The 129,856-nt window shown below is 33.9% G+C and overlaps 7 protein-coding genes across 35 annotated transcripts; 5 read left to right on the top strand and 2 right to left on the bottom strand.

Moving 5' to 3' along the window:
* The first annotated feature begins 16,724 nt into the window (after positions 1-16,724).
* On the top strand, positions 16,725-25,961 carry LOC126701643 (aldehyde dehydrogenase family 3 member H1-like). 2 transcript variants are annotated; one of them, XM_050399935.1, is made up of 12 exons: positions 16,725-16,901; positions 19,865-19,942; positions 20,034-20,286; positions 21,943-22,011; positions 22,125-22,221; positions 23,044-23,250; positions 23,544-23,659; positions 23,734-23,838; positions 23,913-24,085; positions 24,182-24,272; positions 24,658-24,807; positions 25,592-25,961. In XM_050399935.1, the coding sequence occupies exons 1-12, from the start codon at positions 16,867-16,869 to the stop codon at positions 25,820-25,822; spliced, it is 1,605 nt and encodes a 534-aa protein (XP_050255892.1). In that variant the 5' UTR covers positions 16,725-16,866; the 3' UTR covers positions 25,823-25,961. The 2 variants fall into 2 exon arrangements, with proteins under 2 accessions (XP_050255892.1, XP_050255891.1); XM_050399934.1 differs by having other exon boundaries at positions 19,841-19,942.
* A 397-nt stretch (positions 25,962-26,358) lies between these two features.
* On the bottom strand, positions 26,359-28,995 carry LOC126701644 (WUSCHEL-related homeobox 8-like). The gene is made up of 3 exons (XM_050399936.1): positions 28,611-28,995; positions 26,832-27,353; positions 26,359-26,637 (listed from the first exon to the last, which is right to left on the bottom strand). The coding sequence occupies exons 1-3, from the start codon at positions 28,945-28,947 to the stop codon at positions 26,555-26,557; spliced, it is 942 nt and encodes a 313-aa protein (XP_050255893.1). The 5' UTR covers positions 28,948-28,995; the 3' UTR covers positions 26,359-26,554.
* Positions 28,996-42,763: 13,768 nt separating this feature from the next.
* LOC126702243 (uncharacterized) lies at positions 42,764-51,359 on the top strand. 7 transcript variants are annotated; one of them, XM_050400910.1, is made up of 11 exons: positions 42,764-42,945; positions 43,727-43,774; positions 45,421-45,579; positions 45,668-46,947; positions 47,042-47,150; positions 47,233-47,742; positions 47,891-48,067; positions 48,745-48,840; positions 49,007-49,189; positions 49,794-49,976; positions 50,195-51,359. In XM_050400910.1, exons 1-11 carry the CDS (start codon positions 42,880-42,882, stop codon positions 51,110-51,112), a joined length of 3,729 nt encoding a protein of 1,242 aa, XP_050256867.1. In that variant the 5' UTR covers positions 42,764-42,879; the 3' UTR covers positions 51,113-51,359. The 7 variants fall into 7 exon arrangements, with proteins under 7 accessions (XP_050256867.1, XP_050256872.1, XP_050256873.1 ...); XM_050400913.1 differs by having other exon boundaries at positions 42,766-42,945; positions 49,016-49,189; XM_050400911.1 differs by having other exon boundaries at positions 42,766-42,945; positions 50,198-51,359.
* Positions 51,360-54,346: 2,987 nt separating this feature from the next.
* LOC126703712 (aspartic proteinase Asp1-like) lies at positions 54,347-69,137 on the top strand. Of its 3 annotated transcripts, none has more exons than XM_050402770.1 (8): positions 54,347-54,805; positions 55,477-55,594; positions 56,553-56,773; positions 57,713-57,937; positions 58,041-58,179; positions 58,531-58,731; positions 58,845-58,911; positions 68,695-69,137. In XM_050402770.1, exons 1-8 carry the CDS (start codon positions 54,573-54,575, stop codon positions 68,805-68,807), a joined length of 1,317 nt encoding a protein of 438 aa, XP_050258727.1. In that variant the 5' UTR covers positions 54,347-54,572; the 3' UTR covers positions 68,808-69,137. The 3 variants fall into 3 exon arrangements, with proteins under 3 accessions (XP_050258727.1, XP_050258726.1, XP_050258729.1); XM_050402769.1 differs by lacking the exon at positions 68,695-69,137 and adding an exon at positions 59,022-59,373 and having other exon boundaries at positions 54,361-54,805; XM_050402772.1 differs by lacking the exons at positions 54,347-54,805; positions 55,477-55,594; positions 56,553-56,773; ... (2 more) ...; positions 58,531-58,731; positions 58,845-58,911 and adding exons at positions 61,186-61,430; positions 64,546-64,669; positions 66,155-66,375; ... (2 more) ...; positions 68,227-68,424; positions 68,527-68,593.
* On the top strand, positions 61,001-90,546 carry LOC126703713 (aspartic proteinase Asp1-like). Its single transcript, XM_050402773.1, has 9 exons — positions 61,001-61,187; positions 80,939-81,181; positions 86,014-86,137; positions 87,622-87,842; positions 88,805-89,029; positions 89,134-89,272; positions 89,640-89,837; positions 89,934-90,000; positions 90,102-90,546. Exons 2-9 carry the CDS (start codon positions 80,970-80,972, stop codon positions 90,212-90,214), a joined length of 1,299 nt encoding a protein of 432 aa, XP_050258730.1. The 5' UTR covers positions 61,001-61,187; positions 80,939-80,969; the 3' UTR covers positions 90,215-90,546.
* LOC126703714 (aspartic proteinase Asp1-like) lies at positions 76,743-113,967 on the top strand. 20 transcript variants are annotated; one of them, XM_050402774.1, is made up of 10 exons: positions 108,097-108,361; positions 109,214-109,372; positions 110,110-110,228; positions 110,559-110,676; positions 111,210-111,430; positions 112,332-112,556; positions 112,657-112,795; positions 113,167-113,367; positions 113,472-113,541; positions 113,670-113,967. In XM_050402774.1, exons 2-10 carry the CDS (start codon positions 109,364-109,366, stop codon positions 113,777-113,779), a joined length of 1,212 nt encoding a protein of 403 aa, XP_050258731.1. In that variant the 5' UTR covers positions 108,097-108,361; positions 109,214-109,363; the 3' UTR covers positions 113,780-113,967. The 20 variants fall into 20 exon arrangements, with proteins under 20 accessions (XP_050258750.1, XP_050258749.1, XP_050258748.1 ...); XM_050402793.1 differs by lacking the exons at positions 108,097-108,361; positions 109,214-109,372; positions 110,110-110,228; positions 110,559-110,676; positions 111,210-111,430 and adding exons at positions 76,743-76,988; positions 78,792-78,907; positions 79,247-79,364; positions 79,897-80,117; XM_050402792.1 differs by lacking the exons at positions 108,097-108,361; positions 109,214-109,372; positions 110,110-110,228; positions 110,559-110,676; positions 111,210-111,430 and adding exons at positions 76,743-76,988; positions 78,789-78,907; positions 79,247-79,364; positions 79,897-80,117.
* Positions 113,968-125,008: 11,041 nt separating this feature from the next.
* LOC126701872 (NAC domain-containing protein 2-like) lies at positions 125,009-127,454 on the bottom strand. Its single transcript, XM_050400296.1, has 3 exons — positions 127,149-127,454; positions 126,389-126,663; positions 125,009-125,968 (listed from the first exon to the last, which is right to left on the bottom strand). Exons 1-3 carry the CDS (start codon positions 127,306-127,308, stop codon positions 125,522-125,524), a joined length of 882 nt encoding a protein of 293 aa, XP_050256253.1. The 5' UTR covers positions 127,309-127,454; the 3' UTR covers positions 125,009-125,521.
* Between the last annotated feature and the right edge of the window lie 2,402 nt (positions 127,455-129,856).

Raw genomic sequence — 129,856 nt, 5'->3', positions numbered from 1 at the left:
ACTTAGGGAGACATGATATCAGTCTGATGACCTCAGACCGGGATTTGAGGTAGTATCTCGCATCGGCAAGCTTGTGGCACTCGTACATGTGAACCACATCATGCCACGTGAGCTCTAAGCCCATCTACTCATTCAGAACATCTACGCAGCCCAAGACCCTAGATAGGTTGGGGGCATACTAGAAAGGGGTCAATTTATGGTTAAGCAAATAGTATTTGGTTATCCTACCCATGGGAAGCGTCATTCCTCCCTCTATGAAAGCAATCATGGGAATGACAATTTGACCCACGTCCCTATCAGTAAGTACTCGGTCTGGAGGACAATATTCTAAACCCACCCCTTAGGAAATGTGGTACTTAGCCCTAAAACCCTCCATGCCGGCCAGTGAATCTACTAAATGCTTGAACCTACCCATCCAAATAAATAGAAAGGTCGAGATGAAAAAGGAGTGTAAAGAAATAAAGACTTACGAGAATACGAATATTAATCTTTGAAACTTTCAGAGATTATTCGAAGATTTCTTACTGGAAATAGCTATAAAGACTTAAAAGTTTTAAAGCGTTTTGAAAGACAGGGCACTAGAATTTTCTGAAGCTCTTGAATATTTGTGAAGAAAAGAGAAAAACGGATTCCTTCAAGACTTTATATAGAGGGAGAAGATGAGTGGGAATACTCCTGCTCAAAATACTAGGAAAAAATGTCAGCCATTGGATTGGTGTTTCAACATTGGATGCGGGGGACATAAAGCCGCCTAGAGTAATTAATAATGCCTCGTAGACTATGAAACGTCAGTAACAATTATAAGGCATGTAAAATTGCATTCTCACACGTGTGAATAAAAAAAATCAGTTGATCTTATCTTTTAAAAATCAAAACCCCACTTTTTCTCCTCGGATGGGAGGGAAAAATTGGAGTTTTGAGGGGCTATTGTAGGGATAAGAGCCCGAAATAGTATATTGGGCCTTGGGCCTTGTTCAAGGACATCGATAGGTCCGAGGAGAAGCGGGTAGTTGTTAAACGTTCCCAATTAAAGTTTCAAAAATGAGGAACAAGTGAGAGGTTATCCGAGGAGGAACTACTCCTTGGATATGATGAATACAGTTCACAATATGTACTCCATCCGTTAGTGTAATCCTCTAAGAAGCTCTAATGATAAAGACACGCTTCAGGAACATACGAGAAGGAAGGAAACTTAAAAATATCTAAGGGAAAGCTGCCACCACCGCATTAAATATACTGCAACTACTTTTTTGACCGCATTTATGTGGAGAAGACCTCTGAATAGTACTACCTCGGCTACCACAACTCACAGAAAACCAGAGAGGGTGTCTGATGGGACAAGTACTCAAGTAAGGGTTCAGATGATCAACAAGTGAAGGGTGAAGATAATCCAAAGGAAGATATATAAGGTGAAAGACTCTTCCTAAAGAGGGGGAAAGAAAAAAGAAAAGAGAGAGAGAGAACACTGTAGTAATCCAAATTGTTTCTGTATTCAACTGTGATCAATATATATAGTTACGGTCTCCACGGACTGAACTTCTATTGATATCAATACATCTTGTCCGTACCTGATTATCATTTAGTCCTATATTAACCATTGTTCAGATCATTAAGGCCTAGTCCATTGGACTGAGATCCCATATATTTTGGACTTGGGCCACAAATCGGGACCCTATAATAACCTTAAAAAAGGGGGAAAAAGAGATAATGTAAATGACATAAAGTAAAGGTGTAAGGTGATAGGCCAAGAATGTACTGACCCCTTCAGTAACTTAATCAATTAATTTAGCCGAGTGAAATTAATTAGATTCAATTATATGCAATAAGTGTGATAGCACAAACAAATCACTAACAAAGTTAAATGCAACAAAAAATAAATTTGACACAGGTAATTTGTTTACGAATGGGGAAAACCATCGTGGCAAAACCCCACTAGGTGAATTTAAGGTCACCACTCCCGAGAATCTACTATTATCAAAACAAGCGTTATAAGTAAAAGAAATCCCAGTACCTAATACCAACCTACAGTTGAACCTTCACTCCAATACCCAACTGGACTTGTAATGTAGCGGCAATCTCTCCTTTCAATGCATGTCTTCTAATACGTGACTAACCAATGATGCACGGATCCCAGTATGTGACTAACTCCATAGCAACCCTTTGATTGTTGTAGTTGATTTGCAGCAGCTTCACATCGAAACACCAATAAGATCTTCAATGTTGGTGCAAGAGATTTTGCTTGTTTACAGAACCCAAAGGCGTACAAGAAATGCAATAAGAACTATTTCTTCTGCAGGAGGAGGCTAGGGTTTCAAAAAGAAAATCTTATGAAGCTCTCTAGTATTAGGTTTTTCTTTTTCCACCTCCTTTAAATAAGAGCTTAACGAGCTCTCCTATTCCAAATAGGTTTATACAAACTTTGGGCTTTCTTAGTCCAATAAGGATTATACAAACCCACAAATCTTGGGTTTGCTTAATCCTATAAGGATTATACAAACCCATAAACAAATTGCCTTTTAGAATAAAAACGTTGCTGGCTATTGTCTGAATCCCGTAAGTTCGATAAATCAAGACATGTGTCGAGATTTAATGAATCTCGACAGATCGAGCTTTTGTCGAGGAGGTATCAAGACCTATAGATTGCACTTTTCTTGAGCAGTTCTTGAGTAATCTTCATGTCTTCATTTTAACCACTTGTAATGATCATCTTGAACCTTCTTAGATTTATCGAAATAGAAGTAAAGTGCATTTTATCAAAGGATATGCCAATTACATAAAATTATGTCCTTAACAATCTCCCCCTTTGGCAATCTGTGACAAAACCACAAGAGTACATTGAATGTCCTTGAATACATTCTACTCAATATTATAGAATAAATAAGCCTAGTCTAAAAGATTTGAACCTTGGAAGTTGCTGCAAGAAGAAGGTTCGGAATCTTGGCTTGGCTTTAACTTGTCTTTCCTAAAAGGCACTAAACAAAACGTATCAAGGTACCATGTGGAAAATAATGACAAGTTAAACAAGAAACATGTGTATAAAGAGAGAAAAGAAACAACATATGTGAGATAAAGAGTGAAACACATACATCATCATCAAATATAAAAACAACACATGATGCATGTAAATGGTTACAAAACCAAAAGATACACACTACAAAAATTATATCAATATCAATGTGTATCAAACTAACTCTCCCCCTAAGTTAGTTACATCAAAAACTTTCTTCCCTTTAACATGAAGTTCTCCTCCTAAATCTATTACTCCCCCTGAGGAAAGACATTCAATTCTCAAATTTCTCCCCCTTTTTGACACGATTGTCAATGGGCATAAAAAGCCAAAAGACTTGACCAGAGACAGAAAAAAAAAATAGACACAGAGGGAACGAGGAAAGCAAGGAACCAAAGACCTACAAGAAAAAGAAAACAGAAGCACAGTAGGAAGAGGTTCAGGAAAGAAAGAAAAGATAGAACAATGCATGGTAATGTTATAATGACCATAGAATGCAATGCATGAGCATAAAAGATCAAATAAACAGCACCCATCCCAAAAATTTTAGCAAGACACAAGAAAACCAAAATTTTCCCTAAAAAGAATGAAAACCTAGGTCTAAATGCATGAAATGCATGAGAGAAGAAAGAAAGAATAGATAGGTATCGATAGCAAAAGGATTTCAATAGATTGAAGTATCTGTTGAGGATGTGCCGAGAAGAAGCCCAAAAACCTTGATGGCTCGAGAATCTATCGGCTAGACAAAAAGTTTCTTGATGAATCGAGAAGCTATTGAGACAAATTCCAGAAAGCTCGATGGATCGAAATTGCGCTAACTTCTGTCGAGAACGGAAGACCAAGGGGCACTCGATAGATAAGAATCATTCAAGGATCTGTTCAGAGGCTGTCGAGCTTAAAGAAAATGAGTTTTTCAAAAAGTGGAAAAACACATAGAGATGAATGCAACAAGCAAGCTACTCAAACATAGATCCAATCAACATGTTAAGCTCTCAAAAACATCTCTCAACAAAAAAAAAAATGCAAAGCATTTATGATCCAAAACACATACACACACTAAACATGTCTAACCAATTTTATATTTCAAAAACAAGTTATGACAGTTTAGTGAACATATAGTAACACGTATATTCCTTGTGATAACCAAATCACATTGTACTTGCACATGTATCAAAAGTAGCAAAGAATTTGTGTGTTGTGTGTGAAAATATAGCAAAAGTGCATAAGTGTCTCATATTATGATGATTTGAGATATGAGAAAATCAATTTAACTTACACACAATCATAACTAATTGATGGGGACTATCACCTTCAAGGTACGCCTGCAACCATATTTAGAAGCGTTTTGATTCTTTTTGCTTTTATATCCTTTGCATATATATTTTTTCTTTTTGAGCATATTATGCATGGGCATATAAGAGAGAGAGAGAAGAAATACACAATTATGTTAAGCCACAAACATCACAATTTTGCTATACTGAAGCATACAGATATTATACATGATTGGCGGGTTTTAATGGTGAGATGATTATTTATGTTTTTCTCTTAGGTTTTTTTAGTCCTTCTCGTCAAAAAGATGATATGAGTGTTAAATACAAAAGATTACCTAATCTTACTCATCACAAACACGAGCCATAAAGCTCACTTGCTTAGTTGTGCATAGATATACTCATCTAAGTTACAAAAGATATAAAGTTTAGAAAACTTTGTTTCAATGACCATCCAAGGTACACAAGTTCCAATATACACAAACCACACACTGTTTTTGTATTTTTCTGATTTTTCAATTTTTTTTAATGAAAAACAAAATAAAGCAAAAACTGAAAACAAACAAACAAAAACATGTTAAACAAAGCAAAACAGAAAACTAGATTGACTCAAAAACAAGAAAGCAAAACACACAAGTAATGCAAAAACCATAAGAGGAGAGAGAGAGAGAAAAAGTGACTAAATCACTTTAAGCCTTTTTCCTTCCACACCTTGGAAGAATATTTCCTTTGAGCGAACTTTTGATCCGGTGGTAAGGGAGAAAAGTTGAAACCGTTCAAATTCGAAAGGAACATAAGGGCCTTAAGAAGATCTCCAAGAGAAGCAAAAGAGGATGGAAACTGATTCTGATTTTCGGACGAAATCATACTGTTACTTTGTTGAGTGGCTAACCCCTTGTAGCAATTTGGACAAATATGCCCTGAAGCTCCACTGTGATGACAGATATGCGGCTTCTTCGATTGAGACTATTTGTTATTAACTTTCTTAGTCCTAGGGTTTCTAGCCTCTTTCTTTTCAAACTTAGGGGGTGCACCTAAAATAGATTTGTCATTGTCTACGTTCTCACTAGCTATATCAATTTTACATTCATTGTTCTTAGAATTAACATTATTAGCAGGTGAGACAAACACAGTAGTACTAAAAGAGGCAATATTAGGAAAAGAGAAATCATACCCCAAACCGATTCTATCAGAAACAAATTTCTGAAAGCTAAGCATCTCATCGAGCTTTGCATTAGAAGTCCTCTCCAGTTGAGCTCTAACCTGTAACAGTTCTACTTCGCCTTCCTTAGCATCCTTATTTCCTCTGTCTTGGCTCTTGAATTGAGAACTGGATTGCTTTCGATCCTTGTCGAATCCTTTTGCATTGACATTCTTCATAAACTTCTTGAATTGTGCGATTATGTAAGATTTTATCTTAGAATCTTCATCATCAGAAGACTCATCGGTCTCATTGCTTTTGGCCTTTAGTGTCATGCTCTTACTTTTGCTCGATTTCTCGATTCTAGTCAAACCCAATTCATAGGTTTGCAAGTTGCCAACTAGCTCTGTCAAAGGAATTTTGTTAATGTCCTTTGATTCTTCAATAGTAGTTGTTGAGGGGAAAATTTTGATGTTCCCAAATAGAATATGGGGTAGCCAAGCCGAAACTCAACGATGGGCCCTTGAAATAAAGCCCAAAAGCTATCGGTGTGGTGTAAGTCTGCCCAAGTAAGAGATAGAGGCTGCACCCTAACAAGAAGACAACAATAAAGTATAATAAACACATTAGTGTTGTTAGTTTGTTATATTATTAGTCCTTTTACAGCATCATAGTTCAAATCAATCCTCTAGCAATAAGGGTAAAATTACACTTAGTCTAGAAAAAACAGATTTCAACAGTCCAATGGTCAATGATTAAATAAGTTTAGGAATGTGTTAACTCCTGGGGGTCCTTGCATGTCTCGGTTAGGGGAGTTCATTATATTTTCAGCCATCATTACATTAATGTGAAGGAAAAGTTCAATTGTTACATATACATTATATCCTTCAACCGTAAAACAAAAAGTAAAAATTAAAGGTTCCATGGGAAGAGATAGTTTCCAAAACATTATGGCCTTCATCATAATAATACTAAACAAGGATTAAAGGCTCCATAGTTACAAATAAAATAAGAAAAATAGGATGGGATGAAGGGAGAGAAAGATTTCCAGCTCAGTGCAGCAAGTATTAAGCTAAGATTTTGGTTGGTATGTGTTTATAAGGCATGAATGAGGTGAATGTGGGCTGTTTTGAGTGAGTGGGATAAAATTAATACTGAGATTGAAGTTTTTTGTAAGTAATGGGCTGTTTGTGTCTAGTTGAAGGACATTTTTGAGCTGTGGTTGTGTAAAAGAGAGGAAAGAATGTCTAAGGTTAGATGAATGTGGGCTGAAAGGGATGAGTAGTGAGCTTAAGGAGTAAACTACTAGCAAAATGGCAAATAGACTAGGGGTTTTAGAGGGAGTAGCCAGGTTGTCTTTCTGATTAGTTGTTGTGTTTTTATAATAGAGCATAGGGAAGCATTTATTGACAATAATCCAAAAACATATGACTACTCAGAGGTGCTGAATCAAGTCAGGCTTTTTTTATCAGAAGTAGGAAAATCCATTTTAGGGGCTACCTGGCTTCTTTGGGTAATGATGGGATTTTAGAGTGTTTTTGCACTAAATGCCAGGATTTGGGGCTGAGCTTAATTATTGTGATTAAGGTATGTATCAAGAGTGAATCCTAATGTTGTAACTGAGATTCAGACCCCTGAGAAGTAAGATTTAATACCCCCAAGCCAGGTGTCAAGCTTTAGTCTACTTTAGGGGGTTCCGCTGGAAATCCCTTTATGCCCTCCAAACCACATGTTTCCAATTTTTCCCCTTTAGGATTCATGGGCTTGGCACATGAAAAACGTCCTGAATATTTTTAACATTTATAGCATTAATTTGTTGAAGTTTGGTTTCAGCTCCCCTTCCGCTGGAGGTGCAATCTTGAGGAAGATGATGGAGTCCCTTCATCCTTTTGACTTCAGCTGATATGACAGCTCTTGGGCACTGTTCACGTTAGGCAGAGGGTGGCAAAAAACTGATGGGACAGCCCTTAGTCCATTCTCAAAGGCTTGGTTCCCTTGTATGAGTACCTAGTTGCTCTTTTTGATTAGGAATGAATAAGAGTTGTTTGCCCACTCTCCTTTGCCTCTTACTAGTGTTTTTTGCTTAGGCTTGCTCACATGGGTTGGGTTGTGTACACATGTTGCCATGTGATTTCATTCCTCATGGACTTTTATTAGTAAATATTTTTTTCATAAATACTTGCAATGGGTCTTTGAGGAATTAGTTGTAATGTTTGAAACAATAGGACAAGTTTCAAAATACTTTAGTAAATAATATTTACTTTGATGAATTCCATGTTGCAATAATGTTCATGGTTTCTAATAATCGCATCATAACTTAAATGATGATCTTGTAGGTTTGAATGTTTACCATGAGTATCGAAGGTGTATATTCTGGATGTCGTGATGCAAATGATGTCCATGTATTTCATGGGTTTATAACATGAAATAAATATATGTTATGGGTCTAACAATCATAACTTTTCATGGGTTTTTGCAAAATGATTGCCATGGGTTTTGAGAATAGATAATTCATAAATTCCATGAGCTTGTAATATTATAATAATATGTTTAAGAATTTAAAGTATTGTTCATTATCAAATTTTTAAGTGAAATAATTATGACATAGTATTTTGCCAAGTATTAATAACCTTGGGCTTTTGATAGAATAGTGCCAAGTAGTTAGCTTAGGTTTTTAATAGTGCCAACGCAAGTTGAGCTTTTGATATTGCTAATGAGAATTGGGCTTTGATATTACCAATGAGAATTGAGCTTTAAATAGAGCCAACATAAGTTGGGCTTTTGATATTGCCAATGAGAATTGGGCTTTGATGTTGCCAATGAAAATTGGGTTTTAAATAGTGTCAACATAAGTTGGGTTTTTGATATTGCCAATGAGAATTAGGTTTTGATGTTGCTAATGAAAATTAGGCTTTGGATAAATAAATTGCCATGGGTTTAAATCATGGGCTTTGATCATGGATTTGAATTCCATTGATAAAATTGTTTTGCCATGAACTTGAATCATGGGCTTCTCAAATATTGCCAAGCATAAATATTCTTGGGCTTTAAATAGAATATGATAATAAAATTGGATAAAATATGAGTTTTTAGGTTTTTTTGTGATATTTTATATCATAACCCAATTTAGATAATAAGATATGAAACATTTGTAATTAACATAATAATAGAGCAAAAAATATTTGGGAAAACCCAATAAATTATTAGTGGTGTTTGAAAATAAATAGGTGGTACCCAAATAAAATTAGGTGTAAAAAAAAAGTACCCTAATAGTAGTGATCTTGGCATGGAATCTATCAGGCAGAGATTTGAATACCTTTCTCATAATCTTGGGTTCGGGAATAGTTTCCCCAAGATTAAAAGCAAAGTTAACTATGTCTTTTAGCTTGGTATAGAACTCATCAAACCATCCTCCTCCATCTTAATCTTTTCAAAACTTGTAGTAAGCCTTTGAAACTTTGAATCTTTGACAGCCTTAGTCTCCTTATAGGTTGTCTAGAGGATAGTCCATTCTTCCTTAACAGTTTCAATAGAGGATATCTTCTTGAACTCCTCATTTGTGAACGCACTGTATAAAGCATTCAATGCTCTGCTGTTGAAGTTTGCCACTTCGATTTTAGCGTCATCCCAATTAGCCGGTGCTTCCTTTGGCTTAGTCCAGCCAATCTTCACAGCTTGCCATACCTTCTCCTCTAAAGACTACAAGAAAGCTCCCATACATACTTTCTAGTATGCATAGTTAGTGCCATCAAATAAAAGAGATATAATTAGAGATTGTCCTCCATCCACGACAGATAGGGGTCAATGGATCACATAACAAAGATTAACCTTAAATCAGATTGTGCCCGCTCTGATACCACTTGATAAGTCAAGAATGTATTGACCCATTTGGTAACTTAATCAATTAATTTAGCCAAGTGAAATTAATTAGATTCAATTACATACAATAAGTGTGGTAGCACAAACAAATCACCAACTAAGTTAAATACAGCGGAAAATAAATTTGACACAAGTGATTTGTTTACAAATGGGGAAAACCACCGAGGCAAAACCCCATCAGATGAATTTAAGGTCACCACTTCCAAGAATCCACTATTATCAAAACAATCGGTTACAAGTAAAAAGAATCCCAGTACCTAATACCAACCAACAATTGAACCTTTACCCCAATACCCAATTAGATTTGTAATGTAGCGACAATCTCTCATTTCAATGCACGGCTCCTAGTACATGACTAACCAATGATGCACGGATCTTAGTACGTGACTAACTCCACAGTAACCCTTTGATTGTTGTAGTTGATTTGCAGCAGCTTCACATAGAAACACCAATAAGATCTTCAATGTTGGTGCAAGAGACTTTGTTTGATAACAAAACTTAAAGGCGTACAAGAAACACAGTAAAATCTCTTTCTTCTGTAGGAGGAGGCTAGGGTTTCAAAAAGAAAACCTTATGAAGCTCTCTAGTGTTAGGTTTTTCTTTTTCCACCTCCTTTAAATAAGAGCTTAATGGGTTCTCCTATTCCAAATAGGTTTAAACAAACTTTGGGCTTTCCTAGTCCAATAAGGATTATACAAGCCCATAAACAAATAGCCTTTTAGAATAAAAATGTTGTTGGCTTTAATTTGAATCTTGTAAGCTCAATAGATCGAGACATGTGTCGAGATTTAATAAATCTTGATAGATCGAGCTTCTGTCGAGGAGGTATCGAGACCCGTAGATTGCACTTTTTTTGAGCAGTTTTTGAGTAATCTTCATGTTTTCAATTTAACCACTTGTAATGATTATCTTGAACCTTCTTAGATTTATCCAAATACAAGTAAAGTGCGTTTTGTTAAAAGATATGTCAATTACATAAAATTATGTCCTTAACACAAGGGAAGATAAATGACATAAGGTAATGTAAATAATACAAAATTAAAAGCGCACGGAAACTAAAAGTGCATGAAAAGTAAAGATTTTTATAGATAGTGAAGATATTTACAACATAAAGGAGAAAGGTTAGTGAAGCTATGGTAGAAGCTATACTACCCTTGCTCTATGACGGTTTTTCGTAACTTATGAGTTTTGAATAAAATGAAGAAGAGAGCGGTTGGAGTTTCTAATTTAGAGAGTTATTTTAGGGAGGAAGAGAGAGAGAAAAATATCTACAAAGAAAACTAGAGAATATGGGAGAGGTAGGGAATTTTTTGAGATTTTCTTCATGAATTTCCAAGAGGTGGGGGTAGGGATGGCATTTTTGCCCTGACCTGCCTTAAACCTCCCCTCCCTACTTCTTGATGCACAGATTTTCCCCACCCCATAAAGGTGGTGGGGTAGGGATGGAGTGAGATTTTAGTCCCACATTACGGGATGGGGTGGGGATGGGCATAGGCTTTTTAGCCCTACCCTATTCTCTCACTGCCCCACATTGATAAGGGTTATAATTGTAATTTTTTCATACCATAAATTCTTACTATTTAAACAAACAAATTAATGCTAACTTATTTTATTCTACCTAACGTAATTTTCTGCTTCTCTCTCTTCCCTCTATACTTACAAATCAAATTGAAGAAGCACGGTTAGACATAAGGTACCAGTTTTAGACTTTTGGTGCCTCACTAACCTTTGACAAGCATAAGCTGCCTCATCAAAAGATTATGATTTAGATAAATTATATATATTAAATTATGTGATATTAATCATTCCATTTATTTTTGTCATGTTATGATACTAGGAGGCTTAAAAACAATAGGTTGGCTGGCCTTTTGATTGAATGTTTGGTTCTTGATTCTATATATATATAACTTCGGTTTGATATAAATTTTTTAAAGTTACTTGATGAATTTTTGGTTTTGTTTTTGGCTGTAAGTTAACAAGAATTTCTGGGTTTTAGTTATTGTTATCTTATAATTAAATAAGACACTCTTAACATAAAGAGTGAGTGGAAATTTAAGTAGGAAGCACAGTTCAGTTTACTTAAATTTATTCATGTGATTTTTTTTTTTTGTTGGAAATTACAGTAACTCATCTGTGGTTTGGCCCGTTTTCACTTTGCTTACCCGTGGTTTAAAACTTAACACTTTGACCACCTATGTTTAGCTCAATTTGGTCTCTGTTACCCACCTTTAGCTTTTCCGTTAGAAAACAACTTTTACCACCAAAGCATAACACAAATCAAAAAAGTTAGGGCTTGAATTTTTTGAAAGAGCTTAGGCTATGGGGTTTTGAAAGTCAAAAACCAAAAAGAAAGAGATCAGAAATAATCATAATTTTTTTAAACAAATTTAACAAGCTGAACCAAGATATCCAAATGCACACCACCCCTTCCCCCAAAGAAAAAGAAAAAACCACCTTGGCCTTTTGAACAACATGACCTTTGTTCTCGTCTTTCATGCCAACAGTAGTGTTTTTCTTTTGAAGTCCATTTTGGAAAACTATAGTGTTATTATTCTGGAAACTAAACTCCCATGAGAATTCCAAATTCCCATCAATCATTGGAAGTCTAATTCTTGTAAAGTCCATTCTTCCTCATAACTCAATAATTAACAAATTTGTCAAAACTATTCCTAGGAGCACATAGTCAAATATATATCACAATAATATAAGGCACATAGTCAAACATATCAGATTCACTGATCTTGAATAAAGAAGAAAACGAGTACTTATAAAAAGTTGCAATTGCTGATCATTCATGAAATCAGATTCGATTAAATTTTGTGTTTTCTTTCTTTTCCATCAATTATTCAACAAATGAAAAAAAAAAAAAAAAAAAAAAAAAAAAAAAAAAAAAAAACCCTATCTTTTTCTTGTTTGAGTATAAAACAGAGGAAAATGCAATACAAAGAGAGTTCATAGAAAATGTACCCATTCCCAAAGCAGAAAGCACGACCTCATCGTGCTGTTGAATGTATCTTTGCAACAAAGAAAAAACAAAGCTTTCTTGTTGTAAAATAAATAAAACACACAAGATTAGGGTTTTGTGTGGTGTGAATCATGAGGATTTGAAGTAGCTATTCCACTTTTCGAAATCAATTAGAGAAGCTCTTTCGAAACCCCATAACCCAAGCTCTTTCAAAAAATTCAAACCCTAACTTTTTGATTCATGTTATGTTACGTTTTGATGGTAAAAATTATTTTTTAACGAAAAAGCCAAAGGTGGGTAACAGAGACCAAATGGGCCAAACCATAGGTGGGTTTATTGTAATTTCCCCCTTTTTTTTTTCTTTTCCATTGTTCTATGTTATCTTTGTTGGAGATATATAGTTTTTTTATTGCAAAGTTACTAAATTAACTTGAATAAATATTATTCAGTTATTGCTAATAATTAGTTTGATTTGATGTGATAAATTTAGTTGTGATTTCAAGTATATTTATATTAATGAAACAAGTTTATTAAAAAAATTTGTAATACATGTGAGGTAACTTAACACGAAGTAGAGTTTTATGGGGCAAGAATGGGGCAAAGAAATTTTCTTCATCATATGGAGTAGTATGCGATGGGGAAAGACAAAACCATATAAGGCGGGGTGAAAATCCCATCCTTCGGCCCCACCTCACCCAATTGCTATCCCTAGGTGGAGGTATATATACACAAATTGGGGAGGAGAGAGAAACCACAAGAGGCTGTAGCATGGGGGGGGGGGGGTGTGGCTAACCCTTAGGGTTCTACCACCTCACCAGGTTTGATCTTTATCCAATCTTTTTCCTGTATTATGATTTTCGGGTTTTTCCTCTTTTTTGAACTTGTTTTCGGGCTCTTGTTTGGAGGTTTTCACAGGATTGAATTTCTTCAAGCTTGGTGTACCTAGAAAGTTATGGATATATAGTTTTCATAGGCTCTGACCTCATGCAATTTGGAGCTAAAGTTGTTTAGATTTCGTGCTTGGAAGGGAGATGATGTTGTATAGAAATTTCTGTAGCACTTTCCTTGGGAAATCAATTCCTCCTAATCTTGAAAAGATAATGTCAAGTCTTTTTTATGCAAGGTAGCTAGCACATCATGCTTCAATTTGTTTAAGATATTTCTCATCAGTTGTGGCTGGATTGGTACATTTTATTGCACGAAAATACCCTAAAAAAGGCGTTTTAACCTGAAAAATAATACTTTTAATCGGGGTTTTGTTGTTTTCTTGATAATTCATCCCTCTTAAGTTTTAACTCCGGTTTTGGCCCGTGAACTATCGTTTTGAATGGAATTATATGATATTTAAGATGGATAAAAATTTATCTCGATCAAAAAGTCAACTTTTTGACTAATCCTTGTAAGGGTTTAGTCAATATTGTTCGAACTTATCCAAAAATAGCAAGTTTGGGATTTTGAACTCTTGGGTAATTTAAAATGATATGTTTAACATCAAATTAGGATAAAAAGGGTTTTCTCATGTTATTACTCATTTTCATACGTTTGAAAGCACAATTTTTATATTTTAGGGCTTAAACTAGCCTTGAGGTATGCTAATTGAGGTAAGATAAAATACAATATCAATAGTGACTAACCCAACTCCTTATCTTAAGGAGTGTTTAATTGGTAAGTGAAAACTACCTATCTTCTTATGTTACATGTGGCAATGAATGACATTTGTCAATTACTTGAAGACACGTGTACATTTCCGGAAGACTTGAAAACACTTGTCTATTATTGTATATATAGATGACTTGAAGCTCACTACTCCGTTGCTTTATGGGGATAGCTAATGACCGAAAATAAGCACTTCTTTTGCCTATAAAAGGAGGGGCTTTTTATGAATAAGAAAACAACATACTCAACACATTAATCTTCAATAACAATCCAATATAAGACAACATTTTTTTCCCTAAGCATAGGGTACTTCTTGTATTTTTTGTACTTCATTTACAAGTAGTAGTTCTTGTATTTTTTTTTGTAATTTCTTGTATTTTCTCTGTCATCTAGCAAACCTTTCTCCCTCTCTAAAGTGATTTTTATGGGTGTGAAGATTTAGAATATGTGGGGATAGCATGTATCAAATTTAGTAGAGTGCTCAATCTTTAGAGATCTTAGACAATTAAAGCGAGTAGAGAGATGGTTGGACAGTGTGGGATAACCTTGATTTGTAATGACTTTGTATAAAGTATGCCGAAAGTATATGATTTTTTCGTTGTTATGCTTTATAATGTACTCCATTACTTCTTACCCTTATTTAGATTTAATTTTTTCTTTATAATGATTTGACATTTACAACAATAAGAAAGAGAGAGATTCAAGCTTCGTTTTCCTAATATAGAGAACAAGTTTAAATACTATCAAGCTATAATATTTTTAATTGAGAAATGCTATGTCTACAACATTTCTACAACATTTTTACAACAAATCCTAAGTGGCAAATTGTTACTGGTTGTTTTTGTTGGGGCAAAAAAGTAATCTTAGTGTTAGTTTTAAATTTGAACCAATAACAACTAACCACCCATGATTTGTTGTAAAAATGTTGTAAAAATGTTGTAGACGTAGCATCTCTCTTTTTAATTAGATACTTAAATCAATACCAAGATATGATACGTAGTAAAGTATGTCTCGTTTATATCTATATTTAAAAGCTAAAAAGTAACATTTATTATTGTTGCTACGCTTCTATTCAGCCACCTCACCCGCCATATCATTAGCCACATCATTAGTCTTTTTATATTTATTTTTTACCATTAATTTTTTACAATATTAAATATTTAAATATATTAGCTTTACAAATTCATCTTAGATGGTTTTAACTTTACATATTTATCTACTTTAATTTTGATATTATAACTTATAACTAACTAATAAATTAATGATAAAAATAAAAACAAAATCAAAAGAAAAGTATTGTCTATACATATTCATCTTGAACGGTTTTAACTTTACATATTACTTTTGCTTTCCACTCTCTCACATTCTATGCATATTTTTCCTAAACAAATAAATGTTATTTTTCTAACTCTCTCTCTCTCTATCTCTCTCTCAATTTATTTTTTCATTGTTTTTTGGATTCTTTTTTATTTATTTTTCTTGCATCTCTACCTTAGATTGATGAATATTTGTGCTTTTTAGAATGGTCTTTGTCCAATTTCTTTTCACAGTTTGTAAATATTTTGTTTAATAAATTAGTAGCAAATTGTTATATGATGTTCTTAGATGCTTGAGTAATTGTTTAAAGCGTTTATGAATATGTTATATTGCTCTTCATCTTCCTTATCCTATTAGTGTATTTTTTGATATTTTTAAAAAAATAAAGTCAATTTTGTGTTTAAAATTATTTACTTAATTATCTATTCATCAATTTTTGTTGGATTAAATGTTTAATTAGATTATGTGACATCATTAACACAATACTTCTTCTTTTTTCACCCCCAAAAAAAAAAAAAAATCTATTTTTTTCCCCTTTCGAATTGTACTTTTTTTAGGAAATAGGAAAAATAATTACAATCATTATGTATAAAACTATAACCAATACTTTTGCTTGGAAATAGCGGCATATTTCTATTGTGTTTCTTCAAAACCTTATTAAATTTTTTGAATAATAATGCTTTGGATATTTGGCTTGATCACATTACATTTGATATGTTTTACATATTTGGGAGAAGGAGTTTGACTTTGATGTGAGTTTTATTTTTCCTTTTATTTTTTTTTTTATTTTGAATTGTAGGTTTTTGTTGAGTTTTATTAATTTTTTAATACTTTTCTCAGTGTTTTTGATTGTATGGTAGAAAAAATTAGGTTTAAGAAAGTTTGTTTAAAACCAAAAGAATAATTTTCAAATTACATCTACTCTTAAATGATACACAAAATATTATAATTTTTTATTAAAATTTAATATTTTCACTAACTTACCTTTTGAATTCTTGAGAAAATTGTATTGTTTTAATTTTGATACTAAATAAATTATATATTTTTTACATTTGTGATTATCCCTATAATAAATGAAAATATAATTATAAAATACATTACTATTTAGTAATCTAAATTAAAAACTAATAATAAGATCACTTTAAAATTTTATCACGGGCAACAACTGCAACTAGTGCACTATAAAACAAGAAGTGTGAACATGTCGTGTGGCGAAATATTCATTGGAATATGCAGTGGGTGATGATGAAGTGTGTTGAAATGGGTGGACACACTTCAACCCACATAGACATGTGTCCTTCTGAAACAACCCTTTCAGAAGAGGACCCCTACATGCATAAAGTCATGGAAGAACAGTACCTCTCTACGAATATGAGATAGACACATCAAACCAATGTTCAACGTTATCTTCCTGTTTTAATGGCTGAGAATTCATGTCCAACGGACCAACGTTATCTTTCTATTTCAAGTGTGGATTCTTTTATCACGTTTGTACAAAAACAGAAAACATATTTTTCATGCAACCAGTTTTTCCCCAACACAAAAGGCATATATAAAATAATATAAGTACGGTGTTAGTGACCAATTATTGGAGCCACTGTTTCTCTTTCTCCGTTTCTCTCTTTCCGTCAAGATGAACATCTCTATGGAGCTTTTGCGGGACTTCAGGTACTTATGGATTTTTCTTCTTTCTTCTTGTCTATCACATTCCTTCAACCACATTTTTATGGATATCTTGATGGTGTTGCTTTGAAACTAGTATTGCAAAAGAAAACTATGAAGATTCTGAACAAGTACATGTTTTTTCTTTTTGTCTTAATTCTTATTTATGCTCTGCTTTTGTCTTCTTTTCCATTTTCTTATTAGCACATAGACTTCAGATGATTTAGAAGCTGCGTAATTGTAGGATATAACAATTGTTTTTTGATAGGATAGGATATAGCAATTGAACATGTGCAAGTATGCCAATTAATCATTCAATTTTGCCAGATAATCTTATTTTGTATATCTTTCCTTTCTATAACCTTTATGTCAAGAGGAAAATTAGAATGCATCAAAAAAAAGTTCCATTGGTTTTGAGGATTTTAGTAAAAATCACCTTGAGAATATTTCCAAATGAAACTTAGTTCTTTCAAGACCATTTTCTTAGCACCTCCACCTCCTTGGACAATTACAGTACAACTATAGTAAAAATGACTATCAATATTGTTTGATAACAATGGCTATTACTTATCAACGTACTAGTCATAATATCAGAATCTTTATTCAGTCAAAACTTATTTAACTTTATGAATAATTCAAAAGTACTTGCATATATTAATTTTGATAGTATCACTAGTACATAGAGTTTGGGTAATTCACCTCCAGGATACAGCAAAGTCACTAGCTGAGTATCTCTTCAATTAAATTGTCAAATTTACGTTTAAAAAAAAAAAAAAAAAAAAAATCCATTGGTTATAACAAAGTTCATCTTTTTTTTTTTTTTTTTTGACTGAAAGATAGAAAATCTCATTTTATTTCAATAAAAAAAAAATCATTTGATCTTGATCACATGCACACTAATCAAGTTTGTTTCAATAAAATAAAAATCATCATCCGATCTTGATCACACGCACACATGTCAAGTGATCCACATTGTGCATGTTCTAGTGTCATTTGTCTATAAATTCACTTTATCAGTCATATACAAGTGCTTGTGTTACTATATACCCATCAAAATTTTGTAAACTTTATGTGGGGCAACATTATTTAAATCACAAATCCACTTCCTTCTGCTTCCATTCTCTAAATTAACAGGTGCAATAGCTAGTGTATCAGTTGATAAGAATGCTGCTTAAATCAGGAAGTAATGAAGAAGTATAATTCAAACTTTCGCCAATCATCAAAGATATCGAGAATGTAACACATATGTACTGTATTCAGGGCTCAAGAATACATCCAAAGAAGTATAAAAAGCTATACTGAATTTGACCACAGGATACAAATATACTAAAAAAATATCACCAAAAGATATCAAGAATAACTTTTGTGGGTCTTTTCAGCACTTACAAAAAAAAAAAGGTTTCTTTTCCTTATTAGTTCTTCTTCTTTTTTTTTTTTTTTTTTTTTATTATTATAATTTTTTTTTTTGCAAAAATTTTCTTTTTGGCTTTTGCCTTTTAGTAATAACTGTAGTGTAGATATATAAGTATACACTATACAGTGAGTTTGTGTCTTTGGAGGAAATCCGGATTTTTTTTTTTTATAAATATTTTTATATCTTGATGTAATTGGTTTTTTGTTATCATGCTATACAAATAGGGAGATATTTCTTCTCTCCCATGCTTTTCAACTGACTCTTCTAAGATTTTACAAAGAAGTGTAAGCCTGAGATCAAAGTGTTAATTGACTCTTGGTGCCATATGTTAATGTCCACTAGTTTACTAAGAAATAGAATGCCAATTTAAATGATTAAATGAAAGTGAACATATTGACTAAAAAATTAACCAAAAAAATAATATTATCTTTAAAAGAACCCCTAAATTATAAGGTTTAAAATGTAATTTACCAAATAAATAAATAAAAAATATGCCTGAAACTATTCTAGAGTTTTTCTCTCTTGAGTCCTTGCAACAAATAAATAAACCAAAAATTGTAGGAAAGTAGATCGTCCCCAATTGCCTGTCTAGATCATTTTTAATGAATCAGGTAAGATATTATTAAGCTCAAAAACTATTACAATACATTGTCAATAATTTGACATCTCTTGATATTTTCAACAGAAATGCCCCAGTCCCATTGTTGTAACAGGGATCCCCCACAAGCTACACAAAAACCTTTTTTTTTTTTTTTAATGAAGAGTACACTTGAAACATGTACAACACTACAACCAATCTTTGTTCTTAATTTCCACTTATTGCCTGGAACATGCCATCTTCAGTCCTCATGGCGCCATTGAATATTCGAGCATTCTTTCTGAGTCCAAAGGTGATTGCAGCAGCTCATGCTAGCCTCTAGTTTGTGGAATTCATATTCTCTGTATTTAGTCTAACAGAATGGTCCATTTCTAGAATTTGATCATAGGCATTAGCTTTGTGATAATGGAGTATAAAGGTCTATTATAGTATTTACAATTTATCGACCACTACATATAATATCAAGTCTACTACAACCGTTGCTTTTCACATTTGCCCTTACTGGTCCACGTTCTCCATTATCTTTTGCTTGTGCATTTTGTTTTTGTCTCAGACTTCCAGTGATTTGCTTTATATAATCCCTTATACATTGTGCAAATATGGATGCTCCTTTTGGTTGAACAGCATTACTGTTCCATGGTATAGAATCATTTACTCCATATTGTAAATAAAATTTCATTTTTTATTCCGTTGCAAAACTCAGTTGTTCTAAGATATATAGAGAACTAGTTAATTTAATTTGGTTAACAAAATATGTATTCATAAGATGCTATGCGACATACAAATAGAGCAGTTTAATTTCCATGAACATGCAAAAAGACCCCCCATCCTTGTGCTTGTGATGCGCTTCATATATAGAAGACAACAGATAATGCAAGAAGAATGCATGTGATTCTCTTTGACTCAATACTACTATTCTTTTTTATGATAAAGTTCCATTGGTGCTGGCGCTAGCAGAGCATTCTCTTACCCTTTTACAAGAAAGACCAAACAAAGACAACTTTCCTTTGCCTACCTTATCAGAACTTCCTATAGGTAATCTTTCTTTCTATATTTACACTTTCATGGTATCATCATTTTCTCTCTCATTACTCATTTCCTTTGTGTGTGTGTGTGTGTGTTTTAGCTTTAAGAGTTGTTCTGCAACTCTATCATTGACAGCAGAGGTGGAAGAGAAGCCAAAGTTTGATGTAGACAATGCAGCTTTGCTTGCAGGGGAGCTCAGAAAGAGCTTTAATTCTGGCAGGACAACAAACTATGAATGGAGAATGTCACAGTTGAAGAGTATTGAGAAGATGCTTGAAGAAAAGGAGAATGACATTACTGAAGCTCTTTATAAGGATCTCTCGAAGCCTGGACTTGAAGCCTTTGTTGCCGAGGTACTCAATCTTTTTCTTTGCCTTATAACAATTAACAAGTAGATTAATTGTGGACCTTGTGGATGTGGTTAATCTATAGTTTTTATTATTATTATTTGTTTTAATTTTTTTTGAGCAGCTATATGTATCATGTGATACTCTTATTTGATTTAAGTTATAAGACTCTGGAATCTAATTTGACAAAGGAACAACTTTTTTTTTTTTTTTTCCATTCCTATTAATGATTAATATTAAAAAAAAAAAAAATTATCTATCACACTTTGCCTGGTTGCGCTCAAAACTGGATAAGAGCAGAAGAATACATGATTTTAACAAATCTAGATAGGAAATGAGGGGAAAAAAACAAACAAAAATATGTCAGTTCCTTCTGCATCTTTCTTTGGTTATTTGCATCAAAGGAATCTTTTATGATGGAACAATTTGCATTTAGGAAACTCCCCTTCTGCCAGTGCTTAGAATCCTAAATTTTGCACACCAGCTGATACCAAACCTGGAGAAAAGGACAGTTACAGTAGGTTAATGGCTTAAAATTTAGTCACTTTATATGAACAGCTCACATTAGTAACCAAAATGTTTTAAAAAGAAAAAAAAAAATACTGCTCAAGCGAACATGATAGTGCAGAAGTAATTAATGAGGGAAAGTTGAGTATAAATTACAACAAGCCAAGGATTAAGGATAATGAAGGATATTTAGGGAAAGGGTGAAGGGATGATTTTTAAGGCCTGCATCCAAATAACACTATTGAAGAGGCAGGTTTAAACTTATTAGAGCTAACAGTTGCTGACTTAATGAATAGATGACATAAAAAGTAGTGGCAAAGCAGTAGGAAGGGGGAAACCACAAGTTTTAAAAGGTTAAAGGTAGAAGAGTGATATGAACCTTCAAACAACAAGGTTGGAGTGCACAGATGTAGTTAAATATGTGATACAGCTGAGATTGGTGTTCTATATTAGGTTGTGGCTGGTTTTAGTAGCAAGGTTTATGAAATGGTTTTTCTAAATGAGCTCAATCTATTACATTGGTATCAATGATTGTTTTGTTGATAATGTACTTACATCAGTTAAGTTTCCATTATAATTCACTTAAATACCAATAAATAAATAAAGTCAATTGAAAGGCATTAAAATAATTTACTTTATAATATTGCACTCTCTAGATGTTTCCTTTCTGTAACAAAATATGTAGGCTTATGATGCATAGATTTAAATTATTATAATCTTAATTGGTTTGTCTTTATGATAAACTACTTCTATTTATTTGTTTAATTAAGTTAAGAAACACAACTCTGTTCTGTACCAACTTCATCTCTTAAGAACATATGAGGTCTAATTGTTGCCTTCATGAAAATTTTGCATCTAATCTGTTTAGGCAGGATGACATGATTAGCGTCAAATAATGAGGACACTGTGTAATGCTTTCACATTGGTTGACTTGGTGTCTTTACAATATTGAGTTTTAAACTTGTGTCCTGTTTCTTTACATACAACTGTCTTTTTTCATTTTTCTCATTAGCATTATGAGTAGAGTAACTTTGATTTGCTTTATAACTAGAGCTAATTGGATGAAGCATATATATGCAGATTCTTTTTTTTTCTTTTTGCTCACCTATTTAATCAATGTAGTCTTTTAGCTAATAAGCTTTCTGTTTAATGCAGATTTCTCAGGTAAAATCCTCATGTAAGTTGGCGCTAAAAGAGTTGAGTCGTTGGATGATTCCTGAAAAGGTGATTAACAATAAACACTTTTATGGTTGAGAACAACAACAATAGGTACTGTCGTAGCTGTCTCCTTGAATTTTAACAAGTATAACCTAATACAAATTATCAACAATTTTCAGGTCAAAACTTCGCTTACAACATATCCGTCATCTGCAGAAATTGTGTCAGAACCCTTAGGAGTTGTGCTGGTCATCTCAACATGGAACTTTCCTTTCTGTAAGTATAAAAGAATCTGGTTTCACGCAATCTAGTGTCTACAACTGGTTACACAGAACATAATTTGCATAATTTTGAATTCTTGGCCCTACACATCACCATTGTTGATCCATGTGCTTTTAGTAACTATATATAATCACTTTGTATTGGAGCTATAACATCTGTGTTCTTTGCTCTTTTTGTCACTATATTCTTGTATCCTTTTCTTGGTTTAGCCACTTGCTTCTCATTTCATAATCACATATAATTTTCAAAAAAAAAAAAAAAAATGAAAACAAAATAATACCACATTCTTTTCCACCTAAAATTTAAAGTCGCTTTCACTTTTTTGTTTCATGTACATTCACATTCACTCTAAGTACTATATTCTCAGAGCCCCAATTTCACTATTTTTTTTGTCTTTCTATTATATGCCCGAGGCTGCATTAGGGTGCATATAATCTCTCCAAGTTTGATTACTTTCCCATTGTTATGTGACATAATGATTGTTGGATCTCGTTTCCTTCTCAAATTGATTTGACTCGTTATAATTGTGTATTTTCCCTGCATTAAATTACTCAAACCTTTCTTGGATTATATATAGTAAATATAACCTTTTTTTTTTTTTTTTTTTTTTTTGAGGTACTTGGATTATATCTTATTATAGATTTGCTCTAGTTTCACGTTTTGTTCAAATTTTCCTCTCTTTTCCCCCCTGTTTTGGGGGCTTTAATGGCATCATATGAGTTCTCACCATAGACATTAGGAGTTCCATCTATTAAACTATCCTCTTATAAATTAGGCTTCTTTCAGTTAATAACATAAATTGTCTCTATTTTCTAGTGCTATCACTTGATCCAGTCATTGGAGCTATTTCAGCTGGTAATGCTGTAGTCCTAAAGCCATCAGAAATTTCTCCAGCTACATCATTGTTGCTATCCAATTTAGTTGAGGAATATCTAGACAAATCTGCAATAAGAGTTGTTGAAGGATCCGTCGATGAAACCACTGCATTACTTGAGCAGAAATGGGATAAGATACTCTACACAGGTTAATTAGCCTTTAATTATTTTTTGTAATTTCATCAGACATTCAATGATTGGAACACTTGTAGTTACATGTATAAACAATAGTTGTAGTCAAAGTCCCGTACCATAATTATTCACTGGCACAGTTTGACAACTCTTCATGTTTGAGGTGTTTTTTCTAGTACGTTGGTTTAAACCTTGGTGCAGTTTGGATAATCAAAGTAGTGACAAATTCATCTTAAATTGTCATTGTTTCTTCATGTCTAACTTGCTCATATTTAATGTTTTATGAAGTATCTGTTGAGTTTTCTGCAGGTAGTGCAAAAGTAGGGCGCATAGTGATGGCTGCTGCCGCAAAGCACCTTACACCAGTAACTCTAGAACTTGGAGGAAAGTGCCCAGCTGTTGTTGATTCAAACATCAACTTACAAGTATATATTTCTCCTAGAGCATGAATTATGCTTTCTATAATTGTTTTCAAGGATTAATCTTTTGAAAATTTAAGGTTGCTGTTAGGAGGATAATTTACGGAAAGTGGGCATGCAATAATGGGCAAGCTTGTATCGGTGTTGATTATATAATCACAACAAAAGACTTCGCTCCAAAGTTGGTAAGGTTGTCTCTGTGGAAAACAGAAATAGTACGTTTCAAAGATATATTTCTTTATGCATGCTTGCTCTACAGATAGACGCCTTAAGATATGAATTGGAGCAATTTTTTGGGAAAGATCCAATGGAATCAAAAGACATGTCCCGCATTGTAAGCTCATCCCACTTTGCTCGTTTGGCAATGCTCATGGATGATGATTTGGTATCTGACAAAATTGTTCTTGGAGGCCAAAGGGATGCGAATCAGTTGTGAGTACGATGGACTTTGTTGGATTTAGCCTGTTAACAATAATATATAAGTTAGATGAACTCTCTTTACATCAACTGTCCTTGTATTTATGGCAGAAAGATAGCTCCAACCATCTTGTTGGATGTTCCGGAGGATGCACAGATAATGCAGGAGGAGATATTTGGGCCTTTAATGCCCATTCTCACTGTAAGTACTATAACCACATTAAGAGTTACACTTTACTCTGAGGCCTCTTTCAAAGGGATATGGTCAGGGAGAAAACCCTCTATTCTGATGAAGTAGACTTACTTCCTCTCGCCAACAATCTTGTGAGCACAAAAAGGTAGTCACTTGAATTGTGGATACCAAAATGCTCTCTCTGCCTCTCTACAATTAAAGGTGGTGAAACCATCGCTCTTCTTCATGCCAAAGAAAAGTCCTTCCCTCAATTCTTCTTCTGGAAGATTTTTTACTAACCATTGCTGATGTTTGTGTACAACATTGGATTCTAACAGAAGTTATGTAAACATTGCATTAAGTGAAACACAAAATATGTAGATATTTTTTAAATTTTGCTTTTGGTTTTTCACAGGTTGAGAAATTGGAAGACAGCTTTAAGATTATACAATCAAAACCTAAGCCCCTAGCCGCATATCTCTTCACTAATGATGAGCAGCTAAAGAAGAATTTTGTGCAAAACATATCTTCAGGAGGAATGCTTATCAATGATACCATCATACATGTGACTACTCTCTTCCTTATTCATACAGAAAAGATAGACACTGCACAATTTCCACCAATGTTATTTTATTACATAAATCAAGTCATGTTTGAGTCCGACATAGATGCACACCAAAATGAGGATGAAATCAGCACCAATTTATTTAGATCTGAATGGTTGCCATTATGGAATATTTTAATACCTAGAAATAGATATGTTTGACAATTGGCTATAGCTAAATTAGTAACTGAGCAAGAGTGCTATTAGCATAGTTGCATTCTGCAGAAATGAGATCTACACTAATTAAGTGCATCAGAGTTAAAGAGCAGAATAGTGAGTTTGAGCCTTCGAGGATCTCAATCAAATGATAAAAGCTGAATGTTAAAATTCAATATGTATTAATATGTTTTGGTTCTACATTGAGAATCAAATAACACTTTGTCTATGTCCTCCCAGGCCAAGGGGAGACATATAAATTTGAATCACTTCCCTTACAAACTTAAACTACTTGATAGATATGGATGAGGTCTACAGATTTAAACCAAATATAAAATAGTGCAAACGAGGTCAGTGTCAACACCCACTAAACCCCAATTTTTACTTAGAAACATACAATATGGAGATGCAAGGAGACCACAAACTGCATTTACATGATTTTCTTGTACTTCTAGGGTTATCTACAAAGAATTGTAGATTTTGTTAGTATTAGCATAAGTTAGTGCTATTGGACATGCTTTCTCTCATTATCTATGTTATAACTAATTCTTTTTCTATTTTTTTATATCTTACAAACTTCACAATGCAGGTTGCGACAGATGGTTTACCTTTTGGTGGAGTTGGAGAGAGTGGAATGGGTTCATATCATGGGAAATTCTCATTTGATGCTTTTAGCCATAAGAAGGCAGTGCTGTACAGAAGTTTTGATGCAGATGCATCTATAAGGTATCCACCATACACGACTCAAAAGCAAAGACTATTGAAGGCCGTGATCAATGGTGACATAGTTTCCATTATACTTGCTTTGATTGGATGGTGAAAAGATAGAAAAGATAGAGATGATTCACATTGAACATCCGTTTTCTTCTGTTTTATTTCTTATCAAGATTTATTTCCAATAATTGATGTCCAGAGATATTCTACTTAACGGTAATGAGTGCTGCAATAGCATTAATGAATCTGAAGTTCTCATCAGTTTTTTTTAGGACACAATTTTAGTTAGATGGAAGGTCAATTTATGCCAATCACACAATTTTGTCAAAAGATGAAAGTAACACGAAGTTTTCCTTAAGTACATGTGGAAAATGCTAACATGTATAGAAACGATTTTATATTTTATTTGTGAGGTTTCTTGAAGTAGGGTTTTAAAATATGTAGTTTTTGTCATTGGTAGACCTGGTATCACAAATATAGTAAGTGGGCTATTGCCAATTGTAATTTACAATCATAATTTGTCATTCTTAAGAATGTAGCACAGGGCGAACACAATCATAGGCTATCAAAATGCAATTGCACTTGGCAAACTAAAGCATGTGAATAGAAAGATGAGCACACACCAAAGAGAGAGCGAGAGAGTATAGAATCTTCTACTGCAATCTACCATTAAAAGAATTTTTAGTCCTGTAAAGTTCTCACCAAACTCAGACTCCCATGCAGGTATTTAAATGTATCCTAAATAAAGAACTTTTATTTATTAATGTTCTCCATCATCATTAAGTTCAATAAGCTTTCATTCAAGCACAGTCAACAAACCAGTATAGCTGTATAGGCATCATCCAGCCATGTCATATCCTTCTCCATAACAATAAGGGTTATAATTTCCTGGCACTTCCATTTCACCAAACCGATTAGTACCTGCACTCACAAATAGAAAGAAGTGTTCAAAGTTCTCATGTGCATCTGAATTCATATTTCTGAGTGTGTTTTGTGTGTGGGCATGTGTGTCTGTGCAAACCAGTTTGCAACTTTCATAACTATCTAGGATCGAGAACACAAGGAATGAGTGGAAGTTTGTGCAGCATATAGAAGTACAAGAAGTAGCTACATACCAGGAGTTTGCACAAAACTCATATGACCCATACTGCCAGAAAAACTTAAATCAGAATCTGATGGAAATGTGGGTTCCCCTTCATTAGAGCGGGAATTTAAGCGTAGCATTTCAGTGCTTATATCGGGACTCTGCTGCAAGTGTATAGTTTTGGACCTTTGTGCTGAGTTCTCATAGGATAGAGTGCTTTCTGGTCTCATTTTCTTCTCTTTTAGAGATTGAACTTCTTTACCTGTTTCTGATTCTGGTTTTTGTGGTTCTGGAACTGATTGTTTTCTTCTTAAACGAGCTCTCCTGTTTTGGAACCAGTTGTAAACATTTGATTCAGAAATTTTGCCATGTTGTGCTAGTTCAGTGGCTATCTCTTTGATCCTCTGGTTGTTTGGAGTCCCATTGTCTTCTTCAAAAATTCGCTCAAGGATTTGAAGCTGCTCTGTTGTGGGGCTCCACCGTTGCCTCATATTCATCTTTTGACCAGAAGATGCCATCCATGGATCATAGTATAGACTTCCCTGTCTCATTCCTGAAACACAATGACTTAAAGTTTTAAAGAAGCAGCATGTATCTCCTACTAAATACAATGGGCTTTCAAATAAAAATTCCTGGTAAATTTCCTAATAAGAGACAACTAGTATATGGATAGCAATTACAAACTGAAACGTAAAGATGAGAGAAGCAATTTTATAAATATGCACATGCTTTATGAAGTGATGACTTAAGAATCAGTCCGCCAATTCTCATCTCAAGTCAGTCTTTGAAATTCCAGAAAATGCTTTCAAAAAGGAATGCCGACACAGCATTTGGTTAGATCAAGACATGGTTCTCTCAAAAAGGAATGCTAACACAGCATTTGATTATATCAAAAAATGGTGCAACAAGGAATACCTTTGCAACTCTTTTATTTTAAACTTAACTGGAAGAAAATAAATAAGGAAAGGGGTTAAGAAAGAAAATAACAAAAGCAACCAAAAAAGATTTCAAACTTCAGAAACCACAGGCATATTATTTTCTCCCTCAGAAAAGTAGAGGAAGAGAAAATGGAATGAAACCAGGTTTGCTTATGAGGAGAAGCCAATATGGTAATTCTTTTGCAATTGAATTCGAGGGTATATACCAAATCAGCGTTTGGTAATATGGATTCATGTGTTTTTCCAGTAATTGATTACAATGTAGTGGGCTGAGGGGGCTGAGGGAACTTGCCCAGATCAATATTGTAAATATTTGAGTGAGTTATAGTCTCTATTAAGTTCAAGACAGATCAGTGTAGTCAAAGGTAAAAGGCGACCTTAAGGTGTAAACCCCTTTTAGGTGGCCAATAGGGGATCGCTTGAGTGATGCGAGGCGCCTTATTAGGCACAGTTTGAATTTGTCAAGCAAGGTCATTTTCACTATTCTATAATTTCTTCAGGTAAAATTATATTACAACAGCAATGTACATGACTTCTCATATACTTCCCAGGTTAGAGACAAGCAAAAAGTATGAGGAATACATGGAAACTAATTATCAGTTAAGAGAATTGAATAATATATTTTTGTAATTTGCCTTTGAACAATTGGGAGAAAAATTATTTTCTACACTCCTAAAAATGCATACTTCTGAAATACTTGTGAAGCATGATAAGTAAAATTTGAAATTCTAGTTAAGCATGGTATATGAATCATGAATGCACCCATCAAAGTAAGAACTGCAAATCTTAAGACACCCTCAAACCCAAACTACAGTGACTCAGTGACCAAAGCAAATAACACCCATACTGAGAAAAATGACAGAGAGAGAGACCAGCGTGGGTTTGTTGGGCAGAGAAGGCCTTATGCATCTGAACAAGTTGGTCAGAGATGATTGCATAGGCAGCTATCTGTTGCCTCAGTACTTCCATTTGCTCCTCTGTCATCATCACCCTATTCTTATTCACTTGCATCTCCTTTCCACACTCTCCTACTTGTTTTGCTTTGCTACTCTGTGTTGAGTTGAGTTTAGAGACTTTAGAGACAAAGCAACCGACTAACAGAAAGTTCTTTGAACAGAGACACAGACAGAGACAGAAACAGAGACAGAGAAAGTAGTTGAGGAAAAGAGGGGAGGGTTTGAACTTTGAAGCGTACTTGGCAAGAACCATGAGATATTAGCAGCAAAGATTGCGCGCAATTTTCTTTTAGAAATCTTTGCGGTGTATTCGGAGGAAATCACGATCACCAGTATATTATTATTATTGTGTCCAATATTAGTGTTCTTTTTCCTATTTTAGTGTTGCTTTGAGATCTTTTATTATTTTGATCAAAATCTTTCTTAAAACAATATTAATTGCTTTCCTTTTTAGTTTTTACTTCACAGATAATTTAAAAATAAAAAAAATAAAAAAAAAATAAAAGAGACTAAAGTGCAAACTAAACCCTATACTTGGTAACAGTTTTATTTTCTATTTTCAAAATTTCATTTTTAGGAATTTAAAGAAAAAACAATTTTCTTATATTTTTTTAAATAAAAAACATATTTGATTAGTTGAAATTAAAAAAAAAAATAGAAAATACTATAATATATTGTTGTTAGGATTTGAACTCTAATGCTAACTCATTAAATGAGATAAATTCATTAAATTAAATACATATTTTCATTGACTTTTGAAAATTAAAAACTGAAAACAGTATTTTGCATGTTTTCAATTTCCTTAGCAAATTAAGTTTTGAAAATAGTTTTTGTTTTCTGTCCATTTTGAGTTGTCAAATAAGTTTTTTAGGGCACGTTTAGTACACTGTAATAATTATTACATGAGAATAGGAATAAGTATTACAAGGAATACATTAAGTTGAAATATAATAAGTATTAATATTCATTAGTTTGGTGATCATTTAAGAATAAAATCTTGATTATGCATCCACAATTTGGTAGAGGATGAAAAGAAGGTGGAATGAACTAATTTTTAAGTCAAATTTCCTAAAATACTCTTATTTTATAAAATTAAATTTACACTTTTTGAGGATCTAGCTTAGCTTTTTTTTTTTTTTTTTTTAAATAAAAAAAGCTTAACATTTAAAATAAAAAAAAAAAGTGGGAGAAGGATCTAGCTTATTATGTATAAATTTAATAATTAATATATATGTGCTTTGTTTAAAAATTAATAACTCCATAAAAGTTATTTAAGAGAAAATCAAATGATACATCTTTTATTTGTTTTTAAAAAAGAAATATGAAAGAAAAAAGAAAAAAAAAATTCACATACTCGCCAATTCCATCAAATTAATTCCAATTTCATAGATTAATATTGATCACAAAACAGCCACCCAACTATTAATCAATGTTGAAAAAATAATATTGATGAACCTTTTTTTTGTTTTGAGAATTGAAGAATTGGACGTTCAAAATAGAGCTAATAATTAACAATCATCTATATATATATATATAAAACCGAAGCCTTTGCTGGCACCACAATTTTCCACGTCAGCACAAGGCTTCGCTGGCACCACAATTTTCCACGTCAGCACAATATTTAAAAAATAATAAATAAATAAAAATTATAACTCCTCAAAACCCTAGCAACCTTACCCCTCTCTCAAGTTAAGAAATATAAAACTACGGTTTCTGCAAACTCTCTCTCTCTCCAGACGTAGGAAGCCCTAAAGCATTCAAAATCTACAATGCACGGTATAGATTTTAGCTTATAAAGTTCAGCTTTTGTAAGGTTAGTTTTGTTTATATATTAATTAGTACTTTGTTCACCATTGAATACTCATATAATCAATTTTCAATTCAGTGTTCAAGAATTAAACCAAAATTCTAACTGCACTATCATAAAATATTATTATTAGTATGAATTTTATGGAGTTGCGGTGTTCAAGAATTAAACCAAAATTCTTTTAAATTATCTATAATATTTTGTCCTCTGAAAATTTTGTCTCTTTGATTTTATTATATTGTGTTTCTTAAGCTATAGAGAGATTTTCTTTGGTTTCTGCAAACTCTCTCTCTCTCCAGATGTAGGAAGCCCTAAACGCACGGTATAGCATTCAAGATCTACAACTCACGGTATAGATTTTAGCTTATAAAGTTCAGCTTTTGTAAGGTTAGTTTGTTTATATATTTAGTCCTTACGTTTAGGTTTAGGTTTAGGTTTAGGTTTTAAGAGATTTATATATTACTACTATGTGGCTAAATTTCCCGTGACATCAGTTTTATATTTTTAACCAAATACATCAAGAAAGCAAGAGAAGGCGCATAAATATTTAGTCCTTACGTTTAGGTTTAGGTTTAGGTTTAGGTTTTAAGAGATTTATATATTACTACTATGTGGCTGAATTTCCCGTAACAACAGTTTTATGTTTTTTTTTTTTTTTTTAATTTGTTTTATGTAAGGTTAGTTTGTTTACATCAGTTCTTTATCTCAAATATAAGGCTTTTATTTCTACCGCAAAAACTATTTAGGTATGTATCCCTTGCAAGCACACATTTATTATTTTCTAATAGTTTTCCCGTGCATCGCACGGGTTAGCGACTAGTTTATCATAAAGTGGTAATAGACACCAAAGCAGAGAGAGCAATGCAAAGCAGAGAGAGCAATGCAAATTTATTTTCTTTCCTTTTGAAAATGTGGCAACTAATGGATTTTTAGAAAAAAAAAAATTTAAAAAGTTGTTATATAAGATGAAGGAATAGACATTCAATGCTTTTGATATGGAATAATTATTCCTCATTTTAAAAAATAGTTATTCATAAGGAATAACTATTCATTGTAATAAAAACATAATCAAACAACCGAATAGCTATACCATAGGAATATCTATTATATTATAATATCTATTACAGTTTACCAAATGTTCCCTTAGTCTCAAAAATAGAAAATTGTTTTTGAAAACAAAATATAAGGGGAAAAACAGTTACTAAACATACCCTTAAAGTTTGGAGGTCTTTAGATTTTATACTTTGAAGCTTCAAAATTTGGATTTTACCCTTAAATTTATATTTTGTTTGTATCCATATTTTCCATTGAGTGCCACATAAATTCGTTACATGTGTTTAGATTATCCAATAAAATTATATCATATCATTTTCATGATTATGCCATGTGACATCATTTTATTGGAAGAATTAATCATGTGTGGCAATCTTATTTGCATTTAAGTGATTTAACAAAAAAATAAAGATTTTTTTTTATGCAAACAAAATATAACTTTAGGGGGTAAAATTCAAAATTTAAAACTTAAGGATGTAACATTCAAAGACCCCAACAACTTTAGAAGTGTAGTTTGCATTTTAGTTTGTCTTAACTGCTAATTATAACTGCAATTTAGTTTGTCTTAACTGCTAATTTTAGTTTGCATTTTAGAAGTGTAGTTTGCATTTTAGAAATATGGCAAATTATAAGCATGACTCGAGCGATTGTTTGGATAGTCAATGGTAGATAAATAACCGTTTGAGTCAAAGATAAAAGCAAATATAGGGCAATTTTCAAACAATGTTCAATAATTTTTGTATTTATGGAACACATATTTTTTTGAAAGTTTTGGTAGTACATCACATTATCCCAAATTTCAAGGGTAGTTTTTGTATTTTACCCTAATAAACAAAGACGAATTGCATGGGTAAGAATTGGGTCTAGTGTTCTTTGTACTAAACCTAAGCCAATTCCAACATATATTTCTCTTTTTGCTTAGGCATGGTTTAAAATTAAACTTACAACCGTAAAAGTTCTAATTAAAACTCAAAACTATCTTTTTAGTTTGTCATTTAAGTGCGCATTTTTTTTTTTTACTTATTTAATTTTTTAATGTTCAACTTATCTATAAGATGATTCTCCTCTTTAAACTGGACTTTTATGTTTTTCAGAAATACCCTTAAACCTCAAATTTAACAGAGAAAAAACTTAAGGACAACATGGTAAAAATATATCTCTAACTTCATTTAAAATGCTTATAAAATAGGATACTCCTCTACTAATCCATGTCTTCACACCAAACTTATCCATTTTTTTATTTTAGAAAAGGAAAATTATGACACTAGGCCAAAAAAAAAAGAAAAAAAAAAGGTCTCATCGCATGTGCAAAGTGCGTGTGATGAGGCGAGTTATATATAAATGGGTTCTAGCAAGTTTATAGGTAAAATCTCTTGTCGTAGGGGCTTGGGTTCGAATCATACTTACACCAAAAACTAATTGGTGTTTTGGTCTAAAAAAGTAAAAGTGATTATCATTGAATCATGTATTAATTCTACTATATCTATTAAAAAGAAACAAAAATTCTAGGCGAAAATACCATTTTGATCCCTATATTTTAGACTCACGATCAATTTGGTCCCTATTATTTTCAACTTACAATTAATTTGGTCCTTATAGTTAAATACTAATGAAAAATTCCTATGTGGCAAATGGTATGTACTGTTGGCACACTTTATGCCTACATGACTTATAAAATAATATTAAAAATTTTCAATCAACATGAAAAAATTGCCGCATCAACATTTATATTAAATTATGATTTTTTGAAGGAAAAAATATTAAACGAAATGAATAAAAAAAATCTATACGAATCACACTTCTTTTCTTTTCTTGGCAACCAAACCCGGCCAATACAAAGTTTGAAAAAAAATCTCAATACCACTATTTTGCGGTGGGTTTATTTTTCAATTGAAATGGTTGGGTTTGATTTTTATTCAAATCCAAAGTCTTCTCTCTCTCTTGGAAATACAGAAAACCAAACTCAAAGAGAACCCAAAAGCAGGTCCCAAAACTTAAATGGTATTGACCATAACTCAAGTAAATGTTCAGATTAGAAATAGCTAAAATAATAATAATAATAACTCACTCCTCTGTGCTGTATAATCATGAGTACAAAGTTCAACAAAAATTCTCACTATGACTAGCGATTTGGGTTAGTTAGGGCCGAATTTTTTTATTTTCATTTTCTCACAATTTCTCAGAAACCAAATGGTGGGTAAGCTTCAACCACCTGTCCCTCTCTACCTTGCTGCCGCTGCAACCTAACCACTATAGAGACCTAAACCTCTGTCGTAATGCAGCTCCATTTGCCACCGATCAGCCATTGCATGACCCAAACACTCAACAAGAAATGCAAAAGTCGTTGCCATTGAGGAGTCACATCAGGTCGACAGAGATGTGCTGCTGTTGGGGTTGGAGTCCATTGCCACTGCTAGTACAGTATACTGTTAGGGTTGGTGAAGGCAAAAGAGATCAGTTTCATGTTGGTGATGTTTTGTTTTGAGTTTCAACTTTCAATACACAGATTTGGACGTGGTTTTGTTTTTCTAAGTTGTTTGTGGTTTTACAAGATGGGTGTATTGTGTTTGGTTACCCAGAAAATGGAAGAAAGAAAATGAATTCGAGAGTGATTGTTTTTGTTTTTGTTTTAAACGAGGAATTAATTTTGTCTTTTTTTTCTATTTTTTATTTTTTAATGTTGATGTGGCAATTTTTTTGTGTTAATTAAAATTATTTTATATTATTTTATAAGCCATATAGGATTGAAGTGTGTCAATAGTGCACATGATTTGCCACATTGGCATTTTTTATTAGTGAGTTAACGGTAAATATCAAATTAACTACAAGTTGAAAATAACAGGGATCAAACTGACTGCTACCAAAATATAGAGACCAAATTGATTGTGATCCCAAAATGTAGAAACCAAAATAATGTTTTTGCCAAAATTCTATATACAATTTTTATTTTTTGAGAAACATATACAATTATTATTGATTGTACCAAATCACTATCTTTTGTTTTTATCAAGTAGCTACCATTTACGGTGATTCTTGGCTATTAGGCACAGAAGGGGGGAAGGTCAGCTCTCCTCCCTCTTTTCTTTCATCGGAAGCATCTGTGGATGCTCTAATTGATCCACACACGGGTTGGTGGAATGTGCATCTAATAGACTTATGTTTTTATCCCCCAGAAGCTCAACAAATTAAGTCCATACCTTTGTGTTCTGTCCCACAACCTGATATTCTGATCTGGCCAAAGGAAAATTCAAGTGTGTACTTGATTAAATCCGGTTACAAAGCTCTCTGTGAAGAGGTCCTACAGAACCCGATCCTCCCTCATGAAGCAGTAGCACAAAAAACTTTCTAGCATGGGATTTGGAAGCTGAAAGTACCAGGTAAAATTAAACATTTCCTTTAGAGATCTGTTTCTAACTCTCTCCCTACAAAATCCAATCTTGTAAACAGGAAAATTCTGCAAAAACCGGTGTGCCACTTATGCTCATCAGCACCTGAGGATGTGATTCACGCTCTCTGGGGTTGTGTAAAAATAAAGCATATCTGGTCTGAAGATTTTGGCTGGGTGGATAGGATAGTAGCAGCAGCTCTCTCTTTTAAGGACTTGGTCGACAAAATGAGGGAGAAGCCTCAGACCTTGGCCCTCTTTGCTGTCACGGCTTGGTCAATTTGGCAACATAGGAACAAGTCACATTTGCAGGAACCCTCGATGCCGCTGGAAAAAATTGCTTCTTACGCCAAGAACTATATCAGAAATTTGAAGAACCTAGAATTTAGACAACCACGGTCACAGAACAGTGTCAGCAAGAAATGGAAGCCTCCTCCACTAAATTCATACAAAACAAATTTTGATGGGGCTATGTTCAATGAATCGGAGGAAGCGGGGATTGGTGTTGTTATCAGAAATTGTAAGGGAGAACTTATGGCGGCACTTTCAGAAAAAATTCAGAAACCACAATCTGTTGTGGCTTTAGAGATGTTAGCTGCAAGAAAGGTAGCCCTCTTTGCTTGTGAATGTGGTTTTCAACAATTGTCATTCGAGGGAGATTCTGAGTTGGTGATAAAGGCGCTAAGACATGGAGAAATGCAGCATTCCTCTGTTGGTCATATTCTAAATGACACAATGTCTTATGTAAGCTCTTTTCAGAGCTATTCCTTCTCTCATGTGGGTAGACAAGGCAACTCCGTTGCCCATGCCTTAGCCCAAAGAGCAAGGCTTTCTTTTCCTATTGTAGTCTAGAAGGAGTCTGTTCCTCCAGACATAATGTCTTTTGTTATGTCGGATATTTCATCCATTGAGTAATAAAGCTTACAAGTATTCATTCTCAAAAAAAAAAAAAAGTAGCTACCATTTATTAAAGGGTCATGTTAACGAGTGCCCTTAGGGTATTGGTTAAGAATCTAATTAAAGAAAATTTTTATGGAAAAAAAAAAACAATTAATATTTTAACAGCTTTTTTCATTTCCCATAAAAGTGATGTTAAAACTTTCTTAAAATGGATTCTTAACCAATGCTCTAAGGGCACTCGTTAGCATTTCCCTTTATTAAATACTTTTTCGAGAAAGATTTATTAAATACTTAAGTCTTCTATAGTTTCGGGTAATGTGAAATTAAGTCCCAAAATTTAAAAAGTTTCAATTAATATCATAAACTTATTAAATTGTTTCAATTCATGCCCACCACCACAAGTCGATATTAATCAAAAGTAATAGAAATTCACATATGTTGTTACTAAAATCTATTTAAACAAGAAAAATCTTTTAGTGAAAAATACTTTGGTTTAATATAATTCCAAATATTTAATTTCTTAATTAAAAATAAAATTTCAAACTGGTTCAATTATTAATGCGTTCCATGATTCACTATTAATTAAAAATAATACAAATTTACATCAGTTATAACTAAATCTATCTATATGAGAGTAGTGAAATTATAAAATAATTTTTTTTGCAATTAGTTATTGTTACAAACACCAGCATGAATATTCTTCCAAGTCTAGTTTCTATGTCAATGGTTTGTTTTGTAGTAGCCTCCGCTACATTGTCATCTTAGCCGTTGGAACTTGACGATATAAAGATCCTTACTTTCGCAGTTTCACTGCTAAAGGTTTTTGGATTTCTCTTTTTCTTAGTGGAGCCCCTAGCCAAGGACCATATTGCTAACCTTCTTTTCTTAATCTTCTTTCTTCTTTTTAATATATATATATATATATATATTTTTTTTTTTACTAAGGCTGTGTTTGTTTTGGTGTAAAACCATTTCAGGAAATGATTTTACACCTCACCGCGTGTTTGGTTGTGCATGGAAAATAGAATTTTCCAAAAAACAATTTCAGTTGATCGTGTATTTTATGGCTTTGACCCGGAAAATATTTTACACTTCTATTTTCACTACAAATGATTTCCGGACTCAGACGCGCAAAGAGAGAGAGAGAGAGAGAGAGAGAGAGAGAGAGAGAGAGAGAGAGAGAGAGAGAGAGAGAGAGAGAGAGAGAGAGAGAGAAAGAGCACGAAGAGAGACTAGAGAGAGTGAGATTGGGCTCGCGTTGTCAAGCTCAGACCACCTCCCCAAGCCCAGACACGCCGTTGAGCTTGGCCAGTGAGATCTAGCCACGAGATCGCGCCATAGAGCTCGCGCCGTCGAGATCGCGCTGGGGAGATCGTCCGGCTGAGATAGCACCATGAGATCACACCCCTCTAGATCGCACCGTGAGATCGTCCCGCCGCCCTCTAGATCGAACTCTTTTCGTCTCAATCTCGGCACTGCCTGAAGCCTGCCGACGCTGGACCGGTCTCATTGCCCATGACCCACCCATGACTGATCTCTCTCTTTCTCAATCTACCTCTCCCTTTCCCTTGATTTGCGATCACTCTCTCTTCCTCCTCCCTCTCTCAGTTTGACCGAATGGTTTTGTGTATTGAGAATGGTTTTGTTTTGATTTTTGTGTCTTTAAAAGTTTACATATTACAATTTTCTATTATAAAATTTGTTTGGTAGCTAAGAAAATTGGTGAGAAAATGTGAGAAACTAGTAGGAAAATAGCATTTTCAGAATGCAACCAAACACATGAAAACATTTTCTAGAGCAATTTTCATAATGCAGCCAAATACTTGAAAATATTTTCCTTTCTCGAAAATATTTTACACCCGGAAAATATTTTACACACAACCAAACGCAGCCTAAGTGCATAACACAATCTTTATCTCCATGATCTAGGTGACTAGAAGTTTGGTAGTTATTCATATAAGAAGTAAACCCAAAATGGAGGCATTGTTCGAGTAGTAGTGATTGTTTGGAAACGCGTCTACGTTTGTGCTTGTGTTGTGCGCTTTCAGTGGATTTTGTGCACTGTTCACGGAACTCACAAGTATTTTATTCAGCAAAAAAAAACTTTAAAATTGGGTCCCACAGTACTAATTACACATTTAAAAATTATTTTGTTACAGTATTTTCAATTTTCAGTTTTCAGCAATAAGTAGTATCCAAACAGACCCGTAGTCTATCCTTTAGGCAAGGAAAGGGTGATCTTGTAAAACTATCTTATAAGATAACTTTTTCTGTATGCAATGACTATTTTTATGTCAATATTGACTCGATATGTAAATAATGACCCCAAGCCACTTTGTCATCTACCATGTCTACCTTCTTTAACTTCCCGTGACATTTCCTATATTCACCCTTAGTGTCCGTTTAGAAACAACTTATCTAGCTTGTTCTCTTTGACAAATCTAAGGTAAACGTATTTGCAATGATAGTTTCTCTTATTTGGCTTAGGAGAAACAAAGCTCTAGTTGGTGAGGCATCCTTTCCATTGGCCAATATCAATTCTTTGGCTCAATAAAATCTACAGGAATTCCAGCAACTTTGCCCAGTCCATGCAAAAATCCCAGCTATGGCTTGCTTAGTTCGATGGCGTTCTCCTTCCTCCGGCTGGCTCAAAATTAACTTTGATGGAGCTATTTTTGATGGGGACAACACTGCTGGTTTGGGTGTTATAATTTGTAATAAGAACGAATGTGTGAGTTGTGATGGCTGCTTTATCACAAAAAATTCCACTGCCTACCTCAGTAGAGAAGGTGGAAGTGCTAGCAGCGTAGCATGCTCTTTGGTTTGCTCAAGAGTTGGGTTTTGGGAAAGTGATAGTTGAAGGGGATCAAAGATCGCCATTGATGCCTTTCAAATGGGGACAAAGCAATTGCAGAATTTGGCCACCTTTTCCATGACATCAAGTTTATTTCATCGTATTTTTCTAAGATTAATTTTTGTCATGTTCAAAGACTTGGAAACAATGTTGCTCATGATCTTACTACAAGGGCTAGATCGTTTGATTCCACTCTTGTTTGGATGGAGTCTATTCCTCTGGATATCTATGATGCTTACAACAATGATTTGTTTTTGATTGAATAAATTTCCCCCTTGGGGTATTTCTCAAAAAAGAAAAGAAAAAAAAAAAAAAAAAAGACAAACAATCCAAGTGGTAAAAAAAGCCCATATCATATTAAGTTTTCTCTCTCCCTTTGTTATCTTCCTTGCCTCATTCTCTAACACAATATCATCATCCTCAACACACTTGGTGGACGCCTAGACTGTGGCAGTTTGGACTAAAGTGGTGGTGGGATTCACAGTAGTTTATTCTTTCCCTTAAAAAATAAGGGAAAATTGTTAACTGACCTTAACTTTAAAACTCTGTAGCTTAACAATCATCTTTTCAAATTATCTAGCAAAATATTATTCTTTTGGAACTCGATATTAACAATGTCGATTTCCCTGAGTGATTTTAAGTGCCTAAAGTTGAGTTTTATACAAAATTTTCAGAAATATTTAAGTGACAAAATATGCATAAAACTCGACGTTACTAATATCGAGTTCCAAAACCGAGGTATTTTGCTATATAATTTAAAAATGAGTTGTTTGGATACATTATACATAGTTCAAAAAATAAGGCTAAATAGTCATTTTTTCCTTAAAAAAGAAAAAAGAAAAAAAAAGAGTAAAACTTGAATTTTGAATTTTATCTCATCAATTTTAGATGTCTTGCGTTACCATCATTTTGATTTTTTCATTTTTTCTAAGAAAAAACAAAAGAGAGGATCAATTACCTATGATTATGTTTGCAATGAAATTGGCTAATGAATATTAAAATATTGTAAATAGACTAATGCAAATTTGCCCCCTTCTCTGACCAACATCATCACACCTGCCTCCAGATCATAACAAGTCACTTATGATTATGAGTCTCTCACTCAAAATCTCATCACATACCTAGCTTCTCTCTGATTGCGTTTGGCATTGGCGTAGCGTTTGTTTGACTCAAAATTAAAAAGTCAGTTTATTTTACTATTCAACTTATTTTTACTACTATTCATGGGTCCCACTGTATTTTTTGATATTATTTATGAGTCTCGCTATACTATTTCAGTTAACTTTTACCTTTATTTACAATATTTTCAGCAAAAAGTTTTTAATTTCAGTAAAATACGCGGATCCCGAAAGGGCACTAAAAAGCTAACTTTTTTTACTATTTAGTTTATTTTAGTTACTATTCAGCTTATATTTTATATTATTATGAGTCTCATTACACTTTTTGGTACTATTCCTAAGTCTTACGGTATTATTTTAACTACTTTTTAACTTTATTTCCAATACTTTATTTTAGCTATTTTTAATTTTATCTCCGATACTTTCAATAAAAAAAAAAAAAAAAAATCAGTTTCATATAAAGGTATTGTTTCAGCTACCTTTCATGGGTCTCTCCGTCTCGCTACGCCAGAGCAATAGCAAAGGCCCCAACCCAGCTCATACCAAACCCGCAACCCATCGAAACTCGAAAGTCCCACTCCAGAAATCCATATCACATCTGAAGAAGAAATTTTCCACGACTCCCGTATGAAGAAGAAATTTATTTTAAAAAATAAAAGTCAATGCCAACCCATTAATCACACAGCACCTAACCCATATTCATTCAACCCCAGCATCCGGATTATACGCTAAAAAAGTTCTATTTCTTTCTGAACATTAAAATAAAAATTTTATCACAATGCATTGCCTTATCTAAAATAAAGTAAACCTCGATTCTAATAAAATAATAATAATTTATTTAATTATTATTAAATTTTATTATTTAAAAGATTTGATGCTCTATGTGAAATTAACTTTAAGTTAGTTAGTATTGATTCATAAAATTATATTTTTGATGCAAAAAATTAACCTTTGTTCCATTTGTATTAAATAAATTTATTTAATTGATATTTAAATACAAATGCCCCTAGATTGAACGAGTCTTGTTGAAAAAGTTCCACAATCTTATCTACACTTACAAATAGCAAAAAATAATAAAAATGTGATTTTTTAAACTGGTCACTTCCATCTATGTAAAAAGCTATTCATGTTAGAGCATTCACATTAGCTTGTATAAAATTTTTTGTTTATTTTAACATAAGAATCTACTTTGTCTATTTTATATAATTTCTTTTCAAAACCACATATATCAAATTATCTATTTTATACTACATTTCATTAAAACACTATTTCTTTATCAATTTTTTATTACTCTGTGTGTGTGTAAGTAAAAGCATATTAAAAAAATAAGGGCAAATTACAGCTTATCCACCTATGATTTGACTAAAATTTAAGTTCTCCACCTGTGATTTGAAATTTAACACTTTACCTACTTGAGATTTGACCAAAATTTTAAGTTGCTTATCTATGGTTTGAAATCCCATGGTGCAAGTGTTCTGCTGGATTCTTTTTAATCTTGTATTTTTATTTATTATTTTATTTTGAGGATAGAGATGTAAAAGTGAAGCAAAATTACATATTTAGCACTATTTTTAACAGAAATGGGTTACAAAACTCTAACTTGGCTAACCTTAGGGAAATAAAGTGTCAAATTTCAAACTATTGATAGGCTACTTAAATTTTGGCCAAACCACAAGTAGGCAAGTTGTAATTTACCCAAAAAATAAATATGCATGTGAATAGTAACTGTGTATATTTACACGGTTGTTGTAGCAACAATTCAAATTTACACAAGTGTACATGGACTGATGTGGGTATATTTTGGAGTTGGATATACAAAATTCACCCTTTAAAGCACTCACATCAATGGGTGTATAAATAGAAAAATGCGTAACATTTATATAGTTTGCTTTAAAATGATCCACATCAGTCAATGTATAATTGCATAAATTTACAAGCTTGCTACATTAATAATATAAATTTACACTGACACTATTTATTTTGCATTTAATTTTTTATTATTTCTTTATATATCCCAATATGAAGGAAGATGGTGGATGGTGGTGGTTGTACGTGAAGAAAGAGAAACAATTAAAAAATGTCAAGAAAATTTGATATTTTAATGAAATATAGTGTAAAATATATAATATGATGTAAGGTGTTTTGAAAGGTGAGCATGTAAAATAGAAAAAAGTAAACTTTTAAGCTAAAATATATAGAATTTTTTGCACAAATTGATGCGAATACTCTTATACTATTATACTTTGACCAATGTGAGTGCTCTTATAAAATTCTGTTTTAACCTTTGACTGTGTACTAACCACCAAGTCATCAACCCATCATAAAAAGGAGGAGGTATTTTAGGAGCACAATTTTTATAATTATTACTCCATTTTTTACAATTATCATAGTGATAAATTGTTCGCGTGAATCATCGATTTTTCTCACTGTTTATAATCTGGGCTTGTTATTGTGTATTCTAAAAGTATACTCACTTCCTCTTACCGAAAGAGAGGTAAATTATTTTAGGAGTACAACTTTTATTACTCAATTTCTTATAATTATCATACATGACCAATTGTTCATATGAAGCATCCATTTTTCTCACCACTCACAATTTGGTATTGTTAATTATATATTTTGAAGGTATATTCCCTTCCTCCCACCAAGAAGCGCATTGGAGTGTACAATAACTTTCCCACGATATGGTACATTACAATTGTGGAAAAATTCAGTTAAAAAAAAAGAATTTGTGGAAAAACTGTAAGGCAAAACACGTGGTCCATGATGAGTGGCAGTGAGTCTGAGTGTGACCTTAAAATTCAGTAGTTGCACTTTTCGAATCTGAAAACAACGTAGATTTGCTTCGCTTCCCTTTTACTTATACTTCCAAAACACAAACTTGTCGTTTTGCCAAACGATAAACCCTAACTAAACTAAACAAATTCATCCCAACCAGACCGAACCAAACCTTTATTATATTGGCTTCTCGTACTTATTACGGTCCTACATTTCCCTTTTCCAACAAAAAAAAGAAAAACAAAAAACAAAAAACAAATGTTTTTGTAGTTATAGCACACTCTTCTCTAATGGCCCAACACGTCTCGTCTCTGATCTTAGCATCAGAGCATCCAGCATTACCATTGATAACGATGGTAAGCTCTCTTTCTTATTCTGACCCAGTTGTTATTTTTGTTACCCAATTATTAAAAAAAGAGTAATCATTTTTATTCGATTCCCATTGAATTTGGGATTAGAATGTTACAATTCTGCAACTTCAAGTTCATATATTGCTTAAGCAGTTACAGATTATTTTTTCTTCTTCTATTTTTTGGGTTTTGGTGGGGTTTTTTAATTATCATTTTGAGTTAAAGCTTTCTTTCTTATTGTGATCCAGTTGTTATTTATGTTACCCAATTAGAAAAGTTATCATTTTCATTCAATTGCCATTGAGTTTGGGATTAGAATGTTACAATTCTGAAACTTAAAGTCAATATATTGCTCAAGCAGTTACAGACTGTATTTGGGTCTGATTTTTTTTTTTTTTAATTATCATATTGATTTAAATAAAGCTTTCTTTCTAATTGTGACCCTGTTGTTATTATTATTATTATTTGTTTTATCTAATTAGAAATGTTATAATGTTTATTCAATTCCCATTAAAATTGGGATTAGAATGTTACAATTCAGAAACTTCAAGTCCATATATTGCTCAAGCAGTTACAGACTGTTTTTGGGTCTTATTCTTTTTTTTTTTTTTTTTTGGGTTTTGGTGGGATTTTTTAATTTTCATGTTGAATTGAAGCTTTCTTTCTAATTCTGACCCAGTTGTTATTAGTATTATTATTTGTGTTATCCAATTAGAAAAGGTATTAAATTCCTAATAAAGTTGGGATTTATCATATTGAGTTAGCTTTTCTTTACCTGTCAATGCAGAACTCAAAAGGGATAGAAGAAAAAGCAAGAGGTTTGGAAATTGAATCTGTATGTTTCTTCCTACCCTTTTTAGTCTTGTATTTTTCTTTATTCTGACTAAAATTTAAAGTGCCTATTGTAGATGCACACAGCCACACACACACACAACTAAATTGGGTTGTATACTTAAGTTTTTGCCATATGTTCAGATTTATGACTGAATTACAGTTGTTACAACAGCTAAGTTTTGCTTAACTGCTCAGTGTTCTCCAAACTTTGATAAAATTTGGATTTTTTTAAATTTTTTTTTTTTATTTTTTTTTATTTTTTTTTATTTTTTTTTATTTTTTATGAATTAAAAAAAAAAAAGATTTGTTTTAATGCCAGTAGGATTTGGATTTTACATAAGATTAAAAATCTTTTGATTTGAAAAGAATTGGCAATTCTGGTGTATAATTTGTGCAGTAGTTGGGAAATTTTGCGTCTCAATGTACTCAAAGAAGATTCTATTAGTGTGCAGGGTTATTCCTGGGTTTACTTGATCTATTTTCTGGGGGATGGTTGTGTTAGAGAAGGTGGGTTTGGTTATACAGTCTCTCTGAACAAGCTGCTTTTAGATTTGGGTATATGTTTTGGAATGGGGGGAGATGGGGGTGAGGGGAAGGTGGCTGGACTTTAGATAATTATCATTCTCAATTAGTAGGGTTTTGATCTATGCAGGCTAGTTTCTAGGTGGACCTAAATGGGCATCTTTTTGGATTTTTATGTGTATTAGCAGAACGAGGAGTGACACCATTACCTGCAGCAATGTTATGATTAGGTTTCTCTAGGTTGGGTCATTTTTTTGTATGTGTGGGTGTGGGCATCTTATGCACTGTACACAGCTTCTGGCATTATTAATCCCAAGGGATAGCAAAATCAGCTATGGATCATGTGTTGTAATGTATAGGTTGCTACTTTGAATCTTCCATTGCCCTCCCTGGGTGCTAAAACTTGTATATATATATATATATATTTATGCACACACATTCACAGCTTTTGGCATTATTATGCGGAATCGAAGTCTCATCTATTAATCATTATTATTTTTCTTATTGATTTGTTGCACTTATCATTAGTAAAAGTTTTGTTCCCACTAATTTAGCCTGAAATCAGCAATTTGGATACTTGACTATTGATGTTGGAGAATTTAAGCTTAATGGTAAAGGAAAAAAGGCCCATTAGGCCATTTTCCTTTATTTCTATACGCTATATTTAATTTGTTATATTGTCTTGAGTATTTTAAAAGGTCATGTGAGTATGTGACTAGCATGTTACTTATTTCATGACCTAATAATGAGGTTGGATGGTTAGGGTTTATTCATTTTTATAATAACCTTTAACCCTATATGAAAGAGGCTGGCTAGAACTAGAAAGAGTTGGAACAGGTAATGTAGGACTTTGTCCCTAAATTGCTTCTTCATTTTGCATCTATTAGTAATTATAATCTTGCTTACTAAATTTTTTCCTATAATTATGCTATCGTCAGTTAACACGCACATTGTGCGTGTTCAAACATTTGGCTTTACGTTTCTGAAAGCAGATTAGGTGATGTCATGACTCATCCATTGATCCAGATGGCTGAATCAATGACTGTTAAACTGGTCTACTTATGGACTAGTTTTACATATTTTTTCCCAACCCTTGCTGACAACACTTTTGAACAATGTGAACAGAGACTCAAATTAAACAAGCTTACTGATGCTGTGATGACAAAATTTGAGAGCTCATACCCCTCCCACACCCTCAGACCCGATCTCAGGAACCAAATTGAAGAATGCATTTGCAAGAAACTCCCTGATTTGCACACCCCTGATCACCCCACTTATGCCCTGGTATTATTCTCTTTTTCTTTGATAGTTCTTCTCCACCAGTTTTCTGATGATTTTTAGATGTCCTAACTTAACATGTGAGTTTGTGTAGATGATACGCAGAGCGATTGAAGAATTGAATGATAGAAAGGGCTCAACCATGGAAGCAATATCTAAGTTTATTTTGGAAGGGGTTGAGGATTTGCCATGGGCTCATGCAAGTTTTTTAAGTCATCATCTGAGCAAGCTTAGTGAGAGTGGAGAGATCATTAAAGTTTCTGAAAATTGTTATAGGCTTCCCAGTGAAAAAAGTAATTCTCTTCCTAAAAGAGGTCTGAAGAAGAAACGGAAGAAGAGGCATTACCATGGCAGTGAAGGAGATAGAGAGCATAATGTTGAAGAAGGATATCTATTTGAGAAGAAGCAGATGCTTAAAGAGGACAAGCAATCCCAAAATCTGGAGATTGAAGTGAATGGTGAACTCAGTGGAGGACAGAGGCATCGAGTTGAAGACATCGAGGGCCAAAATCGATCACAGGAATTACAGATTGAACAAATTGGCAAACAAAGGCAAGAAAAACAGAAAATTAATGTTACTGATCGACAACAAAGTCCAGAAGAACAACGATTTCAAGTGAATGATGAAAAAAATCTAGCACAAGGGGTACGTGATCAAAAATCTGAAGATGAAAAAGATGAACAACGATCAATTGAGGAAATTGAGGAACAGATTCATCACGATGGACGACAAATTGTAATGACTGAAAATCAGGATAGAGCACAAAGGCATCAAATTGAAGAAATTGAGGATCGAGATGAATTAGAAGAGCGACAATTTCAGGTTATTGAAGAGAAGCAAGCAGATGAACAACATGATGTGTTTGATGAACAAATAAAACAAGTGCAACAGCTTGAAGTTGTAGAAAACCACAATGAAGCAAAGCAAAACAAAGTTGAATCGATTGAAGAACAAAATCAAGAACAGAAAGGTGATATGATTGTGGAAAAATATCCATCTCAAGTGCAGAAAAATAAACAGCAAGATGAAGTGCGGTCACAACAAGGTCAAACACAAAGGCATGAAATTGAAGTGATTGTTGAGGAGCAGATTGGAATAGTAGAGAAAAATAAGGTGCCTGGAGAACAAATTCAAGAACGAGTGGGTGATGTAATTCAAGATCAGTGTCAAGGAAAAGAACAGCAAAGTGAACTGATTGAAGTGCAAAACTTGCCACGTGATCATGTAATTGAAGATGTTGGAAAACAAATTCAATTGCAAGAAGAAATTCTATTAATTGAAAAGCTGATTGAACCACAAGAGCAAAAGAGTGAAGTGATTGAGGAACAAAATGAGCCACGAACTGAAATGAGGAGCAACATGATTGCCCCTAGGTTTTCCCCTTTTCAGTTATTTTGTGTCTTTATTGTGCCCTTTCCTTGTTATTGTTGATCTCATGCCCTCTTGCTTTTCTTGGTTAATAAACAGTGACATGCAGTCATCCAAGGAACCAGAGAAACATAAAGCTATTGTGATGACTGAGGGTTCTCTTACAAGCCTGAGATTGGACAATGATGGTTCTAAACCTCTATCAAAGGTGACGTGACAATCTCTTTTCATCTTATAAAAGAATCATTTTATTAAACTTTTTTTTTTTTTTAATACTTGATGAATGACAGGTTAAGTGCATAGAATTACTGAAGAGGACAAAGAAAATCCAGGAAAAGCTGATGGATATTATTTACTCAAAAAGTGAGAGGGCGGTGTCAAAGGATGACACTCTAAAACATGTGATGGAAGAACAAGAGAATGAAATTCTAAAGGATCCTGAGCAGTGGCAAATTGAATTTTCTGATCCAAAAAGGCCTCCAGGAATTGATGAAGAAGCATCGCTGGAGTTATTTCTGAAACATAAAAAGCAACTAAAGCTTTGTGGTCAGCTAGAGGTGCCAACAGCCTGGTCAAAGCCAACTAGAACTTCCACTGATGTCCTCACAAATTCAGAACAGCTTGAAAATGAGCAACAGCCAGAGCTTGGGAATCCAGGCAGAGGATTAGAACTTGATTTAACAACAATGGAAGCAGAAAGAGATAGGCAAGAGGAATCCATATCAAAATCTCTCAACATGGACTCAAGGCAGCTTGAGATGGAGAAGCAACTGGACCTTGGAGAGGAACATGAATGCCAGGTAGTAACAATAACAATTTCTCATCTCTTTGCATTTAACTATTTATTATGAATACAAAGGTAGCAATTAGCAAACACCACATTATAGAAATCATCAAAGAAAGCTGAAAATTGTAAGCATGACAGTGAATTTAATATGCCTTGACCAGATATCACAACTGCAAAATTCAATCCAAGAAAGGCCTGTGGAGCTTCAACTAACAGTACTCAAGCAATCATGTGAAGGGCAACAGCCAAGTCAGAGGCAACAACGGAGGAAAACACGGTCTCAGGCCTCAAAGGCATTGGAATCTGATTGTGTTGATGCGAAGAAATCTGAATGTCAGGTATCAATGTGACAGCTTTTCCTGATTTACCATTATATAGAATATGTTTGAAGTTTGAACGTAGAAATGAACATAGAATACAAAATTCAAAGATACTGAATATTAGGCATAACCATAAGCTTTTCCAGATGAACTTATTTATTTATTTATAAAAGTAATAATATAAAATGTTGATTTTGATATATTTTTTTAATAAAATAGAAAGGAATTTATAAGTGAGTTTTCATTATCTGGGAATTGATTGTTGCTTTAAAAGAAAGTGAAAGCAATGTAAAAATTATATTTTTGTAAATTTTGCTTGGTGATTTAAAAAGATAATATTTTTCCTTTGTCTGGAATCAATGAATAATAAGGCAGGGGAGAGAGAGCAATAGGAAGTGAACTTGTTAGAAAGGGTTGCACATACCTAAGTTACATTATTAATTAGTGATGATTTAATTTAAGTTGGTAGGCTTCATTAGAGAGGAATTGAGATTAATTATGAAAGTAGGAGAAGAAGAAAAGACATAACGGGTAATGCTTGAAAGCATTTCTGAAAGAGGGGAGCCTTGTATAGGTTATCTACTTTTTTCTGTTTACTTATTTGTTTATCATATTTGAGATAAGTTATGTATATATTATAACTAAGAAGGGCCTATAGACCTTGAACTAACACACTTTAGGAATCATGTCAACAGCTGCCAACACTGGGCCAACAGCGGAGACAACTGCGACCTCGGGGTCAAAGGCCTTCTGTATCTGATAGTGGCAAGATGGAAGCACCTGAGTGCCAGGTATTGATGGTGACATCTTCTGTTTTGTTGAGCTATTGCAGTCATGGTTAATATTTATATCGTAAAAGATTTGGAATAGAATGGATGATTAAATGATAAATATTGAATTTTCTTAAATTAACAATCACTATATGTCAAATAGAATATCAATTCAAGTAATTGGTAGCATATGCAGGACCAGAAACCTGGAAATCGGATACAAGAAAGACCTATAGAGCTTGAACCTTCAAAACTTGACCAATCAGGTCAAACACTGGCACATGCATTGGGGCAACTACAGCGAAGGCAACTACGGCCTCAGGGCCAGCAGCTGTCTAATAGTGGCCAGTCAACAGCACTTAAAAGCCAGGTAGCAATGATGTCAACTACTGTTTTTTTTTTTTTATTATTTTTTTATTTTTTTTTTTTAACCTATTTATAATTAGTAATATGAATACAGTAATACTCTGGCCATGGAATTGTCAATAAATATTAAATAATATATGGCAAGATGAAAGCACCTGAGTGCCAGGTATTGATGGTGACATCTTCTGTTTTGTTGAGCTATTGCGGTCATGGTTAATATTTACTCGCTCCATCCCAATTTGTTTGTGCTGTGTTCAAAAACCCTACTTTTTAAGGAAACATCATTTATTGTCTTGTTTGCGGTATAAAAAGTTATAAATTTCCAAAACTACCCTATATAAATTTATCAAAAAATTGGAATACTAAATCTGAAATAGTTTTGGAAATAAAGTAAGGGCATAATAGGAACATTAGTAAATTAAAGGATTTTAATTTTAGAAATAGGACAACATTTTGGAACATTCCAATATGGAATAGAAGACAAACAAATTGGGAGTATATCGTAAAAGATTTTGGAATAGAATGGATGATTAAGTGATAACTGTTGAGTTTTCTTAAATTAACAATCACTATATGTCAAATAGAATATCAATTCAAGTAATTGGTAGCATATGCAGGACCAGCAACCTGGAAATTGGATACAAGAAAGACCTATAGAGCTTGAACCTGCAAAACTTGACCAATCAGGTCAAACACTGGCACAGACATTGGGGCAACTACAGCGAAGGCAACTACGACCTCGGGGCCAGCAGCTGTCTAATAGTGGCCAGTCAACAGCACTTAAAAGCCAGGTAGCAATGATGTCAACTACTGTTTTTTATTTTTTTAGCCTATTTATAATTAGTAATATGAAATATGAATATAGTAATACTCTGGACAAGGAATTGTCAATAAATATTAAATAATATATGTGACCATCAATTGAATGTGCCATATGATTTCAATTCCATGGAAGCCTTACCAATCCGATTGAATGTGCCATATGATTTCAATTTCATGGATTACTTAGCAGATTGAGAAGAGGCAACTAGATCCTCAAGGCCAAGGTGTTTTCCAAAATAAATTATCATCCTCACAGCATCAGCATGAGTTACAACAACTACAGCATAAAGGTCAAGGGAGGGCTCTGAAGTCAAATCCAGATGTGGACACAGCTATGGGGAAATATCCCTCAGATGATAAGCATCATCATAAGCAGCAGACACCAGAGCACCAAGGGTTGGAGAGGCCTCACGAGAAAATGAAAAATGAAGATCAAACTACCAGTGTATTGTTTCCCACAGCTCATCAGAATGGCCAGAGTAGGCAACTACGTCCTCGAGACCAAGATGCTTCCCAACTTAAACTGGCTGTAAATGATACCAAGGAAAAATCCCTCTCTAAACATCAGCATGAGCAGCAGAAGCCACTCAAGCGTAAAGGTCGAGGGAGGCCTCCAAAGTTAAAGCCAGATTTGGACATGGATATGGGGGCTCAGCAGCAGCTGAAAAGGCATAAAGGCCGGGGAAGGCCTCCTAAATCAAAGGGTGATGCAGATCAAAGTACAATGGTATTGTTGCCCATAGATGATCAGAATCAATATGAGCACCAGCAAGCAGGGTGTCAAGGCCAAGCGAAGCATCCTACACCCAAGGCAAAGGAAGATGCATTGGTGCAAGTGTCAATTCCCTTGGATCATCAAGATCATAATGAATTGCAGCAGCATCAGGAGCACCCACCTAAAAAACGGGGCCGAGGGAGGCGTCCTAATCCAAAACCAGCTTTATCTACTACGACCATGGACGTATTGTTTCCTTCACAGCAGCAGGAACAACCACAACATAAAAAACAGGGGAGGCCTCCTAAGAGGAAGTTGGATGTAGTCAGTGCAATAGTAGAGCCACAAACAAAGCGTAGCAGCCGGGGAAGGCCTCCAAAAGTGGGCTGAAAGAACCCAAAGACAGTATAGATGGTAACATGATGTTTTGTATCTCGTAGCATTAGGCATCATAATGTGGTAGTTTTAATAGTAAGGGTATTTCTTGATTGGTTTTTTGTCTATGTAGAATCATACTAGAAAGTTTTTTTGTTTCTTTTTTGGTAAAAATGTATAGAACAAATATCTTTCCATGCTTTGTTTCTTATATAATAATTTTAATAATATCGAGCAGTCTATATGATTGTGTTATGAAGTCTTCGATGGCTGAACCAAAGCAATGATCACTAAAAGAGACTTGGTAAACTCACTGTCATGTTGTTATTGCGGTTTTACTTTACCGCTCAAGGATCAAGCCAAAATGAAGTTACCATCCCAGATTAAATTTTTGCTCAGAGCTTTTGCTGTTCTTAAGCTCTTGAAAGCTTGTGGTAGCTTGGATTATATTTTTACACATTAATGAAGACATAATATAACACCTTAACTGTGATGCCCAATTTAGTTATTTGTGTGGGTGTGTGAGGAGTCCTACATCAAGCATATACTAGATTGAACTGAGTTTTATTAACAACTACAAGAAACCTCAATCGAGATTAGTCCTTTTGAGATATAGCGTAGATATGGTTAGTGCTTTTTCTTGGGTTATTACATTAACAATGTGCCGAACTTACTAAAAACTTGCTATTAAAAATTTTTCTCAACGACTTCGTGAAAGGGGTCAAGGGGTGAGTTTCCATTACACATTGGATTTTTACATGTGAGCATAAGAAGAGTGGTGAAATAGTATTATTGCTCAAAGTGAGAACCATATCATGATAAAGAACTAGAAGATTATTTCTATTTGGTATGTATATATTCTGTTATTTATATTACTAACTGTATTTAAATCCGTTTGGAAAATTTTTTAGATTAGATTTTACGTTAATCCACGGGTGTCCATAAAAAATATTTCACATATTTGATACTTGTACCTTAATGGGCGCTACTTTCCCCAATTAAACCTTGAACTTCCGACCTCTTCACTGATATTTCCCAATCCCACGCAGCTAACAAATATAGTCTTCTGGAGCAACATAAATGACATGTCATTAAAAAATTTTACTAAAAATTTGTTTTTCAGAAGTTTGTTTTTTGTTTCTAAACTATTGAAAAATGTTATTTCTTCATCCTTATTTTTTATATAAACTATTAAAAAAAACCCTTTACAAAGTTTAAGAATTCAAAAGAAACGTTTTAAAGTTGAGGGATGAAAATTTTTTTTTGATAAAATTAAGGACCCAAAATAATATTTTACCCAAACAAAAATAATAATCAAGCAGTATTAACACTTTTGCAGGCCCTTCCCACCGTCACCGGCCACCACAAAAAACCACATAGCATTTTTTAAGTGAACAAAGGAGATAAGTGAATGGGACTTAATAATTACCAAAATTGTTCCAAGCCCAAGTTGAAAATAGAAAGTATCTTATTGCAACGGATGTACGTAAAACTTTTTATCTATACCAACACCACCACAAAAACCACCATAGCATTTTTTAAGTGAATGAAGGAGATAAGTGAGTGGGACTTATTAATTACATAGGTTGTTACGAGCCCAAGTCAAAAATAGGAAGTATCTAATTGGAATGGATGTATGCAATACTCCTTTTATATTGGTAATACACTAATACTACAAACACAATTTTTTCACAACAATTTTACAAATTTTAAGTTGGCTGATTGTTAGTAACAAAGAAAATTTGTGTAGGTCCTAGGAGCGGCTTGTTGCATTTGGAGACTTAAGGTGAAAACTAATTAAAGCCTTTTATATATTTAAATATAATTTTTTTATAAAAAATATTTAAATATTACTTAAACTCTATTTTTTTATAGATGAAAAATTGCTAATTAAAATTTTATATTCTTGTTCTACTAAACATGTAGAATCATGTAGAATATATTTTTTAGAAAGTCTATAGACACATTTAACAAAACTTTTTACACCAGTTGATGTGACAAATTGATAGTGGTAAGTTAAAAAGCGATGTTAGTGGTAGACCTAGATGAGACCTAGTAAACGCTTGCCAACTCCGTTGTTATGAAAAAATGTTGTGAAATTTTGTGTATGTAGTAGCATTGTTTTTTTCTTTTTTTCTTTTTTGATAACAAATTCTAGGTGTTAAGTTGTTACTCGTTCTAATTTAAAACCACCACTGAAATTACTTTTTTACCTATCAATAATAGATAGTAACAACTTGCTATTTAGGATTTGTTGTAAAAATATTATGGACGTAGTATTTCTCTCTTCTTCTTTTTTCCCTATTTTTCATTGGATAAAAAATTATTATTTTATTTATTGACTAATATTTGGGCTTAATTTTTTTTGGAGAAATATTTGGACTTAATTAATACTATTACAATGAAATAAATAATTCTATTGGTTAAAATTTGGGAGCCTTAGGTGACTGCTTCGTTTACCTATACTATAAAATTGGCCCTAGTAAGTCCATGACATCAATTATGTCCATCATTAATACTTGACCAACTCAGAAATTTGTGAAATTTGTTATAAAAAAAAAAAAAAAAATTGTGTTTGTAACACTGTTACTATCATATATATAAACATATTAGTCATATAGACGTACACCTTACATTTACATGAGATTGATATTGCATATACTCATTAAAAAAAAAGTTTCTCTCAATTTCTTTATTGAAGAAAAATTGGTTTTTAATAGTTTATTTCATCGTTATACAGATACATGGTAAGAGTTTCTAATACTTTGTAAGTGATTAAATTTATATTTGTAAATGATTAAGGGTTGAGAAATTAATCTTATTATGGGGAATCATGGAAGCTTCCTTGATGGGATATGATCGATACACTAAAAGTAATGCGGAAAATTGTGAAAAGAGAAAATGTTTTATGCACAAAGAAGTTTCCAGGAAGCTCCCCCATATGCCCCATTTTTTCAACTGGAAGTGCTTTTATTTTTATTTTTATTTTTATTTATTTATATATTTTTACAATGGACAAATCTATTTATTAATTATTAGATTTCCCAATACAATGTTCCAAATTCCAATCTCAAAGGAGGGAAGGAATAAAAGAACCGCTGGCATTAGAAGAAATCTAAGTTTAAGTCCAAACACCAGGTTCCACAATAAACCTGTCAGAAAAGTAAAGAATGGTAATTAGAGAGAATTAAAGGAACAAGCAATACCCATTCCTCCTTGGCTCACAAGTAATACTATTAAATTATTAATGTTTACTATATGACCTATTTGTCACACCACCCCATTTCACCAGATTCCCATCTCAAAACCCACGACTTTGTTTCATGCAAAACAAAAACCACAAAACGTCAAGAAAGTATACAAAACTTGATCTCCTTCTCTCTCAGTCATTTCATCAAACACAGTTCAGAATTCACTTGTTCATTCACTCCTTTGCAAATTGAGGGAAAGAGAAAAAGATATATAGGAGAGAAAAATGAAGGTGGGAATGTTGGGGCTACTACGTGTGGTGGTGTTGGTGCTGGTTTTACGTGTGTCCTCATCATCATCATCATCATCATCATCAACTTCATATTTTGGGCAAAAGAATAGAAGGAGCTCTATACTACCAGAACCAGTACCAGTACAAGCAACGACATCATCACTGAGGCTCAACCGAGTTGGGTCCTCCATTGTGTTTCCTCTTCATGGGAACGTGTATCCTATTGGGTATGTATTGTATTATATTATTCTTACCCACTTACAGTTTTTATGTGTCACAAAAAAGAAGAAGAAGAAGGAAGTAATAAGAGTAGGTGTAAGAGTTCTTTTAAGATCATGACATTTATCACAATATGGTCAATTATGGAGAATCACTTTCACAATAATAGACAACTTCTTGTAGCACAAAGGTCATGTCTTTAGACTTTCTAGTGAAAGTAAAGTTATCTATACATCGTTTTTCACAATTTGTGATAAGATCCGTTGTGAAAGTAATATAACTTTCGTCTAAATCCACTTTTGCACTAATTACAATAGATTATATCAATTATTGTGAAAAATTTTAAATATGTTAAATGGCCTAGATTATAAAAGTAAAATGTATCTTTTATTGCTAAAAAAAGGGTACACAGTATTCACCTTCTACAATGCATGCAGGCTTTTCATTTTATATTATAAAACTAAAAATGAGGAGGAAAGGAACAAAAGAAAAACCTTAAAATGTCCATGGCTAGCTTCTTTTTCTTTTTGGTGCTTACCAATTTGATATTTTCATTGTTTAGTTTCTAGAAGGATAAAATTGCAAAGGATACTAATTTGTGTTAGCATCTCAATTTCAATATGATATGTCTAACCCCATAAGACGTATATTTGTTGAATTTAACAATTGGATTCTGCAGGTTCTATAACGTTACCCTTAACATAGGCCAGCCTTCAAAGCCATACTTTCTTGATCCTGACACCGGTAGTGACCTCACATGGCTCCAGTGTGATGCTCCCTGTGTCCAATGCACCGAGGTACATTGCTATGACAAAATCTGTATCTTATTTTCTTCTAATTTGTACATTGCTTTTTCCCCCTTCCTCTTCTTCTTTTTCATAAGCATGCATAATGAAGTTTATTCTCTATGTAGTAATGCTTTTGGTTATATTATAAAAAGAAAAACGAAAAAGCGAGAATATAGTCAAATATTCATGGAATAACTTGCATTGTAGCTCCCTGTTATAAAAGATGAAACATGACTCTGATGCCAAATTATAAAAAAAAAAAAAAGATAAAACATAACTCTGATACAATGTTAGAAAAAACATGACATAGCTTTGAAACCACTATAAAGTGTTTGAGAAAATATGGAGAAGAAACTAAAAAGGCATAGAGAGAAAGAATGAAAGAAAAAGAAAGAGAAAACAAAGAATAAACATGGTTCGGCTTTAGAGGCCGACATCCATAGAGAAAAGTTCTTGATAACTACATATTTATTATTAAGCTCCTTGTTACAATGAACCCATTCATGGGTTTCTAAAGTATACTAATATCTAGAGTAACAATACTTGAACTACAAGTAGGATTATGGTTACTTTGCTTATCATTCGGGACTTAGATTGCTTTATTTATACTCCAAGTAGGATTAGATAGTTTAGACAACAGACTTGAGCTTTGACTAGGATTATGCTTTCAAATATTTAACACTCCCAATCTAGGAAACTTCAAATAATTATCTTGATGCATTGCTTCCACCAACCCAGATATCCCTCCTACAATTTTATGTTATTATAAATTTTGGGATTTTTTTTTTCTAATTTCCTGTCAAATTTTTCCACTATCATTGTCTTCTCTATTTTTATGCTAATTTTTTTTTTTTTTTTTTCTTTCAGAAAGTCAATTTATCCTGTAAACTGTATCGTTTCTAAAACAATTAAAGTCGGTAAAAGTAACTAGTATTAATGACAATGTGTTAACTTGTTTTCATTGCAGACACCTCATCCACTTTACAAGCCCAGCAACAGCCTGGTACCCTGTAATGACCCTCTTTGTAAATCCTTGCACCCACCCGAACACAGATGTGAAACACCAGGGCAATGTGACTATGAAATTCAGTATGCAGATGGCGGTTCATCCATGGGTGTCCTTGTCAAGGATGCTTTTTCCTTCAACTTTACAAATGGAGAACAATTGAAACCTCCTCTAGCCCTTGGGTTAGTGACTTTGATTGCTTCCTTGATCTCAATCACTTTTACATACTCTTAATTTTCAATTTTCAATTTCTTGAAATTGTTTTGAAAGCAATCCAAGAGAGATGCTTTTAAATAGAATTGCTGTAGTAAGCTTTTCATATTAATACTACGCTGCAAGTTGTCGTGTGAAAGCAGCTTGTAAACAAATGATTTCCAAATGGTGACTAGAGTAATTTGAATCACAAATTGTCTTTGAGACTTTTACTTCCATATGGTAGCAATATTAGCTGTGAACTTCAGTTTTGACCATTGTAATACTATGATCAGCTCCTTTTAACTCCTAAAAATCAGGCAGGTACCTGCCAATTTTTGACTATATAGGTGCTTGGAATTATTATCTTATATATATATATATATATGTGAGAGAGAGAGAGAGAGAGAAATGTAAAATTCAGTAGTTAATTGCAAAGTTTATATTTCTTTCCATGGTAATGCAATCCATCAATGGATCAGGCCGTACATATTTGTCATTTAAAGAACCAGAAATGGAAGCTGTAACAAAGCTAGAAGTTAAATGTATTTCATGTCAGGGGGAAAGCACAAGAATACTTATTAAGATGAACAGAATGCATTTTGAAGTATGCTGGTCATGTTTTAACATGGTAACCAAGCATTATATAATACTGCATTACTTGTCTCATCTAAGTAAACTGACCATTCCCACTACATTTTTAAGTGGACCTATCTATGATAGGTCACAATCCATATTTGGTGCTGACATATTGCATATTTGCATGGTGATTTTTATATAATAACCAAGTGTTACTATGGCTGAATGAAACGTTCTCTTTTCCCGCTACTTAGGTGTATGATATGTGATGTATATAAGCATAAATGTTTAGTTATGAGTTGCTTATGTACACTATTACTTATGTGCTTGGAATTTTTTCTTGTCTACAGCTGTGGATATGATCAAATTCCTGGTCCCTATCCTCATCCCTTTGATGGAGTACTTGGCCTTGGCAAGGGAAAGTCCAGCATTGTATCACAGCTTAGTAAGCAGGGTTTGGTGCAAAATGTCGTTGGTCACTGTATAAGTGTCCGAGGTGGAGGATATCTCTTCTTTGGGGATGGCCTTTATGATTCTTCAAGTGTGCGGTGGACATCAATGTCACGCGATCATCCGTAATTAGACCTTCTGGATCCCTTCTATTCAATTTCAACAGTCTTCTTTATAGTTCTTATTTTTTCCTCTCACTATAGTAAACACTATTTGTGAATGTGTCAGTGAACATTACTCACCTGGGTTTGCGGAACTCATATTTGGAGGGAAGACTACTGGAATTAAAAACTTACTCACAGTGTTTGACAGTGGGAGCTCCTACACCTACCTAAATTCTCCGGCTTATCAAGCTTTAGTTTCTTTGGTGAGTGAAAAGCATTTTGATAATGTTTTCCAAACTATAGTGTTACAAAGGCACCAGCATTTGTACTAACAATAAGGATAAGGCTCTGGCATTTATAACCCAGTTTTCTCAAATTATTTCTTAATTATTTTAAGAATTGTCGAATTACTAAATGACAATAGTCAATAGATGCTTCCTTTCATCTTCCGTTATAGTTTCTCCCTTTCCCAAATTCATTCCTTATTTCTATTTTCCATTCACCATATCCTTGCAAATTTTTGCTAATGTTGATGTTTTTCTTACTACAAAACTTTCAAAACAACTTGATTTATGTAACAGATTCCAAAAAATAATTGTCATATGTATTTGTAGGTGAAGAAAGAGTTAACTGGAAGGTCCTTAAGAGAAGCATTGGATGACAACACTCTCCCACTCTGTTGGAAAGGTCGAAGACCCTTCAAAAGCCTAAACGATGTTAGGAAATACTTCAAGCCCATAGCATTGAGCTTCGCCAATGGTGGGAAAGCTAAAACTCAGTTTGAACTGCCCCCTGAAGCTTATTTAATTATTTCGGTAAGTCCCACCCTAATTCTTCTCACTTGTTCTTTTCATTTCTGTCTTAGTTGCAAGTAAATAATGTACTCTTTTTTTTTTTTTTTTAAACATTAACAAACATACTATTCCAGCGCATGGGAAATGTTTGCTTGGGAATTATAGATGGAAAAGGAACAGGGCCTTTGAACATCATTGGAGGTAATTGTTGGTATAAAAATTTATGGATCATAACATTCAACATAATTTCGAACATCCAAAACTGAACCAAACCCCTTTATTTTGTTTTATTTTTCTTTATTTTTTTGCAGACATATCAATGCAAGATAAGATGGTGATCTACAACAATGAAAAGCAGTTGATTGGATGGGAGTCTGCAAATTGCGATCGGCTTCCAAAGTCTAAAACTTCTAGCATTTGGTGATAATATCAACTTCTCATCCATGTCAATCAGTCGTTATCGTCAAAGATCGAGCTCCTTAGCTATGGTATAAAGGAGAATAGTTGTTTTATCCTCTTTGTATATTACACATGTAAATATGCCTAAGCAAAATTTCCTCTGCACTCCCATTTGATATGTACCGGGTAGAAGCGGTAAAAGGTTGTACATAGTTGACATTTACAAATATTGTTGATGGCTTAAATGGATTTGACCTTGTAATACTGATCTGAGTCCTTTCCTGCAAAATTTATAGTTTCAGGAACGAGAAATGTGAAATTGTACAAATTGGTGTTGCAATCATTTCTTAACTTTTAGCCTCTATCCTCAATTGGTGATAGATGGAGATGGATGAGTTCACTAAATTGGTTCAAGAAGAAGTTCCTTGGTGTATGCTATTTGCAGGTGATATAGTTTTAGTGAATGAAACTAGAGGTGGAGTTAATGCCAAGTAATGCTAGGTTGGGTGGATGAAAGATAAAGGATAGAGAAACTAATGATTTTCCATGATTTTGCGATTAGCAAGAGTGATGGAAAAAAAGGGAGGAAAGAGGGAGAATGAGAAGGATGAAAAGAAGAAACAAGTATTTGCATTTTTTTTTCCATTATAAAACAATTTATGAAGAAAATGATAATATTAAATATCAAGAGGATGAGTAGTAAATTAGTACAAAGTGAAATGTCTCATCCTCCCTCCCATTCCTCCTCCTTTCCCTTGAGGAAATATTAAAAGAGGTGGATGCACTTGGATTATCATCATCCTTCCCCTCCCCCATTCCTATCCTTCCAAACATTTTATAAAAAAGAAAAAAAGAAAAAAGAAAGATGCAGTTCATCCTTCATTTTTCTTCCTTTCCTCTCCATTTTTCCCATTTTCCTTACCTACCAAATGAAAGGAAATTATCGTGTACTTTCGGAATACCATAAATGCGTACTCCCTCCTCTCACATAAATGATGGGTCTCACTAATTAAATTCATGGTGGGACTCACCATTCATGTGAAAAAGGGGATTACACATTTATGGTACTCCGGAAGTACTTAGTAATTTTCCCCAAATGAAAATGAATTTTGTATTATTAATTTAAAATTACAGTAATTGTCAATTTCATGAATTCAGTGACTAGTGGAAAGTTAGGAACCTATTGCTTTGTTTCTACATTTTTAGTGGAGTAGTATTTTGAAAACACAATTTCATAATTTCACAATTATTATTAAAATATTGGTTTGAAAACATCAGTTCCCTTCTTGTATGTACGGTTGTGTGCATTTCTGTGTGTACAACAACAGTTTTCCTTTTTAGTGATAAGGGTTGCAGACCCAAAAGAATGAAGTCATCTATTATTTATATGTTTTGGCTCAGTTGTATTACTATAATTACAAATTATTTAATAAATTGTTTATGTAGTGGGTATTAAATAGTTATTGGTAAGTAAAAAAATGATGCTAATGATGGTTTAGATAAGAAAAAATAAGAATTTATCACATTAACAGTTTGTAAAAATGTTGTAAAATAGATTATAACTATAATATTACTATTTTTCCTTATGTACAAAGCAATTGAGACCGTCATTACAAACATGTCAACATTAGACTCTTTTTTTTTGGGCCAAGTTAATCTCTTTAGAAGTCCACCAATACAGTATTCCAATCTGAAAGGAGGGAAGGAATAAAGAACTGCTGGCATAAAGTCCAATGCAGGTTCCATAATAAACCTAAAAGAAAAGGAAAGAATGTTAATTAGAGATCTAGAGAATTAAAGGAACAAGCAATACCCATTCGTCCTTGGCTTACAAGTACTACTATTAATGTACTACATGACCTATTTGTCACGCCACCCACCTATCCAAATTCCCATCTAGAAAAATGAAAAAAGACCCTCCTCAATACCCAGGACATAGTTTTGTGCCCAAAAAAAAAAAAAAAAACCCACAAAACGTCAAGAAATTCAAGAGTGATTGAAAAGACCCTCCATTCCTATCTTTTTCTCAGTCATTTCATCAAACACATAGTTCAGCCTTCACTCATTTGCAAATTGAGGTAAATAGATAAAGAAAGACTAGAGAGAAAAATGAAGGTGGGAATGTTGGGGCTACTACGTGTGGTGGTGTTGATGCTGGTTTTACGTGTTTCCTCATCGTCATCAGCTTCATATTCTGGGAAACAGAATGGAAGGAAGTCTATGCTACAAGTATCAGCACAAGCAACGACATCTTCGTTGATGCTCAACCGAGTTGGAAACTCCGTTGTGCTTCCTCTTCATGGCAACGTGTATCCTGATGGGTATGTCTTTTATAGCACGTGTTAAAATTATTCTTACCCGCTTTCACTTCAGGGAAAATGCTGTTATAGACACTTTAATCCACACATCTACGCATATGCAAAAAAATAAACTAAAATCGTGACTTGAAGTAATATTAATAGTTCACTTTTTATGTGTCACTAAAAAAAAAAAAAGGTAATTAGAGTTAAGAATAATGGTATATATAAAAAAGAAAAAAGAAAAAAAAGAATAATGTCATGGATTTGACATTTTTATATAATTAATGAGATATTTATTCTGTTGAGTAATATAACGTTCATTTGGATCCATCTTTACACAAATTATAATAGATCATATCAATAATTGTGAAAAAAATTGTCATAGATTATATATTACTATATTAGTAATTAAGGACATGCCAAGATGTGTTGTAAACCCAAACATTCGAGATTCAACCCCTACCTAGGAATTTCTCTTGACTCAACCCACACATAGGCCTTTGTGGGTGGCTCGTGCATTTAGGGTTTACTCTACGGGTGGGACTAAAGGGCTTACCTTGGCGAAGTCCCACATCATAAAAATTAATATCTTTTATTGCAAGAAAAAGGTATTAAGTATTCACCTTCTATAATGCATGCTACCCATTTTATATTATGAAGCTAAAAATAAGGAGGAAAAGCACAAAAGAAAATTCTTATATTAAGTATCCATGACTTGCGAATTTGAGAAGAAACAATTAATTCAAGAGGGTGGCAAATGGTGGGAATCTGAAATAGAGTAACAATAGGAATTTGAATTATAAAATAAAGAATTTTCTTTTTTCCCAGAAGAATGAAAAAAGGGGAAAATAAATAAAAAAGGAAAAAAAATAATATGGCCATTGATGCGGCTCAATTGGAGTGTAGTAACAATAAATATTAAGTTTCAGCTTTTAGACATATATAGATATAGACTAGTAAGCCAATGCAATGCACAAATAGTGTTGTAATGTTTTATATAGGATGATTTTGAAGAATGTTTTAAATATACTATCGCATAATTGCTATATAACTTTGTTAGTAAAGAATTTATCATAAGAAGCAACAATTATAAATTGCATGCACATATCCATTATAATTTTTGGATTTAAGTAATGAGCAATAAAAAAAAATAAAAAACTTTAGAAGAATATTGTAAAATAAAAGTTGATATTGAATATGTCTTTCTCTTTCTCCTTAATTCTTAAAAAAAAAAAAAAAAAAAAAAAAAAAAAAATTACACTTATGGCTTTCCCACATCAAGATCCCAAACAACCATAGTCAATTACAGCCTTTAAAAAACCTACAAGTCCACAACATTCGACCTCAATATCAAAATTGTAATTGCTATTGTCATTCAATGTAAAATGCAAGCCCCCTTCCCTGGTTGTAGCCAACTCATACAAGTTAGTATTAAATGGAATAACAATATTGGAGCTAGGTAGGAGTCGTTGAAAGATTGAAGGTAAATGATATCATTTTTTGTCTAAGTATATTTGACATGGAATGACATGAAGGGTTATGGACAGGTGTATATAAAGGAATAGAAATGCAAAAGGTGAAAATAGTTGATTGAAATGCAAAATGTTTTGTGTATAAGTATGAGGGAGGAAAAATCTTGAATCATTAAATCAAAAGAAACAAAGAATCTTTATTTATTTTTAATTAGAAAAGTCTTGAAAAATTAAATCAAATGAAACAAAAAGTCAATATTTAATTTGTTATTATCTCTGATGTGGCACTTGAGAGTTTGCAAGGAATGTGCCACAGAGCAAAAACTCATACTCTACCATATGCTCCCTTTTTTTTAATATATATATATATATATATATATATATACTAGTAAGTTGTTAATGTGATGCACATATAATTTTGTGATATTTATTGTAAGACGGTTTTGAAAAATGTTGTACATATATTATAAAGAAAAAGTAAACTAAATTAAATTAAAGAAACATATATATATATATATATATTTATTGAGATATTAAAAATTAGTTTAGTAGATTCATTGCATATTTGTAACATTCTCAAGATAACAGTAGTTTTTTTTTTATTTTTTTTTATTTTTTAAATCATGAAACCAAAAATAAATGCATAAGAGTAACAGGACCATGATAATCAACTAATTTGTATTGTGTTAACAAATTGCATACCATTAAATGAAAGTATACCCAACTCTCTCACCATCTTCCATTCACCAATAGTGCGGCATTAAGGCATAGTGTGGGCAAGTGTGTATACATTTGTCTTAGAGATTATTTGAAACCATGGTAGAATATGGTTTTACATTGCGTACAAAATATTCTTTCTACTTATATACCCAAAATAAAAACTATCCAACCAAATTCCCCAAACCTAAATCATTTTTAAGCTCCTAATTTTTTTTTTTAAATCTACCCTTAGGGTTTTAGGCAGCTTGATGGTGGTGGGAGACGTGTATGATGGAGGTGGGGGCCTCTTAGATTCCTCATTCTCTCTCTTACAAATACTTTGTCAATCTCAAGTCTTTTATTTTGGTGATAGTGAAACAATGCGTTTCATTTAACAATCCACAACATTTTCGTGTCTCTCTATCTCTCCAAAGGCCTTATCTAGTTAGTTATTACTATTAGTTCTTAAGTAGTATTAGTATTTTTTTGCTTTTGTTTTTAATACTAAAGCAGTGGATATGTTAAAAGACATGAAGAAGAGATAATGTATGGTATAAGCTTTTAATGAGAGATTAATGAGATAACAGTAAAAATAAGTTAATGTCAATTTTTGGATAACAGCAAAAAAAATTTAAAGAAAAGAGGTAAAAAATGGCTAAATGCAAAATTAAAGTGTCACATGGTAGGATCTCATGCACTCCCACATGAGGTCTATTTCTTCATTTCCTCCTATGTGACTTTTGTCGAACTCATTTAAGTTTTGTGCGTGGTACATAGTTCATGATGCAGAACTCTTTTAGGTCATCCTAATCCTAATTTTTTTTTTTTACCCTTTTAATTTCTATTTTTTATTGTTTCTATTTTTTATATATTATATATTTATTTATTTGAATAGAAACAAATTTCATTTTTTATTCTATTTATTTTGTATTATTTATTTGTATTTAACACTTGGATTTTTGTAGGTTCTTTAACGTTACCCTCAACATAGGCCAGCCTTCAAAGCCATACTTTCTTGATCCTGACACCGGTAGTGACCTCACATGGCTCCAGTGTGACTTTAAAGGTCCCTGTCAGCGTTTCACCAAGGTAAATTGCTATGACAAGATCTCTATCTTGTTTTCTTCTAATTTGTACATTGCTTTTTCTTATAAGCATGCATAATTAAGTTTATTCTCTATGCAGTAATGCCAATGGTTATATAATGAAAAGAAAAAGGAAAAAGAGAGAGAATATAATCACATGACTCATATCATGGAAACATGCATTGTAGCTCCCTGTTAGAAAAAGATGAAACATGACCCTGAAAACATAACTCTAATACCATTTAGAAAAGTTGTGACAGTGACATAGCTTTGATACAATTGTAAAGTGTCTGAGGAAAAATGAAGAAGAATTTAAAGAAGGCATAGAGAGAGAAAGAGAAAGAGAAAGAGAGAGAATAACTAATTAACATGATTCAATCTTAGATGTCTACATCCATAGGAGAAAGTCCTTGATGACACATCTTTATAGTTCCGTGTTATAATGAACTCATTGATGGATATCCATGATATCCTAAAATCCTAGAGTAACAATACTTGAACTACAAGTAGAATTATGGTTATTCTGCTTATACTTCAAGACTTTAGATTGCTTAGCTTATACTCTAAGTAGGATTAGATAGTTTGAACCTAGACAATAGACTTGGGATTTTCTAGGATTGCAACTTCATATATTTAACACTCTCAATCTATGATAATTAAAATAGTTAGGGAAAATTAAAATTTTTCACCTTAAACTATATTCTATTTACACTTAATCCCTTGGACCATTGAAATGCATGATAGAGCAACCCCCCCCCCCCCCCCCCCCCCCCCAACCCAAAGTTATAATTAACTCCATTTTAATGCCCCTTGAAGTCTATTTTGGTGTTAAGTATGACAAAATTAAGTATTAAAAAACCAATTTACCAATCTCTCCAAAACAGAGGTAGATGGGTACATTTGTCTTATAATGCTAAATTCTGTTAGACTTAGCAACAAAACAAATTGCAAGGGGTTATGTGTTATGAAGTTTTTACTTTAGGGGTTGGTAGTGTATTTTGATAGTTTAGGGAGCAAAGTGTAGCATGGATACAGTTTAGAGTTGAAAAATGTAATCTCCCCAAATAATTATCTTGATTCATTGCTTCCACCAACCCAAATATCCCTCATTTCATGTTATTCTAAATCTCGTGTCTTTTCCTAATTTCCTGTCAAATTTTGTCACTATCATTGCCTTCTCTATGTTTATGCTATCCTCATTGTTATTAGAAAGTCATGTTATCCTTAATGCTTTTTGGTTTCTAAAACTCATATATGTTGGTGACAATAACTAGTATTAATGACAAGGATAAAAAGTAAAAACGGTTACAAATCATGTTACACGCACTATTATACACATTTAAAAAAAAAAAAAAAAAATTGAAATGGTGAGCTAAAGTTTGAAATCCTGTCTTTAATTCAAGATTTCAATTCAAAAAATGGGTGTATAAAAATATTTGTGTAACAAACACTACCCGAATGGCAATATGTTACTATGTTTTCTTTGCAGGCACCTCATCCACATTACAAGCCTAGCAACAACCCAGTCCTTTGTAGGGATCCTCTTTGTAAATCCTTACACCATCCTGAATACAAATGTGAAACAACAGAGCAATGTGACTATGAGCTTTGGTTTCAAGATGGCAGTTCAACCAGGGGTGTCCTTGTCAAGGATGCTTTTTCCTTCAACTTTAGAGATGGAAAACAATTGGAACATTCCCTAGCCCTTGGGTTGGTCACTTTGTTTGCTTCCTTGATCTCAATTACTTTTACATGCTCTCGATTCTTAATTTTGATAAATTTGTTTTTAGAGCAATCTAAGAGAAAGAAGCTTTTAAATAGAATTTTTGTAGTAAGCTTTTCATATTGTCTTTTTATAAAAGTTCTTATACGAAGCTGCAAGTTGTGTGAAAGCAGCTTAAGAACAAATTACTCCCAAATGGTGACTAGAATAATTTGAATCACATATTTTCTTTGAGACTTTTACTCCATATGGAAGCAATATTTGCTGAAAACTTCTCTTTTGACCTTTGTAACACAATGATGGTTCTCCTAAACTCCACACCAAAACAAAGAGGGAAAAGAAAGGCTCTTTTCAACATCTAAAAATCTAGCCGATACCTGCCTATTTTTTACCATATAGTTGCTGGGAATTCTCATCTTATATATATATATATATATATATATATATATGCCCACACACAAACATGAGAGAGGGAGAGAGATGAAGTTCAACAGTTAATTGCAAATTTTGTATTTTCTTTTCCTGGTAATGTGGTCCATCAATGGATCAGGCTGTTCATATTTGTCATTTAAGAACCAGAAATGGCGAAATTGAAATGAAGCTGGAACTTAAATGTAACTATGTCAGGAGAAAAGCACATGAAAACTTTTTAAGCTGAAAAGAATGCATTTCGAAGTATGCTGGCCATGTTTTAACATGGTAACCAAGCATTACATACATAAAACTGCATTATTGTGTCATCTAACTAAACTAACCATACCCACTACATTTTTAAGTGGACCTATCCATGATAGGTCGCAATCATTATTTGATACTGACATGTAATTTTGTATTGCATATATGCATGGTGATTGTTGATTATAACTAAGTGTTGCTATGGATGAATGAAAAGTGCTCTTATCCCGCTACTCAGGTGTTTGATTTGTGATGCATATAAGCATAAATAGTTAGTCATGAGTTGCTTATGCAAACTGTTACTTATGAATTTTTTCTTGTCTGTAGCTGTGGATATAATCAAACTCCTGGTCCCTTTCCAAATCCCACTGACGGTGTACTTGGCCTTGGCAAGGGAAAGTTGAGCATTGTATCGCAGCTTAGTATGGATGGTTTGGTGAGAAATATCATTGGTCATTGTATAAGTGTCCGAGGCGGAGGATATCTCTTTTTTGGGGACGACCATTATGATTCTTCACTTGTGCAGTGGATATCAATGTCAAGTGATCTTCCGTAATTAGCCCCTTTGGATCACTTCTATTCAATTTAAACAGTCCTCGTTATAGTTCTTATTTTTCTCTTATTATAGCAAACACTCTATTTGTGATGTGTTTCAGTGAATATTACTCACCTGGGTGGGTGGAACTCAAATTTGGAGGGCAGCCTACTGGAATTGAAAACTCACTCATAGTGTTTGATAGTGGGAGCTCCTACACCTACCTATATCCTCCGGCTTATGAAGCTTTAATTACTTTGGTGAGTGAAAAGCATTCTGAATATTGTTTTCCAAACTATAGTGTTAAAAATGCACCAGAAATTGTACTCATAATATGGATAAGGCTCTGGCACCAGTTTTCTCTAATTACTTCTGAATTGTTTTAAAAATTTTCGAATTACTAGCAAAACTCCTAAATTGCTAAACGATAATAGATGCTTCATTTCCTCTTCCATCATAGTTTATGTTGATCTCAAATTCATTCTTCATTTCTATTTTCCATTCACCAAAGCCTAGGAAATAATTTTCCAACATTGGTGTTTTTCTTACTACAAAACTTTCAGAACTACTTGATTTATAGATATACGTTACAGATTAAAAAAAAAAAAATTATGAAATGTATTTGTAGGTGAAGGAAGAATTAACTGGAAAGTCCTTAAAAGAAGCATTGGATGATGAGACTCTCCCACTTTGTTGGAAAGGTGAAAGACCTTTCAAAAGCCTAGACGATGTTAGGGAATACTTCAAGCCCATAGCATTGAGCTTCGCCAATGATCAGAAAGATACTCCGTTTGAACTGCCCCCTGAAGCTTATTTAATTATCTCAGTTAAGTTCCACCCTAATTCTCTCCCCTTGTTCTTTTTACTTCTGTCTCTGTTTGCAACTAAATAACATACATTCAAAACACTAACAAACACACTATTCCAGGACAAGGAAAATGTTTGCTTGGGAATTCTAAATGGAACAGCAGGGGGGAATTTGAACATCATTGGAGGTAATTATTGGTACATATTGAGAACAACCATGAACATAATAAATATCAAACATCCAAAACTGAAACCCCCCTTTGGTCCCCTTTGTTTTTGGTTTTTGTAGACATATCAATGCAAGATAAGGTGGTGATCTACGACAATGAAATGCAGCGGATTGGATGGGCTCCTGAAAAAAACTGCGATCAGCTTCCAAAATCTGAAAGTACTAGCATTTGATGACGATGCCAACTTCTCATCCATGTCAATCCATCTTTGGTATCATCAAAGAGCACCTAAGCTATGATTTAAAGGAGAAAAGACTGAATAGTTGTTGAATGTGTCCTCTTTGTATATTATACACACGGAAGTATGCCTAAGCAAAGTGTGCGTTGTACTATTTGATATGTATTGGGTATAAACGATAAAAGGTTATACACAGTTAACATTTAAAAATATTGCTAATTGTTTAAAAGGAATTCACCTTGTAATACTGCTCTGAGTCCTTTCCTGCAAAATTTCTATTTCAAGAACCAGAAATGAGAAATAATATACAAATTTGTGTGGCAATCATTTCTTGACTTTTAGTTTCTATCATTATGTTTTATCATTTTATCTTTGGTTTTCAATTTTTTCTATAAAATGACAAAACAAAAATTGGTGTTTCACAGTGATGAATGAGCTCACTAATTGGATTCAAGTGGAAGTTCCTTGGTGTATGCTTTTAGCTGATGATATATGTTAGGATCATATTTTCTATGTAATTGGCTAATCAATTGACAAAATGCACCTTAACTTGTAATTTGGTAGATCTAAGTTAAGTTTAATGTATCAAGAAGTATGTTGTTCAAACATATCAAGTGGTTTCATTAAATACATGAAGGTTGATCCAAGAAACAAGTGAAGAAAAGCTATTTCATTAAGTCTTGACACAAACTCGAAAGATGCTACTATCAAGGATTAATGGAGAGGCTCGACACAAGCTCGATCTATCGAGATCTACGATTTCAGAATTTTCAAATCTAAAATTCGGCTCATGAAGTCTTCATTTGATTAGGGTTTCTTTTTTCACAACCCTAATCATATATAAGGCTTATTTTAGAAGTCATTATGTACGGAAACAATGACCTAGAACTCATATACTCTGTATGAAGCAACTGCGTTTGTATGCCATAGGGTTTTGTAACCAAGTGCTTCCTGATTTTCATTGTTGATGAAGTGAAGAACTTTGTAATCAACAACAATCATTTAAATTACTGGAGTTAGTCACAGATTGGAGATTTGTGCAACAAAGGAAAGAAGGCTACTACAATATCAAGTCCAATTAGGTATTGGAGAAAATGTTCAACTGTAGGTTGGTATTTTGGAATAGGCTAGGGTAATGGTAAAATTCCTCATACTTGTAACCGTTTAATTATTGATTAGTGAATTCTTTGGGAGTGGTGACCTTAAATTTACCCGATGGGGTTTTTCCATTGCGAGAGGTTTTCTCCATTTGTCAACAAATCACCGTGTCAATTTAATTTCCAATGCATTTAGTGTATTTGGTGATTTGTTGGTGCCTCCACGATTTTCATATAAATTGACCTAATTAATCAACTTGGGTAATTGAATTAATTAACCGGGGTCAATCTATTTTAACCCAACAATATAGTTTTAGTGAATGACACTAGAGGTGTTGTTGATGTAAAGCTAATGCTAGGTTGGGAGGATGAAAGATAGAGGACAGAGTAACCAATGATTTTCCATGATTTGTGTTTAGTAAGAGAGATGAGGAAAAAATGGAGGAAAAGAGGAGAAGAAGGATGAAAATATGAAAAGAGTACTTGCATTTTTTTTCTTTTCCACCATAAACTATTTTTGATGAAAATGATAATATCAAATATCAAGAGGATGAGCTGTAGTAAATTAGTAAGTATAGACACCTCATTTCTCATCCTCCCTCCCATTTCCTCTTCTCCTTAAGGAAATATTAATAGGGGTAGATGCAGTTGGATTATCATCATCCTTCACCTCCCCCATTTCTATCCTACCAAACATTTAAAATAAAATAATATATATAAAAAAGAGCACACAATTTATCCTTCATTTTTCTTCCTGTCCACTCCATTCCTTGCATTTTCCTTACGTACCAAATGAAAATGAATTTTGTGTAATTAATTAAAAAATGGTTCTAATTGTCAATTTGGTGAATTAAGTAGGTGTTAGAAACATATTGCTTTGAAGTCATTTCTTATTTATATGTTTTTGCTCTTGTATATACTACAGCTACAAACTAAAGCAATTAATTGATATCGTCTCTACAAACATGTCAGTATGTAACATTTTTTTTGTCTAAATTAAATCAATCTCACTTGTTTAAGACCTTAGCTATTGACTTGGGAATTGCACATCTGGAAATTGAGCTGGATTCTTAGTAGTGGCCCAACTTAGTAGGATGAATGCAGGTGGCTAATTCAGAAGTTTGAGTAATCACACCTCCAACATGTTAACAGGGAAATCGATAGATGTGCAGGTACTCTAGCCAAAGCTCGATGCAGTCAGTAGCTAGATTTTGGAGTTTATGTTACCCCACCAATGAGGGGTGGCAATTCATGTTCGTGTGTCGGGTTCATGTTGTGTCGATCATGAGTATTAGACTATATGAGTCAATCCTAACCCAACATGTTTATTAAACGAGTCAGGATTCCTAACCCTAACACAACCCATTTGTTAAACGAGTCAGTCGTGTTAACCTATTTATCATATTTTATCAAAAAAAAAAAGTATTAAACAAATTGATATGAATTATTTAAAACCAAATAAATAAATATTTTAATATAAAATTTAGAACTATAAGTAATTGTATCACAAATAACAATTCAAAACTAAAGCATATCTCAATATCACATATAATCAATCATAATATGTCAAAGAAAATAACCCATAACAATTAATAAGTTTATATACTTAGGGTTTGAAGCGTATATTGGTAAAATGTCATTTAATTAAACGGGTGCAAATAGGTCAAACGAGTTCCATGTGATGGACACTAATCCAATTGATTTATTAAACGGGCTAATCATGTCAACCCAAATATGACACGAATCCATTAAGTTTTAACCCATAATCTACTAATTTTGTGTCATGTCATGTTGAGTTTGCGGGGTTGTGTCCAATGTTGCCACCCCTACCACCAGCATAAGTGCTTGCCAATTGCAAGTTGTGACCCTTAATTTTGATTGTTCAAATGGTAATTCTTGTTGCACACAGTTTATCACACATTACCGTACGCACTCTATTGATATCGTGTTATCAGTTCAAATTATAAAATGGTGAAAACATGATTTCACATTGTGTAATAATCATTAGTTTATTATCCCGGTTCAAATTCTACTTTTATTATTATTATTATTATTTTACATTTTTTTACATAAGGAAGTGGTGTTCTAATCTTTTGGTTAGACTATTGCACTCCATGTTCATGAGAGGTAGTTATAAAACCCAAGGTTTTGAAACCCGGACTGGACCGTACAATCCAACCGGGAAAACCTCGAACTCCTCATTTTTGCAATTCTTTTAGCCTCAAGAACCGCTCTATGAGAAAAAGGCAGGGACCTGTGCAAACTGCAGTTGGACCTCACGATTCTGAGAACCGTGAACAGTTCTCACGGTTCCTTTTTTTTTTTTTTTTTTTTTTTTTTTTTTTTTTTTCAGCAAATACCAACTGAAATTAAAGATTTGGCCGGCATGCACTTTGGACTTTTTTCACATCTGGAACCAAAAGATTTGTGAGGGAAGAAAAACAAACTGAGAAGAAGAAGATGACAAAGTAGGGGTTGTGCGAAGTTGAAGCAGTAAGCTAGCAACCTAACACAGATCACCAGTCACGCCATTCATCTTCGTCTTCTGCTTCTATTTCTTCTTCTTTCTTCTTTTTCTCCTTCTTCTCTTTCTTCTTTCCGTCTCCACTGCTGTGGTTTTTGAGTTTCTCACCCTTCTCTCTGTTTTTGCTTGTTTTGAATTCTTTTTTATATTTCCAAAGCCCCTTCACGTTACTTGCATTGGGAAAGAAGACAACTTTTGATTTTTGAATTAAAGATGGCAAAATGTTTCAACCGTTAGATCTTTGAGCCTGTGATATGGCACTAGCCACTTCTTTGTATTTTTCCTAGTAATGGTACAATGAATAGAGAGAGCATGCTGTGGTTTTTTTTTTTTATGTTGCAAGTATGGTACACTATGGATATTACTGCACAGTGCACAAGATGGCCAATACTAACAGAGTTGTTGAGTTTTGACCATTCAAACCTTTTTTTTTAATTTTTTATTTTAGAAAAGACCATTCAAACTTTGCTACATCATAATTGTGACAAAAAAATTGTGAAATGTTTTGTAACACTAGATTTTTAGGTATAAAAAAATTGTAAATATTAATTAAAAGTACTTATAATATTTTATTTGTTACGTTTTTCGTGTGTGTTCTAATAAGTATTACTATTTACTCAAAAAAAAGTTTGAATAATAGAAAAAAAATAGTGAATACAATTAAGTATATAATAATTATTTTAATTTAAAATTACTAAGTGTCCTTCTAATTCCTATATTATTACAATATTACTATCCCGAGTTTAACTAATCAACATATAAATAAATAAAGAAATATTATATCTATGTGTGCTTAGGATATGATATTTCTTATTTGTCCTGTGAAAATTATGATATGAAAAAATACATTTGAAAGATAGATTTCTATATTTAATTGGGTCATTTAATTTAATTTTTCTATTTATACTAATTTAATATATTTTATTTATATTTAAATAATTATTAAATTAATTATGACATCATCACAAATCGACCCCGGTTAAACTTCGATTCGACCTTAAAAACCTTGAACCTCTCCCTCTTACGATTCAATGAATGGTCCAGATCTGAAAACCTTGATAAAACCTAGATCAACTCGGCTGGTTGGACTATTGATCTAATGAACTGATACTTAGGCTGATCTAATTGTTTAATTGGACTACTTATGCAATTTAACATGTAAAACCTAGAGGGTATTTTGCAATTGGTGTAACCTAGGCAGGTCGTTTTCACCAAACCAATTTTTTTTAATTTAAAACAAAATTACCTTTATAGGTCCATTTTGCACATTTATGTGCGAGGAGCATAACAAAAATAGATGTATTTTATAATGAGTTGAAGAAAAAAGGATATCATACTATTTCTGGACTTTCAATGAAGATAAAGCTTAGATTGCAATACATGAGAGCAACTAATGACATATACAATATGCATAAAATGTGACTTTGGAGTTTGAAATATGATTTTGTTATTGTAATTTTAAGATAGGATTTTATTTCACAAAGATATGACTAAAATTTTATGACACCCTCTTATTTTATGTTTTCTACTGTTGCTACTTGTGAAATGTGGCTACTTTTTTTCTAATCTATATATTACTAAAAGCTGAACCGTAGCGTTTAATGCTGCTGCGCTCATGTTAAGCCACGTCAGCATCCACGTCATTATCTTTTTTCTTTCCATTTTCTTATAATTATTTTTAATATATTTTTTTATTTCATATTTACACTTCTCCAACCTTTTTCCCTCCCTTACCTTTTCATCTCCCCACTACTTCTCTAACCTTTATGCTTCCCTCACCTTCTCATCTCTCCGCTACCTTCTACATTAATATCATTCTTCATCTTCTTCTATTTTTGTCTCTTCTTTTTCACAACCTCTTACTATAAATTTGTCACTATCTCTTTCATTCTATGCATAGTTTTCCCATACAGGAAAAAAAAAAAAAAAAGTTTCTCTCTCTCTCTCTCTCTCTCACACACACAATTTTTGGGTGGATTTTTATTTTTTATTTTTCTTGCATCTTCGCTTTAGGTTGATAATTTTTTATATTCTTTAATCTACTTTAGGTTAATGCGATTCAGTTATGTTTTTTTTTTAATTGTTGTGTTTTTTTTTTCTCTCTCTTTGGTTGGTAAATGTTATCCTATTGCATTATAAATGATTAAATATAGCATATAAAAATATAATATTATTCTACTACATAACATGATTTGGATAATTTAATTTGGTAGCATGATTTCTATAGTGCTCAATTTAGATGTTAAACTATGAGACTTTAATCATTTTTGTTTATTTTTTAATCCTTTGTGGTTGACAAAGTACTCTTAATAATTGTATTAGAAGTACTCTATAATTTCATTTATTTAGAGAAAGCAAAAGTTGGCTAAACAAAAATTATTGGATGAAAGACAAATTTTATCTTTCGCAATTTTACTTTGATTATTATTATTATTATTTTATAACAATGCATATATAGAAATTTAATTTTTAGATTTTCTAATAATTGTTTATTTGATAATATGTTTTGGGTGGACGAAATTACAATTTTTGCAAAGAAAATAACCTTAGTAGATTAAAAACAACAAATTGTTTTCCTAATTGGTCCAATTAATCATAGTTAAGTTTTATTTATTTTTTTAGTTAATGCCGAAGTGTAGCGTTTAATGCTGTTGCGCTTACGTTGAGCCACATCAGCATCCACATCATTATCTTTTTTCTTTCTATTTTCTTATAATTTTTTTTAATTTTTTTATTTCATATTTACACTTCTCCAACTTTTCTCCCTCCCTTACATTTTCATCTCCCCAATACTTCTCCAAACTTTCTCCTTCCTCATCTTCTCATCTCCCCACTATCCTCTATATTAATATCATTTTTCATCTTTCCCTTCATCTTCCTCTATTTTTGTCTTTTCTTATTCACACCCTCTTACTATAAATTGTCACTATCTCTTTCATTCTATACATAGTTTTTCCTTACATAAAAATGATTCTCTCTCTCTCTCTCTCTCTCTCTCTCTCTCTCTCTCTCTCTCTCAATTTTTGGGTGGATTTTTATTTTTTATTTTCCTTGCATCTTCACTTTAGGTTGATAATTTTTTATATTCTTTAATCTACTTTAGGTTAATGCAATTCAGTTATGTTTTTTTATTTATTTATTGTTGTGTGTGTGTGTGTGTGTGTGTGTGTTTTTCCTCTCTCTCTCTCTCTCTCTCTGATTGTTAAATGTTATCTTATTGCATTATAAATGATTAAATATAGCATATAAATATAATATTATTCTACAACATAGCATGATTTGGATAATTTAATTTAGTAGTTATTGTAATTTGATAGCATGATTTTTATAGTGCTCAATTTAGATGTTAAATTATGAGACTTTAATCATTTTTGTTTATTTTTTAATTCTTTGTGGTGGACAAAGTACTCTTAATATATAATTGTATTAGAAGTACTTTATAATGCCATTTATTTAGAGAAAAGCAAAGGTTGACTAAACAAAAATTATTGGATGAGAGACAAATTTTATCTTTCGCAATTTTACTTTAATTATTATTATTATTTTATAACAATGCATATATAGAAATTTAATTCTTAGATTTTGCTAATTGTTTATTTGATAATATGTTTTGGGTGGACGAAATTACAATTTTTGCAAAGAAAATAACCTTAGTAGATTACAAACAACAAATTGTTTTCCTAATTGGTCCAATTAATTATACTTAGTTTTATTAATTTTTTTAGTTACTTTTTTCAGTGTTTTGGATTGTAGGCAAAAAAAAAAAAAAAAAAGTTTGAGAAAGTTTGTTTAAAACTAAAAGAATAATTTCCAAAATTTATATTTTTTTTAATGATTCACAAAATGTTATAAATAAATTTTATAAAAAAATAAATATTTTCGTTAACTTGCCTTTTGAATTTCTGAGAAAAATTGTATTTTTTTTCATTTTAGTACGATAAAAATGATTAAATGATTAAATTTATGATTTATGATTGTTACTATATTACATTTATGATTATTCTTATAATAAATAAAAATATAATTACAAAATACATTACTCTTGATTAAATTAGTTTTAATTGTATAAAAAATTTAATAAAACCACCATAAAAATAATTATCATGCGCAACGCGCAAGTTCGTGGCTAGTAAATTTTAATTACCAATAATCAAATTCCTAGACCTAGTTTGAGTTTAACAACCACCTAATCCAATAGTATGGTGAATGGAATTTGAAAAATTCGAGTTTATGTAGTTTTTCAAGTCCGGGTTTCCTTTAGATTAATGTTTAATATTATTTCCCTACTAACAAAAAAAAAAAAAAAAAAAAAAGCCTAGCCCTTTGGGCTGGGGCTGCCTACCAGGGAACTCGGGGAGCATATTTGTCAATCAGCAAGTAGTTTTGGATTCTGACAAACCAAATAACATTGTCCCATATCAAGCAGATAGCAAGCCAAACTTCAGTTTATATTACACACGCCAGCACAATAGAGAACGACCTTACTTGATCAGAATCCTTAGTTGTTAAGGAGACAGGAACCTAAACCCGGTGGATTGAGGCACCAGTCTGTAGGTGGTTGTTCTCAACTTACTTCGGCTAGTTGGGATGGTCTGACGAGCTCCAAAAAAAATTCTCTTTGACTTGTTTACACACTGAGTTTTTTTGAAGAACTTTTGGGGCAGATTTCTTAAAGATTGCAAATGTACACAACGTGTTTGATGAAATTCCAAAGTGATGTTTTGTCAAAATTTTTTTATAAATTACAATGCACATAAGTTGCTTGATAAAATTCCTGACTGATGTTTTGTTCTTATTCTGTAAGTCCTAAATCCTAATACATGAAAGAGTGGTTAGGAGGAAGAGAAATAAAGATGGGGATGCTGTGTTGTTGTTTTGATGGGTTTCAATAAATTATTTGGATATTTTGATTTTGTTGTTGTTCTTGCTGAAGGACTAATTTAATTGAATTGAATTGTTATAGGTGGGTTCTTATTCGCTGTTTATGAATTATGACATATCTATTAGTTGTATTAGTTTTTATTTTATTTTTATCTATGTGCTAAGATTTAAATTTTGTGAAATTTAAACTAGGGTGCTTGGTGTGTTATTCTTATCCTACTTTGAATGGTTTGAATAGAGGCTCTTGTTTTGGTGGAGATACATGATTAGAAAAATATATCATCGGCATGGTTCATCACCAAATTATGTTAAACAGCCAACGAAATTAGATCTCATATGCCTTTATTACATAAGGTTCATTTGTAATTTGGTTGGAATAATGCTTTAAGTTGAACTCGGCATCACAAAAACTGCCATAGCAAACTGCAACAAACCTTAGATGCCAGAATTTTGAAAGCCCTCTTTGGTTGGATCGATTGTCTGTTGCTGAGATTGCTCAAGAGTCGACTCACTTGCCCCGAAAGAGCTGACCGTAATTGAGGCGTTGTGACAGGAACTGAAAGAGCTGGCCTGACCTTGGGTCAGTTGCCAGAAAGTTGCTTGAACCAACAAGGATTGAAGTGTCGGAAGAGAAAAGACTGGCATTTGGCAGCTAATGGTTTTTCTGCTGAAGTAGAGGCTTTGAGAGGATGGCTGGACAGTAACGCTTCACGTTGGACAATCTTAAGCTTGTCCACTGCCTTTCTTACCCAACCATTCTCTTTTGTCCACTGCAATATTCTTCTGTTTAACATTCAGTAGTGGCTGCAACAACATTGAAATCTTTGTTCTTTCTTTCTTTTTTCGATTCTGGGGGGGAAGACATTGTCAATACATTTTTTTTTTATTTCTTCTTTAAATCTTATGTATCTTGTAGTCTGCAACCACATAATACTGTCATCCTGTTGTGTAGACACAGACAATTATGGATTTACCGAATATTTTCATCCCATTAGAAAGACTGCAGTGCATGTAAATTCACTTCAATCAAAATTTAATATTACTTTATAATTGTTCTTAACACCAATTTTATGATTTATCATCTGGTTGTGTTTGTTTAGGGAAGTCTGATGTCATCTTTTATGATAGTGAAATGAATTTAATGGAGCCTCTTACTTTTTGTCTATTGTTTACTGAAAGAAAAAAATTTGCTCAAATCAGTATTCACCTTCCACAATGCGTGCTTTCCTTTTTATATTAGAAAACTAAAACTAAGTAGGAAAATAATAAAAGAAAAATCTTAAATATCCATCTCTTTTTCTTTTTTTCTCTGTGTTTACCAGTTTGATATTCTCATTGTTGGATTTCTTAAAAAAATAAGATTGCAAAGGTTACTTTGTGTTATCATTCAATTTCTATATGATATGTTAAAACGCATTAGACTATTGTGTTTGTCTTCACTCCTCACAGTCATCAGCTTCATATTTTGAACAGCAGAGGCAGAATAAGAGGATGTCTATGCTGCCAGTATTAGCGCAAGTGACATTACTGATGCTTAACCGAGTTGGGTCCTCAATTTTGTTTCCTCTTCATGGGAACGTGTATCCTATGGGGTATGTATTCTTGTATAGTATATAATACGTTATTCTTACCCACTTGTACTTTTTATGGATCACAAAAAAAAAAAATATATATATATATATATATTCTCTATTCACCTTCTACAATGCATGCTTTCCATTTTAAGGTATATAACATATAACTAAAACTAAGGAGGAAAAGAATAAAAGAATTTAATATTTTGAATTACCAGTTTGATATGTTCGTTGTTGGATTAATAAAAAGAGAAAAAAATTGTAAAGGGTACTTTGTGTTATTATTCAATTTCAATATGATATGTCCAAACCCATAGGATATATAATGTGTTGAATCTAACACTAAGATTTTTTCAGGTTCTATAATGTTACCCTCAACATAGGCCAGCCATCAAAGCCTTACTTTCTTGACCCTGACACTGGTAGTGACCTCACATGGCTCCAGTGTGACGCTCCCTGTGTCCAATGCACTGAGGTAAATTGCTGTCACAAAATCTCTATGTTGTTTTCTTCTAATTTGTACATTGCTTCTTCTTAAGCTCTGCTTATTGTTATATTATGATAGAAAACAAGAGAGATTATACTAATATAGTAATATCATGGAATAACTTTCATGCAGCTCCAAATTATAGCCACTTTGAATAAATTTCCTGATGCATTGCTTGGTATCCCTCCTGCACTGTCATGATATTCTAAATCTTGGGTCTTTTTCCTGTCAAATTGTGCCACTACTGCTGTCCCCTGTATTTTATTCAGAAACTCATGTTGTCCTAAATGCTATGTATATAGTATATCTGTTTTCCACAGCATATTTTCAGATTATTCAGCTTATTTGGGTTATGTAAAACTTATTAAAACTCTAATTTTTTTTAGATACAACTATATTTTTTCTAAACATTTATTTTTCTTCTCACACAATAAACTGATGAAAATAAGCTTTCTCAAACAAACACAGTTACAAGTAAGAAACCGTTCATGACAATGTGATAACTTTTTTTTCTTTGCAGACACCTCATCCACTTTACAGGCCCAGCAAAAACCTGGTACCTTGTAAGGACCCTCTTTGTAAATCCTTGCTCCTGCACGGATGCAAATGTGAAACACCAGAGCAATGTGAATATGAGGTTCAGTATGCAGATGGCGGTTCATCTTTTGGTGTTCTTGTCAAGGATGCTTTTTCCTTCAACTTTATAAATGGAGAACAATTGAAACCTCGTCTAGCCCTTGGGTTGGTGACTTTGCTCATCTCAATTACATTTACAAACTCTCAATTTCTGGAAATTGTTTTCAAACCAATCTAAGATAATTATGCTTTTGAATAGAATCGTTGTAGTAAGCTTTTCATATTAAAGTTTTGTAATTTTTCTCATACTAATTTGCAAATGGTCATGTCAAAGCAGCCTAAGAACAAATCTCTTCCAAATGATGATGAGAATATTTGGAAGAGATTTGGCAAATCTCTTCCAAATTAGTATGATGATGGGAACACCCTGAGTTGCACGTGCCACCATCACTGCAAATAGTTTATAACTATAATATTACTCTTTTTCCTTATGCACAAAGCAATTGAGGTCGTCATTACAAAAATGTCAGCATAGACTCTTTTTGTTTTGGGCCAAGTTAAATCTCTTTAGAAGTCCACCGATACGGTATTCCAATCTGAAAGGAGGGAAGGAATAAAGAACTGCTGGCATTAAGTCCAACGCAGGTTCCATAATAAACCTAAAAGAAAAGGAAAGAATGTTAATTAGAGATCTAGAGAATTAAAGGAACAAGCAATACCCATTCGTCCTTGGCTTACAAGTACTACTATTAATGTACTACATGACCTATTTGTCACACCACCCACCTATCCAAATTCCCATCTAGAAAAATGAAAAAAGACCCTCCTCAATACCCAGGACATAGTTTTGTGCCAAAAAAAAAAAAAAAAAAAACCCACAAAACGTCAAGAAATTCAAAAGTGATTGAAAAGACCCTCCATTCCTCTCTTTTTCTGAGTCATTTCATTAAACACATAGTTCGGCCTTCACTCATTTGCAAATTGAGGTAAATAGAAAAAGAAAGACTAGAGAGAAAAATGAAGGTGGGAATGTTGGGGCTACTACGTGTGGTGGTGTTGATGCTGGTTTTACGTGTTTCCTCATCGTCATCAGCTTCATATTCTGGGAAACAGAATGGAAGGAAGTCTATGCTACCAGTACCAGCACAAGCAACGACATCTTCGTTGATGCTCAACCGAGTTGGAAACTCCGTTGTGCTTCCTCTTCATGGCAACGTGTATCCTGATGGGTATGTCTTTTATAGTACGTGTTAAAATTATTCTTACCCACTTTCACTTCAGGGAAAATGCTGTTATAGACACTTTAATCCACACATCTACGCATATGGCAAAAAAAAAAAAAAAAAAAAAAAAAAAAAAAAACCTAAAATCGTGAATTGAAGTAATATTAATAGTTCACTTTTTATGTGTCACTTAAAAAAAAAAGTAATTAGAGTTAAGAATAATGGTATTAAAAAAGAATAATGTCATGGATTTGACATTTTTTTTACAATTAATGAGATATATGTTCTGCTGAGTAATATAACTTTCATCTGGATCTATTTCTACACAAATTATAATAGTTCATATCAATAGTTGTGAAAAAAATTATGTCATAGACTATATATTAGCAATTAAGGACGTGCCAAGATGAGTTGTAAACCCAAACATTCAAGATTCAACCCCTAGCTAGGAATTTCTCCTAACTCGACCCACACATAGGCCTTTGCGGGTGGCTCACGCATTTAGGGTTTACTCTACGGGTTGGACTAAAGGGCTTACCTTGGCGAAGTCCCACATCATAAAAATTAATATCTTTTATTGCAAGAAAAGATATTAAGTATTATGAAGCTAAAAATAAGGAGGAGAAGCACAAAAGAAAATTCTTAAATTAAGTATCCATGACTTGCAAATGTGAGAAGAAACAATTAATTCAAGAGGGTGGCAAATGGTGGGAATCTGAAACAGAGTAACAATAGGAATTTGAATTAGAAAATAAAGAATTTTTTTTAGAAGAATGAAAAAAATGGGAAAATAAATATATAAAAAAAAAAGGAAAAAAGTAATATGGCCGCTGATGTGGCTCAATTGAAGTGTAGCAACAATAAATACTACGTTTAAGTTTTGTGAGAGTGCTTTTTTTTCTTTAGCACATAAGCCCAAGGATCCTGGGTCAAATAGTTATAGTTTGGTGAACTAGGCTTGGTTCACCGCAGCTAAATGGGGGCTGATTATGAACCAAGTTGTGCGCAAGTCATATAAATCTCCTCAAGGAAAAAATGCGATTCCTCCTAAGCAATAAAATACCATTATAAGTGTTTTAGTATCATATAATAACCCTTTACTCTTACAAAATAAGTAAAATAGATATTCATAATATTCACAATGAGAAAGAAATTGAAATAGAATATTTAAGGCTTATCTTTTATCATATAAACATTTTAAAGAATTCCTTCACTTGGTACCCCGGGCGTACTGTCGTGGGATCCCGGGGCGTATTAGGCCTGTAAGAACCCAGAATACTGATTCTTTGCACTATACAATCTTTCTCCATGCTTGTTATGCAATGAAGTTTTGTCCTTTCCTTTTACCTCTATAGATCCTACACAAGAACAACTATACAATGCACATATCTTCAAATAATTGTTAGTTTCTTAGATTAGGATATATATATTAATACATATACATATGTGTAAATGAATTTGATGAGAATGATTCAGCCACGAGGATCCTGGCCCCAATTCTCACAGACTTAGTGCTTTTGCACAAGACTTGTGGGATTTGGAACTCAAGTCTGAGTGGCTTTGCTTAAGCAAAGGACTCAGCTTTTGGCTGAGTAAAAGGAAAAATTAACAAGCAAGAATATATGTATTGAGCAGCAAGAAGCAGTAAAGGAAGATAATATAATAAAGAAATATGCAAAGTAATTGTTAGAAATCCTCAAATCAATATGAGATATTTCATTATTTTTCTTAATTGTGGATTACAAATGTACTCACTAAGACGTGATACAAGGTTCAAATAAGCATAAAAATTACAGACTTCGATGGCTATCCAAGCCTCTAAGACTTGCAAAGTTTGAATCCTTTTGAATCCAAGTATGTGTTATAGTGGTTGTTTCTGGGATACCGGGAGACGTTCCTCTGTTTTTCTTAAATTTTACAGAGTTCTAATGGCTCTGTTATGATATTCTTCTTACTGAAAATCCCCCCTTTCAACATGGGTTTTCTCTTCCTTTTATAGTGTGTTTTTTAGGGCTCCGAAATACTAGTGATTTCTCTCTTTTGCCCCTTAGAGCTCGTGTTGTGACAGTTGCACAGGGGCTAGTCTTTTTTCTTTTTTTTCATAGTTTTCATCTTTTAGTGTTGTTTCTCTAAAAGTCACTTGCTGATTTTCCATTCCGGAGCATCCTTGGGCAGCTGACCTTCAATCTCTTTTTTTTCAAGGTTTCTTACTTTTCAGACTCAGCTTTTGGTTGTCTTTCCTTGCTGTCATTATTCCCAAATAGTTGAAATCTTTTACTGCTGGGTTGAAAGTTCCCTTCCAGTCGCTTCTACTTATGATTTTCTCATTCTTGGTTCCTTGTGGTACAGCTCCTTTGTTCATGAATGTTTGCTTTATACTTTCTAATTCTTTGCTGCACCACTGGGTACTTGAGAATGACATATTTGTTCTTCATTTCTTGTATTTCGTGGTACCTCTCTTGAGCTGTCTCAATCCCACATTAGCTGTGCTGCATTACCCGAGGATCCCGGGCCTCTAGCAGCCTCTGGGTATCCCGGCCCAGTTCTTTCACTGGATTTTGCTGGATTTTTTAATGGCATTTTTTGCTGGAAATCTGAATATAAATAGGGCCTTAATGTTGATTCTTCTTGCTGCTTGAATTGGGCCTTCTTTACTTTTCATGGAATGGGCTTTCTTGTGAAATTTTGGCCTTCAACAAGTTTTTAGACATATGTAGATATAGACTAGTAAGCCAATGCGATACACAAATAATGTTGTAATGTTTTATGTAAGATGATTTTGAAGAATGTTTTACATATATTATCGCATAATTGCTATATAACTTTGCTAGTAATGAATTTATCATAAGAAGCAACAATTAAAAATTGCATGCACATATCCATTATAATTTTTCAGTTTAAGTAATGAGCAATAAAAAAAAAAAAAATACACTTATGGCTTTCCCACATCAAGGTCCCAAACACCCACAGTCAATTATAGCCTTTAAAAAACCTACAAGTCCACAACATTCGACCTCAACATCAAAATCATAATTGCTATTGTCACTCAATATAAAATGCAAGCCCCCTTCCTTGGTTGTAGACAACTCATACGAGTTAGTATTAAATGGAATAACAATGTTGGAGCTAAGTAGGTGTCGTTGAAAGATTGAAGGTAAATGATATCATTTTTTGTCTTAGTATATTTGACATGGAATGACATGAAGGGCTATGGGTAGGTGTATATAAAGGAATAGAAATGCAAAAGGTGAAAATAGTTGGTTGAAATGCAAAACGTTTTGTCTGTATGTATGAGGGAGGAAAAATCTTGAATCATTGAATCAAAAGAAACAAAGAATCTTTTTTTTTTTTTAATCAGAAAAGTCTTGAAAAATTAAATCAAATGAAACAAAAAGTCAATATTAATTTGTTATTATTTCCGATGTGGCACTTGAGAGTTTGCAAGGAATGTGCCACATAGCAAAAATTCATACTCTACCATTTGCGCCCTTTAAAAAAAAAAAAAAAAAATATATATATATATATATATATATATATATACACTAGTAAGTTGCTCATGTGATGCACGGATAATTTTGTGATATTTTATGTAAGACGATTTTGAAAAATGTTGTACATATATTATAAAGAAAAAGTAAACTAAATTAAATTAAGGAAACATATATATATATATATATATATATATAGAGAGAGAGAGAGAGAGAGAGAGAGAGAGAGAGAGAGAGAGAGAGAGAGAGAGATTACCAATTAGTTTAGTAGTTTCACTGCACATTTGTATCATTCTCAAGATAACAATAGTTTTTTTTTTTTTTTTATAAAAAAAAAAATCATGAAACCAAAAATAAATGCAAAAGAGTAATAGGACCATGATAATCAACTAATTTGTATTGTGTTAACAGATTGCATACCATTAATTGAAAATATACCCAACTCTCTCACCATCTTCTATTCATCGATAGTGCGGCATTAAGGCATAGTGTGGGCAAGTGTGTATGCATATGTCTTATAGATTATTTGAAACCATGGTAAAATATGGTTTTACATTGCGCACAAAATATTCTTTCTACTTATATACCCAAAACAAAAACTATCCAACCAAATTTCCCAAACCTAAATCATTTTTAAGCTCCTAATTTTTTTAAAAAAAAAAAAAAAAAAAAAATCTACCCGTAGGGGTTTAGGTAACTTGATGGTGGTGGGAGACGTGTATGATGGAGGTGGGGGCCTCTTAGATTCCTCATTCTCTCTCTTACAAATACTTTGTCAATCTCATGTCTTTTATTTTGGTGATAGTGAAACAATGTGTTTCATTTAACAATCCTCAACATTTTCGTGTCTCTCTATCTCTCCAAAGGCCATATTTGGTTAGTTATTACTATTAGTTCTTAAGTAGTATTAGTATTTTTTTGCTTTTGTTTTTAATACTAAAGCAGTGGATATGTTAAAAGACATGAAGAAGAGATAAATGTATGGTATAAGCTCAGAAAATTAATGAGAGATTAATGAGATAACAATAAGTTAATGTCAACTTTTGGGTAACAGCAAAAAAAATTTAAAGAAAAGAGGTAAAAAATGGCTAAATGCAAAATTAAAGCTTCACATGGTGGGATTTCATGCACTCATTTAAGTTTTGTGCGTGGTACATAGTTCACGATGCGGAATTCTTTTAGGTCATCCTAATCCTAATTGTTTTTTTTTTAATCCTTTTTATTTCTATTTTTTATTGTTTCTATTTTTTTATATATTATATATTTATTTATTTGAATAGAAACAAATTTCTTTTTTTATTCTATTTATTTTGTATTATTTATTTGTATTTAACACTTGGATTTTTGTAGGTTCTTTGACGTTACCCTCAACATAGGCCAGCCTTCAAAGCCATACTTTCTTGATCCTGACACCGGTAGTGACCTCACATGGCTCCAGTGTGACTTTAAAGGTCCCTGTCAGAGTTTCACCAAGGTAAATTGCTATGACAAGATCTCTATCTTGTTTTCTTCTAATTTTTACATTGCTTTTTCTTATAAGCATGCATAATTAAGTTTATTCTCTACGCAGTAATGCTAATGGTTATATTATGACAAGAAAAAGGAAAGAGAGAGAGAATATAGTCACATGACTCACATCATGGAAACGTGCATTGTAGCTGTTAGAAAAAGATGAAACATGACCTGAAAACATAACTCTAATACCGTTTAGAAAAGTTGTGACAGGGACATAGCTTTGACACAATTGTAAAGTGTCTGAGGAAAAATGAAGAAGACACAATTGTAAAGTGTCTGAGGAAAAATGAAGAAGAATTTAAAGAAGGCAGAGAGAGAGAGAGAGAGAATAAAGAATTAACGTAATTCAATCTTAGATGTCCACATCCATAGGAGAAAGTCCTTGATGACACATCTTCATAGTTCCGTGTTATAATGAACTCATTGATGGAAATCCATGATATCCTAAAATCCTAGAGTAACAATACTTGAACTACAAGTAGAATTATGGTTATTCTGCTTATATTTTAAGACTTTAGATTGCTTAGCTTATACTCCAAGTAGGATTAGATAGTTTGAATCCAGACAACAGACTTGGGATTGTTTAGGATTGCAACTTCATATATTTAACACTCTCAATCTATGATAATTTAAATATTTAGGGAAAATTAAAATTTTTCACCTTAAACTATATTCTATTTACACTTAACCCCTTGGACCATTGAAATGCATGATTGACCCCCCCCCCCCCCACCCAAAGTTATAATTAACTCCATTTTAATGCCCCTTGAAGTCTATTTTGGTGTTAAGTATGACAAAATTAAGTATTAAAAAACCAATTTACCAATCTCTCCAAAACAGAGGTAGATGGGTACATTTGTCTTAAAATTCTAAATTCGGTTAGACTTAGCAACAAAACAAATTGCAAGGGGTTATGTGTAACGAAGTTTTTACTTTAGGGGTCGATAGTGTATTTTGATAGTTTAGGGAGCAAAGTGTAGCATGGATATAGTTTAGGGTTGAAAAATGTAATTTCCCCAAATAATTGTCTTGATTCATTGCTTCCACCAACCCAGATATCCCTCATTTCATGTTATTCTAAATCTCGTGTCTTTTCCTAATTTCCTATTAAATTTTGTCACTATCATTGCCTTCTCTATGTTTATGCTATCCTTATTGTTATTAGAAAGTCATGTTATCCTTAATGCCTTTTGGTTTCTAAAACTCATATATGTTGGTGATAGTAACTAGTATTAATGACAAGGATAAAAAGTAAAAACTGTTGCAAACCATGTTACACACACTATTATACACATTTAAAAAAAAAAAAAAATTTGAAATGGCGAGCTAAAGTTTGAAATCCTGTCTTTAATTCATGATTTCAATTCAAAAAATGGGTGTATAACAATATTTGTGTAACAAACACTACCCGAATGACAATATGTTACTATGTTTTCTTTCCAGGCACCTCATCCACATTACAAGCCTAGCAACAACCCGGTACTCTGTGGGGATCCAGTTTGTAAATCCTTACACCCTCCTGAATACAAATGTGAAACAACAAAGCAATGTGACTATGAGCTTTGGTTTCAAGATGGCAGTTCAACCAGGGGTGTCCTTGTCAAGGATGCTTTTTCCTTCAACTTTAGAGATGGAACACAATTGGAACATTCTCTAGCCCTTGGGTTGGTCACTTTGTTTGCTTCCTTGATCTCAATTACTTTTACATGCTCTCGATTCTCAATTTCGTTAAATTTGTTTTGAGAGAAATCTAAGAGAAAGAAGCTTTTGAATAGAATTTTTGTTGTAAGCTTTTCATATTGTCTTTTTATAAGAGTTCTTATATGAAGCTGCAAGTTTTGTGAAAGCAGCTTAAGAACAAATTACTCCCAAATGGTGACTAGAATAATTTGAATCACATATTTTCTTTGAGACTTTTACTCCATATGGTAGCAATATTTGCTGAGAACTTCTCTTTTGACCTTTGTAACACTATGATGGTTCTCTTAAACTCCACACCAAAACAAAGAGGGAAAAGAAAGGCTCTTTTCAACTTCTAAAAATCCAGACGATACCTGCCTATTTTTTACTATATAGTTGCTGGGAATTCACATCTTATATATATATACCCACACACAAACATGAGAGAGAGAGAGAGAGAGAGAGATGAAGTTAAACAGTAAATTGCAAATTTTGTATTTTCTTTTCCTGGTAATGCGGTCCATCAATGGATCAGGCTGTTCATATTTGCCATTTAGGAACCAGAAATGATGAAATTGAAATGAAGCTGGAACTTAAATGTAACTATGTCAGGAGAAAAGCACAAGAAAACTTGTTAAGCTGAAAAGAATGCATTTCGAAGTATGCTGGCCATGTTTTAACATGGTAACCAAGCATTACATACATAAAACTGCATTATTGTCTCATCTAACTAAACTAACCATACCCACTACATTTTTAAGTGGACCTATCCATGACAGGTCACAATCATTATTTGATACTGACATATAATTTTGTATTGCATATATGCATGGTGATTGTTGATTATAACTAAGTGTTGCTACGGATGAATGAAAAAGTGCTCTTATCCCGTTAGTCATGAGTTGCTTATGCAAACTGTTACTTATGAATTTTTTCTTGTCTGCAGCTGTGGATATAATCAAACTCCTGGTCCCTTTCCAAATCCCAATGACGGTGTACTTGGCCTTGGCAAGGGAAAGTTGAGCATTGTATCGCAGCTTAGTAGGGATGGTTTGGTGAGAAATATCATTGGTCATTGTATAAGTGTCCGAGGGGGAGGATATCTCTTTTTTGGGGACGACCATTATGATTCTTCACTTGTGCAGTGGATATCAATGTCAAGTGATCTTCCGTAATTAGCCCCTCTGGATCACTTCTATTCAATTTAAACAGTCCTCATTATAGTTCTTATTTTTCTCTTATTATAGCAAACACTCTATTTGTGATGTGTTTCAGTGAATATTACTCACCTGGGTGGGTGGAACTCAAATTTGGAGGGCAGCCTACTGGAATTAAAAACTTACTCACAGTGTTTGACAGTGGGAGCTCCTACACCTACCTATATCCTCCGGCTTATGAAGCTTTAATTACTTTGGTGAGTGAAAAGCATTCTGAATATTGTTTTCCAAACTATAGTGTTAAAAATGCACCAGAAATTGTACTCATAATATGGATAAGGCTCTGGCACCAGTTTTCTCTAATTATTTCTGAATTGTTTTAAATATTTTCGAATTACTTTCAAAACTCCTAAATTGCTAAACGATAATAGATGCTTCATTTCCTCTTCCATCATAGTTTATGTCGATCTCAAATTCATTCTTCATTTCTATTTTCCATTCATCAAAGCCTAGGAAATATTTTCCAACATTGGTGATTTTCTCACTACAAAACTTTCAGAACTACTTGATTTATAGATATACGTTACAGATTATAAAAAAAAAATTTGTGAAATGTATTTGTAGGTGAAGGAAGAATTAACTGGAAAGTCCTTAAAAGAAGCATTGGATGATGAGATTCTCCCACTTTGTTGGAAAGGTGAAAGACCTTTCAAAAGCCTAGACGATGTTAGGGAATACTTCCAGCCCATAGCATTGAGCTTCGCCAATGATGAGAAAGATACTCAGTTTGAACTGCCCCCTGAAGCTTATTTAATTATCTCAGTAAGTTCCACCCTAATTCTCTCCCTTGTTCTTTTCACTTCTGTCTCTGTTTGCAAGTAAATAACATACATTCAAAACACTAACATACTATTCCAGCACAAGGAAAATGTTTGCTTGGGAATTCTAAATGGAACAGCAGGGATGAATTTGAACATCATTGGAGGTAATTATTGGTACATATTGAGCACAACCATGAACATAATAATATCAAACATCCAAAACTGAAACCCCCCTTTGGTCCCCTTTGTTTTTGGTTTTTGTAAGACATATCAATGCAGGATAAGGTGGTGATCTACGACAATGAAAAGCAGCGGATTGGATGGGCTCCTGAAAAAAACTGCGATCAGCTTCCAAAATCTGAAAGTACTAGCATTTGATGATGATGTCAACTTCTCATCCATGTCAATCCATCTTTGGTATCATCAAAGAGCACTTAAGCTATGATTTAGAGGAGAACAGACTGAATAGTTGTTGAATGTATCCTCTTTGTATATTATACACACGGAAATATGCCTGAGCAAAGTGTGCGTTGTACTATTTGATATGTATTGGGTATAAACGGTAAAAGGTTATACACAGTTAACATTTAAAAATATTGCTGATTGCTTAAAAGGAATTCACCTTGTAATACTGCTCTGAGTCCTTTCCTGCAAAATTTCTATTTCAAGAACCAGAAATGTGAAACAATATACAAATTTGTTTGGCAATCATTTCTTGACTTTTAGTGTCTATCATTATGGTTTATCATTTTATCTTTGGTTTTCAAACTTTTCTATAAAATGACAAAAACAAAAATTGGTGTTTCACAGAGATGAATGAGCTCACTAATTGGATTCAAGTGGAAGTTCCTTGGTGTATGCTTTTTGCTGATGATATATGTTAGGGTCATATATTCTATGAAATTGGCCAATCATTTGACAAAACGCACCTTAACTTGTAAATTGGTAGATCTAAGTGAAGTTCAATGTATCAAGAAGTATGTTGTTCAAACATATCAAGTGGTTTCATTAAAGACATGAAGGTTGTTTCAAGAAACAAGTGAAGAAAAACTATTTCATTAAGTCTTGACACAAGCTCGACAAATGCTTCTATCAAGGATTAATGGAGAAGCTTGACACAAGTTCGATATATCGAGATCTACAATTTCAGAATTTCCAAATCTAAAATTCGGCTGATGAAGTCTTCATTTGATTAGGGTTTCTTTTCTCACAACCCTAGTCATATATATGGCTTATTTTAGAAGTCATTATGTACAGAAACAGAGACCTAGAACTCATATGCTCTGTATGAAGCAACTACATTTGTATGCCATAGGGTTTTGTAACCAAGTGCTTCTTGATCTTTATTGTTGATGAAGTGAAGAACTTTGCAGTCAACAACAATCATTTAAGTTATTGGAGTTAGTCACAGATTGGAGATATGTGCAACAAAGGAAAGAAGGCTACTACAATATCAAGTTCAATTAGGTATTGGAGAAAAGGTTCAACTGTAGGTTAGTATTTTGGGATAGGACAGGGTAATAGTAAAATCCCTCATACTTGTAACTACTTAATTATTGATTGGTGAATTCTTGGGAGTGGTGACCTTAAATTCACCCAGTGAAGTTTTTCCATTGCGAGAGGTTTTCTCCATTTGTCAAAAAATTACCGTGTCAATTTAATTTCCACTGTATTTAGTGTATTTGGTGATTTGTTGTTGTCTCCACGATTTACATGTAAATTGACCTAATTAATCAATTTGGGAAATTGAATTAATTAACCGGGGTCAATCTATTTTAACCCAACAATATAGTTTTAGTAAGTGAAACTAGAGGTGAAGTTAATGTCAAGCTACTGCTAGGTTGGGAGGATGAAAGATAGAGGATAGAGTAACCAATGATTTTCCGTGATTTGTGTTTAGTAAGAGCGATGAGGAAAAAATGGAGGAAAGAGGAGAAGAAGGATGAAAATATGAAAAGAGTACTTGTATTTTTTTTCTTTTCGACCATAAACTATTTTTGATGAAAATGATTATAGGGGCGAGGGCCCAAAATAGTATATTGGGCCTTAGGTCTTGTCCGAGGACATTGATAGGTCCGAGGAGAAACAAATAGTTGTTAAATGTTCCCAATTAAAGTCTCAAAGGTGGGGAACAAGTGAAAGGTTGTCCGAGGAGGAACTCCTCCTCAAATATGATGAATATAGTTCACAATATGTACTCCATTAGTTAGCGTAATCCTCCAAGAAGCTCCAATGATAGAGATATGCCTCACGAACATATGAGAAGGAAGGAAACCTAAAAATATCTAAGGAAAAGTTGTCACCCCCGCATTAAATGCACTGTAACTACTTTTTTGGTCGCATTTATGTGGAGAAGACCTTTAAACAGTGCTACCTTGGCTACCATAACTCACAAAAAACTAGAGAGGGTGTCTGATGGGACAGGTACTCAAATAAGGGCTTGGGTGATCAACAGGTGTAGGGTGAAGATGGTCCAAAGGAGGATATATAAGGTGAAAGACTCTTCATGGAGAAGAGGATGGGAAAAATAGAGATAGAATATAAATTCTCTATATCCAACTGTGATTAATATATACAATCATGATCTCCTTGGAATGAAAGTCCATTGGCATAAAAAATTTCTTATTTGTGTTTGATTGTCATTTAATACAATACTAGCCGTTGTTCAACTCATTAGGGCCTAGTTCTTTGACCCATTCTCTACAAATTTATTGTAATGAGCTCATTGGGTCAAGATCCTATACATTTTGGGCTTGGGCCACAAATTGGGACCCTACAATTTGCGTCGTCTGTGAAAAGAACTTGTGTGATTGTGAAAACAATGGTCAACTACGGCAAATTCAGGCTCACAACAGGCAGAATCCATAGCATCTCAAAGTGAAAATCCTTTCACCAACCTTGAGCGTAGGAGAGATTAGGAGGGCAGCGTGTACATTACACACACAAGCAAAAGCCACTCTTGAGTTAGGAGTCACGTCTCTCAAGAACAACACAATAAAGCCATGCAAAGGGAAATTGACCAGCTTAAGAAGAAGTTACGCCATGCACAACGAAAACGAACTCCCACCCTGTCTAATTCCTCTTCCAACGTTAAGAAGGATAGTGGTGATCGACTTAGATCAAGGACTCCTCCTAGCGAATCCTTCTCATATGAATTGGCACACCATAGTGAACACCAATGCAAAAGCCCCATTCATAGAGGATTGGGAAATGATGTGATGAGCAAAGATTTGAACCAGATTGCCAAGTCGCCATTCACGCATAGGATCGAAAGGGCAGTTCCTCCTCGACGTTTCCATCAACTAATATTCACCATCTACAATGGGCAAACAAACCCGATGGAGCATGTGAGCTATTTCAATCAGTGAATGACTGTCTATTCTAAGGACAAAACCTTAATGTGCAAAGTGTTCCCATCCGGTTTGGGACTCATGGCGATGAGATGGTTTGATGGCTTGAGGACGGGTTCAATAAATTCCTTCAAGGAGCTCACTCGGGCGTTTGGCTCCCGTTTTATCACATGTACCAAGGTCCTTCGGCCCTTAAACTCCCTATTGTCTTTGTCCATGCAAGAAGGGAAAACCCTGAAAACATATTCGGACAGGTATTGGGAGATGTACAATAAGATAGATGGTAACTTTGAGGATGTCACCATTAGTACCTTCAAGAGTGGCCTCCCAATCGAGCATGGTTTAAGGAAGTCCCTAACAGGAAAACCAGTCACCAGCCTACGTCAGCTTATGGACTGGACTGACAAGTATAAAAGGGTTGAGGAAGACCAACAACTGGGTAAAGGAAAGGCTAAGGTTATCATTCAGGAGAGAAGGGATTTCAAGTCAGATCGAATCAATAACAACCGGCCTCGAAGAGATTTTGCTGGACAATCAGGGTCTACCAACACCCAGACCGTTAATGCAGTATTCCGAGAACCAGTGCATCAAGTTCTAGAGAAGATTAAGAACGAGTCATTCTTCAAATGACCAAACAAGATGGCTGGAAACCCCTTGAGATGCAACTAGAGCTTTTATTGCCAATATCATTAGGACCAGTGGCACACTACGGAAGACTACAAGAATCTGTGGGACTATTTGAACCAGCTGGTTTGAGAAGGGAAGTTGAAGCAGCTGTTGCACCATTCTAATGGCCAAGCGGGGCAGACAGGTTTGGATCCTCGGAGAGATTCTTCTTCAAGACCTCCTCTAGGAATGATTAATGTCATCTTCGCTGCCCCCGATAGGATCGGTTCCTGTCCCTCCAGAGTGATGTCTGTGGCTCGGCTATCAACTGAAGACAACAATTCAGAACTAAAAAGAGCCAAAATAGGGGCCCCGTTGGTTCTGGGCTTCTTGGCTGACGATAAGATCGGAACTATCCAACCCCATGACGATGCTTTGGTGGTCATACTCAGGATAGGGGGGTACGATGTGAAAAGATTGTTGGTAAATTAGGGAACTTCTATCGAGATAATGTACCTCGACCTGTACAAGAGGCTGAATTTGAAACCTGAGGACCTAACAGCGTACGATTCCCCACTAATAAGTTTCGAGGGGAAGACAGTTACTCTAAGAGGTTAGATTAGACTGCCCATACTGGCCGATTCGGATGTGGTGGAAGTGGACTTCATTATGGTAGATGCTTATTCACCTTATACAGTTATTGTGGCCAGGCCTTGGCTTCATGCCTTAGAAGCCATTTCTTCTACCCTCCACCAGAAGGTGAAGTATCCGTCCAACGGCCAAGTTAAAGAGATTGTAGAAAATCAATCCATGGCTAGGTAGTGTATGGTGGCTGCCATCTTGCATAGGCCCAACGCGAAGTCCTCGGCCTCTGCTGAAAGGAACTTATAGCAATCAAGAACTCCGGTACTATCCAACAATGAATCAACCGAGGAAGCGAAGTGCGAAGATCTAGAAAAGGTTGTTGTTGGCGATGATCCGGAGAAGTTCTTTCAAGTCGGCTCCCAGCTGCCTTCCCGGGAGAGAAAAGAGCTAATTGAATTCTTGAGAAAAAACGTGGATGTATTCGTGTGGAATGCTTATGAAGCTCCGAGAGTGGACCCAAGTTTCATTTGCCACCATTTGAATGCCAGTCTATCTATTACACCCAAAAAACAACCTCATCGGCGCTCATCTAAAGAACATTCTAATGCTGTCAAAGATGAGGTAACAAAGTTTAAGCAGGCGGGGGCTATCAAAGAGGTTTTCTATCCTAAATGGCTAGCCAATACTGTGGTAGTAAGGAAAAAGAATGGAAAATGGCGAGTATGTGTGGATTTCACGGATTTAAACAAGGCTTGTCCAAAAGATCCCTTTCCTATGCCTCGGATAGACCAACTGGTAGTTGCTATCGTAGGCCATCCTCAGATGAGCTTTTTAGATGCCTTTCAAGGATACCATCAAATATTGCTAGCACTAGATAACCAGGAAAAGATAGCTTTCGTTACTCCCACTAGAAACTACCATTACAAGGTAATGCCCTTCGGCTTGAAAAATGTAGGATCCACCTATCAAATGATGATGATTAAGATGTTTGAACCTCAATTGGGCAAGAATATTAAAGTTTATATAGAAGACATGGTAGTGAAGACCAAGGTGGTGTCCAAGCATGTGGGAGATCTCGGAAATATTTTTGAAATACTGAGAGAACACAAGCTGTGCCTTAACACCTCCAAATGCTCTTTTGGTGTGGGATCAGGAAAATTCTTGGGTTATATGGTGACTCACCGAGGAATTGAAGTTAATCTCGACCAGGTTATGTGATAAATAATTTGTAACCACCTCGGAACCCCAAAGAAGTTCAGAAGCTAACCAAAATGACTGCTGCTCTAAACCGATTTATTTCTCGGTCTGCAGATAGATGCAGACCCTTCTTCCTATTGATGAATAAATGGAAGGGATTTGAGTGGACTGAGGAGTGTGCTTTGGCATTTCAGCAACTTAAAGAATACCTATCTTGGCCATCGATCATGTCCAGTCCTAAGACGGATGAGGTCTTTTTTTCTTATATTGCAGTGGCCCCTCACGCTGTGAGTTTGGTATTGGTACAAGTTGACAATAAAGTACAACGGCCAGTCTATTATATGAGCAAATCACTACATGAGGCTGAGATTCGCTATCAACCACTGGAAAAGGCCATCTTGGCAGTGGTGCATGGTACACAAAAACTTCCCCATTACTTCCAAGCACATACAGTTGTCGTCCTAACTCAACTTCCACTCAGGGCCATACTTCGAAGTGCTGATTATATGGGGAGGATTGCAAAGTGGGGCACAGTTCTAGGGGCTTTTGACATCAAATACATGCCTTGTATCTCTGTCAAGAGTCAGGTACTAGCAGACCTTGTGGCCGAGTTCACTGAACCCCTGTTAGAAGAAACATCAACAACACAAAACATGGATGGAAAATCGGTTAGCACAATCTCCCTGCAAGAACCTTTATTCTGGAAGGTATATGTTGATGGTGCGGCAAATCGAAGGGGCTCTGGGGTGGGGCTAGTTCTGATCTCTCCCGAGAAGCTCACCATATAAAAGTCATTAAGATTTGGCTTCTTGGGCACGAATAATGAAGCTGAGTACGAAGCCTTGCTGGAGAGAATGTCCATGGTTCAAAGAATGGGAGGAAAGGCAGTAAATATGTTCTCAGACTCGAGGTTGGTTGTCGGCCAGGTGAAAGGCGAACTAGAAGCAAGAGATGAGAGGATACAAGGGTATTTAAGTCAAGTTAGACATTTGCAATCAGGATTTTAATCCTTCACTCTTTTGCACGTCCCTAGGAGTGGAAACACAGACTCCGATTCCTTAGCCACACTAGCGACCTCCTCGGCACAGAGCCTACCTCAGGTTATCCTTATAGAAGACTTGTATAAACCCATGGAGGTCAAGGGACAAGCGGTTCATGTTCACCAAATCAGGGTAGGACTTAGTTGGATGGATTCCATAGTACTATATCTGAGAGAAGACATCTTGCCGGAAGACAAATCAGAGGCTGAAAAGATAAGAAGAAAAGCACCTCGTTTTTGGCTATCCAAGGACCAAAAATTGTACAAGCGCTCTTTTTTTGGGCCATATCTACTCTGTGTTCTCTCCGAAGCGATAGAGCTACTCCTTGAGAGCTACTCCTTGAGGAGCTGCATGAAGGAATTTGTGGAAGCCACATAGGAGGTAGATCTTTTTCTCACAGAGCCATCACTCAGGGCTACTGGTGGCCAAATATGCAGAAAAAAGCATAAGAGAATGTGAAGAAGTGTGATCAGTGTTAGAGGTGTGCACCAAACATACACTAGCCAGGAGGAGTTCTCTACCCCCTGTCTAGCCCCTGACCTTTTGCTCAATGGGGCTTAGATATAGTTGGCCCTTTCCCCAAAGCAGTAAGGAATAAGAGGTATTTGCTAGTCAGCACTAACTATTTCACTAAATGGGTTGAAGCTGAACTTTTAGCAAATATCAGATATGTGGATGCTAAGAAGTTTATTTGGAAAAATATTGTTACCCGGTTTGGGGTCCCTTATTCCCTCATCTCGAATAATGGTCTTCAGTTTGACAATAAGTCCTTCAGGAGATACTACTGTGAATTGGGAATTATGAACATATATTCTACTCCAAATTATCCTCAAGGAAATGGACAAGTCGAGTCTATTAATAAGGTCATAGTTAGTGGACTCAAGAAAAGTTTAGATGATGTGAAGGAAAAATGGGTGGAAGAACTGCCACATGTCTTGTGGACGTATCGAACCACGCCTCACAGATCAACAGGGGAGACCTCCTTTTCAATGACTTATGGAGCCGAGGCTGTTATTCCCTTAGAGACAAGCTTCCCAACACTAAAGACCAGCTCGTTCAGTCCAAGTAGTAACAATGAGTTGCTAGAAAGGAGTTTGGATCTTATCGAAGAAAAAAGAGAAAGTGTAATGGTCCAATTGTCATACTACCAACAAACTTAAGCAAGGTTATGATGCCAAGGTAAAGCTAAGGCCACTAGTGCTTGGTGACTTGGTATTAAGGAAAGTTCTATGCACTACATAGAACCCAGCATGGGGAAAGCTAGGACCCAATTGGGAAGGACCATATCGTATCATCTTTGTGGCTGGTATAGGGGCCTATTTCCTTGAAGAGTTAGATGAACATGTAATACCACACCCTTTGAATGTAAACAACCTGAAAAAGTATTATTATTAATGAAAATTTCATTTATCAATAAATTCCCTTGTTGTGGAAAAGTATTGTGCTTCATGTTACTCAAACTGTTCAAGTATTAAACAGAACCTAAGTCCTGCATGGCTCCTCGGACCACAGGCTTAGGGAAATTAATTACTTGGGACATCTGTACAAATATTAAACAGAATCTAAGTCTTGCATGGTTCCTCGAACTACAGGCTTAGAGAAAATTAATTACTTTTGACATCTGTACAAGTATTAAACAGAATTTAAGTCCTACATGGCTCCTCAGACCACAGGCTAAGAGGAAATTAATTACTTTTGACATCTGTTCAATTATTAAACAGAACCTAAGTCCTGCATGGCTCCTTGAACCACAGGCTTAGAGGAAATTAATTACTTTTGACATCTGTTCAAGTATTAAATAGAACCTAAGTCCTACATGGCTTCTTGGACCACAGGCTTAGGGGAAATTAACTACTTTTGACATTTGTTCAAATATTAAACAGATCCTAAGATATGTCAGATCTCTCCGACCACATATTTAGGTGAAATTAATACTCAAGGGCATGTATATAAGTGTTTAAACAGATCCTAAGATATGTTAGGTCTCTCGGACCACATATTTGGGTGAAATTAATACTCAAGGGCATGTACATAAATGTTTAAATAGATCCTAAGATATGTCAAATCTCTTAGACCACATGTTTGGATGAAATTAATATTCAAAGGTATCTATACTAGCATATAAACAAAACCTAAGGTCGAAACAGATCCAAGGCTATGTTTACATCCTCGAGTTGAAATCTTTAAGCAAATTTAAACTTATATTTATTTACATAAGTGATGAGCAATATACAGATTGTCTGCCTCTTTTATTTTCCCTCACATGATATAAATCTATCAATATCAATCTTCATTACATAAGATTCAATTCACAATACAAACACTTAATACACAACTTTGCCCCTAGCACTTAATCAAATTACTTATACTATTAAGCAACGTATTATTGTTGGCTTTTATTGAAGGCACAGTAACGGCAATTCAATGCTATGTATAAAAATAATAAAATTCAAATTACAAAAGATGAAATGAAGAACATTCTTATTGAGTGATAAAGAAAGCACATTGTACGCATTGACATAGAGTCATTTAAAAAAAAAAAAAACTACTACAAAAAGAATTAGAAAAGGAATCCTAAGGGCTAAGCTTTAGCAGAAGGGGCAGGAGGATCTTCCTTCTGGCTTGGCTGAGAAGTAAGAGCATCCTTGGCCTTGGGGTCAACTTCCTGAATCTCGGCCTTTGCTTCCTTTGCCTTGGCAACATCTTTGGTCTCCGTAGAGGGCTTTTTCCCCTTGCCTTTGCCTTTGCCTTTGCCTTTGCCTTTCTCCCCTTCAGCCCCCTGGCCTTGATCACCAGCCTGGCTGGATCCCTTCGAAACTTCAGGAAGAGAAAAGGCATCTGGGATAGCCAAAGGCTGCTCGAAAGATTCTGGGGCAGGGGCAGGAGGAGAGGAGATAGTAGCCGGGACTTCGTGGATATCCGAATGGTAATAAACACTCTCGGGCTGCCTCTAAAAAAAATCTGCAGGGACTCCTGCAATGCTCAGGGCCCTATCGCATGTCACGTTGCAATAATCCCTGCACACCTCTGAAAGCTCATCGGCAAGCCTTACCTGCGTCTCCTTCACACCAAGCAGATATGAAGCCTTCTTTTCAACCTCGGCTACTTCCCTGGCCAGTTGAGCTTCTTTCTTGGCCTTCTGCAACTTAACCTTAAGATTTATGACCAATTGCCTTGTGGCTAGATCTATCTCAGTCAAGTCCAGTTTTTGGCGCTGATCTTCAGCCTGCCTTTCAGCAGTTTTCAAACTAGCCTCAGCACTTGAACGAGCTTGGTCCACCACTTTAAGTTTCTCGAACAGCTCAATTTGCTCCTGCCTAGCAGCCTCCAATGATTTCTCAACATCAGCACAAGTGAGGGCCTCAACATCGGCCTATTTATGAGCGTCACGGTACCACTCCTCGGCCACAAAAACTTGTTGAGTAATCTGCCCAAAGACCACACAAAAAAAATAATATGAGTTAAAAACAAAAGCATGATTTAGCATCTAAATTCATAAGTAGATAGACTATTTATCATGGCAAGGTCCCTCTTCAGGGATAGGAAGATGTCATTTTGTGTAAAGCGCCTGTAAGCATCCATATCCTTAGGAAGAAGTAGAGGCTGCTCTAAGGCTTCAGCTATATACCTCGCTTGACCCCTTTGAAATTCTCGGACCGAGGCATTCCAAGGAATGGGAGCCCTGTCCAATTCCAACTGAGGACTCCATGTGCGTTGTGTCATGCGCACATCAGCCCTATTTTGTTCTTCTCGGCTATCCATGGACTGGGATTTCCTGCCCCAAGCATCTGGGACCCCCTTTTGTTGTTTCGTTCCCTTCCAAGGACCTACCTTGCCTTCCTCAAGCGTCTCGAATGGCATTTTCTTCTTCAAGCCAAGATTTGGCTTCAGGCCGAGGTTGGTGGGGATCTAGGGAGGGGGAGGGGGAAGATTGGAGGGAACTTGGAACTTAGAGGCTCCTTTCAATGTTGACTCCTTGCCCCTGGAAGCTATGAGCTCCCTAAAACTCTTATTGCCCTTGTTCAGCGCCATACTGTCTTCCTCTTTTTCGGAGGAGCTGTCTGGGCGGGCGAACACTAGAATTGGGGTATGAACACCAGAATTCCTATCTGATTCACCCTCGGCGACTGAGATTTTGATTAGAGGAGCCCTTGGATTATTTTCTTCCTTAAAATGGAATTTATCTATCTCCTCTTATAGTGATAAACGAGACGAGGCAATCTCCTCTTCAGGTATTGCCGCTACTTTAGGAAAAATTTGTGGAAGTGGCAGTGCAACCGGTGGAAGGTTCTGTGGAACTGGCAACACAACTAGGGGAAGGTCCTTCCAAGCCAAAAATTCTAGTTTGAAGATGTCAATCTGTAAAAATGTGCTCCCCCCTAGATCGAGAGTTTTACATGGAGTCGCCACTTATTTAATTTAAAAAGGAAAAACAAGAAAACCTTTAATGAAAAATACTTCTGTTGTATTAATGTATATGACAATTTACATCGAATTTTGTAACAAAAATTTACAATGCTTTTTGTCCTAGGTACAATCTAAGAAAAGTAAATTACATTGCTTTATTTCCTAGTTACATTCTAAAAAAAGGTAAAATTGTATATACAAAAAATTGTCTAGAACCCTTGATCTTGGTTCGGAGGCTAATTTACGAGATGGGAAGGGATTAAGCACCCATCTCGCCCGGTAAAACCAGTCTCCTAGGTTAAGGTGGCCAATGTCATGTCATGTCAAACAAATACAAAGAATATGTCATATAAACATGTGATTTGCAGGAAGTGTAAATAAATATATGTTAGGGGAATTTGACATAAAGAGAAAAATAAATAAATAAAACTTGTTAGGTAACAAAAAATGAAGGTAAAGGCATGTTCATCCAAGACATCAATATAAATAAAGAATTCCTAGCCTAGACATGTTCATCTAAGCATGTGAGGGAAAAACAAAATTGTCATGTTATTTGTCATCAACATAATTGCAAAGAGAAGCAAATAAAAATAAAACCTTTAAGCATATTTGATCATCCAAGCAATTATGAAGAGAAGTAAAGGAAAAACCCTAGACATGTTTATCTAGACAAAATCAAAATACCTTGACATGTTTGTTCAAGCATTTAAAAAAGTAAAACAACTACCTAGACATGTTCATCTAAGTATTAAAGAGAAAATTGTGTTTTAGCCTAGAAGTGTTCATCTAAGCATTCAAAAGAAAATTGTGTATTGGCCTAGAAGTGTTCATCTAAGCATGTAAGAGAAAACCAATAAGACATAGGCATGTTCATCCAAGCATAGTATAAAAGAAGTGAATAATGATTTGTAAGCATTTATTCTAGCATGTATAAAGAATTAAAAAAAGTTAACTACTTACCAGCATAAATTAAAAGGGGAAATGATCACCTAAAGGGCTAGGAAGAAAGCAAGGAAGTACTCAACTACAACCAAAGTAAGAACAATGGTTGCTCAATAGCTTTTTTTTTCTGCTTTCTCACTAGCTCTCTAGAGGGAATTTTGGGATCCAGAGAATGGAAGAGGTCTTCTCTATTTATAGGGGAAGGGATGGCTTAGCTTTAAAGCTAAGTTATTAGCTTTCTTCTGAAGCTAAGGGAGGAGATAATCTGTTTAAATGAGCTGGGGACGGATTTGGTGTTGATCTCCATTCAAATTTTGAAATGATGCTGCACCTGCTTCGTATTTTGGCTCTAATTTTCTGCTCAAAATTCCAATTGATTCGGGATTGATGTTTTTTGAAAGGAAATTTAATTCTCTACAACTTTTATAGAAATAGAGAAATCCAAATTTCAACGTTTTTCTGATCAAAAATGTGATTCAAGTTACAGCTGAAGATAATGACGTTTTTTGAGAATTTTTTCTTTTCTTTTTTTTTTTGAATTTTTCATGGATCATATCTCCTGAACTTTTTCAAAAGAGCAGATAAGATGCTATAAAGAAATTTTTTTTTTTATTATTTTCTAAAAAAAAAATGAAAAAAAATGAAATCCAATCAAAAATCACACTTGATTAATTTTAAATTAATTCTTGTGAGAACCAATCAAAATTAAGTGTTTAGAATAGGACACGATCAGGCCCATCGTGTAGGCAGACCATGATCATTGAAAATTGCTTGTATGATAACTTTTGATCAGGTGGTCTGATCACAACCCACGACATACTATTATGATCGTTAGAACATCAAGATTTGTTTTGTATCACAAATCTGAAGATCTACCAGTTGGTTAAATGCAAGTTGTAAAATGGGGTGTCTACACAATCCGACACAATCTGGAACTTCCAGCCCTTATTACTTGGCCTACGTCTTGGAAGATGTGAGACAATGACTCGTAATCCAAGATTAGATGAGCGGCCGGCAGTTTTCCGTCTTCACTCACAAAATCTCTAACCTTAGAAGGTAGTTGAGAGCTTGAACGTTGGTAAAATTGATCCTCGGAGCAACGTGGTTTTTATTTGCAGAAACATCCGAGAACGAGATCATGGTCAGATCGACAAAAATTATCACTAAAAGAAGATGAAATGTCAAAAGTAAAAAGAATAAAGCTAAAAAGGCTAAATCCCATTCCAAAGGGACTGATCCTAAAGGTACCCCACCTAAATCTCCTGCTCGAGTTAGACAATGAAAACCGTTGCTCACTCCCTTGAGACAATCAGGTAGTCATCCTTCATGCCATTATTAGACTTGGGGAGATAGGATATCAGCCTGCCGACCTTGGACCGGGACTTAAGGTAGTATCCCGCACCAGCGAGCTTGTGGCACTTGTACATATGAACCACATCGTGCCACGTGAGCCCTAAGCCTAGCTGCTCGTTGAGAGCGTCTACGCAGCCCAAGACCCTAAATAGGTTAGGGGCAGACTTGTAAGGGGTCAATATATGGTTAATCAAATAGTCCCTGGTTATCCTACCTATGAGAAGTATCATTCCTCCCTCTATGAAAACAATCATGAGAATGACGACTTGACCCACGACCCTGTCAGTAAGTACTCGGTCCGAGGGACAATATTCTAAAACTACCCCCTATGGGATATGGTACTTAGCCCTAAAACCCTCTATACCAGCTGGTGAGTCTACTAAGTGCTTGAATCTACCCATCTAAATAAACAAAAAGGCCGAGGAGAAAGGGTGAGAAGAAAAAGGAGAATATAAAGAAATAAGGACTTACGGGAACACATATGTTAATCTCTGAAACTTTTAGAAAATTTTCGAAGACTTCTTACAGGAAATAGCTATGGAGACTCAAGAGTTTAAAATGTTTTGTAAGACGGGGTGCTAGAATTCTCTGAAGCTCTTGAAGATTTTTGAAGAAAAAAGGAAAATGGGTTCCCTCAAGGCTTTATATAGAGGGGGTAGATGAGTGAGAATACTCCCGCTCAAAATACTAGGAAAAATGTCAGCCATTGGATTAGCATTTTACCGTTGGATGCGGGGGACATAAAGCCGCCTGAAGTAATTAATAACACCTTGTGGATTACGAAGCATTAGTGACAATTATGAGGTATGTAAAACTGCATTCTCGCACGTGTAAATCAAAAAATCAATTGATCTTATCTCTTAAAAATCAAAACCCCACTTTTTCTCCTCAGATGGGAGGGAAAAACTGGAATTTTGAGGGGCTATTATAGGGCCGAGGGTCCAAAATAGTATATTGGGCCTTGAGCCTTGTTCGAGGACATTGATAGGTCCAAGGAGGAGCAAATAGTTATTAAATGTTTCCAATTAAAGTCTCAAAGATGGGGAACAAGTGAAAAGTTGTCCGAGGAGGAACTCCTCCTCGGATATGATGAATATAGTTCACAATATGTACTCTATCAGTTAGCGTAATCCTCCAAGAAGCTCCAATGATAGAGACATGCCTCACGAACATACGAGAAGGAAGGAAACCTAAAAATATCTAAGGGAAAACTACTGCCACCGTATTAAATGCACTGCAGCTACTTTTCTGCCTCACGAACATACGAGAAGGAAGGAAACCTAAAAATATCTAAGGGAAAACTACTGTCACCGTATTAAATGCACTGCAGCTACTTTTCTGGCCACATTTATGTGGAGAAGACCTTTGAACAGTATTACCTTGACTACTACAACTCACAGAAAACCAAAGAGGGTGTTTAATGGGACAGGTACTCAAGTAAGGGCTCGGATGATCAACAAGTGTAGGGTGAAGATGGTTCAAAGGAGGATATATAAGGTGAAAGACTCTTTATGGAGAAGAAGATGGGAAAAAGAGAGAGAGAATACTGTAGCAATCTAAATTGTCTCTGTATCCAATTGTGATCAATATATACAATCATGATCTCCTAGGATTGAAAGTCCATTGACATCAAAAACTTCTTATTTGTGTTTGATTGTCATTTAATTCAATACTAGCTGTTGTTCAACTCATTAGGACTTAGTTCTTTGACCCACTCTCTACAAATTTATTGTATTAAGCTCATTGGGCCGAGATCCCATACATTTTGGGCTTGGGCCACAAATCGGGACCCTACAATGATAATATCAAATATCAAGAGGATGAGCTGTAGTAAATTAGTAAGTATAGACACATCATTTCTCATCCTCCCTCCCATTTCCTCTTCTCCTTAAGGAAATATTAATAGGGGTAGATGCAATTGGATTATCATCATCCTTTACCTCCCCCATTTCTATCCTACCAAACATTTAAAATAAAATACAATATATAAAAAAGCACACAATTTATCCTTCATTTTTCTTCCTGTCCTCTCCATTCCTTGCATTTTCCTTACGTACCAAATGAAAACGAATTTTGTGTAATTAATTAAAAAATGGTTCTAATTGTCAATTCGGTGAATTAAGTAGGTGTTAGAAACGTATTGCTTTGAAGTCATCTCTTATTTATATGTTTTTGCTCTTGTATATACTACAGCTACAAACTAAAGCAATTAATTGAGATCGTCTCTACAAACATGTCAATATGTAACATTTTTTTTGTCTAAGTTAAATCAATCTCGCTTGTTTAAGACCTTAGCTTTTGACTTGGGAATTGCACATCTGGAAATTGAGCTTGATTCTTAGTAGTGACCCAGCTTAGTAGGATGAATGCAGGTGGCTAATTCAGAAGTTTGAGTAATCATGTCTCCAACATGTTTACAGGGAAATCGATAGATGTGCAGGTACTCTAGCTAAAGTTCAATGTGGTCAACAGCTGGATTTTGGAGTTTATGTTATCCCACCAATTAGGCAATTCATGTTCGCATGTCGGGTTCATGTTGTGTCGAGTCATGAGTATTAGACTATATGAGTCAACCCTAACCCGACATGTTTATTAAATGAGTTAGGATTCCTAACCCTAACACAACCCATTTATTAAACGAGCTAGTTGTGTTAACCTATCTATCAGATTTTATCCACAAAAAAAAAAAAAAAAAAAAAAAGTATTTAACAAATTGATATGAATTATTTAAAACCAAATAAGTAAATATTTTAATATAAAATTTAGAACTAACAAGTAATTGCATCACAAATAACAATTCAAAACTAAAGCATATCTCAATATCACATATAACCAATCATAATATATCAAAGAAAATAAACCATAACAATTAATAAGTTTATTTACCTAAGGTTTGAAGGGTATATTGCTAAAATGTCATTTAATTAAACGGGTGCAAACAAGTCAAACAGGTTCCATGTGATAGACACCAATCCAATCGATTTATTAAATGGACCAATCATGTCAACTTGAATATGACACGAATCCACTAAGCCTCAACCCATAACCTACTAATTTCGTGTCATGTCATGTTGGGTTCGCGGGTCGTGTCCAATGTTACCACCCCTACCACCAGCATAAGTGCTTGTCAATTGCGAGTTGTGACCTTTAATTTTGATTGTTCAAATGGTAATTCTTGTTGCACACAGTTTATCACACATTACCGTATGCACTCTATTGATATCGTGTTATCAGTTCAAATTGTAAAGTGGTGAAAACATGATTTTACAATTTGAATTGAAAGCATATTACATTGTGTAATAATCATTAGTTTATTATCCCGATTCAAATTCTACTTTTTTATATATATATATATATATATATATATATATTTTTTTTTTACATAAGGAAGTGGTGTCCTAATCTTTTGGTTAGACTATTACACTCCATGTTCATGAGAGGTAGTTATAAAACCTAGATCAACTCGGTTGGTTGGACTATTGATCTAATGAACTGATACTTAGGCTGATCTAATTGTTTAATTGGACTACTTATGCAATTTAACTTGTAAAACCTAGAGGGTATTTTGCAATTGGTGTAACCTAGGCAGGTCGTTTTCACCAAACCAATTTTTTTAATTTAAAACAAAATTACCTTTATAGGTCCGTTTTGCACGTTTATGTACAAGGAGCATAACGAAAACAGATGTATTTTATAATGAGTTGAAGAACGAAGGATATCATATGGTTTCTGGACTTTCAATGAAGATAAAGCTTAGATCGTAATCCATGAGATGAGAGCAACTAATGAGAAATACAATATGCATAAAATGTGACTTTGGAGTTTGAAATATGATTTTGTTATTGTAATTTTAAGTAATGTGATAGGATTTTATTTAACAAAGATATGACTAAAATTTTATGAAACCCTCTTATTTTATGTTTTCTAGTGTTGCTACCTGTGAAATGTGGCTACTTTTTTCTATATTTATATTTTAATTACTAATTTAAGTACGCATTTTATTTTTTAAAAAAATTTACCGTATTTACTTTTGATTTGTCAAACTTATTTCTATATTTAAAATTTTTTCTTATTTAATCCTATAAGAGCATCTCCAATGGCCTATGTAAACCTAAAATTCTCTCTATAATAGAGAGTGAAACCCAAAAAAAACTCTCCAATGGACTCTCTATTCCTAGATTTTTTTTTTTTGGCTCATGAACAGTAGCTCATCAAGTCTGATGAGCTACTGTTCACTCTTTAAATACTTTTTTCCTATTATAATAATTAGGTGTTAAATAAAAAAATATTGGAAGATGTGTAATTGTTAAAAATAAATAAATAATGAATGAAGAAATAATATTTAAATGAGATAAAAAATATGATAGAAAATCTGTTGGAACTGTATTTAAAAAAGTAAGTAGTTAAAAGGTAAAAATCACTGTTCATTTTTCAAATAGTACAAAAATTTAAAGATTCTGCTAGAGATGCTCTAACTCAACCAATATCTCAGTGGTTGAACCAATAATTGATTTGCTTCACATCCCAAAAAAAAAAAAATGGGTTCCAGTTAGCTCAACTGGTAAAGTCTCTGATGGTTGTATAAGAGATCTGGGGTTCAATCCCCGCCTATACCAAAAACTGATTGGTGTCTTGGTCTGATAATAAAGAGCTATTATCAGGAGCGGACGCCATAGGTTAAAACTCTCTCAAAAAAAAAAAAAAAAAAAAAAATTGAATTCCTAGACCTGGTTTGAGCTTAACAACCACTTAATCCGAGTTTACGGTAATATTTTTTTAAGTTCATTGAACGCGTTCCTTGGATTAATGTTTAATGTTATTTCCCTTCTAACAAAAAAAATTGAAAAAATAAAAAACAAAAAAAGCCAAACCCTTTGGGCTGTTCTATAGGTTCGAAAAAAAAGCAAGTGGTTTTGGATTCTGACAAACCAAACAACATTGTCCCATGTCGAGCAGATAGTAAGCCAAACTTCAGTTTATATCACACACCGACATACGCCAGCACAAGAGAGCACGACCTTACTTGAGCAGGACCTGTTCTATAGGTTCGAAAAAAAATCTTTCTGACTTTTCACAATTTACACAGTGAGTTTTTGAACTTGTTTTTTTGAAGAATTTTTGGGGCAGATTTCTTAAACATTGCAAATGCACACAATATGTTTGATGAAATTCCAAAGTGATGTTCTGTCAAATTTTTTTATAAATTACAGTGTACATAAGTTGCTTGATAAAATTCCTGACTGATGTTTTGTTCTTATTCTGTAAGTCCTAAACCCCCTAATACATGAAAGAGTGGTTAGGAGGAAGAGAAATAAAGATAGGGATGCTGTGTTGTTGTTTTGATGGGTTTCAATAAATTATTTGGATATTTTGATTTTGTTGTTGTTCTTGCTGAAAGACTAATTAAATTGAATTGAATTGTTTTAGGTGGGTTCTTATTCTCTGTTTATGAATTATGACATGCCTATTTGTTGTATTAGTTTTTATTTTTTATTTTTATCTATATGCTAAGATTTAAATTTTGTGAAATTTAAACTAGGGTGCTTGGTGTGTTATTCTTATCCTACTTTGAATGGTTTGAATAGAGGCTCTTGGTTTGGTGAAAATACATGATTAGAAAAATATATCACCAGCACGGTTCATCACCAAATTACGTTAAACAGCCAACGAAATTAGATCTCATATACCTTTACATAAGGTTCATTTGTAATTTGGTAGGAATAATGCTTTAAATTGAACTCAGCATCACAAAAACTGCCATAGCAAACTGCAACAAACCTTAGATGCCAGAATTTCGAAAGCCCTCTTTGATTGGATCGATTGTCTGTTGCTGAGATTGCTCAAGAGTTGACTCACTTGGCCTGACAGAGCTGACCGTAACTGAGGCGTTGTGACAGGAACTGAAAGAGCTGGCCTGACCTTGGGTCAGTTGCAAGAAAGTTACTTGAACCAACAAGGATTGAAGTGTCAGAAGAGAAAAGACCAGCATTTGGCAGCTAATGGTTTTTCTGCTGAAGTAGAGGCTTTGAGAGGATGGCTGGACAGTAATGCTTCATGTTGGACAATCATAAGCTTGTCCACTGCCTTTCTTACCCAACCATTCTCTTTTGTCCACTGCAATATTCTTCTGTTTAACATTCAGTGGTGGCTGCAACATTGAAATCTTTGTTCTTTCTTTCTTTTTCGATTCTGGGGGGAAAGACATTGTCAATACATTTTTTATTCCTTCTTTAAATCTTATGTATCTTGTAGTCTGCAACCACATAATACTGTCATCCTGTTGTGTAGACACAGACAATTATGGATTTACCGAATATTTTCATCCCATTAGAAAAACTTCAGTGCATCGAAAATTTAATATTACTTTATAATTGTTCTTAACGCCAATTTTATGATTTATCATCTGGTTGTGTTTGTTTAAGGAAGTCTGATGTCATCTTTTATGATAGTGAAATGAATTTAATGGAGCCTCTTACCTTTTGTCTATTGTTCACTGAAAGAAAAAAATTTGCTCAAATCAGTATTCACCTTCCACAATGCGTGTTTTCCTTTTTATATTAGAAAACTAAAACTAAGTAGGAAAATAATAAAAGAAAATTCTTAAATATCCATCACTTTTTCTTTTTTCTCTGTGTTTACCAGTTTGATATTCTCATTGTTGGATTTCTTAAAAAAATAAGATTGCAAAGGTTACTTTGTGTTACCATTCAATTTCTATATGATATGTTAAAACGCATTAGACTATTGTGTTTGTCCTCACTCCTTACAGTCATCAGCTTCATATTTTGAACAGCAGAGGCAGAATAAGAGGATGTCTATGCTGCCAGTATTAGCGCAAGTGACATTACTGATGCTTAACCGAGTTGGGTCCTCAATTTTGTTTCCTCTTCATGGGAACGTGTATCCTATGGGGTATGTATTCTTGTATAGTATATCATATGTTATTCTTACCCACTTGTACTTTTTATGGATCATGAAAATATATATATATATATATTCTGTATTCACCTTCTACAATGCATGCTTTCCATTTTAAGGTACATAACATATAACTAAAACTAAGGAGGAAAAGAATAAAAGAATTTAATATTTTAAATTACCAGTTTGATATGTTCATTGTTGGGTTAATAAAAAGAGAAAAAAATTGTAAAGGGTACTTTGTGTTATTATTCAATTTCAATATGATATGTCCAAACCCATAGGATATATAATGTGTTGAATCTAACACTAAGATTTTTTCAGGTTCTATAGTGTTACCCTCAACATAGGCCAGCCATCAAAGCCTTACTTTCTTGACCCTGACACTGGTAGTGACCTCACATGGCTCCAGTGTGACGCTCCCTGTGTCCAATGCACTGAGGTAAATTGCTGTCACAAAATCTCTATGTTGTTTTCTTCTAATTTGTACATTGCTTCTTCTTAAGCTCTGCTTATTGTTATATTATGAAAAGAAAACAAGAGAGATTATACTAATATAGTTATATCATGGAATAACTTTCATGCAGCTCCAAATTATAGCCACTTTGAATAATTTTCCTGATGCATTGCTTGGTATCCCTCCTGCACTGTCTTGATATTCTAAATCTTGGGTCTTTTTCTTGTCAAATTGTGCCACTACCGCTGTCCCCTGTATTTTATTCAGAAACTCATATTGTCCTAAATGCTATGTATATGGTATATCTGTTTGCCACAGCATATTTTCAGATTATTCAGCTTATTTGGGTTATGTAAAACTTATTAAAACTCTAATTTTTTTTAGATACAACTATATTTTTTCTAAACATATATTTTTCTTCTTACACAATAAACTGATGAAAATAAGCTTTCTCAAACAAACACAGTTACAAGTAAGAAACTGTTCATGACAATGTGATAACTTTTTTTTCTATGCAGACACCTCATCCACTTTACAGGCCCAGCAAAAACCTGGTACCTTGTAAGGACCCTCTTTGTAAATCCTTGCACCTGCACGGACACAAATGTGAAACACCAGAGCAATGTGAATATGAGGTTCAGTATGCAGATGGTGGTTCATCTTTTGGTGTTCTTGTCAAGGATGCTTTTTCCTTCAACTTTATAAATGGAGAACAATTGAAACCTCGTCTAGCCCTTGGGTTGGTGACTTTGCTCATCTCAATTACATTTACAAACTCTCAATTTCTGGAAATTTCAAACCAATCTAAGATAATTATGCTTTTGGATAGAATTGTTGTAGTAAGCTTTTCATATTAAAGTTTTGTAATTTTTCTCATACTAATTTGCAAATGGTCATGTCAAAGCAGCCTAAGAACAAATCGCTTCCAAATGATGATGAGAATATTTGAATCACAGTCTTTGGGACTTTTACTTCCATATTGTAGCAATATTAACTGAGAACTTCTCCTTTGACCTCTGTAACACAATGGTGACTCTTTTCAACTCCACTCCAAAACAAAGAAAAAAGATAAGCTCTTTTCTACTCCTAAAAATGAGGCAGGTACCTGCCTTCTTTTTCTTTTTTTTTACCAAATAGTTGCTTGGAATATATATATTTGAGAGAGAGAGAGAGATGTAATTCAGCAGTTGCAAATTCTGTATTTCTTTTCCTGGAAATGCAACCCATCAATGGATCAGGCTGTTCATATTTGTAATTTAAGAAGCAGAAATGGTGAAATAAAGCACAAGAAAACTTGTTTAGATGAAAAGAGTGCATTCCAAAGTATGCAGGTCATTTTTAACATGGCAACCAAGCATTACACTATACTGAATTACTTCTCATCTAACTTAACTGACCATACCCGCTACATTTTAAGTCAAACCATCTGAGATAGATTACAATCCTTATTTGATGCTAACTTGTAATTCAGAATTGCATATTTGCGTGTGACTTTTGATTATAACCAAGTGTCTCTAGTGCTGGATAAAAAGTGCCCTTATTATGCTCTCAGGTGTATGATATGTAATGTATATAAGTACAAATGGTTAGTTATGAGTTGCACTGTTATTTATGTGCTCTGAAATTCTTCTTGCCTACAGATGTGGATATGATCAAAGTCCTGGTCCCTTTCCTCATCCCTTTGACGGAGTACTTGGCCTTGGCAAAGGAAAGTCCAGCATTGTATCACAGCTTAGTAAGCAAGGTTTGGTGCAAAATGTCATTGGCCATTGTTTAAGTCTCCAAGGTGGAGGATATCTCTTTTTTGGGGATGATCTTTATGATTCTTCACGTGTTCTGTGGACATCAATGTCTCGTGATCATCCGTAATTACTCATTCTGGATCCCCTCTATTCAATTTCAACAGTCCTCATTATAGTTCTTATTTTCTTCTCATTATTGCAAACACTTTTTGTGAAACGTCAGTGAACATTATTCACCCGGGTTTGCGGAACTCATATTTGGAGGGAAGACTACTGGAATTAAAAACTTACTCACAGTTTTTGACAGTGGAAGCTCCTACACCTACCTAAATTCTCCTGCTTATCAAGCTTTAATTTCTTTGGTGAGTGAAAAGCATTCTGATAGTGTTTTAAAATGCGGCCAGCATTTGTACTAATAAGATGGATTAGGCTCTGGCATATGTAATCCAGATTTTCCTCAAATTATTTCTGAATTGTTTTAAGAATTGTTAAATTACTTGCAAAATTCCTGAATTACTAAAATTACAATAGATACTTCCTTTCCTCTTCCATCATAGTTTTCTTGTATTCAAATTCGTTCTTTATTTCCATTTCCTGTTCACCAAATCGTTGCAAAATTTTGATACTGTTATTATTTTGCTTGCTACAAAACTTTTAGAACTTCTTGATTTAAAGATTTACACTACAGATTCCAAAAAAAAAAGTTCTTATATAATGTCATATGTATTTGTAGGTGAAGAAGGAATTAACTGGAAAGCCCTTAAGAGAAGCATTGGATGACAAGACTCTCCCACTCTGTTGGAAAGGTCAAAGACCATTCAAAAGCCTACAAGATGTCAGGAAATACTTCAAGCCCCTAGCATTGAGGTTCACCAATGGTGGGAAGGGTAAATCTCAGTTTGAACTGCCCCCTGAAGCTTATTTAATAATATCAGTAAGTCCCATCCTTGTTTTCTCCCCATTTGCTTTTCATTTCTGACTCAGTTGCAAGTAGATTAGGCTCTTTGTATCAAAACATTTACAAACTTACTATTCCAGCGCAACGGAAATGTTTGCTTGGGAATTCTGGATGGAACGGAAGCAGGGCAGGATGTGAACATCATTGGAGGTAATTGTTTGTACATTCTGAACATCGTGGGGCACAATCATGAACATAGCATCAAGCATACCATACTGAACAATACTCTCCCCACCCTTACCAAATTTTCTGGCCCGCTTTGTTGTGTGTTTTTGCAGACATATCAATGCAAGATAAGGTGGTGATCTACAACAACGAAAAACAGTTAATTGGATGGATGCCTGCAAACTGCAATCGGCTTCCAAAGTCTAAAACTACTAGCTTTTGAAGATAATGTCAACTTCTCATCCATGTCAATCCGTCTTTGTTATTATCAAAGAGCTCCTTAGCTACGATATATAGAAGAATAGTCATTGTATCCTCTCTGTATATTACACTCGTAAATATGCCTAAGCAGTGTGCTTTGTATTCCTATTTGATATGTATATGGTAGAAACTGTAAAAGGTTTATACTTCTTTCTAGTGTCAATAAGAAACTTAAATTATATATAATTTAATAAAAAGAGAACTTGAATATATGGACATAAAAAAATAAAAAATCAAATCAAATCAAATATGTGAAATTTTACTATTGCCATTTACTTGGTTTCAATCGTTGCAGATAACTCCTATGCTTCCTCCCAGCTACATGTCATTCAATCTACACAACTAAACAATCATTCTTTTATTTAACAATTCAACTCAACTTTGACAATTTATTGCCTTTTTGGTCATTGTAATCATAGTTATCAATATTGTAAGATGCATGACAAACAATTCTATATCATAAAAGTACTTAGTAAGTGCTCATGAATCATACGATACATAAGTGCATATCCTATGAATTGTATTGTTGAATCATACGATACATAGATATGTAGGTCTAAAATAACTTTTTTTTTTTTGGTTAAATTTTGTGGTTTTATTTGATGTAAACTGGTTGTTAGATTGTATTTTTTAAAGAGAAACGTTAACAAATGCCTTAAAAGTATTGGTTTATGAACTATTTTTAGAAACATTTTATAGAAAAACGATAAAGTAATTAATTTTTCTAATAACTTTTTATATTTTTCATGAAAGTGGTGTTAAAATTTTTTTAATATGATTTATTAACAATTACTCTTAGGGCACCCGTTAACATGGTATTTATTTGAGTTCAATAAAATAAAATGTCCTTGAGTCCCCACCCCACCCCCCCCCCCCCCCTCTTTCTCCTACAAAATTTGAACTACATACTTGACACTTCACTTTCATATTGGCAAATTTCATTTTTATACTATAAATAATGTATTAAATAAAAATATAATTATTTTTAATTTTTCTTATTATTGTCTAAGAAGCTAGAATGCAAAGAAAAAATTACTAGAATAATAGAACAAGAAAAGAGATAGTAAATGTTGATGATAATATAGAAAATGTAGATAAAGAAATAATTTTGTAAGATAATAAACATGATGAAAACATTTATTTAGATGAAGGGTTTTTTTTTTTTTTGAGTAGAAGATTTAGAAGAAGTTTATTAGGCAAGATGGCTCATACATCATGTATTATCACCAGTGGGAAATCAAACACAAGCCATAGGATTACCTACACCGTCTACATAGTACTACTTCACACGATCAAATAATTGGGATGCCAATTATCGCCACCTCTTTCTTTCTGTGTCTCACTTTGATCAAAGTTCCACTTTGATTGATCGCTTGCTAAATTGTAGGAGTAATTAATTATCACCCACAAAAGAATTGTCACCCACATCCATGTGCACAAACACAGACAAGGATTGCCAGCCTGACCCCACATACTAAAATATTTGGTAGTATTTTGGTGTATATGTCGACCTACAAATACAATCCATTTGGTACATTCCTTATCATACTTTTTTAGAGCAACACGGATGCAGCTGTAAACCAATTGAGCTATGTCGGGCATTTTAGGTTGTTTAAGCTGTCAAACCAATTTTCATGAACTTGCTCATCAAAGAAAAGAATAAAGAATCGTCATATCTATCAAATAGACCATATAAATGTTTTTTTTTTTTAATAATAATTATTAATATCAATATATTAAATCTAGGGATGAAAAATCTCATCACCACCCTAAACACAAAAAAGCACTAGTTAATTTTTTTTTTTTTAGCCCTAGTTTGATCCTTCATCACTCCAAGTAACTCATTAAAAATTACTTGATAAAATTATACCTATGGAAAACCAAACAAAAATTGTTAAAGATATTATCAATTTTACTACAAAAGGTTTATAAATTTATTTATATTATAGTATATAAAAAATCAAATTTTTTATAGCGAATGAGATTAGATTCCCCAATGGTCTTAACCGTAAATAATGAATTATTATTATGTCAGTGTTTTATATTGAAATACCCTTGAAATCACCAAATTGACTCTTTATTTCACCAAAGTTACTAGAACGCTTCAAGAACACTAAAATGACCAAAATGTCCATAAGCACTATCGCTAAAGTTTGTTCTTGTGCTAAAGTTAGGTAGCTTATTTGCTTATGCAATTTAATTATTTTGTAATAAATTTTTATTACTTTTCTAGAATGAAGTGTTATACATAACTTAACATGCCTCGGGCAAATGGTGTCCCTAGCCTATGCAGTAATACCGCTTTAGATTAATACAAATGGACGACATGTTCTTTCCATGCATAAGTGATTTAAACCATGGAGTCATGCTAAGGGTCTTAAAATGTATCAAAATATCTATACCGTTTACATAAATGAATAAACTATGTATAACATATGATATAGTTCATTACGATGCAGATCATCAAAGACAAGAGCGTGTGGTGCTCATAGAGAGACAACGATGCCAAAGCATTCTATATGTAGATTATGATTACCCTCAATTGTGTATGTTTAGACTTAGAGTCTCACACATACGTATGTTGCACACCACACTAGGGGTGAAATCGGTCAGTTTTGGTCAGGGTGAAGGGAGATTTTTTCGCTTAACCAAAATTTTCGGTTTTACCATATTCGGCATCAAAATCGAACTATAGGGAAGGACACTAAACCGAACTGACTGGACTTCAATAGGTTCAATTTGGTCAGCTTTCGGTTTCTACTAATTTCTTAGAAACCAAACCAATAAAAGAAAAGAAAAACTTATTTCCCTTTATTTTCCGACATTTTCTCAACACCCAAATGCTAAGCACCAAGAAAAGAAGAACCTATTTCCCTTTATTGTTCTAAATTTTCTCAGCACCCAAATGCCAAGCACCAAGCAAACACACAAAAAAAAAAAAAAAAATCAAAATCAAAATCATTTATTTTTAGCAAATAAACAACACAAAAGCATGAAACATGCGTGTCCTTACCACTAAGCTACAAGTACAATCTTGAAATAATTTGTATATATTGATGTTAATACATATTGGTCAGTTTTGTGCAATTCAATTTAATATTTTCTGAATCTGAGATTGAACCTAATTGATAAAAAAATTGGACAAAATAGATTCGGTTTGGGTGGTTTTAATCGGTCCATTTGGTTTGTCGGTTTTTATATTTAATCCCTAGACCACACAGGATGCTATGGTGCACCCTAATACACCATACACAAAATGTTGATAGTGGATTTGTATGTGTAAACACCAACTCTACATGTTTTCCACTGCGAAAATAAGGCGAAACTCTAATTGATTTTCGTAGTAGAAACTTCATTCCAACAATTCATGGTGACAATATAAATAAGATAAACCCTCACTCCTTCCCCGTAGAAAACGAAAGCCAATTTTTTGATTTATTTTCCATGGGTAGTTACCACAAAGTTACCTAAAAAGGAGCAACGATGACATGCAAGCAATGAGGGGTGCCTAAACTTCTCCACATGTAATTAAACTTCCAAACTCATATTACTGGTTTTAGACATTGTTTTTGATTCACACTTAAAGATAAGGTGATTTGTGACTTCCCCTTTAACCTAGATTTGGTAGTTAAATTCAATCAGACATAGGTAACTCATCACATAGAATTGTAATGATAGTTGGCAATTTCATAAATCCTGAGATTCCACACTTCCCATCAATTCAGTCTCCATGTACACATGAAAGTCATGAGAGGAATCAATCTTCATGTACACAAGAAAGGGAAATTTTGGGTATCAAAACTCATCAAAAAGGGAATACGGCAAGAAAACTTTAACATAAGATTTTTGGAACTTTTTTGAGATGCTTTTCTTTGTAGCTAACAACACTCTAAGTTCTACTTGACGAGGAGAAACCAAGTTAAGAGAGGATTGATCCAACTTCTTAGTGCTTGGTTAAAGAGCATCAAACTCTCCTGGTAAAATTTATAGTTCATAGTCATTTATTTCTATTTCTATTTTGATTTGGATTTTTGATGATTATAATTTTTTTTTTTTTTTTAAGTTACAACTTTCTCAATTATTCATTACTAATGAGTCCAAGATACGTGCCAAAAAGTAACAAACAGAGCAACAGGAAAGAAAATGTTATACAAATCAAAGCCTTAGTTTATAACGTATTAACCGTTACAAATGAGAATGACTGCAGAGATCTGTTGCTCATTAAAGACAAGATGGCTATAAAGCCAGAGAGGAATGAAACCAAAAGGTACACAATTCTCAATTTCTCATCCCTAAAACTACTCCCAAGCTGAATTCTTTTGTGTTATACTTCAATTGAATTCCATTCTAACTTAATCATTGGAGGGTTTTTAGAAAACACCATACCAGTTAATTTCTTTTTCTCTATTTCATATCTTATTGTAGGTTCGTCTCTAGAAAAATCCATCCTTATCATCCATCTACATAGACAAGAACTTAATTGATGATTTTTTGCATCATCAATTTGGCACAGTCTATGGGAAACGTTTACAAAGTCATATAGTTTCCATTTTCTTTGCAAAAGAATTCCTCTGGATACTAGATAGATTCCACTTAAGTAGCACAACAAATTCAAGCACTGACAACAAGTGTCGATGAACTGACATGGCAAAATTCAGAGCTAAGGCAAATCGCCAAAGCCCAAAGTGATCAAAGAAATGAAAAAAGATAGAAGAACAACAAAGACGAGGAGATGGCTGATTCGTTGAATCATAGGAAAACAAGAGCTTTAAAAGAAAATTCATCCAGGATGGAAAGTGAACTCTGTAGCATGAGGAGAGAGATGGACAAACTTAGAAGTGCCATGAAAGAAAAATCCATGGAGAACTTGGATGGGATGATTCGGGGAATAGATTCACCATTCACCACTGAGGTGTTGAATTGTCCTCTTCCACCAAAGTCTTGCCTCCCTTAGCTTGAGTCATATGACTATTCAAAAAATATTTTGGACCACGTCAAGTCCTTCAAAACTTTAATGCACTTGCAGATGACTCCGGATGAAGTAATGTGTAAAGCCTTTTCAACTACACTAAAGGGGGCAGTTAGAGTCTGGTTTAGCAAAATACTTTCAAGTACCATTGCAAACTTTGAACAACTCAATGGGAGTTTTGTTCATCATTTCATCGAAGTACAGCGACACAAGAAGCCAACTAGGCATCTTCTTAATTCAGCAAATAATAGAAGAATCTTTGAGGCAATATGTCACTCACTTCAATAAGGAGCTGCTACAGGTGGACGAATCATAAATCCAAGTTATCTTAACGACCTTCCAGGTGAGTTTATTACCTAGAGACTTTCTCTCTTCAATTGCCAAAAGCCCACCTAAGTCGGTAGTAGAGCTACTTCACAAATCCTAGAAGTGTATGAACGTAGAAGTAATTGCAAAAGAAACGACCAATAAAAGAAAGAGAGATGAAAGAACAAATCATCACCTTGAGAAGAAGAAGAAGGAAATACAAAGCCCAAAGCAGACTTTGGATGGAAAGAGAAACCTCCCAAATCAAAGGTCAAGGTTTACTAATTTTACTCTTTTGCTAATGCCTTTTGAATAGGTGTTAATGCAGAAAAAAGATGAATCATCTTTGCAATGGCCTCATCCCATATTGGCTCTGGCAGAAGGTAGAGATAAAAGCAAGTATTGTAGTTTTCAACAAGATCACAGACATTGCACCGATGAACATATACACTTAAAAAAACAAATAGGGACCTTGATTCGTCAAGGAAAGCTGCAAAAATTCATGTGAAAGACAAATTCATACAGATGACGACAGAGAAACAGAAAGAATCGAGAGCAAGAGATAGACAATACCAAGGCTCCCATAGGTGAAATAAGGATGATAGTAGACAAGTTAGTAGCAAGTGGACCCTCAAAATCTCCCAAAAAGTCATATTTGAGGAAAATTGGGGCCAACATGGGGAGGACCTTATGAAGTTATGCTCGTCCATAGGACATAAAGTACTTAGAAAAGTACTACCGATAAGAAACTTTGAAGAATTTTCATTTTTACTTTAAGTGTATTTCTTTTTCTTGTATTTTCCATTTTAGCTAGGATTTCTATCATTCGCAAATAAAGCATGAAGAACAATATTATTTAGAAGACACCATTGTCATTATTTTTTCTTTTAGCCATGTGACCAAAATTAATTATATACTATTATCAAACGCCACTATTGACCTAAAAAGTTATTAATGCATAACTTAATCGTCATTAATACCTAAAAAGTTATTAATGCATAACGAAATCATCATTAATACATGACCTAAAAATTTATTAATACATAACGAATCTATCATTAATACATGACCTAAAAAGTTATTAATACATAATGAAATCGTCATTAATACATGACCTAAAAAATTATTTATACATAACAAATCTGTCATTAATACATGGCCTAAAAAGTTATTAATACATAACTTAATCATCGTTAATACATGACCTAAAAAGTTATTAATACATCACAAATCCATCATTAATACATGACCTTAAAAGTTATTAATACATGACTTAATGGTCATTAATACATGATCTAAAAAGTTACTAACACATAACGGATCTTCATTAATACATGACCTTAAAAGTCATTAAGACATAACGAATCCGTCATTAATACATGACCTTAAAAGTTATTAATACATAACTTAATGGTAATTAATACATGACTTAAAAAGTTATTAACACATAATGAATCTTTATTAATACATGACCTAAAAAGTTATTAACACATAACTAATCTGTCATTGATACATGACTTACAAAGTTATCTAAAAGCATAACATAATGACCTCAAAAATGGCTGAAAGTTAACATGTCAAGGATACGGCAATTAAGAAATATAGCATCAAAATATTCGAACATGAAGCAAAATACTGCCAAAGCAAATGAAATAAACATGCTCAAAACAAGTGAGCCCAAGAGATTGTTTCTTAGAGACTAAAAGCAGGAAATATAAACTTACTCAAAACAAATGAGCCTATGGAATTGTTTTTCAAAAGCTAGAAATAAAAGAAGTGTTTCGAGTAGGATTAGAAGGAGATGGATCTAGTTGAGCCTCAGCAGTGACAATAGTATCATCTTCCATCCTATCATCTACATTACTAGCTACCCCATCAGTTGAAAGACAATCTACTAGAATCTCCTTCTCAATCACCTCCATGTCAAGTGTAGAAAAGTCAAAACTTGGATGATGTTTAGCCATGTACTTGAGAAAAAGTTCAAGACCTTCCACATAATAGTCGTATAGCTTATCAGAATATGCGTCAGACTTCTTAAACTTTTCAATTGCCTCAAAGTCAATTTTTTGAAGAATAAGTGCAGCATCTTCGATTTGCTTATCTTTCAGCCTAGAGAAAGCCTTCTCAGTCTTCACATCCTGCTCTAGAACTTTCACATGATCCTGAGCCTAATTCACCTTGTCAAAAAGAGACATAACCTTAGTCTTCAACACTTCATTCTCAGCAAAAAGTGCATCCACCTTGGACTGCGCAACTATGTACTTTTCCTCATAGTCCAAGTATTTCCCAAAAAGATAAAAGGATTCACCCAACATCTTAAGCATAAAAGGTTAGAAGAAATCAAAAGAAAAACCTTCATGCAAACATATCACAAGAGTAAAGAGCAAACCTGCATAACCTTGTGAACATGAGAAGACACCAATTCAACAAAAAGTGTTGTTGTCAGTGGTTTCAAGTCCTCGACAAAAATGGAATCATGGCCTTCGCCATTGCACAATCGACATCGTTACAAAAAGTGCCAACCACTGCCTGATCTCGCCCTTTGCTTCGATTCACCTCAACAGTAGGCATAATCATTTCCAATGATGATGTGGGTAAAGCAAGACTCTGGAAGGTAGGTTGAACAACAGGGAAAGTAACCACAAGATCTTCCCCCTTGGATGGTTCATCATCTTTATGACGACTTTTCAATGAGAGACCCTCCTTCAACCTCGTTTGGCCTTTTTCTCCTGAACTTCAGCCAATTTCTCTTTGCTAAATCTGGTCTCCATTCCTTAAAATAAATAAATAAATAAATAAATAAATAAAAAAGATGATTAGAAAGGGAGGGTGTTTGAAGGCAATGTGATATTTGCAAAGATCAATATGCTCAATCTTTTTGACAGCCTCAATGTTCTTTTTGGACATAATTAGAAGGTTTAGGTCCAAGAAAGTGAAGAAAAAGAAACTATGGAGATATGAGTTCATCAAAATCAGAGATGCTCCAATATATCCCTTGACATTTTGTAGTCGATGGTGATATCATTTTTTCAGATGAGGACAAACAAACCCTACATACATGTAAAAAAAATTTACAAGGTTGAGAACAAGCACGTGCATACACTAATGCATACACACACACACACACAAAGAAAATGAAGGACACACTAGACACAGGAGTGCCCCACCTACGAAGCAATTTGGGAGCATCTTTTGAATTTTCACTCGGAGTGGTTTCTTAACCATCACCAAGCATGAAGAAGAAATTAGTTTTCCACTCACGAAGGGAAGAAGGGTAATCAAAAACTAACCTTGACTTTTTGTCCCAAGGTTTAAATTCCCAATAACCAAGAAACTTGGACCATCCTAAAAGATAAAGATGTAAGAATTCTTCTACCCTAAGAATATCCCCTTCATTGGCAGACATCCACATCACCATTCAACATCACAACCATTCTTCATAAGTTGGGGACAAGCTGAGTAGGAGCGAGTTTTAGAAGAAGGAATAACTCTCTAATAAAGGGATTAATAGGAAAACGGAGGCCACTGACAAAGTCAGCCTCATAGAAGCAAACTTCATCAGGAAAATAAGAGCAGACTTTGTCACTAGCATCAGGAATCCTAATTTTAATGGAAGGAGAAAATTGGAATCTATTCCTAATTCTAGATTCATCTTTCTTTCCAAGAATGTAGAGCACCCTTAAAGCTATAAAAGGGGTTTTCTAAGAAGAGACCTTAGAAGCATTGTCTTGTTCAAATGAAGAATGGAGACAAACCCGTTTCAAGCTCACTAGATCGAACTTCCCCCTCACCTAACATCCTCGACAAGATTTGGGCAAAACTCACCGACCAATGAATCAGTGGAAAAAGAAAAACCAGAATATTCCTAAAGGGAAAATTCCGCCCCACAAAAAAAAACCAACTTGGGGACATCCCCTACCTTCAGAGTCAAGAAAACCACACAAATGAGCAAAAAAGAAGGAAATAGAAGGGCAATCTAGCCTAATCGAAGAATAGTCCACCATAAAAATGAAGAGAAAAAAGAAGTTTTGAAGAAAAGACTTACCATAATCTCTAGAAGTAGTAAAGAAGAGGAGAGCTCCAAAAAACCAAAAAGAAAAAATTTGATGGAAAAACGTGCGCAAAAAACCCGAGAGGCAGCTCCTTGGTACGACGAGGCAATCTTAGCCTTACACGTGTCACAAGGACAAACAAAACGTCATCTCACAATAAATGCAAGTACACGGAAAATGAAGAGACAAAATTTCTTTTATTCCTACCTTGTCACATAGACGAAGACATGAATAAGGGGCAACTGATGAGTCCAAATTCTAACGGCTTCGTCAATCATAATGGATGAACCCAAGATATGTAACGCATTTATGGCGAGCATTTATGCCAAAGAGTAATAGACGGAGAAACGAGAAAGAAGACGTTTAGGGGTGTGCATTGGTCGAGTTGAGGGGATTTTTTAACCCAACCCACCATGGTGGGTCAAAAAAATTCAACCCAATCCAACCCATCACATAAGTCCAACCCAACCCAACCTAACACACATGGGTCGGGTTGAACCCATGGGTTTGACAAATTTTTGTTATTATTATTATTAAATTGAGTAGAAAAAATATAAATATTAATATATTAAAAAAACCTAAAGATTAGTATCAATGTAACTTCTTAAAGGCAAATAACACTAATGACTAAACAACAAAAGTAATTTATTAGGATTTGTGTGAACTAATTGGCTTTTATATAGGATAGGAAGAACTGGTTATTTAAAAAAATTTATTAATTAAATAATATTATATATATATATATATATATATAAATTAAATTAGTATTAGTAGGAGGAACTGAGGAAATACTACTCTACAACTGGTTTTTTTTTTTTTTAATTATTAAATATAAGGTATATATATATATATATATATATATATATATAAAAGTGCCCCATAGTTGATTTTTTTAAAAAATTATTAAATATATATTAAATATGGGTGGGTTGGGTCGGGTTTGTAATTTTATGACCCAAACCCAACCCGATTGGCTATAAAAAAAAATTTTGTAACCCAACCCACCAAGCCTTCAAAACCGACCCAACCCGACGGATTGGGTTGGATAGGGTCAAGTTTGGCGAGTCGGTGGGTTTTCTGTGCACTCCTAAAAATGTTACACAAATCAAAGCATCGGTTTGTAACGTATTAACCATTACAAACGAGAATAAATGTAGAGATCTATTGTTCATTAAAGATAAGATGGCTATAAAGGCAGAGAGAAACAGAACCAAAAGATACACAATTCTCATCCTAAAAACTACTCCCAAGTTAAATTATTTTTATGATATATTTAATTCCATTCTAACTTAATCAATGGAGGGTTTTTGGCAAACATCACACCGGTTTATTTCTTTTTCTTTATTTCATATCTTATTACAGGTTCGTCTTTAGACAAATCCATCCTCATCGTCTATCGACATAGACGAGATCTCAATTGACAATTTTATGCATAATCAATTACCATTGCATAGACCTCCAATAATTGGGTTGTGCTAATTATGCATCGTGGTTTATCATGCTCCTTTTTTATTGCAATTCTACGAAGGATGATAATAATATTGTAACTTGAAACCCATCTTTCTGCAATTCTAGTCATCATATGTTATTGCCGTTCCACATGTCAAACATGGGCACTTACTCTTAAGAAAATATGTGGTTGACATTCTACGCCATAATTGCTACAACAACCCAACAATATCCAATAAAGATATTGAAATTAAACTTGGCCGAAAGATTAAACTTAAGACTTACGTCAACATTCTACAAGGCATTTTCTCCAAATTTGAAAATTATAAACAAATTGTCAACGCTGGAATGCTTGATTATAGAGGATTTTTCGCCACGTTCAGCCACCTTAAGCCCCAAAATTCCAACCACCAAATGAAAAATACTTGACATTTTTTCATAAATTGTAATATATTTTACATATGGATTATGGAAAAATTCAGCTACAATAAGAAAAATGCAAGAATTTCCTACGCGGGTACATATTAACACAAGGAAAATCTAACACAAGACGTTGTTGGATTACCTACACCTTCCTAATAATAACACTTCAGATTGTCCACCAGAAGATCAAATAATTGAGATGCCAATTATCACCACCAGTATATAGCATGCCTTCTTTTCTCTGTTTCACTTTGATCCAAAGCTCCACTTTGATGAATTGCTTGCTAAATTCTAGGACTAATTATAATCCTCATAAGAACCCAAAAAGAATTGTCTCCCACATGTGCACAAACACAGACAAAGATTGCCTGAGCCCACACATGCTGAAGTATTTGGTAATATTTTGGTCTATATAATAGACCTACAATGAATTAAAATATTGTTTGGGACCACAAAGGTGTTCCCATTTGAAGTGTCTCTTTTTTCTTGTTTTTTGACCAATCGATTAAAGTGGCTTTTGTAGATACATGAACATGTCCTGCAAAGGTGAGAGCTGGTCCATTTGGTACTGAACTTGTGGGGCAAAAGGGTCCTCAGCGAAGCCATCCATGTAATTGTACTGAAAATAATCAAACGCATTGTCTATGTCATTGTCATTCCATTTTGGCTCACTTTGGACCTCCTTTTCCCATGCAACTTCCGGGGACACCACTTGCTCCGAGCAACTCGTGTCCGTGTGCAACACCGGCACCGAATCCGACGTGTCCATGTGTAATTGGTCATTGCTGATCATTGGTTGTGTCACTGTTGTGTTCTGCCTAGACACCATGATTTTTGGTTTTTGCTCCTCCTCCTCCATTTCTGCGAACTTTTCCATTTTTTGGTCCAATGGTTGATATTTCTCTAGTGTGCCTTTCTTGTTGTAGATTCGACATAAGACCCAATCATCAAGCTGCAATACAAAATAAATTTTGTCAAACTTAGCCATTAAGATCTCAATTTTATTGAACATTATATAAAGATTAATCTCATTTGAATTGATATGGTTAGGTGTAAGGCAACCTAAAAATATCGTTATTGCACCTAACCCAATAAAATAGTCCAACCATATTGAATATCAGATAAAATAAAAGTTTAGTCAGGCTCATTCTGTGGTCCATAATGTGCACATACCATCCCATTTAGGCTAATAATTTTGTAAAACGAATAAAAAATCATTTTCTTTGATAAAAGCATATGTCATGGATGATGAAAATAGATTTGAGTACAACATGAAAAAACGTTTATTATATGAACAAATTTGACTAGTATCAAAAACCAGTAAAATTTTCAAAAATTGCAGATTAATTAAAGGGAAGGAAAAAGAACATACCCTCAAGTTATTCTTTTTGCCAGCAGATCGATCCACATTTGCAAGACGATATTCATGCATGATCCAGTTGGTTTTGATTCCTCTAGGGGCTTTGCCAGCATAGAAAACAAGTGCTTTCTTAATACCCAATGGTTTTGGCTTTCCAATGGGCTTGTCAGCTCCGGTTGCCTTCCAATATCCGGCTCCTGCCGCCCGGTTTGGCCTTGAACCGTTTGGATATTTTCTATCCCTTGGGGAAAAGAAGTACCACTCCTTTTCGCCATAAAGAGACATTTCTGCAAAAAATCAACAAGAACCAAAAAATATCAGAACCACCCAAATTATATTTCAAGAAGTTCTATCTAGATTCTAGGCCCAGATGTAGATTTTTTAAAAATAAATTATAATATCCACCACAAAAACGAATTAAAAAGTGAAAATTTTGCAGCTTTTTCTGATTTCTAACAATATATCAAGTGGGAAAATTAAGAAGAAAATGAAGAAATTCAAGTAAAGTTTTTCCAAATTCAGCAAACCCATTTCCCAAAACTAAAAATAAAATCCAAAAATTTTAGTTATTGGTTAGAAAATTCAACACCCACCCCCATCCAAAAAAAAATAAGTCGATCTGTTTTCCAATTTCAGAAAAGAACAATTTTAAGAAAATTGAAGTGAGATTAAGCAGACCCATGTCCCAAAACTTGACCCAAAAAAAAAAAAAAAAAATCAAAATCTAATATTTGATTGGTAAAAGAAAGAAGAATCTGGAAATTAAGGTTACCTGGAAGCTGCCATGGATCATACTTGTAAAGATCAATCTCCCTAATAATAGGAACAGCAAGAGGCAGAGAAGCACATTTCCTACACAAATAATGATTCACCAACTCCTCATCTGTTGGGTGAAATCTGAACCCAGGTGGTAACTCTAACTCACTCGACATATCCACTTAACTTTTTTTTTTCTCTTCTCTTCAAGCTTGAATCAAACTAGGCCTCTCTCTCTCTCTCTCTCTCTCTGTTCTTGTTCTTCTTCTTGTTCTTCTTGGTTGAATACAGACACTGCTTGAATGAAACACGAAGCATACACAAGGTACACAATGACTTATATATAGAAGAGCACAAAAAAAAGGAACGCCAAGAGGAATAAGCACGTGGGGGTGTGTTGCAAGGTCGTATCTAGAACTGAAAAACGTGCTGACCGCAGCCAGGGAGAGAGGGAGTAATTAGTAATTACAACTACACGTGTCGACGGTCTAATGGGTTCTCGACACGTGTGCATGTACCTGCATTGTCTTTTAAACTTCTGTCACTGCTTCCGTCACCTATTTTGTACTTTTGTTATAGTTAAAGTCGGCGGCTCAGCTCAATGGCCTTTGGAGGTCGTTGACGGACGGGTCAGCACTGGACCCTTGCCCTCCAAGGTATCAATAGGTTGTGATCCCATGTAATCTAATGATGGCTCCAGAAGTTCACACAAATCACTCTGTGCTTGACACTAAATGAGACTAATTAAGGGGTAGTTAAGTTGCAATTGAGACTACTCATAATCACTTATAAATCAAGATTTATCTAATAGACATTTAATGCAGATATACACTCAAACAATTCAATCAAATTAAACCCATACAATTATTTTGTAGTAATGTTACATACCTAACAATATAATTATATTTATAGTAATCCAATCAAATTCACTTTTCATTATCATTAACAATCAAACAACTTAGTAATGTGTGAAATTTGTTGTAAAAAAGATTGTGTCTATGGCGTTGCTGCTTACATGCAAAATGACTAATTAAATTACAATTGAGGTTATTTGTAATCTTATAAACTCAAGATTTAATTGTAATAGAGATTTTTCATAATCACTTATAAATCAAGATTTACCTAGTAGACATACACTCAAAAACAATCTAATCAAATCAAATCCTTGCAATTTGTAGTAATGATATATGCACAACATTATCATTAATGCATTTATGGCAATCCAATCAAATTCACTTTTTATTATCACACAATTAAACTACAATTGGGGTTATTTGTAATCTTATAAGCTCAAAATTTATCTACTAAATATATATTAGGGGTGTCACTTAGGGTTAGTGTGTCATGTCAAGTTAGAGATATTCAACTCAAACCTAACCTATTTAATAATCGTGTAATGACCCTTCAACCCTAACTCGACCTATTAATGAAGTAGGTTGACACAACATGACCTACTTAACACACTTAATAAATAAGTTGTGTTAGGTTGACACGAATGTGACATGACTTATTTCAACCTACTTAATATTAAGCAAGTTGGATTGATACAAATTCAAACCATTTAACTCGCTTAAAAAAAAGCAACAGGTTGATTAATATTGTTATAAATTTAATACAAACTCATAACATCAAATACTTAAAACATATTGTCCAAAGGTTCACAATAAAATCAAAGTACTTAATAAATATTAAGTCCATAATGTAGTACCATCCATTGAGAAATAAGTTCTTTACATTCCAAAAGAAGTGCATATACTTCAACCCAAAATCAAAATAAAATAGTTAATATATATATATATAACATCTTTTTAAAGTATTTATATAAAGTTTTGAGATTTAGGATTTGTAAAGTTTCAACTAACAATTATATCACTTATAAGTTTCTATAATTATTTACTTTTCTTTTTAAATTTAAAATATAGGTTAGATATAAAAGATATTTGACAAATCTAAAATAAATTAAATATTTATTTGTTATACAAGTTAAACGGATTGTGTTAAAAGAATCATTTCAGATTAACACGAATAAATTAGCGTGTCAAACGTGTCAATTGTAGGTCATGTGGGTTAACCTGTTTATGACACTTTTCTTAATGTGTCACTTTTAGGTCGACCTGTTTATGACTCGAACTTGCTAAGGCTCAACCCTAATCCGAAAAAACCTATGTCATATTCTTGAGTAGTATCAAACATTGACATACACCCGTATATCATCAAAACATATGCTCAAAAAATTTAATCTAATTAATTCCATACAATTTTATAAAAATGGTAACATTACTACCAAATTGTTGAGTTGGTCTTCAATTACTGATAAACATAACTAATGTTCTTGAATCCATTGGTTTTTCACTGACACTCATAATCGAACAACTCAATAATTGTGTTAGTAGATGTTGGGTTTTGTGGAGCCTAGTTATATTTGATCCAGATTATGACTCGATCCAAAATAATATTGTTATGGTTTTTAATGGGAGATTTTCTTAGGCTTAGTCCATGAAGTGGAGGGTTTTATATTATTTTGAGAGAGAAAACTATATTGCCGTACTCTGTATTTTTCCCTTAGAATATTGAAATTTCTGCAATTCTATAGACGTAGGCAAATTACTGAATCACGTAAATTCTGTCTTGTGTGTGATTATTTTTCTTTAACGTATATATATATATTTTTTTTTTCTATTTTTGCATCTCACATATCTGAAAATTTCATGGATATTCCCATCT

The sequence above is a fragment of the Quercus robur genome, chromosome 10, assembly GCF_932294415.1.
Source record: "Quercus robur chromosome 10, dhQueRobu3.1, whole genome shotgun sequence".
NCBI lineage: Eukaryota > Viridiplantae > Streptophyta > Magnoliopsida > Fagales > Fagaceae > Quercus > Quercus robur.
Note: the sequence above shows the minus strand (reverse complement) of the source record. Positions and strands in the feature narration are given on the sequence as shown.

Bases quoted from the DNA above. Each gene is read 5' to 3' on its own strand.
- LOC126702243 (XM_050400910.1), top strand. From the start codon at position 42,880: ATGGCCCAACACGTCTCGTCTCTGATCTTAGCATCAGAGCATCCAGCA. The intron at 48,068-48,744 runs GTATCAATGTGA...TCATGTCAACAG, and splicing joins CGAAGAAATCTGAATGTCAG to CTGCCAACACTGGGCCAACA. The intron at 48,841-49,006 runs GTATTGATGGTG...AGTAATTGGTAG, and splicing joins TGGAAGCACCTGAGTGCCAG to CATATGCAGGACCAGAAACC.
- LOC126703712 (XM_050402770.1), top strand. From the start codon at position 54,573: ATGAAGGTGGGAATGTTGGGGCTACTACGTGTGGTGGTGTTGGTGCTG. The intron at 55,595-56,552 runs GTACATTGCTAT...TTTTCATTGCAG, and splicing joins CCTGTGTCCAATGCACCGAG to ACACCTCATCCACTTTACAA. The intron at 56,774-57,712 runs GTTAGTGACTTT...TCTTGTCTACAG, and splicing joins AAACCTCCTCTAGCCCTTGG to CTGTGGATATGATCAAATTC.
- LOC126701643 (XM_050399934.1), top strand. From the start codon at position 16,867: ATGAACATCTCTATGGAGCTTTTGCGGGACTTCAG. The intron at 20,287-21,942 runs GTACTCAATCTT...TGTTTAATGCAG, and splicing joins TTGAAGCCTTTGTTGCCGAG to ATTTCTCAGGTAAAATCCTC. The intron at 23,839-23,912 runs GTAAGGTTGTCT...CTTGCTCTACAG, and splicing joins AAGACTTCGCTCCAAAGTTG to ATAGACGCCTTAAGATATGA.
- LOC126701872 (XM_050400296.1), bottom strand. From the start codon at position 127,308: ATGTCGAGTGAGTTAGAGTTACCACCTGGGTTCAGATTTCACCCAACA. The intron at 126,664-127,148 runs GTAACCTTAATT...GATTTTTTGCAG, and splicing joins TGATCCATGGCAGCTTCCAG to AAATGTCTCTTTATGGCGAA. The intron at 125,969-126,388 runs GTATGTTCTTTT...TTTGTATTGCAG, and splicing joins GCAAAAAGAATAACTTGAGG to CTTGATGATTGGGTCTTATG.
- LOC126703714 (XM_050402774.1), top strand. The intron at 110,229-110,558 runs GTATGTATTCTT...AGATTTTTTCAG, and splicing joins GGGAACGTGTATCCTATGGG to GTTCTATAGTGTTACCCTCA. The intron at 112,557-112,656 runs GTAATTACTCAT...GTGAAACGTCAG, and splicing joins TCAATGTCTCGTGATCATCC to TGAACATTATTCACCCGGGT.
- LOC126703713 (XM_050402773.1), top strand. From the start codon at position 80,970: ATGAAGGTGGGAATGTTGGGGCTACTACGTGTGGTGGTGTTGATGCTG. The intron at 81,182-86,013 runs GTATGTCTTTTA...GGATTTTTGTAG, and splicing joins GGCAACGTGTATCCTGATGG to GTTCTTTGACGTTACCCTCA. The intron at 86,138-87,621 runs GTAAATTGCTAT...TTTTCTTTCCAG, and splicing joins CCTGTCAGAGTTTCACCAAG to GCACCTCATCCACATTACAA.
- LOC126701644 (XM_050399936.1), bottom strand. From the start codon at position 28,947: ATGGTTCTTGCCAAGTACGCTTCAAAGTTCAAACCCTCCCCTCTTTTC. The intron at 27,354-28,610 runs GTCTCTCTCTCT...ATTGTGTTTCAG, and splicing joins TGCCCAACAAACCCACGCTG to GAATGAGACAGGGAAGTCTA. The intron at 26,638-26,831 runs GTATGTAGCTAC...TTGTGAGTGCAG, and splicing joins GAGTTTTGTGCAAACTCCTG to GTACTAATCGGTTTGGTGAA.